The 121,978-nt window shown below is 40.2% G+C and overlaps 5 protein-coding genes and 1 long non-coding RNA gene across 22 annotated transcripts; 3 read left to right on the top strand and 3 right to left on the bottom strand.

Annotated features, from left to right (window-relative positions):
- Positions 1 to 347: 347 nt before the first annotated feature.
- NT5DC3 (5'-nucleotidase domain containing 3) lies at positions 348 to 47,160 on the bottom strand. Of its 7 annotated transcripts, none has more exons than XM_068944409.1 (16): positions 47,028 to 47,160; positions 40,872 to 40,984; positions 33,629 to 33,715; positions 20,195 to 20,379; positions 15,603 to 15,677; positions 15,041 to 15,096; positions 11,002 to 11,092; positions 9,479 to 9,616; positions 7,896 to 7,986; positions 7,517 to 7,619; positions 7,281 to 7,382; positions 6,196 to 6,277; positions 5,748 to 5,834; positions 4,301 to 4,441; positions 3,869 to 3,933; positions 354 to 2,765 (listed from the first exon to the last, which is right to left on the bottom strand). In XM_068944409.1, exons 3-16 carry the CDS (start codon positions 33,663 to 33,665, stop codon positions 2,504 to 2,506), a joined length of 1,515 nt encoding a protein of 504 aa, XP_068800510.1. In that variant the 5' UTR covers positions 33,666 to 33,715; positions 40,872 to 40,984; positions 47,028 to 47,160; the 3' UTR covers positions 354 to 2,503. The 7 variants fall into 7 exon arrangements, with proteins under 7 accessions (XP_068800503.1, XP_068800510.1, XP_068800518.1 ...); XM_068944417.1 differs by lacking the exon at positions 47,028 to 47,160 and adding an exon at positions 46,216 to 46,356; XM_068944402.1 differs by lacking the exons at positions 33,629 to 33,715; positions 40,872 to 40,984; positions 47,028 to 47,160 and adding an exon at positions 23,534 to 23,736 and having other exon boundaries at positions 348 to 2,765; positions 7,896 to 7,956.
- HSP90B1 (heat shock protein 90 beta family member 1) lies at positions 47,133 to 57,523 on the top strand. The gene is made up of 18 exons (XM_068944381.1): positions 47,133 to 47,673; positions 48,223 to 48,322; positions 49,028 to 49,169; positions 49,259 to 49,375; positions 49,782 to 50,113; positions 50,958 to 51,069; positions 51,891 to 52,010; positions 52,607 to 52,723; positions 53,162 to 53,299; positions 53,384 to 53,461; positions 53,542 to 53,607; positions 53,973 to 54,242; positions 54,457 to 54,702; positions 55,027 to 55,163; positions 55,575 to 55,653; positions 55,740 to 55,895; positions 56,478 to 56,570; positions 57,263 to 57,523. The coding sequence occupies exons 1-18, from the start codon at positions 47,247 to 47,249 to the stop codon at positions 57,290 to 57,292; spliced, it is 2,760 nt and encodes a 919-aa protein (XP_068800482.1). The 5' UTR covers positions 47,133 to 47,246; the 3' UTR covers positions 57,293 to 57,523.
- Positions 57,524 to 62,733: 5,210 nt separating this feature from the next.
- On the top strand, positions 62,734 to 76,750 carry TDG (thymine DNA glycosylase). 5 transcript variants are annotated; one of them, XM_068944473.1, is made up of 10 exons: positions 62,734 to 63,189; positions 65,527 to 65,675; positions 68,356 to 68,585; positions 69,081 to 69,150; positions 70,509 to 70,644; positions 70,740 to 70,822; positions 70,902 to 70,996; positions 72,510 to 72,681; positions 73,002 to 73,130; positions 74,512 to 76,750. In XM_068944473.1, the coding sequence occupies exons 2-10, from the start codon at positions 65,582 to 65,584 to the stop codon at positions 74,649 to 74,651; spliced, it is 1,149 nt and encodes a 382-aa protein (XP_068800574.1). In that variant the 5' UTR covers positions 62,734 to 63,189; positions 65,527 to 65,581; the 3' UTR covers positions 74,652 to 76,750. The 5 variants fall into 5 exon arrangements, with proteins under 5 accessions (XP_068800574.1, XP_068800563.1, XP_068800583.1 ...); XM_068944462.1 differs by having other exon boundaries at positions 62,853 to 63,189; positions 74,515 to 76,750; XM_068944482.1 differs by having other exon boundaries at positions 63,180 to 63,354; positions 74,515 to 76,750.
- A 310-nt stretch (positions 76,751 to 77,060) lies between these two features.
- On the bottom strand, positions 77,061 to 94,999 carry GLT8D2 (glycosyltransferase 8 domain containing 2). Of its 6 annotated transcripts, XM_068944509.1 has the most exons (13): positions 94,648 to 94,734; positions 93,056 to 93,395; positions 92,284 to 92,394; positions 91,370 to 91,424; positions 90,607 to 90,650; positions 88,887 to 88,982; positions 87,532 to 87,700; positions 85,820 to 85,937; positions 84,169 to 84,253; positions 80,979 to 81,091; positions 80,102 to 80,268; positions 78,315 to 78,427; positions 77,061 to 77,503 (listed from the first exon to the last, which is right to left on the bottom strand). In XM_068944509.1, the coding sequence occupies exons 5-13, from the start codon at positions 90,623 to 90,625 to the stop codon at positions 77,331 to 77,333; spliced, it is 1,053 nt and encodes a 350-aa protein (XP_068800610.1). In that variant the 5' UTR covers positions 90,626 to 90,650; positions 91,370 to 91,424; positions 92,284 to 92,394; positions 93,056 to 93,395; positions 94,648 to 94,734; the 3' UTR covers positions 77,061 to 77,330. The 6 variants fall into 6 exon arrangements, with proteins under 6 accessions (XP_068800610.1, XP_068800595.1, XP_009678287.1 ...); XM_068944494.1 differs by lacking the exon at positions 91,370 to 91,424 and having other exon boundaries at positions 93,056 to 93,421; positions 94,648 to 94,999; XM_009679992.2 differs by lacking the exon at positions 94,648 to 94,734 and having other exon boundaries at positions 93,056 to 93,426.
- Positions 95,000 to 95,297: 298 nt separating this feature from the next.
- On the top strand, positions 95,298 to 117,684 carry HCFC2 (host cell factor C2). 2 transcript variants are annotated; one of them, XM_068944322.1, is made up of 16 exons: positions 95,298 to 95,504; positions 97,593 to 97,741; positions 98,168 to 98,328; positions 99,534 to 99,742; positions 100,254 to 100,338; positions 101,393 to 101,496; positions 102,139 to 102,327; positions 103,592 to 103,777; positions 104,261 to 104,364; positions 105,390 to 105,552; positions 106,612 to 106,812; positions 107,990 to 108,060; positions 109,329 to 109,466; positions 111,826 to 112,011; positions 112,981 to 113,266; positions 114,725 to 117,684. In XM_068944322.1, exons 1-16 carry the CDS (start codon positions 95,339 to 95,341, stop codon positions 114,748 to 114,750), a joined length of 2,424 nt encoding a protein of 807 aa, XP_068800423.1. In that variant the 5' UTR covers positions 95,298 to 95,338; the 3' UTR covers positions 114,751 to 117,684. The 2 variants fall into 2 exon arrangements, with proteins under 2 accessions (XP_068800423.1, XP_068800415.1); XM_068944314.1 differs by lacking the exon at positions 114,725 to 117,684 and having other exon boundaries at positions 112,981 to 113,310.
- LOC138067370 (uncharacterized) lies at positions 107,688 to 113,080 on the bottom strand. The gene is made up of 3 exons (XR_011141236.1): positions 112,946 to 113,080; positions 111,024 to 111,117; positions 107,688 to 107,813 (listed from the first exon to the last, which is right to left on the bottom strand). It is a non-coding gene; the product is annotated as an uncharacterized lncRNA (long non-coding RNA).
- Positions 117,685 to 121,978: the final 4,294 nt, after the last annotated feature.

The raw sequence follows: 121,978 nt of genomic DNA, 5'->3' as shown, positions 1-121,978 counted from the left end.
AGCTAGCTGTTGCCACACAACTTTGTACAGGGATCAACCATAAGTTTTGACGGATTTATAAGTTAAGATAGAAGAGAGGAGAGGAGAAAGAAATCATCTTGAAACGAAATGTACAATATGTGGATATCATCATCCAACCAAATTAAAACTGTTCCTGCTTAACGCAGGAAAAGTAAGTAAATGAACCGACTCCTAGCCAGAGGTAAGGGAACAAACATCACACACCTATAATCAACAAAACATTATCAAATTCAATAATGCACCATTGTGCAATACAACACTACTAATTGCTGGTAGTAAAATGAAGAATGTGCAGGGTTTTTTTTTTTTTTTTTTACTTTGTTTTTGAACAGTGCATTGAGATCTCTGGAGCATGAAAGGTGTTACCCACAGTAACACCAAGTTCTGTTCTAGCTGAGCATTAGGAACTGAAGGCAAACCAGGGATATTTCTATCCCCAAATTTCAGCTTACAAAACAGCCAGGTACTATCAAGTTATGCTAAATACTTTTTGCACAGTCCCACCAACAACTCCCCTGATAAAGCCAGACTATCTTCCTGCCAAATTTTATCTTTTCTTCCCCCCCCCCCCAGCAAAACAGCAGGACTGTCAGATGAACTTAACTCATTTCAAGTACGTTCATCTGTTTAAATATACACACACGCATGCACTCTGGGAGTGCTGCATGTCAGGTTTTACACAGGAGTGCAAGAAAACCACAAAAAATGAACTATAATCACCTTCAAAGACTTCAGACTGATTTCAAGCATACAGGAAAACTGTTTATGAATTGTGCAGGCTAAATTAAAATACATTCTTTACCTTGCAAACACGCTTTTAAAAATATGAGAGATACTGCTTGTGAAATTTAATATAGAAACTTGCACACAAATATAAACAGGTTAAAAAAACCCAAACAAGAAAACTTTTGGTCACCAAAAGTTTGTTTACCTGACAGTCGCTGCAGGAAGCAAGTTATGCCCTAAATGGAAATGAGGAATAGCATGTGCTGTATATTTCATTGATTATAGGCTTTTAAAAATAGAGCCTTTAATAATTAAAACTTGAAAACCATTAATCAAATTACGTATTCTAAAATGGCTGGGGTAGAAAGCACCAGTTTAAAAAGAAAAATTCTGTTTCCTTTGGACACAGAGAAAGGAAAGCATCTTTGTTTGAAAATAATTATAATAGCAGTTCCATAAAGTGCCTGTTTGAGGAAACACATCAACAAGTGTTTTCCCTGTGCAAAATAAGACAATTATCAGCTCAAATCTTTGGAACGTATCAGGCTGCACAAAATTTGTGTTCATGCATTACCTACAATTATAGTAAATAATAAAACCTCTACTCTGCAGAGTCAAAACTGTTTTGCTTGATACAAGGCATCCACCAACCCAATTCAGCTTTGAGGGTTTGAGCAAGAAGAAAAAAAAGTAATCAAAGAATCCTTGTTTTCATCTTCTCATGTTAGTTTTTTCCAATTCATTTGCCCATTGTGCGTGTTTACTTTTAAATGTAAAAAAAAAAATATATATATATATATATTGAAGGCCATATGAAAATATGTTCTGTCCAAGGGAACAGCAAAACTGCATTCCATACCACTTTAAGACATTGCTTTAAAAAAAAAAAAAAAAAGTTAGAAAGCAGCGTTTAGACTAACTGTCAATCTGAAGCCTGACAGAGTTCTGCCTCAGCTTTGAAAAGCACAGTGTGAGACTTCTTGAAATGGCTTCATTATCAGAGGGTAGGTATTTAAAAGTGTTTTGGAAGTTAAAAACAAAGGTGTCTAAAAGACAACACAAGGAAGGGGAAGCATCCCAAGTTTCTAGCTACACTTTCACATTTAAGCTCAGGTCCATCTACAGCCAAGCAGAGACATTACAAGAACAGAAAATGGGCAGACCAGGAAAAGCAGTCCATCAGGCTGAGCGTGCCTGTACTGTAATCACAGCAGAGATCCATACAAACATTAGACTAGCTAGTTCAGGTGCTGGTAACGCTGTAGCCATGGCAGCACAGAAAATTAAAATGCTTACACCATCCCTCTCAGTCTCACCATAAACTGGTGTATCTCTTAATTGCTAATACCGTATTCAAGCTTTTCAGCGCCAAGCTCCACTACTTGCAGGCTCCAGCTGGAGCTCCATTCCGATTGGAGGCAGAAGGGAGAATACAGCTATTTCTTTGTAAGTCACAAGGCTGCAGAAAGAAATTTCCAATGAACAAACAAGTAAAAACAACCACCTTAAAACACCACCAGCCTTCCCTCCCAGCCCACTACTACTTTGGCAATCTGGCATCTCTTCGGTTTTTAAGAATAGCTCTCACCATTTCCAAGCAGGAGAGGCAAAAAAAATCAACAATGCTTATGAGAACAAGTATGGGTTACATCTATCATCTTGATTTAGATGCAAGTGACTTAAACAAAATACAGCTACATTCAGAAAAGATAGTTATCTGTATATTCGCCCACTTCAGAGAGAACAAGCCACATGCTTATTTGATCTGAACAGTCTCTTGTAAGAAGGGAATTCTGAATGTACCAGTACACAACTGGTCTGACCAGGCAGGAAGTTCATGTTGCAAAGGAGTCCTCCTTGGATAAAACGTGTAATCAAGCTCATAGTTCAAGAGACAACTCAGCGACGCCATGTAGATATCAGCAAATCTAGACAGACGTCTTAGGAAGTAAGTTGGATTCTCATCAGTTCTGAATAAGCTTCCAAACTGTGCGTTGAAGAAATTCCTGTTCATTTCCCTGTCCCCCAAAAAAGAAAACACAAGGAGAATGAAGGGAATATATGCGCACACATCTCTACCAGCTGTCTTCCAGAACCTGAAGCAAGCAGTTCCAGTAATCTATTCTGTGCATTATTCTCTTCCTGGTGCACTACAAGCCACCTAAACACACCACGTAAGTTTTCTATATGTAGCCCAGATCTAGTTATTGCAGTGGTGAACAGACAAGCTTCATGTTTCTCCCACTAAAAATAGTGGCAAGCTGCTTCTGACTTTGGAAACACGGTAACTCAGGCTTTCATTTCTGGAGAACGTGAAAGAAAGCTTTTGTCTGCATCTAAATCCTAACGATATCCATCTGTCCCAAACACATAAAAAGGCTAAAAATATGCAGAGATTTGGCTTAACATTCACAAAAAGCTTAAACATATCTTGGAATTAGCTTGTATTACCAGTCGCTGCCAAGTATCACTCCCATTTTATTTGCTTCCACCTGTTCTGGAGAAGGTTGCTGTTGGTATTGTTGCCATCTTTGCCAAAGGCGTGCTTCACACGCTCTGTATTTAGGGACTGTTCCTTTATTATAGCAGATTTTTATGAGTTTTAGCCTTGTCACCTATCTCTGTGAGGAATCCACCGCTAAGTCCAGTCTAGCGCAGAAGCCAGTTTCCTGAGACGTATTACATATAATTAGAACAAGTCATCTAAAAAACTGAAGTGATTTAAGTGATATTTCCTAGATATAGGAGCACATGTTTAAATTTTGTAGAAGTTAACCTGTGTAATCAATAACAATGGTGATAGCTGAATGTAGCAGAGGGACAGGAGAATGGGACAGAGAAGGAATAGTATTAGGCCTGATGTTACCCTTTCATGCAGAAAACCAGTATCTGTTCTGCTGAAAGGGAAAAGGGGTTCATGTGCACAAAGGATCGGGGGGACAAGAGCTGTGCAAGAGAGAGGTAGAAAATTGCTTTACAGAATTAATTGTAGAAGGTGGGTAACTATTGAGGAATATAAGTCAGGGATGGAGAAAAATTCTGAAGAAACCCGTGTAAGACATCACAGAAGACTTGGTTACGACAAAGCACATTGCAAATACTTGGATCTCCCGTTTCTTACCTCATATCCTTTCTTTCCTTCTTCCATTCTTCTAAAATCAGTTGTGAATCAGGATCACGGTGAACCTGGAACATAAAACATGGATGACAAGTAACTAATGATGCCCTGGCAAACGAACCTCTCCATTAACAAACCCTTATCAGCTGACAGGACAAGAGCAATACTTCAGAAATCCTTATATGGAAGTTACCCAGATGCATTTTAAACAACCAAAGGCCATAATCAGTCCAGGGTGATCAGCAGTGGAGGAAGGAGACAAGAGTTTGAAAAAAATTCTCAACCTAGTTGCCAAGTATTTGCATTTATTTATCTACAGTCAAACTGAGGAACCTAATGAGACAGAATATACTTGCAATGTCAACATCTAGCACTTAGCAACTTCGCTGTACCCCTTCTGCTATATAGAACCGATTACACATACACAGAACAAACCTGCATGTGTTCCAGTAATCCAGTCAGGGTTTGTAGCCAGGTCATGGCTTGAATGTACCTCTCTGTGTTCATGATTTTAATCTCCGATCGTAACTCTGGAATAATTGCACCAGTGCGCCAGCCATGCTTCAGGGTCAAATCCTGTTTACCAAGAATTACAAAATACAAGTATTAGTCTTAAAAAAAAAAAAAAAAAAAAAAAAAAAGTAGGTAGAATTTGATCACCCTTTATCTCAAAGGGTATTAAACTAATTGCTTCTTATGTATAAGCAGAAATATTAAGCAGTCGGATTTGAACTGTGCCAACACGCAGCAGATTTTAGAGCAAGCTCCAAACACCACACTTTGAGGCAGAGAGAACAAAGAACACCCAAGCACCTGCAAGTGAGCACTAACTCATTAGGTTTAAAAGAAACAGTAGGAAATTTGACTGGCAGATGAGACCTTGCTGCTGTCAGAAGTATCTGCAGGAAACTGTACATTGGGGTAGTGCTCTTTTACCCTTACACTCGGCTGACAAGAGGGCTCTGTTAGGATTGCCAGCTGGTCAAGCTTCCCCCAACAAGGATGGGGGAGGCAACTGCTACCCATGCTCTTTCCTCCATCACATCCGAGAAGAGCAGAACCACCCTCTTATTCCTTTGGCTCTCAGTCCGCTAAAGTGCCCACGCTTAACTTTTTTTTTTCCCCCCTTTTCCCCCCCCCCCCCTTTTTTTTTTTTTTTTTAAAAGATTCCCCTGCCTATACTTAATTATTTGCTTATCAAGCAGGTTGGGGCAAAAATTTTGACTTTTTTTCTGCTGAAACATGATAGCTCTTCCAGAGCTTGGAAGAGGCTGACAATCACTCATGTAAAAGGAAACTCATACCCAAGCATTCACAGTCAGTCAATTACAGAAGAGTTAAGCAGTGGCAACTTACTCTGAGGTAACAATTAACAGTATATTTGTTTGCAAGGCAGTACAAAAAAGCCTGGATAGCTGGGCTAAAAATCATAGTAAGATCTCGGGAAGAAAGTTTACCATTTGTGACAGGAAGACTGTCTCCTGCCATTCAAAACAGAAGTCTAAACATTTAGCTCTTATTATAGTTGGTAGTAAATGTCATCCACATCAGCCACATGCTGCACGTTAGGATATCCGTGTTCACTCTCTGTTACATCTGACACAACCAGTATCTGGAATCAGGAATACGACCTGCACGTTCCTGGGCTCAGTTTGTAAACAGGTTAAATGATACAAGTAAGGTGGAAAAATATGGTCAGCCTTTTAGGGGACCAGTTCTCTTAACCGCGAGAAAAGTATTATGGCTTAATTACTGACTCAGATTCTGTCACACTTAGAAATCTCAAATGAAAGAGTATTATATTGAATTGAGGGCGGAAAGAGAAGGAAACAAACAAAAAGCCTCATCTTTTATGCTATTTCATGAGAGGGAAACTACTTACTGCCAAGTCACTGTAAATGTGATCACCGAAGTACAGAACCTTAGAACCTCTCCAGCCAGTAAGCTTCAGAAATTCATACAAGTTACCCTGCAGAAAGGGACGTGCACGCTGTAGTAGTATGTAACTTGCAAATTCACAGACAAAACAAACGGTTAATACATATCTAAAACTATTTCAAGAATACTGTCCTCAATTTAACTATTATGAATCCCAAGGTCTATAGGAAATTTCAGTAATACTATTATTTTCACGTGCACTTTAAGAGACAAGTAAACTGCACACACACAATACTAACGGTGAATCTGTACTACTGCTTAATTGCAAGAATAATCCTCTTAAATAATGCATCTATTTTTTTTAAATACCTTTATGACAGCTAAAGAAGCTTTGGGTTCTAGGAAATAAAGTATTAAATTTGAACTGAAACAAAAGTTTACTGAAGGCGTACCTGTTTGTAAATCTGGCCTTTCTGCAATTTGTGAATTTTGTCCCAAAGCAACACTCCCCTTTCATTCACCTTCCGAAAAGGTCTAGAACAGAATTGAATAGAATTGTCACATTCCTGCAGAAATTTTGTCACTTTTTAGGAGGAGATTAGAATTTTACTATTAAAAATATTCAACTTTTAATTGAAAAACATGCTCTATACCATCTGAACATTCTGTAGAAGCCAGAAAAAGCAAAGCTCCATCAGCTTTAGCCAGGTAAATGAAATGCTTCTATCCAGTGTACTGATGACTTTTGTAACAGAGTCTGAGAACAACTTTTGAGAACTAAGACAGGGAACTAGCCTTCCCAAACAGAAAGAACAGTGCTGATGATCTGTCATGAAGAAGGAAAGAAGAGACCACGAGAAGAATGAAAGAAGGTTTTGCTCAGTACCTCATGTTATAGGCACAAAGTGGAGGGATTTTAAACAATTGAAGAAGGCGGAGGGGGAGAAATGACAGCAAAGAAAAGTTATTTTTAAAATAAAAAAAAAATACAGTAATGAAAAAAATATCCCATTTCTTTCTCACCTTCAATTCATACGTACACATAAAGGAATAAGTCTTTTTCAAATGTCAAAGTAGAGCATACACATTAACAAATGTGTTTATTTAACTGACGAGATAGTTCAAAGACTCCAGCTCCTGTCCTTTAAATATCATTTGTAACTAACCGAAAACAGAAGCAATAAATAACGTTTCCAGAAACGAGAACTGATTCTGAACGGTACCAAAGTTTTTCTAATTTAGTAGGAAAGGAATACACCTCAACAAAACGCAGACTAAAGGTGTTAAAAAAATGGTTCCTTGGCAGTAACTCAGCCCAGTAGGCCTTTAATAGCTACTGGCACTTTTTCCAAGTAAGAAATGGTACTATATGGACTTCAGAATTGGGTGTTTCTGTGTTCTGTCGTGACCCTAAAAAGGATTTCATCAAATAAAATTTCATTTGACATTGCATTCAATTTAAAGTATTTCATAACATGCTTTACAGCCTTATATGGAATGAATTGCTTTAATCATTCTTTACTGACGAAATACTCACCTTCGCTTATCATTGAAGAAGTTTGGCTTATCAGCTTGTACAATGACAACATCAAAGAGATCCCTCCAGTCCTTGCCTACTATAAACTTCATGCCTTTGTCCCTAAAAAGGACAGAGGGATATTAACAGTGAAGCATAACAGCAGTGCACTTATCTATGCAATATAACAAATTACATCAACATCTCATCCTCCCCATCCTTTATAACGTGTAGCTGAACAGTGACTGTTCACTTACACAAAGCTGCTGGGACTGTTTGTAACGAGAAACATCTTCTTGCCATGATCAGCCAGCTTTGCTAACACTGCCCGAGTTTGTTCGGCATAGCAGATGTATTTCTCTGTTTGGGTGAGGGAAAAGAAAATATTAATTTAACAACAGCAACAGAAACAGCCATTCAAGAGAACGTTTTCCTGTGTTCAGTCAAGGGTTCAGAGCACAAGCTTATACTTTTAAAAAAAAAAAAAAAAAAAAAAAAGCACCTTGAACAAATAGAAATACCTCTTTCATGCTTTAAAATTTAGAATTTTAATCTTATATAAGGAAGCCATAAAGGTCATTCTACTAGTGGGGCAGGGGGAGAGGGAAGCTGACAGGTGATCTCAATAGTACTTGCCAATATCTGCTTCAATTGCTCTGTACATTATTCCCTTGATGTGGACATCCCGGATTGAATCCTGCCAGGAAAGCAACAGAGCAGTAAAGAACTGAAAAAAAAATCTTTTCAATTATAAAAAACCATGCCCACTGCATAATTATACCAGTTTGCTTTTATAACAATTACTTTCTCTGGATTACACCTTCAGCTTTAAGGAAACAAAATATGCTATTAATTATGTAGACGTCACTACTAGACAAAGAGTAAGCTTAATCTCCTGGGAAATAACTTTAGACTTTGGGGAAGTACAGAACTCTATAGCACAGGGACTGCCTTATATAATGACTGCAAAAGAGCTCAGAGGGGTAAAGTGGCATGAAAGCCCTCCATAAAAGCAGAAGCATCACAGATTTCTAATGACCTTTGGAGCAAAACACTTTCCCTTTCTCTTGCAAAAAAACCAAAAGTTCTCAGTCAGATAGTTTTCAGATTATGATCACTCCTAAATAACCCATCATTTAAATAAGAAAGATTTATGAACAGATGAAAGAAGCTAAAAGCTTAAGCAAAGAAACCATAGGGAGCTCTGAAGGCATTTGGCAGCTCTCCTGAGCTGGCTCTGCACCAGACTCCTTTGTTTAGGACAGTCATACTGCGATGTTGGTACTTAGGTAGGGTATATCCTATAAATTCTCACAGAATCTTGTTATGGGGCTTCCAAAACATTGGTAATGCTGAGCAATTAAAAGTACAGACATTTTTCCAGCACTTCAGCAGAAGCCACAAAAGCTAAAGCTTTGAGAAGTCTTCTGACTCTATGCAAGCATGTGTAGAAGCAAAGATTAATTCAGCAGTCAGAAGTCTGTTAAAGCCTATCTGACCTATTTGGACAAGTGAGAAATTCAAGAGCATCATATAGGCATAAAAACCATACAAGTTTAAGACACATCAATAAGGGCTGTGAAAAGATTATGAACAGAAGAATAGTGCAGACAACAATACCATTAAGCTACTTAGGCGCGACCTTTTCTGTTCCTAAATAACCATGACAATTGTATCTCCTCTATAGGATACATCCTTAGGAATCAAGGGGATGAAATTCCTCTCATCGTTACCACTAAACTTTTGCGGGCAGGAAGAGAGGAAAGAGGGAGGAAGAGATACCAGAAGCAAGAGAAAGCAAGTGATTATATATTAGTGAAAATATAGAGAGAACACAGCTGAAACCTTTGTACTAGGGTTCCCTGCAGCCCCTTATTTTTGCTGTTGGTGAGAAAAGTATACCTTTAAACATCAAACAAGAGAAGCTTTATCAACCCGAGAGCTTCTTCACTTTCCTCCCATTTCCCTCAAGCTTACGAGAGAGCAGCAGCCCAGAATGTGTCAATTTTAAAGTAAAATTCCAAAGTATTCTATGGCTTTTTTTCAAGGTCTACTATCATTTTGTTTACATTTTTATGGTTCTACAAGAATGATTACTCTATACAAAAACTAAAGCTCAGATATTTGACTGAAGATGACACAGCAGGCTGAGGCTTCCTGAAGTCCTCATGGAGGAGATTCACAAATGTAAAGGATTACCTAAACTTCAAAGTTAATACCTTGACATCTTTGTACAGATGAACAGGCTCATAGTCTATGTTGTTCTTCAGAAAATGTTCATTCACACAAGAAAGGAGTGTCATCTCTGGCAAGGAGAATATATCCATGAATTGCTTCATTGTGTTTCCTTGCGAGCTCTACAGGGGGAGAGGAAAGAAAGACAGAAAAGTCAGACATCTCTCAGAATTATAGACACCTTTTCGTTTATTTAATGAACTTTTGTTCACTTAATACTCAAACTTCTGCGTGGTTGCAGATATTCAGCTTTTGCCATCACTGTTTTCACTGGTTTTGGATTCTGTTTGAACTAGCAGACTTTCAATACAACAACGCCAAAAATATTGTTAGATTTATTTTAAAAGTTAATCATTAATAATCATTTTAAAAAACATTTTAATTCATAAACAATATAAAAGCCAGCATTCAGCTAAAAGACAAGAAAATGCTTGGGAGACCTTTTTCTTGGAGGTTTACACTTCTACAAGTAAAGGGCACTGGGTATTAAGATGAGGGAGCTGAGGGGGATTTTGTTGTTTGCTTGCTGACTAAGTGAAACAATGATTAGGGCTGCAGAACAATTTGCCTCCTTGAACAAAAGATAGTTTAAAAAAAAATGAAGAGTTTACAATAACTAAAGCAGGAATGGAAGAAAAGATTTATAGTCTGTTAAAGCTGTAGCTACAGTTAAGTTTCACGAAAATTGAGCTGAGGCTCTCACTATACAGGAATAAACACAAACCACATCCTTCCAGGAGAGGAGGACCATGTACACAGAGAATAACTAGACCAGTGTGTGCAGTCTTGAGGAAAGATGTCAAGATCAAAGAAAGAATAGCTCCTCGGAGATCAAGGCATCCCATGACAAATGCCAGACACATTCTGGATGGCTTCAGCTGCTAAAGAGACCAGCTCTGGGAATTCTAATTTCATTTCCTTAAAGTAAGAGCAAGCGTGAGTACAACAAAATGCTCCACAGCAGAACGAAGGATCTCTGCCTGCCCTGGAGATCCTTCAAAAAAATCAAAAAGCAAAGTTCTGAACTTAAAAGCTTTATCTTATCATTTATCTTTGTCAAATTCTTTCACTGTCACTGTATCAGCTTGCCTATGAAAGATGCCCTATTTATTTGCTGCTATATCAGCTAAGCCATGAAGAAGTATGGAGCTTGGTAAGGCACCAGATATGGTTCACTTCCCAGGCTTTATTAGATTTTGTGTGCAACAATGAGCAAGTCACTTGATTTTATTATGTTCCGTTTCTCTCTCTCTCTATGATAGAGAGTGGGTGAGGGAAGAATGAAAGAAGAAACTACAGCAAATGCAAGAAGGAAAGGGTATTTGTCATTTTAGATATCAAACTCTGTATCAAGCACCATAAATCAATCAGATATTGACAAAACGTAACTGTTAGCAGCAACAAGATCAAAATACAAGTCAAAAAAAAAAAAAAGAAAGAAAAAGTCATACAGAAGTTTTCACCCATACAGAAGGTTTCATTTTTAAAGAGTACTTTGTGTTTTTACCTTTCCATAAAAGTCACTCATTTGTTCCAAGGGGACGTGGGAACCATCATACATCGCAATGACTTCTTCATCTGGGACAACACTGAGGCCTCTGGCAAACATCATTAGCTTTAGTTCAAAAGTCGCATTAAAATTTTCAAGTAATTACTGAACAAAAGCCTGACATTAACACTTGAATCTTGAGCTTCTTAAAACACTAGTAATGTCATAGGAACACTTTGGTCTGTAAGTTAAGACAGCATCTTTCCTTACAGAACAAGTAACATTTTAACAAGCTGACGCACAGGGAACACATTCCAATTTTAAGTTCTTTTTGCTTTCTTAAGGAAAAAAAAAAACCTAATTAGTCTCCATTGAAACTCTGCCTCAAGGGTTTCTAAGCAGTTAGAGCTTCCAGCTTCTTAACATAAAGTAATTCCCCACTCTGCCTGTTTCATAAAGCATAGATGATGTGATAGTGTTTAAACCAGATTATTCTGCAGCATGACCTTGAAGATCTAAGGGAAAGCAAAACACACACAACCTCTAACTAAATAACAAGAATTTGTTTTAAAACCTATGAACAGTTCAGCTTCCCAAAATTCTACATTACTTGAAGGATTGCTGACAAGTAACTAAAATATAGAAGTCTAACAACAGATGGGGTAGGAGGAGAGACATCATCTGTCCCCAGAACTTCTTTATCAACTACAGAGAGATTAATACTTTTGTCTGCTTTGGGTTTTTTTTTTGTTTTGTTTTAATTTACATTTATAGTATCAAGCATCTTGTACTACAGCATTTAAAACACTGCAGACGTGAGAGTAATACTCAGAGGACACAGAAGTGGGGTGGAGGGGATAGGTTTTGCTTAAAAAACAAAGAACACAAATGAAAACCAGATCATCTGATCCCTTTTTCCAAGCCTACTTAAGATTTTTTTGCAGCACTTCATGCAAGACAGTCGATTCCAGTGCCTCCCTTTCTTTGTCTTACCCCAAAACATTGCAAGGCGTTTAGAAAGATAAATGAATAAACCCAGTGCTTTCAGTGACAGAGTTTACGCTCACTTTGCCGTGCAAGCGCATGAGCTTCCTCAGAACTGCTATGATAGCGGAGTCCCATGTTACCTAGCTCTTTTACCGTACATCTCAGAGCTATATTGACTTGTACATAGCTCTGTGCTACCGTGCGTAGATGCTGGGGTCCTGCGTGAGTCTTGTACACAAACAGGGCAGCTATCTCTATATGTTCCAAAAACAAACTATTCGGTGTCACCCTCTTTGCAGCAGGAAACAAAGAGAGAGGTCACTAAAATGTTAAATGTATACCAAGCAATACAATCAGAATAGAGCAAGACCGGTTCATGTTCTAGTCTGCAGATAGCTATGCCAAATGGTATTTGAATACTGCTAAAAAAATCTCTTGTACGTCAGGAGTTATTTAAGCACAAATCAAAAGAGGACAATAGACATTTGTGAAATCCAGAGAACAGAGAAGACTGTGTATGCAAAGCTGTAGATTAGTTTTGCCAAAAGACCCATAGTCTTGATACAGTTCATAGTCCAGCTGTATAAATGCAAACCTTATTTTACCCCATTCAGAGCACTGATAGAAGGCACTAAAAAACACCACAGTTCATCTACAGTAGTGCTCCAATTGTTGCTCTTGGAGATGTGCGTTGTTAGAACGACACCAGAATCGCTTATATTTCTCAGTGCAAACGAGGTTGTCTACTTTAGGCAAGTTTTTTGCTACTTCTAGTAGTACAATCAACATACACATATACACAGCACATGCAAGGTTAAAACTCAGAACTAAAGATATGCTGCAAATAACGTAGCTATTCTTCACATCAAGACAGTGCGGAAGGGAAAGGTGATCTACTTTAAACAAGACAGAGAAAGCATACAAGTGAAATGATAGTTTCTCTTTCTCTCTCACACACACGCACCCCCCTCCAAGCACCAAGATGTGTGACCAAGTAGCCTGTCCAGGATTGCTTCGGGTGATGTGGAGGACAAGGGACAACAACTATTCAGTGAGTTTCGGCACCTTTTCTGGAGTCTTCTTGACTGGCGACCATGTGCAGGCTTTAGACATGCCTTCATACTAGGAGTTGACAGCAACTGGGATCTTTTGCCTCTTCACCCTGTCCCACTCTGTGGGTCATAAGGCAACACTGCTGATAACTCACTGCCCACTCGTCTTCTCAGCTGGGTTGTACTACGGCTCCAGTTGCACCATGGCTCTACCTGCCATCTTCTCCCAAAGACTTCAGCCTCTTTTTGCTCCCCCCATAGGACTGTTTGGAAAAACAGCATGTACATGTGCTGATATCTTGATGACCAGCTGCCCCAGATACCATCAATGCATGCCATTCTCTTATCCCTTCTTCTATCATTTCTTCCCATGCTTTCACACATATACATTTCCATTCATACTTTACCCATACTAATCTTAGTATTTCTATTACAAACCTCTACAAACAAATGCATCTCCAAATACTTCAGCTAGCCTTTCATCTAACAAGCTATCATTTTTCCAATATTCAGGACTGACCTAGCTGCCTCTTTAAAAACAAAAACAAACAAAAAGTTGCTCAGTTCCAAGAATAATTTCAGGACTATACTGTTTTCCCTACGCTCAAGAACATCCCGACATGAAAATCTGCTCAATGAATCGCTAACACAGAACCTGAAGCTTTAGACCCACTGGATGGTCTTTATTTTAAAAGCATCAGAGTTTAATTTTTTGTGTCTTCATAGACAGTTTTTCCTTTCCCTAGTTGGGAAGGGGCATTTATACCTTTTTTTTTTTTTTTTGGGGGGGGGGGAGGGGTAAATAAAGCTGACAGCCAGTGACCTTCACTCTGAGTTGTCTGCCTCCATCTTAACCTTGTATAAATTATTTCTAAGAAAACCACAGCAACCGGTTTTGTCAGTTGAAATACACAAGACTTGTTCTACATCAGTTTATATAAAACACATGAATAAACGGTATGAAGTTTCACTGGGACTCTGATGACATACACAGAACACGCATTATTTTAGCGGTTTTAGATAACTACTATGTTGACAGTTACTAATTAGATTATGCCATCTTCTTTCCTTTTTTCCCTTCCTCTCCCAAAGATGATATAAGAGACTAAGTTATAAAAGAACAGATCACCTACTAAGACTAAATCATCGACCTATCTGCCTAACAGGCATACAGAAGGAAATGAATCTTCTGTGCACTGTTATTATTTTATATGATGATACATACTCACCAACTAGCCCCCCTTGTAAATCACTTCAAAATCGCATCATCTTTTGGCCACAGGAAAAAAAAAAGTGTCCAATGAAATCTAGTAAGGTGCTCAGACTTGTTTTTTAATTTAAAATACCATACAGTGCTCATGTCAGTCAAATACAGACTTCATTACAGCAAACCAAGCCATACTAAAAAATTGCATTTCTGTCCAAGAACACATACAAGTCTATACCATGGAATTCATTAGCACAGCACAGAGAATGTCAATTTCATATCAATTTAATAAGTTGAAAAAGTATCAGGTTGTGAGGACACACATCTGTTGTGTTCCAACCACACCACACTCCCAAAATTCTGTTTCCAAATTAATAAGCTCTGTGCAAATACAGCAAGGCCTCTCAAGTGTCTCTGCAACAACACTATAGTCATGCTAACGGGGACCCTGTGACAATTATTTACACAGAAAGCAACAGTGGAGAAGTCATCAGTGTATTTTTAGATGTCTTTCAGCACGATTTAACAGCCGGAAACGAAGTGAGTCAGCACTACAGGACCACCAGCTTGCCAACTTCCCCAGCTCTGAACTGGGTAATCAGGTCTACTGTATCAGTCAGTAAATGTGTGCATGGGTATGTGTGTATATAGAAGTGCAAAGAAACTCCTTCCAGTAAGATTGCAATATTCATTCACACTTGTGCTTTTCAGTACAGTTTCTAATATGAACCTAAAACGGGCAGCAATAAATGCAACTAGGAAACTCAAAAAGTGTACGTTTGCATTGTAAATAGGCAATAATCGCACCCACCTGTAAACTGTTCCCAGCTGAATATAATGAAAAGCATCAATCTTCATTAATAATGCCTAGGAGAAGGGAGGGGAAATCAAGACAGCTTTTATCACATGTCAATTATTTGATATTAAATTATAAAAATCAAAGCAATTTTATCTATAACCTTTCTGGCTCTCAAATGGCTGATCACCTTCAATTCCACTTCCTTCATAGCTTCCCAAAATACTTGATCAATGGCTTTTATCTAGGGCTTGCAAATCACTAGGAAAATACATTGTCCAATGACCTGAGATTAGCTAAGAATATCCTTTTCTAGTAACAGTGGCCTGCTTAGATATATTCTTTTTCACCCTTAAGTTGTTATATCAGAGAGAGAGAGAAAAAAAAAGACAACAAGACGTCCAAAATGCTTTATTCTAAGAGCTATAAAAAAAGTCAAGCTTGCCATGAAAAAGAAAACATGAAACAAAAGCATTACTCATCAACACACAGTGAGAAATTGGAAGACTTGAAAGACTTATTTCTTTGAGTAAGTTTTCAGCACTACAGAACTCACCACAAAGCTATTTATACATACCCGGTGCACATCATAATGAAGTCCTCTTATTGCAAAATTGGGATCATAATCATATTTTCGTATTTCTGCAGGATACTAAGGGAAAAGGGCAATGATTTTACTTTAAAAACTTAACACAGAAACAAATCAATACAATGTTTCTGCAGGAGTTGAAAAGCCTAAGTTTTCCACGCTTCTCATTTTCACTAATCATTAGAAGATGCTTTTTGATAGGCTGTGACATTTGCATGAACATACAATTACAGTAGGACATACAATTCAGAAAACTATTTTTAAAAAAATTCAAGGCCAAGTTTTCAAATGCAAGTCAAGTGCAGTGCCTGAAGCTGGACATCTAAGGAATCTGTTGTGATCATTTCTGAACATAAGCTCCTTATTTAAAAAGATATTTCAACATATGCACCTTTGAAAACATAAGCTAAATTTTATTAAATTCCTAAAATTAAGAAGCTGAGTTAAATTGTGTTGTGAAGTCTCCCCAAACACTGTCGGTAAGAGAAATAGCCTATATATGAACACAATTTCCAACTGTGAAAGTTTTGGCTAGAAACCAAATTATATGGCCTGATTTGCAGAGATGCCTAGAATTTACTGCTACTACCATGAAAGAAAAACCAATACAGTATCACTGATGTTAACAGGAGCAAGAAAATCTCTGGCATTTTCAAGACAGAAAAAAGCAGTTCTCTGTTTTGATTTTCTAGTTGCGGATCATAATCCTGATTTTAGACTCTTATGTATGAGACGCAGATGTCAGAGGCGCTTAAAGATACAGCAGAATGCAAATAAACACAGATGAGGAGGAAGGAAGAAGAGAATTCAAAAAGGCTAACGTTACCTTGAGAAGTCAGGCTCCTCTAATAGGAAATGAAAAGAGAGAGGCTCCCATAAAAGGCAATTCAGAGCAAGGGCCTAACAGAGAGAAAAACCTATCTTTTCCATTGCTTCCAAAAACAGTGAAAGGAGACTGGCCTTCCTAGCCTGAAGTCAGTCTTTGGGAATATGATCGGAATGGCTGCTAAATTGAAAGTTATCCACTACAGTTTCAGAAACTTTCATAAATCAGAGCTGAAGGCTCTGAAGGCTTCAGACGGACTTTGAAACTGCAGAAGTACAGCTACACTCATGAAGTGCAGTTAAACCTACAACAGACTTCAAAAATGCAAAGTTGGTGCTTGCAGCCTCTATCAAGGAAATTTTTATCTTGTGTGTTGTACTGCCGGATATATGACTTTATGGATAGAGAGGAAATCCTTGCCTGCAAAGGCTTCATACCCAGTCAGAGGTTTATCAGGAAAGTAAAACGCCAGTAAGACATAAATTCAAATGTCCAAATATCCCACCATGTGACATCCCATCCACTGAGGCTGCACCTCCCAACGGGACAGTGCATCACAAAGATCAGATCCTGAAACCAACACTAGCAGGCTGCGTCACTCCAGTAGAGCATCACGTTGATCCAACTATATTGCTCCTGGGGGTTCCTGCACTGTAGATACACCCTTGCTGTCCCAGAAAATTAGGTCTTTATAAAAATAAATAGCACTCCTCTATTTTAGTAGGTAGTTTCCCTCTCTCCTCCTGGCTCTACAGCAGAGAGACAGAATAGAAAAATATAATTATCAACAGTGTCCAAGAAGGGCACTTTCATGTGTACTTACTTTTGATGCAACATGTTTTTGTTTGTTTTAAAGCCAAATTCTCAAGACTATTATGCCTACAGCAGTGAAAAGTAGAAACAAAGAATTTGCAGTGCTATGTTATCAGTTACAAGTTGGACACTGAATTGATGTATGCCAAGGCACATTTTATATGTTCCATTTTCTGTGCTCTTTTCTCACTACAAGCATCACCACTTACAAACATGTTCTTTAATGCTGAATAAGGATCTTCACAGATTATTTTTCAAAAAATTTGGGCTGCATCACTTCCTGGTTTTATGAACGCATAATCTCATTAGAGTGTACTCTGGACAGCATTCGTAACACCTTTTTGTTTAGAGATATACATGTATTAATTTCTGTGTCATGTACTCTTTCCTCAGGTTGTTTATAGAAAGCACAGGTAACTCATTGTCTATTAGAGAAGTTTTCTAACACTTTTCAGCTGATTGCAATTCTGTCAGGCCTTAAACATGCATTGACTAGGAAAAAATAATACCTGCCAGGTGCCTGCCTTAGGCCAAGGATTTTGTTCATCTGTTTTTAAGAGGTAAGATGCTTTTGTCATTTCTGACAAAGCTGGAGAAAACTATCCTTTTTTTTTTCTTTTTAAATTAAGCTAACTTAAAGGTGATCCTTCATTCCCTCACACTTTCTACAGAAGAGTCTCAGAAGTTGGCAAACGCATCTCAGGCACATTCTCGACCTTTTCTACGAAAGTCTCCATACATACATGACTAAGTTATATGACTTTGGAGGGAAAAAAAAAAAAAAAATCTATGCTGAAGTAGACTTGCTCTGCAACTGCTGTAGACTGACTGTGCTTGTGCACAGGTATCTAGAATTAGAGCAAATAACCCTTTCTCCTAGCTTCTCAGCTATCTTCTTTACTACTGGTTCCAGAAAACATGCAGGAAGTTACGGAATTTGAATGAAGAACAGCATTAAAAGCCTAAAACTGGTTTGGGAAGGTGTGTAGATTGGGCCAGGGAACTTGAAGCAGGAATGAGATACAAGGGAAAAATATATATACATCAGGGAAGGACGTAGCATGTGATCAACTAAAAACTACACTGTACTGCATATGCCTAAAAAGGCCAAATTAAGTATGAACAAGGAAATCTAATCAACCCCTTCAAACTTCTGCATGCTTGACTTTCCTACTTCAGTTTATGTTGGTGGAAGGCTATCTTTTTGAATGCATGTCAATATGTGCGAGAGAAAGACAAAGCCTCTCTTGGTACACAAACCAAAGTTTCCTTACAAGCCGAATAAAATAACGATGAAAATTGCACTGTTTGCTTACCCTCCACCATTCCTGGGAAGGAATGCATTATCTGGTCTGAAACAGCAGCCCAGATAAGGTAGCAAAAAGGCCCTTACATAAGGAAAGAAACAAACTCAAGAGCAAAGAGTTTAGATTCAATACCTGCTGCCACCTCTGAGACTAGCATTAAATTGTTCATTCTCTTAGACAGACTTCAAAAATCCTTGCTTCCTACACTATATTTCGCAATTTCTGATGTATTAGAGCACCATGCCATGACCAAAATTGGTCCTCTTTTTGACCGTAACAGAACGAGCAATACCATCTAAAAGCATTTTATAATGCTAAAGTCAAGAAAGACGTTGATAGCATAAGCAGCTAAGCAGGCTAGCATTAATGAAAACTATTGTCTCAATAAATTCCAACCTGAAAGGATAATTTCAGCAAGCTGTCTCAAAAAGTAACTATAGGTTCATTCACTAGAAAACAAGAGTTTCTAATTGAGACAAGAAATTGGAAAGTTGTGATTACCTGAATCCATTCAAATAATAAAGACTGAGCACTGTTTTAATTTTGTCTAAAATACTTGACTCCTTCTGCTACTATAATGTCAGATTTTACAAGAACCAGACGGCACTAATAAAGTTTATTTACACATTCTACAGAAATTGCTACCAAGACACAGCAAAATTTCAGGGGGATCTAGTTGTGTATGCTTGCATTGCCCATGAAGTTTTGTTTGCTCTTCCAGAGATATTTATAGATGTTTATATATAGCTCTTAACCTTTGGATTGAAACATGAAAGTAGAGTAACACCACCCATTCACATTCAGGTTGTGCAAAATACAAAAGTAATTGAATTGATTTAGTTAGTTAAGCTAGTCTATGGATTTTTGTTTTTTACTATTCTACAATTCCTGTAGTGCATTAACCTCCACGTTTTCTTCAGTCTCTTTCCCTGCAATCCCTTCAGTTTCCCCCACATCCCCTGAAATCACTCATCTCCCTCCCCGCTTCCTGACACATAGTAACTTCTCACATCCCTAAACTGTACAGTAACCAGTTCCAAGCTACTTGGAGGTCGACTGGTCACCGGTACAAACATGCAACTTGGCCAGGCAACAGGTTAGTGCTCCCCTCAGGGGACTGCAGAGCTGAACGCTTATTTAGGACTCTCTCTTGGACCCAGCCACTGAAGGCCCTTGCCAACTCTGCCCCTCTAGGTAACTCAGCCGAGATGCCCAAAGCACATACAGCACCTGAGAGGCACACAGCACAATCAAATACCCTTCATCTCCTTAAGAAGTTAGGCTAAAAATATTCCATATGGAAATTAATCATTGCACTCACAGCAATGCATACAACAGAGTACCACCAACCTTGAAGCTTCTTATATATCAGGGTGACTCCAATAATAGGCAGTTAGGTAAAAAACAAAACAAAACAAAAAAATTAAAACACACTGTTCCTTAACAATTGCCAGACTGTTCTGCTCAAAACTACAGCTGACAATAAACCACGTAGCTGTTGCACAAAACGTGCCACAAGGGAGCTAAGCCAGGACTAAGCCGTGAAAAGATAAGCTAAGACCCTCTCAGCTAGAAATTACTCCTTATACTCTTTATTCATAAATGTTTATTGTTATTTCCTTCATTTTACTTACCCGGTGCTCGTTAATGAGAAGATCTCGTGCGGCATTGAAGATCAGTGTGTGTAGATGTTTAGAATAGAAGACCAAGGTGTAGTCATAATCAAAGCCATAGATTTCAATGTCTGACAGGCTCATTTCATTGTTTGAAAAAATAGCATCAGGATTCAGCATGTTACTCATAATTGAAGGAACTAACTCTGGGAACAGGGAAAGAAAAAAAAAAAAAAGGGTTATGCCAGCCTTACAGTTTAAATAATAAATAAATAGAAATCCATTAGCAACTTCTAAACATAGATAAATGTTGATGGAAACCATCACATTGATTCACACTAACCATACCAGCCAACGTTTAACAATCTGATGCTATTGAAAATGTTGCCCCTAATTTGTCTTGGTGACCCACAGCTTTTATTTAAAGCATACTTCTGTTTGAACAGTTGAAGTAAGAGAATATACATTTCAGAATCATGCTTAACAGAGAACCCTAGGTCAAACATATGCATTTTTGCTAACTCCATTAACACACTTTTTTTTCTGCTTTTTGCAATGAGCTTTGGAGGGTTTTTTTCTAATTATTCTAGTAGCCTTGTCTTCTCCTCCCATTACTTGGGCCAGCTTCTGTGCCTGAATCGGAAGCGGCAGAACAGAGTTTTTTGTTTCCATTTCCTTTGCTCAACCACTTCCAGGTTATCATGCTGTTCAATTTCAACTCAAGTAAAATTTAAATGATTACTATACTTTCGAAAAAAGTTACATACGCATTACTATGCCTATCAACCTCCTGGAAAATCAGGAAACTGAAAATATTCTGCTTATTGTCTACACACATGTGCATCTAATCTGCCTAAATTACTTACATTTTTAAAGGTGTATTTCTTCTGGTATTTCTATTTAAACTGTATATTCAGAAACTGAGATCATTTATATATAATCATAATATATTTAGTAATTTTAGGACCAACATCAGCACCAGTATTAAAAATGTTTGTATTTCTTGTTTAGAAAACTTGGAAGAGTAACATCAGGGGGCTAATGGTCACCTTCCTGAAATCATAAAATATGAGGAAGTTCTCCTTCCTTTCCTTCCCATACACTATCTTTCTCTGATTTACAGTTATGATCTTCCGATCCAGCCTTCTTAAATCTGTACTTGGAAGGGTAATTTTAAAGGGAACATTCTTTCCTGTGTTACTTTCCACACGTAAGCCTAGAAGAAAGCAATCAAGTGTATCTCAACACCTTTAGCTCTAAGGACAAATATACAACACGCTCCACCGTGGGAGGAAACAATCTCAACAGGCAGGTAGGTCTGGGTACTCAAGATCGTCTAGAAAGATAACGTTCCATTTTCAAAACTCTGGCCTATTCATAGAAAGGGAAAGAACATTTCTCCTGTAAAAGCAGTATCTTAATTAGATTGCTGCACCATTGACCAGCAGATGCAATACTAAGAAATTTACAGAGATGCCCAACAGAAGATGGCAATCTGAAACCACCCAGTTTTATCAGATGCATATACATTTTTTTTTAATTTAAAAAAAAAAAAGTGAGAAAGAGAATAGTAAGCTCAATGGGTCAAATTTCTAGTTTCAAATTAAGTTCAGCATCTCTTTCACTGAAAGAGATCCCAGATGTTTATTACGCTTCAGCTGACAGGAAAAGCTGCATCATAAACAATCATTTCAGAAGATTTAGCAAAATAAGCTCAATCGAACCAATAGCTTCTACTCTTGCCAGATACTGCTTCGGGTAATACAATAGGTAGATATAGCGCTCCTTTGAGGTAATGGAAATAACCAAATGCAATTTGACACACTACTATTAAGGCAAATACTCGTATTCTATAAAAAGGACCATTAACAATTTAATTAACTGCAAGAAGTCATCATCTTAAGTTTTAGATGAACTACCAAAATCATGTTACAATACTCATTTTTATATCGCACTTCAAACATTTTTTCAAGTGTCAGTTGTGTAGTCTAGTTTTAAAATAAACGTTGATTCAACAAAGACATTCCACATAAATAAAATGACTTAACGGCTGCCTGAAAACAAGAGAGAGTATAAACAAACTGTAGCTATTAAACATTTTGGCTGGCGGACAGCATCCCAAGTGCTGTAATCCTTAGGTCACAAATCAGGACAGGTTTGTCATCTTAACACTATAACAAAATGAAACGTCAGATGTTTGAGCCCACTTTGGGGGTCAGGCTGTAACCAACAAAAATATTCTGAATTATCCTATGAACGCTTGTCTCTTCTTTCTCTAACGCACTCACGGAACTTGATTTCTCTTAATATTAAGAAACTATGTTCTAACTTCCGTCTGAAGTATTGTTTGGGTGTGGTTTGGGGAAAAAAAAAGTTAGTTCCAAAAACAAGAAAAGAAACAAAAATTCAAAATAAAAGGCTTTTTCTCTCTCCTCTCCCTTTCCCTCATCCCACTCTCCAAAGCCTAAAAGGACTCTTCTGAGGTCTTCCACACGGCAAGAAAATTTCATCTATCTTATTTCATTTGTGAAACGCCGTCACACTGTTTTATGCTTGCACACTACCAGCACACTGAAGCCCTGGCTCACGCCCAAGAACCTCAGGTTGCGAGATGACATAAAACGCACTTTAAAAGGAGGCCAAAACGTACAAGGTGAAAGTATTATCCAGCGCGTACTGCCGCTACGGGACACACACCCTCTCCTTCTCTGGCGGCTCTCTAAGGACAGCAGGTATACCGCGCAAGTTGGTGCTACGCTGCCTTGGCGGTAAGGACAGAAGCAAGCGAGCGGAAAGAGCCAGCTTTCGGGTGGCAACTTCCACGGCCTGCCAGGCGCGAATCAAACAGCAGCCGCTTTCGGTCTCGGCGCGGGCTAAGTTACTTCTGCACGAACGAGGCACCGGCGTGACGGACGCCGTCCGGGCCCCTGACTTTTTGCCCAGCCCGGCTGAAGGGCAGGGCGGCGTTACCACCGCCGCTTCGCTCTCAGGAGCCCGCCCGGAGCCAGGCACTACCCCCACCCCACCCCCCCCCGGCACCGCGTCCCGCGCGTCAGGATGTCAAAGCGGTCTAACGGCCCTGCAGGCAAAGAAAGCAGAGCCGGCGGCTACAGCTGCGCCGCTGTCTCAGCTTCGGGGACGGCTGCCTCCCCGGGTCGCCTTTTTTTTTTAAATCGGCTTTTTCCCCGCTTTCCCAACACGTGCGGCTTTTACTCGGGACGCACTCGGCGACAGGCCGGGGCCGGGTCACCGCACAGCGAGGCCGACCGCCGCGGCCGTTGCTCCGCCGCGCGAGCCGCCCTAACGGCTCCTGCCCGCCCGCCACGCGCCCCCTCCCCCGCATCCCCCCGCCGCGCTCACCCTTGCTCGCCCGCTTGGCCTCGCGGTAGCGCGACCACAGGTAGCTCTTCATGTCGGGCGGCGGCGGCGGCTGCCGCCGCTGCTGCTGCTGCGCCACGGTGCAGTAGGCGGCGGCGACCCTGGAGGCTCCCGCCCGCCGCCCGCTCGCCCGCAGGCACCGCGCTGCCGCCGCTGCCATGCTCCGCTCCGCTCCGCTCCCCGCCGCCGCCGCCGCCGCGGGCTGAAGTCACTTCCTCGGGCCCCGCCCCGGCGGGGCGGGCCGGGGGCGGTGGCGGCGGCGCCGGGCGCCCCCCGAGCAAAGCCGCGGCCCAGGGGAGCCGCCCGCCGCCCCGACCCGCCCCGCAGGTGGCGGCGCCGCACGGGGCGCCCCGGCCGGTCCCTGCCCGCCGCAGCGGCTGCGCGGGGCGGAGCGGAGCGCCTCCTCCCCTGCACCTGCGCCGTCGACGCAGCCCGGCCGGCTCCCAGGTGGGTGGCTAAGCAGAAACGACCCCCGCTGCCGCTTTAATCGACGCCAAAAACGGTCGTTTCTCGAGGTGGGGGGAGGGAAAATACACCTGAAACCGGTTTGCTGAAGGGGGCAAAGCGGCCGGGCAGTGCTGGGGGCCGCAGGCCGAGCCCCGGGGCGGGGGGCGCCCTGTCGGCCCCTCGCCTGAAAGCCCGGCCCTCGGCTTCGCCCTCGCCGAGGTGGGAAGCAACTTTCCGTCGCTCTCCGCGAGCCGCGGTCGCCTTTGATCGCCACCCGCCCAAGGTGCCTGTCGTGGCGGGAGATGAAAGGGAGCGGCCTGGCAAGCAGGTACCCACCAAGGGTGTACGCCCGCTTCGGGTCTGCACGGCGCCGCAGGGCTGCCGGCAACCGGATGGGAGGCCTTCCTCATGAACACCACCTCCACAATTAAAAATAAAGTACTTTTCCAGCCGGTTTAGAAGCCCGAGAAGTGCTATATGCCCCTGCTTCGACAGATCACTGATCAAATTCAGCTCAACATACTAGCTGGATATTTATACTACGCGTTGATATTTTTAATAATACCGTTAAACCCTCAGAAAGACCTAAGAGCTGTTTTGAGGCCCCCAGCTCCCTGTGAAGCGCTTCCCATGCAGGTCTGTAGAGCCTGAACAGGAATAGTGGCCTTCTGAGAGCTCAACAAGTATTAATAAAGTATGGTAAAAAGGATGCAAGATGATACGCAAAGGACAAAGACCAGACCACTTCCTCAGTGGAGATTACAGCTCCATAGGCAGAATTTCTATTGCACTCAAACCTTCTTACCAATAGTCTTTTTCAAATGCAGTATACATCAAACATAGCTTGTTCTTATACTGAAACAAGTTCCACATACCTTATTGTCACTTATGTCTGAAAGTTATTCAGCCTTTCCTCCCCTATGCATCTCTAAACGTTAGCAGTCCTATGCAAATCTAAAGGAGACCATACAGAAGTATTCATCTGAGCATTCTCTTGTAAAAAAAAAAAGTCACCCACTTTTATAGGCAAAAACACAACAACTAAAAGGAAAAAAAAATCAATCTTGGATTATAACACTTTTTGTCAGTGGACAGCTACATGCTTTATCCTTCCCACCTAAGTCTACTTTCTGGTTGACATTACAATTGTGATTGCTGAAAATTTGAAACCCTGTGGACTTACCAGACCTTTTTTTACTTCGGGAGACCAGATACAACTTTTAAAGCCACTGATCTCCTGCTCCTCTGTTATCTTTAGACTGTCATTGCAGTATGCAGTTCTGGTATATGTTATTACAAATCCCTCAAGATAAATTCTGGAAGCAAGGGAAAAACAAGATGCTCAACGTTTACAAGAGATACACAAGGCAAGAAGAGAGAAGTCTTCACAGAGAATTTCAGATGACTGGTACTTGCTCTCTCTGATCATTCTAGTGAGAGCAAACTTTTTCCAGAAATCTCTTGCTACAGCTCCCTGGGGGAGAAAATGAAGACTCCCGTGTACCTTTTACTGTCAAGGCTTTCCATGTGATTCCATGTGAAACGAGAACAAAGACATCAAGCTCCCTGTGAAATTAGGAGACTCGGTGAAAAATCATTCCAGATTCATGGCATGGTTTTAGGGCATTGTAGGCTTTCTTGTCACCCCAACTCCCAATTAATCACCTTTAACAAAATAAAAATGCAATAGGACTGGACAAGTGCTTCACTCTGGACTATGGGCTAATTAACCCCAGGTGCAATTCAATTGAAATTAATACAGAAAGGCACATTGTTCTACTGAACACAGCAAGGGAGCCCAAACGGGTCTCCAAGTACTAAGAATACAAATATTGTGAACAATAACCATGTTGGTAGGTGAGCCATTCCCAAAGAAAGGTTACAGGAATTGCTCTGAATAATAAAAAAGAGCAGTAACAGAAAAGTTGTTTTCATCAGTCAATGGAGGTGTAGCTGTTTTGACCTGAGCGATAAAGAGAACAGTGCAGATCCATGGATATACGTTCCCTCACTGAGATACCTGCATTAAGGTTAGAAAACTTATTTCTAATAGCAGTCTGGATAAAGACAATGCAGTGCTCTATAATATGAGGTGTCACTCACCCAGTGAGTGAAGGCCTTGAACTTTCATGGTCGTTCATGTTTTTGTATGCGGTCAAATTATAACGATAGTATTTTTGTTTCCCCTGCACGCATGTGTATGATAGGGTGAAAAACTGGGCCCCAGATATGAAAACCACTATTGATCTGGCTAGAAACCTGTTTTTGCTGCAGAGAGTCTGCAGTTTGCTCCCCAGGTAGCCAGGACTAACCTTCCGTTAAAAAAAAAAAAAAAAAAAAAAAAAGATGTGTGTGCCCGAGTGTTTTGTCCCAGAGTTTTCAAAGATCATTCATTCTGCCTTTTAGACAACCTGCTTTTGTAATGCTAGCATATGCTTGATGTATTTTATGTGATGTAAATTAAAAGGAAAAAAAAACGTTTTTATGTAATTCTGCTAGCCAGTGCAAACTTCATAGAGTGTTTGGCTTTTGAATGAAGATCTGTTAAGGCCAATGGTTATTCACAAAAAAATCAAATGAAGGTAATCCCTAGGTGTTACCAGAAAGACTAGAGAAGGAAATAAAACATGAGATATTGGTGTTTAAAAATAAGTTGTTAAACAGCTCTGGGCCACACTGTCCCTTGTCTACTGGGCTCAGAGTAATGACTCAAATATTAGAAAAAATGTGGTAATATAAACTGGCATGGATAGACAAAAGGAATTTCCATGTATGCCTACAGAAGATAATGAGGATACAGTCCTCCTTCCAAAAATTAAATCTTTTTTAATTTAGACAGATTGTGATATATAGAACTAAGAGGAAAATCAACCTAAAACATTTTTTTCTAAAATTGCACTTAAAATGAAATGTCATAATCCTAAAGGCTAATGTAATTTTAAATGTGGCTTCCTAATCAGGTAAATCCAAGTGACCCTAGCAGTAGGATGACACAGTACACACAAAAATCCCATACTGTACAGTGCAAACAAATAGAATCCCACCCCACCTGGCATTTTCAGAATTGACTACACCTGTGACATTTACCTGGTACAAACTGAAAGAGAAAGGTGTTTAGGTATGGCCGGTAGCAATGAAAAAAAATAAAAATAAAACACAGTATAAAGAGCTTCGCAAAAGCTCTTTCCTTGAAAGAGCTTCCTTATTCTTCAAGGAAGAATCTGAAAGGGTTGGCTTACTGCATGGAGAGAGCAAGAGATAGCAAGCAATTCATAAAAAGGCATGACTTATATCTGACATCCTGCTATTTAGGGCCTGGGGGGTTATATAGGGTGTAAAGTGGAGATAAAGTATAAACGTTTATTTCTTTTAAAGGAAATTCTGTAAGTTAAACATTTTAATTTTGACTGAATTTTGTGACTGGGAATAATTCAAACAGAGGACGCATACTATCCTGAGTTGACAAACACCAATTCTATTAATACTGTCGAAGGATCAGGATATAGATACCATGTGATCTCTGTACATTCATATGTAAAACGCCTCTGAGAGCCTGTTAAATGTTTCACATGTAGCATGCATTACAAATTAGATCTATAATTAAACCACTATGTAATTTCTTTTCTTTTCCTGGTTTTGTTCACACAGGGGAAACTCCCTGCGCAAAACTCCCTGCGCAAAACTCCCTGCGGTCTGCTCAGCACTGTCAGCTCCTACTCACTTCTGTGATTACCAAGAGCACTCAGCACCTCAAAAATTGCTTGCTTAATAAAGACACACTTATACTCAAGTAACTGCAGGAGAGATTTCTAATCAGCTAGTAGAGTCTTCAAGTAAAATGCAAGATTCTGCTAACAGATTCTGCAATTCATTTAGATCCCATACATTCAAATTAAAATGCAATGACAGGAATGTTGACAATGTCTTAGTCAAGTTGCTGTGGTATAACATTCCAAGTAGAACAGGTTTGTAAGCAATAAAAACAGCTGACAGATTGTATCAGATAGTGATTTATTAGAGAGATGAATGACCTTGGACTGAGCAGAGATTGAGCAAAAATTACACAGAAACGCTCTCTTGTAAAACAATCAAAAGTCCATCTTACTGCTGTAAAAGTTTGAGGAATGTTATTTTCTCCATCTTTATGTGTTATCATTTTACATAAGTCTTCCTAAGTGCATTTATAAACAATATTTTGCTTCAAAGACCACAGAACCATTAGACGCTCCTAACAGTTTTCAGCCATTACCAATATGAGTCCTCTTTGAAACAGCATCCTGTCACTGTCTCTTTAGCTTGTCAGTACCTGTCCCCTCAACAAAAATTTCTGTGTGGAAACCTACCTTACCCCTTCCTTAGTTTTGTACTTTGTAATAGTCTTCAAATTTAAGTCTCGATTCAGGAAAAAAAACTTAAATACAAGCTACTCAGAGCAGCAGCACTGGAGTACTTTACAGTAGTCTTACACCAACTCAATTCCCCCCCACACGCCCCTACCCCCTTAGCCTGTTCTTTTGGACCTTGCGCCTTCCCATATAACTCACTTTATGAAGATTCTTGTCTTTGCACTGCTGTTGTGAACGGTAAGAGCTTTGGGGAAACTGATACCAACACGCCAATTGAATTTCAGAGTTCAGATAAATTAGCCTTCTAATTCATATTCTTTCAATACTTCAGCTCGAGGAGACTTAGTATATGTTTATATCTATACAAACTACTGTTCTGATTAAGAATGAAGGAAAACAATATATAAGTATCTGTCAAGCCTGATTTCAGTCCTTTATGTCCATTCAAATCTCAGTTTGTCACTTGTGTACAGTGCTATGATTACCACCACTATTTCTCACAACATCTATTTCAACAATAAGTGTTTTAATTATTTTTTCCAAGGTTCCCCCCCCCCCTTTATGATTTTGGCACCTGATTTTACACTCATTTATCTAACTATATGGACGATCCTTCAAGGAAATATGCTGAACAACAGTATACAGCAACAATTGCTGCTTTGGAAGAAATGCTATTGTAGAATCATTCTGTAAACGATGATTAAGCTATAGTGCTAAATATAATGTAAATTATTATCTACTTAAGAGAAGATACAGCTCAGGCTGTCATCGTGTTGATTTCTAACTGCAGTCAGAACGACTTAGTACATCCTGTATTTTAATCATTTGTACGCAGCGTAGAACTGATGACTTAAGACCTAAGCAAAACAGAGGTTATTACAAGTTGATATTTTCCTTTTGGAAAAAAGCACTTTGGGGGATATATTTTTGCAAGTTCTCTTTCACTATTCATGACATACCAAACTAGCCTGAAAAAAATGACTGGGTAAAGGAGAATCTGACCATTTGGTCTGCCTGGTGAGTATTTCCCAAACACCCCAAACAAAAAAATTTAATCCAAACAAGTTATGAGATTTCCTGGTAACCAAAGTGGAACAGTTGTACCATCCAGTCACTTTGCCATCTGAATTTTGGTGCAATATTCCAGCCATTACATCAGACATTCTAACAACTTGTTGAGACTGTAAACATGTTCTTACAGGATTCAAAATGCCACAGGAAATTGGTGGTTTTGGGAACAGCCTGAAAAATCAGACCTGAAAACATCAAGTAGGCCTAAATAAAGACATAAGCTTGATAACTACTTGTTCATTTGCCTGACTTCCTAGCTTTGCAGTCTAACTTTATACCGACAGAAAGATATAAAATGGAAGGTTCATTGAACTGGATTTTATTAAATGGCAGTGACAAAGCATATATCCACTTAGGAGCAAACATACCAGATTAATTAGTGAGCCCATAATTCTTTGCTAGCACTGTTCAGAATAGCACGCACTCCCCGATACTTGACGGGTGAACGCCTGTCCAGCGTCTGGTCTAAAGGAAGTCTGACCCTGCAAAGTAAACATAAGCAGCCTTGAAGTATTTTATAATCAGATCTCAAAATAATAGTTTTTTTCCAGTTGCATTCTAGCTATTTGGCCTCACAATGCATTGAGATTAAGGTAACGTCTCAACTCCAGCTGAAGAACGCGCACCATAAGGCGGCAAAGATTTGTGCAGAAGTTACCAACTAAGAATATGCCTATGCTGGCAAAGCAGAAAGACTGAGGCTTTCTCTACCTAAATTAACAGTGGAGCAGGAAATACAAAGAAACACAGTAAAGAGATTTCCAAACTGTCTGGAAGGAAGACGGGTCACATCCTAGGCATATCTGTCCAGCACTGCACTCAACTAGTTTCCCTAGGCTTGCACAGGCTAGTTTAACAGTCCTAAACATATCCAGAACTAAGACAAGCCCACTTGGCTCTGCTCTGTGCCATGAAACAACATCCTATTGAATTTCGCAGTGCAAACACATCCTAAACATCTGGCCAAAGTGCAATATATCCTTGACTTAGCCAGGGCAGTCCCAAAATTCCAGTTATACCTATGCTCCTGCAAAAGTCAAGATATGGGTTAATCTTTTATCTTGCTTTACACTAGGACATAGGATCTTCTGTCCCCACTTATATTGACCTGGCAACTCATTCCCAGCACAGCAGCAGGAAAACATTGTTGAATTCAGCTTTTGCACCAGGTCACGACTTGATGCAGGTGTTTTTTCACCCCCCCCCCCCGCATGACTTGCGGATGGGGTATGTTTCTGCACCACATAGTGCCTCTGGCTCTGTCACGTAATAACGCCAGGGAGCATGCCCTAGTCTAATGACATTCCAGAAGGAGCACGGCCCGTATACATCTAGCAAAAAATTGGTTGCTTAGTCTTCAGTACGTGGACTGCCTCTCAGTCATCTGAAAACTAATCTAGCCACAGCAGCCCAGAATTCCTATGGGCTAATTTATTCTGCCCCTAGCTAATAATTCAGAGTATCTGCCTCTGGGCAGAGTCAATTAGCCTATACAGAACTTCATCCTGTTACACCAAACAGCTTCTGGTACCGAGAGATTTAATGGAAAGCTAGCTCACACATCTCTACATTACACCAGTCTGAACTGGAATAGCTCAAAGAGAGCAGAGAGCATTTCTGGACTGCAAGGACAAAGCGAACATGGGCCAGACCGTCCTCCACTCCAGTTAAAACATTTATTTCTGAAACTGCTCTTTCACTCTCCAAAGGTGGCCGCCAAGGAGCTACAATGGCAGCACAGGAGCTAGGAAAGAATTTCCCAGGGCATGCCTCATCTCAGGGCTGCAGAAAAAAGACGTTGTGGACGTTGTTGTGGACATTGCTATCTAGGCTGTCTGTCACTAGAAAATCCCCCTGTACGCAACTGACTTTATTAACAGCACAACATAAAACATTCATGCCATGAGACTGAGCTGGACTGCTGTTGTTCCTGCAATACCTGACCAGAGCTCAGTAAACACTCATCCTATAACCCAGTTTTCAATGCATTTACGAAAAGGTGAGAAACAAGAAGCTACACCATCAGCTGGCAGGATTCCCCGGATAACCAAGGGATCAGGCACATAGGTCTTTTTCATTCACCTAGCTATGTGGAGAGAACACCAACTACAAACTTGAAGAGCTTGGCAAAAATGAACAGCTGTCAATCGTGAAAAAGAGTACTTACTGAAATCTTTATTTAAGTTTCATAGTCTTTTTAGAAGTCTTTAAATATTAAAAAAATCATTTATAGACAATTTAGGTGAGGCAATCATGTAATTACATTTCACTTCTTGAAAATAAGTGAAATTCTGCCCTCTATCAATTCAATAAGCTGCTAAAGTCTAATTTTTCTTCTTTTCCTATTACCATAAATAATACTAGCGCAAGTTAAGTTTTCGGTAAAGTAACAGATACGTTGCATGAACTCCAGTCTACCCTACCTGTCTGTACAGTATTGTCGTAGCTTGTGCTGTTTGAAAGGCAGCTAGATAAAAGTAACAGCAGTAACAGTCACAATACTTTCTGCTTCTGTGATGCCTTTCACCAGGGGATCTCAAAGCGCTTTGCGAAATGTCACTACTTACACTGCAAAAATAAGATGAACAAGGTTTATGTGCGTTTTAAAGACTTGTGCACTAAAAGAGAAATGAAGGTTATTTTACTTATCCACAGTAAAAGAGCACATTAGTGGCAGAGCTGGCAGTAGAGTTCAAGTGGTCTAATCTTTATGTACATATTATATCAAATATCTGAAAATATTTTCTGCTTGCCTCTGGAGGCTTTGGAAAAATCTTATCCTATAGATCAGTAGCAATTAATTGTTGATTTCTGGTAGCCTCCTCCAACATCCATTGTTCTTGCTTTGAAAATCCATACGTCACCATCAAATTATATAACAGTTCACCTGAAAAATATGAATACCTTCAAGCTCTAATACTAACTAGTCAGGCATGACAGTATAGATTATGTTATTAGCATAAACAAAATTTGAATAATAAACAAAAGGGAAAACTTATGCAAGGAAAACCAAAGACATTTTACACTGCTGGATTTAAAGCAGGCATAAATTGCATTTTGCCCATTTTAACGTACTCCCTCACAGAGAAACGTACGGCGATCTCAAACCTCATTTCCCTGGGAAAATTGCACTGGTTTAACTTCATTCAGTTTTCAGATGCTATAATTAAAGAGGTATAAAATTATTATGTTTGCTTAAGAATGTTTTATTTCAGTTTACCCTGTAATCTAGAGGATATTTGCTCTGTCCCAGAGCAAAACATGAACTCATACCACAGTAAGTGTTCACACTGCTTGGTTATACTTGTGCAACCTTTTCAAAGTCTTAGCATAACTGCAGATAAGAATTCATTCATTCATAATTTTGATTCTTCTCTGAGCCTTCTAGTCCCATTTCGTTACAATAATTTTAATTTATTCCAAATTAAATTGATTGTAATATTCTTTGCATTAAAAGCTTTTGTGTTAATTTCAAGTCTAATTTGACTGATTGCGTTTGAAACAAACTACTTTCCCCCCCTGAGTTGGGGAGAGGGTAGACAGAAAGCAACACACATCCCCCACACGCAGATCAGTGCTTCTGTTTGTTCCTTTTTAACCCCAATGATGCCAGTAAAACGTACTTGTTAGACAGCGCAGTATAACCGCATTTTGTTATTGTTGTTTTAAGTGCAATCTAGTAACATAACAGTAAGTTTAACATGATAACCACAATCAAATCCATTAACAGATAATGACAACTGTGTAAACACATCTTGTTTTTAAAATATGCCCTAAGATAGAATTCTCCATTGTAATTAAATTATTTTAAAATCTTACGCATTTTGGCATAAAAATCATATCTTGTCCCAAATGAAAAACATGCCGTCACAACGTAATTCATGCTGACAGGTGGAAAGGAGGAACCTCAGTTAAAACTCTCATGGTTTTGCAGAGGATGAGATCAGATACAGCACTCAATAGAGCGCTGGAGCCCCACGGAATACCATGCCTCGGTCCAACCACCCCCTACACGGCTCTCCTTTCAAACGGGCAGGGCTGTGCATCCTTTCCACAAAATCCATCACATCACATTGTACTGTGGTTATACTGAATTTGTAACTGTCTTCAGCATAACTACACTGGGTCTGGAACCTGTGAAGATTTATGTGTGTATTTGACTCAGCAGTCTCCTTGAAGCTTTAGACCACTCTTTGCACATAAAGTTACTCACTTGGATAAGTCTTCATGGACAGAAGTTCAAGGAGCATAGGACACAGCCACTCTGTCTTGCCAGGGCATAACGATAAAATACCGGTATCTAAATAGTGAATGACGTTCAAAGAGAAAAGTCAGTGAAAGCACATATATATTAATAAAGTACGACTTTTTTTTTTCATAGCTTTTCCTCCAGTGTTACTAAGTGACAAAAATTTACAGGCACTTTATGCTGCACCTCCAGTGATCTTTCAGTTAAAATTAGCATAGCTTCAATTTGCAATCAAAGTAGTTTTCTGAACCCTATAATCAGTTTTATTGGACAAAGGACTCCGACTACTTCATTTCACAAAGAGTAAACAGACAATTAGTTTACAGCATTTTTTTGTATTCTGTATATTTTCTAATATGAAATTAAATACGTGTTAGCCTTTATTCTCCATTTTCTGGCCATGTTAATCATCAGGCACCCAGCCAAGAAATCTCAACATCCTAAGGAACTGAACCATACATTGTAGACCTTATTGCACGATTGCTGAGTTAATGACAACTATCTCACAGCAGCTCAGTACAAATGCCATCAGTGACGGCAATCCTTGCCAGGTCATTCTGTAGCCTGTGAGAACGTGGACTTGGCAAACAGCATGATGTCCAAATCCATCTGCTGGCCAAACATGGCAAGGAGAGTTATATACTGTAATTAGCGTACAAGAGCACCATAAAGCCAATCAGCCTGATTATTCTGGGATCTTCTTACTGATAAGAATTGCACAGAGCGGATGGTATTACAACTATCCAGTATGTCACTGTGCCATCTGGCAAGCTCATAGTGCATCTTATGTGAAATAAAGACTATGAACATTTTTGTAAAAAGCCTGCCAGCAAAGAACACCATCATTCCCTAAAACCAGTGGCAATTCACCCCACCTAGGGAACCCCTCCCCTTACTTCAGGGTCTCTACAGTTCAAGAATCTCTTATTCAAATCTATTTGCTGCAAACACCTGACAGTATCTTCGCATCTCCAGAACAATTTTGCAAAAACTGGAAGAGATACAAAACTTCTTGTGCGTTTTGGAGGTTAGGAAAATTCAGTACCAGGGTAACAACATACAGAACAGCAATTAAACTATGATAGAAAACTGTCATTACAGAGAAACATACATCTTTAAGTGACAAAAAGATGAAATAAAACTTGGTAGGCTTGATCACGCACATTTGAAATCAACACTAGTTTTGCCTGTATTTCAGTGTGAACAGGCCATGAATTAACCACTGCAGGCCAGGTTTTCAGGACTGTTCAATGCTTAGCAGCTCTCACTTAAAAATACAGATAAATAAAGGAACTGTTGAATTTGAAGTCTGGCTTAAAATTTGTTTCTATATGTGCTATTGAGCAGTGAGTTCTTTGAAAAGAACTGCATGTCTATTAACGTATCTAAATGAATATAACAAGTTTTTTTTTTTAATCTTGCACCAAGATGAATATTAAAATCTCTTATAACCTATTAACACATTATTCTTAAAATACAAGTTAGTCAGAAAAAAAGAAAAAAAAAAAAACTAAGACCATAGACACATTCTCTCTCCAAAATCTACTGCCGTTCCTTTTAAAGGCCTGACTAGTTTGATAGGATTGCTAAAGGCAGCATAACATCCACAGTATTCTCCTGGCTAGCTTTCAGCTTATGTAAAACAATGGTATATTTATCATTGCTTTTAATAAAGACTCACGGCAAAAGGTATTTGCAGCTTTAACAATATCTAGGTCTTGTAGCTGCAGAACTTCTGGGTCATTTGGTACAAAGCTGTTACAACAGATTTCAGCATCTTTCTCTCTTTTTACTACTCCTGTCTTTTGGAAGGATACAAAACAAATGCAAGAGACTCATTTTTTCTTTTCTTCCCCTTAGCTTTAATGAACCTAACTCCGGGTTAACAGCATTTTATCTTATGTAGCGTTCAGTCAGTTCTAAGAGCTTGATTTTCCCTTTACCTAAACTTTATTACTGACCACTCTCTTGAATATTATCATTCCTACAGGTATTCTCATAATCTGTTACCTGTGGGATACTAGCAGAGTGAATAGGAAAAAAATCATACTGGTTCTATGAAACTCCCAAAACTATTTCTTTACGTTCAACCCTCCAAGTCCATACCATAGCTCTGGATGAATAACACAGAGTTGTAGTAGCTTTGTTGTAGCATCTATTAGTATCAGATTGCTGACAATTACCTGGGACTCTAAGGAGAGCCGCACAATTTTTTCATCTCCCACAGCAGTTCTGAAAGCAACATGATTTTTACTAGGTGAAAGAATGACTGAGAGTTACAACTGCATGTCACCTTGCTACCTTTCTAAGCAGTTTCTAAAAAGAAGCTTGTCTTTCTCAGACAGAACCAAATAAGATGGCTTACAAAAACAACAGACTTAAACCTTTTTTAATTTTTATACGACACAGTTATACTCTAAGCAGCATTGTAGCCCATAGCTAGGCTTGTGCAGCCAGCTCATCACTTGGTTTTGACACTCTCCTCCTACCAATACTATTTCTCTTTGGAGATGCACTCTTTCTCCTATTAAACATTTCATCCTGCAGGCTATTCTGGAGGGGGACAATCCTTGGATTAGATCTGTGGAAGAACTCACAAGCTGGCAAGAGAACAGTTTTCAGCAGTCTTGCCACCAAATGAAATAGGCACGTTTCTTGAAGGGTGAAAAGTTCCCAACGCGTAGTAAGGCGGCTAAGGATGAAAGACTCATAAACCAAGAGACACAGAACACAGGCAATTGAGTTAGCACTTACAGTGGCTGAAAAGAGCCTGACTAAAAGCACCTAAGAAAAAGAGCTGGACACATAGAATTCTGAGTATTCTCACTCACCCCTCTTAAGTCCATTCCACTTTGTATGCAATAATTAAATACACAAATAGCCCAGAAATAGGAAGGATGGTCTAACATGACAGAAGAAAGCTGAAAAGAAGTAGTGTGACCAATGTATTTAGAAAGAAAAACCAAACTCACCAAGGGGGAAAAAATAAAAAATAAAAAAGTAAATCACATACTCTGGAAACAGTTTTGTCCTGACAAATATGACATTTCTTTTTCGTTATATTAACCTGTAGTTCACTTACCAACCTGCTCACACTCTATGGCATTTCTGTAGTGATGAAAGTACAAGGCCTCACTGGACTTTCTTAAATTCACATTATAGCACCCATAAGAGGACAGATATTTCATATTTGCCTACATATTTAAAGCATTCAAAAGCTAGGGTATCTCTTCACCAACCAACTCAAAGCAGAAAATACCTTCTTAGAGGCAGGGCCCTAAGCAGACTAACAGGATCTATTCTTCTGCCTAACCCTTCTCTACAACCTTTTTCTCCTCTACTGTTAAAGCTTTAGCTGCCTGTGTCCATGATATGCTTTGATATCACACAGCTGTGGTAACCTGAATCAGACTTCTGCAAAAAGAGCTAAACTGTGAGAAATTGCTGTGAGGAGCCTGATCTCGGGCCTCCACCCCTTCACCCTCCACCCCTAGGCTTAGGAGCTGCATTGAAGCTCAGGCCCGTGCTCTTGGTGACTGCCTGGCTCATGCTCTAAGTACGCCTGGCCTGGCCAATGCCACTTCCCAGCTTGACCACAGTCCTGCCTGGTCTCTACAGAGTTGTCTAGTAGTCGCAGGACTGCTGGCCAAACCTGGTTACCATCACCAGACAACCTATTCTTGGTTTGGTACTTGTCAAGGAGGCCGCTGCCTTGCCATCACCCTTGGCTTCCAGCTGACCTGGCTGCTGCTGCCTGACCTGGAGCATAACAGCTGCTGCCTAGCTTTTCATCCCTAGCAAGACAGGAGCTGACAGGGGAACTCAATTACCATTAGCAGTTTTAAAGATACTGTTTAGTGTCATTCCTGTATGAATCACTTTCCAGCAAAATTGCTGTAATATTTTTTAGAATCTCATTGCACTAAAAATATGGGATTGTTGGCAGTTTCCCTCACACTGGGATGTAGCTCTTTAAAATAGTCTACAACGTTTAAAAGCTAATGAGCGTGTACTTTTGTAGAATGGAAATCAATTTTCAAGCCTGCCTCTCAACTGTATTCTGCATTAGTCCCTAGGATGTATCATTCCAAATGTGTCAAGTTAAAAATGGATGTTTCATCCTTAAAATACATTTGGCAGTCCCAATAAGAATAGCTTCCTTTCTTTTAAAATATATTTAAATATAATCGGTATGCAGATTTTGCATTGATATAGACCTGGATTTCACAATGTGAATCATGAAAGAAAATATTTTGCCTTATCTTGAGAAAAATTGTTAATTGACATCCTTTTTCCACCTATTTTCCAGCTACTATCTTTGATCTAACAAGAAGCAAGAGCCAGAGCTCACAAATAAATTGTGTCCCCAGCTGAGACCCTAGCACTCTTTACATTCAACAGGTCCAGAGTTCACTGGCTATTGCAGTTTACTTACGATGTCTCTGACTAGAGGAATTAAGACAGTTTTTCCTGGCACAAATAATTGGCACTGGCAGTATTGCAAAGACTCTCTCTCTCTCTCTCGGACACAAGAAAAAGAAGTCATGATAAATTTGCAAGGAGGTGGCAATTATCAGCGTAACCACGAAAAATCTTTTCCCTAATAAAAAGAGTTAGAGAAATATTTATTTTAAACATATGTATACGCACCTATATATGTAAAGAATAGTTGGAAAAAATACACCTGAGAAACAGCTCTTTCTAATCTTGACATGTCTTATAGAGATGAACACATAAAGCACTCTGTATAGTTCTCAGTTATTCAGCCCCCTGTATAAGCAATATTCTGCTTCCATTGTTAACAGAAATCCACAGAAAACATCTCAGTAAAGTATTTCTGTTATAGAAACAAACAATTTAAACCAATCTTTGCTGCGTGAATGCAAAGACACGATACCTTGTGATTTATTAAAAGACAAGCCTCCTCCCAGTCCACTAGGGTGAGCTATCACGCAGCAAATAGAGCAGAAGTCATTGCCGCTCCGGGTACTTCCCGAGGTGCTCAGAGACTTTTGGTCATTCTCTCCCTTATTTCAGGTAGGAAAAAAGAAATATTATTTAAACATTAATGCCTTCTATTCAAAGCTGCTTCTCTCTTCCTAGTTCAGCTCTTGAGAAAGCACAAGCACCAGCCTGCAGAAGCCGTGTTTCCCAAGGACGTGCTCAGCTCTAGATGGTAACCAGACCTTTGCGGATAGGGGCTGTACACTGAAAACTTTTAACATTCACTGAGTGATAAGAAAGTTGGCTAAGCTTGTGTGAACAAGCTGTAGGCTATATTGACACATCTATGTGACACTATGCAAATAATAATGCTACCAAGGAGATCCTCAGCTGCTGTGAGCTAATATAGTTACACCAACTTCAGTCTAGCCATGCTGACTTATACCAGCTGAAGGTTTGACACCTCCTTATAAATAGTGTTTCCGTTGTTGGAGGACTGCAGTTGCTGTTCTGAGCGGAAGAACCGGAAGTGATACTATTTATACCATGCATGCTTCAAGCCAAATTCTCTGCAGGTGTAGACAAACTCCATTCAAGCTAAGGGAGATGTGCCCTGTTCCATCAACAGAGAATTTGACCATTTTATCTTTTCTCTCCTTTTCTAAACTAAAGCCTCAATCCAGCATAGCATGTAAGCATGCGCTTAACTTCAAAGATATGAATGGGCTCGTTGATTTTTAATTTAAGCGCATGCCCTGCTGGAGTTGACCCCCTAAATATATTAGTACAATCCAAGGCTGAAGCTGTTGTGGAAGGAGGGCGCTTGCAGCAAATGCTACAGCTTGCGTGCTTGTTGGGACTGATGGCTTCAAGTTCTGACCTTATCTGTAGAGAAAAGTAATACAGATCGGAATAATGCTTCTCTCTTGAGAAAAGTAATACTCTTTGTCATGCATTTTTTTTATTCTTAGCTACAGCAATATGATTATGAGCATATTACTGCAGGTGCAGATGGTCAGTAATACTGAAACTTACAGAGTTTTTAGCACTTAAAGAATGAGGAAGGTTTGCAGAATGATCAAAACATGGTCATTTTATCTGTACAACGCATCTGTACAGTGTTCTAGTTATAATTCTTCACCTTGACAGATTTTGAAAGCCTTCTGTGCTAGGTTCTTTAAAACCCATTCCTTTCTGTCAGTTCATCTATTACAAGAATACACAGTAGGAAACCTCAAGGGAATACCTTGAAGACTTCAGCAATAATTAAAAAAAAAAAGAGAGAGAGAGAGAGAGAGAGGTTACTGAATTAGCACTGACAGGGCCAGCTGCAATGTGATCATCAGTTTCAGGAGGAATGGAATAGAGCAGACTACAAGCTAAATAATAAATGAAGAACAAACACTTTCTACTGAACTTAGAGCAAAACAGAAATAAAAATTAAAAATTATGAAAGTAAGACACTGATTTTTAAGGCAGTATTTAACATTTTTACATAGGTTAATACTAAAAAATACAATAGAGTGGCAAAAGATGCCTTGGAAGATTTTTTCCTAATGCTATTTTGATGGTGTTGTGGACAACGGTCTTAATGTTAAAAGAAACGTTTACCCCAAAAGTGCTTGCTAAAGGAACAGGCTTGCACCCAGTCCTCCACACCAACTTTGATCACATGAGTAACCTGCCTAACATCAGTGAATCTTTCATCAGACTCACGGGACATACATATTTTTATGAGTGCAATGTTTCCTGCGCGTAGTGTCTGAAAAGTATTTCAGACCGAGCTCCTACAAGGTGTTTTGGATCTTCTGGAAATTCCTGAAGCTTAAATCCACTGAAAGGTTTAACAACCATCTAGTCCCCACTTCAGACATACGGGTCCAAAATTGCTGTCTCCAGAATGCTGTCCCAGCAGTTGCCTAGCCTTTAAATCACAGAAGCTCTGTCAGCACCTCATTTTTTTAATTTTAAAGTTCCCTAAGCACTGAAAGTCTCCTTTCTGGTACTGTGAACACTCATGAACAAACACGAAACGTGACACAATAAGTAGTGTGTCAAATAATGGAGAAACTAGCTCGTTCCTGACCGTCACAAAAAACAAACAAACAAACAAACAAACAAACAAACAAACTCTTTCTATCTTTCATGCCTAAGAGATTTCAGTCCAGAAAGCAAGCTAAGAGCTTATCTGGCAGACCAGGTTTCCAAAAAGGTGGAGACTGCTCCCCTCCCTCAAAAAACAGCTGGTATTCATAGCATTTACCTTGTCTTTATCCAGTGACTCAGTGATTATAATGTTAATCCAAGATAAGAGAAACTTGAGTTCAATTCATTCTCTGCTTGACCTTCATATCCCTCGCCATCTTGAATGGCGACCTAAAAATGGTGGGGACAAGGAAGAAAAGGTTGAAAAAATATCTGTAACTTTCAACATGTTTCATTGCAGTTGTTCCATTTTTTGTGAGGCAGAGTGAAAGATTAATTTGACTGAACATTATGGTGCCCAAGGCTCCTTGTGGATCTGGTTCTGACTGTATTCTACAACCACTGAATGCAGGCCCTCAGGTATTCAAGTTACTCAAGTTAATGCAGCTTGTATATAACATATGTATTACCCTAATAATGGCCACATTGGATCAGTCTAGTACCTTGTCTCCAACAGCAGCCAACTGTGGATACCCTGGCAAGAACGTAAGGACAAGAGGAGCACAAATCAATAAAAGCCCAAATAATTCCTGTTTGCGTTATTCAGCTCACTAGTCCTCTGCTGACTTAATTGGCTTTTTCATAAGCAAATAAGGGATTTGACCCAAAGTTACTACTAAGACTTAAATTTTTTTTTTAAATAAACCAAAACCAGTTTCTCAAGTCTTTAGATAAAATAAATGACGCTATGTCAAATTAGGACTTTTCAGGATCTAGTCCCTAAGTGTACCAAAGCTCTGTTATATACTTGGTTATTTTTCTCCTCATTGTTCCTCCAGAGACTAGAACTAAAATAGGCAAAGTAAGAGGAGTGATGTTGTTGCAACAATTAAAAAGCAACATTCCAATTTAGTGTCATCAGTAAGAAAAATCTGTGTATCCACAAGCAAGTTTTGCTGGTTGCAGACTACTTGGTCATGCTCAGGAGTTACCTAAATATTCCATACGATACCTAATGAAATGTTACATTACAGACACTGTATTGCAATTACTACAGTTGCTCCAATGTCATATGATAAAACAGAAACGCCTGGTTGCTTCTGCCTAAAGGATCCCACCCAGTTGGCCATCAGAGGTGAATTCCCAATACCTCAGTCTCCAGATAGTCACAAGATAAACTTACCTTTTCCTTCAATCTTTAATCTAAAATCAATACAATAAGGAATCCACCTTAGCAGCAAATAACTATTTCTGTGCATGTGGTATTTTCATAGTATCTCTTATCTTGTAGTCCTGTTGTAACTCATAATATCCTTCCTTCCACTCTGCATCTGACTGCACCGTATGTGAAGGCATCTATCATATCTATAGCCTATTTTAGCAGAGGTCAAAAAGTCCAGGAGGGAACTAGCACATGGGGAGCTGAAAAGAGAGCTCATGCCTAACTGGGTCCAGGATTCCTACCCCGTGCTGCAGCCAAGCAAGCAGCTCTTTGAATAGCAAGCCACTGCCATCGTCCACTGCCAGAGCTCAGGGAAAACATTGCTTCTCTCACAACTGTTGCTGTTGCCTTTGATAGGGTCATGAACACATACAGCAAAAGTTTTACCAGGACAACCGTTCTCCTTTCTCTTAGCTGTTACAGTTCACCTCCAGGGTAAGGAAGATAGCAAGCTGAACGCATCTGGAGGTTGATTGCTACAGCCCACAGACTGTGTTCCCCCCTATCAAAATGGTATTTCATACCACTCTCTAATGCTTATTATTCTCTGAAAAGAGTTTTTACAGATTTGCTAACATCCTCACATCAACAAGTGATAGATCTGACATGGGATGTCCAGATCTTCCGTGCTACTGATACACTCTGGGAAGAGTCAGACTCAGTGTTATAGCAAGAGCAGCTCTATGGATCTTCAGCGGCTATCTGGCTGAGCTGCACAGATATACAGCTGCGCAAACTGCCAAATTTCAGAAACCCAGGAAAACCAGGTCAAAAGCAGGAGGTGAGACTACTGTAACTAATAGAAATCTACTAAACAGCCACATCAGGGAAGCTGACAGGCCTGCATTTATAGTGAAAAAAGTGAAGAGGTTGTCTTCTATCTGAACATCAAGGTCGGACACAAACACTCTGTGCTTACTGTTTTCTTTCACATATGCATAATTCAAAGAACCACAAGCTCTAAATTCCACTTCACCTACCTTTTTCATACCGCACTCATGTGAGTTCTGAATACAGAAAATATACCTATACCTAATAGGTTACATAAATTATGACTGGGAAAAAAAGCTCTAATATTAATAAAACTATCTGTGTGATTGTTTCTTTGGGAAGAACAAAAGATTTAAAAAACAGGCTTTAAAGAATCTGTGTGTTACGTTTGTACATAAAGCCGTAGACTATTTGAGTAGCCTTTCACAGTACCGGAAGGAAAGCAGCACAGGAATCCTTTCAGTTAGAATATTAAGAATCCTCTTTCGTGCAGATTAATAGTTCTGAGACTAAATAAGTGGGTAGTGGGTGGAAAATGTATTTCTACTAATTGAAAGAAGACTGAAGTCAAAACATGTTATTTTGTTCAATAGTTGTTCTTGATAAAAAGAAAGCAGGTAAGAATAATCATAGCATAACCATTTAGAAAGGCACCATTATTTACAAACAACAGTATTTTAATCTTGCTTGTTTGTAGTTACTGTTAATATTTTCTAAGATTCGGATAACTGCCTTGAAAAGCCACCTAATAGCAGCACTTTTTGTTTTATATACTCAAATACTCAGTCCCAAATATTGTCAAGCATCTTTAAGAAGCAGATATCTCTCCAGTTTGTTTGTATTTACAGTATTTAGCCCCTGAAGCAGAGGCTGCAGAAGGGAAGGAATGCTAACTCTTGATTTATTGTTTCAGTAAGGATACAAATGAAGCTCAAATTACAGAGAATTCAAATAAGTAATTCTTAGTATTTACAGTGCATGATAATGCAAGAAAGCCAAGGCTTAATCTGGTGGTACAAATTTCAGGCTGCATTAGTTATTCTAAAATAAAATCACTCATTTTTCTTTATCAAAACCAGTATGACAGTACAGGCCTTACTAGCAGTGACACAAACTTGAGCATTTTTATTGTCCATGAATAAAAATGGAACTTGCATTAGTTACAAATTTCAATTTGCCTGTGTGTTAAAAGAGGAAATATTCTGCCAAAGCAAACTCATTGTTCAGTTTTATGGTTTCTTTACATTTACACTCGTGTACAACGTCTTTGCTCTCTGTAAGTTACGTTCCAGGATTCCAGAAGTGGTGGCTCGACCCACCACCAGCAAAAGGAGAATATCGCTTTCTCCTAGTGATTCCTGCTCTTTACCTTGCTCCAGTCTGGGGCACATCAGACCCAATATAAGCTGATTTAACTAGAGGGTATTTTGCTGGCCCAGAGGGTTAAATCAGCTCAGGAAAGAGTCTGACACATGCCACAGCCAGTGCAATGAAAGAAGGACTGTCTCTATTTATTACAGATGGAGCCAAGGGAGATTAGCTGGCTAATTTAGCCGGTTAAGTCAAATACCTAAAGTTGGATCGTGTGAACACCTCTCAATTTATCTCTACAGCTATTTCTGGCAAGCTAATACTTCTTGTTAGCTACAACTCCTAGTTGGAATCATGTGGCACGCTTCAGTTAGCAGACCAGACTTCCCCAAGGACAGGTGGATGAGCTGATAATGGTGTATTCTGAGCGTTGGAGAAAGACTTGCTCTGCTATTTGCGTGGAAAAAAAAATGCTGCCTGTACTCTGTTTCTTTTATCACCAAATGCCCCAGCATTTTTAGTTATAAGAGAAAATATAGCACTTAAGTATACTCTTTAAGTTATTATGCACACAATCGTCAAAAGTATATTTGACGGCTTTAAAGTATTCCTTAATGTAGCTAAGTTCCTCCACTAAAGAACTATTACTTCTTAAGAGTTATACCCTTACTTTGGTGTTAAATCCTGAAAAGTGATGTCCAGACTTATTTTGAATGGCGCTAGTGGTCAGTACAACTAAGATTTAAAAATCTCCCCGAAGAGTGACAAAAAGAGAAGAAAAGCCATCCAGCTTTGCATTAAAACTCCAGTAACAGCAGTATTCGATAGTTCAAGTTAAGAAAGAACTTTTAATGTCATAATATAGTTTAAAATTAGGTAGAAGAAACAATTTTAGCAGTTCAGTATGCAGTCAAAGAAGATACTTTCTTCAATTGTCAGACTGTGCAAAGAAATCAAATTGTCTTTGTGAGAGCGCAAGTACTCAGCCTCCTCATTCTTAGGTATCACTTTTGTCCTGGGTAATCCAACCAGGCTTTAATGAAAGCAAACAGTATAACGTACATAAAGCAATCAGTGCAGCTAAGTACATCACACTTCTTACTAGTTTCTGACCTCTAAATGCAAAGGACAAAACATAGGTTTATTAGGTTTCCTATCTCCTTCAAAAACATCATTCTAACTTGCATAATCGTGAGAGTAAGGAAACCAACCAAATTTGGATTCCACCAAACTTTATCTAAAATCTCTGTTGGTTTAGCAATGTCAATAACAGACAATGCGGGTGTGCATTCATGCTATTGCAGCTGCCAAAGTTCAAAAAGTTTGCAATGAAGTATTACATTTTCTCATTGCCAGGAAAGTAACCGCTAAAACAAAACTGCCATAAAATTTGGCAATGCAAAAATTCTTCAAGTTGGAAATCAGTTTACTCTGTGAATCTCTAACTCGTATTCACACTTGTAGAGTAACATATTTCACTCTAGGAATCATAGAGATATAATTAGGAAACCCAGTCCTGGAAATGTTTGTAGCTGACTTTTCGGAAAGACAAACTTTCTCCATTTAGATTTTAGAGTGACCAAGTTATATTTGCAGACTTGAAGACTGGAGAATATTTTCAATCAGGTAAGACCGGTCCTTGTAAAATAATTCTCCAAGTTCACATTGGTCTCCATAAAAAACCTGACAGGCTGTCTTTTACTCACAATCCTGACCCTGAGCTCTCTTATACTTAATTTATCGTAGTCTTTCTCACATACTTTTTGGAAAAGTAAATTTCCCTCTTATTTCTCTTATAATATTTGATCAGTGGAGCAGCAGCCTCTGAAGTAAAACTAATGTAACCGCAGATCATAGAAGAAAGCTTCATGGATTATTTTTAAATAGCTTTTTAAATGATTACTCTTGAACTAGAATCTTGGCCGCATTAAGAAGAACCCAAGGATAACCATTACTCACTGTAATACAGAGGCTCCTTTCTAAGGCTATAAACTTTAATCATCGGTAAAGGCACTGCACTGAGTTTTGAAGCCGGAAAACTAACTGGCCCGCTGTATAACTAAAGATGATGAGCTTAATTTTTCCGAAAGAAAATTTTAGCAACGTGCGGATAGACTAACTTGAACGCTTGTCAAGTTATTCAATACACTGGCCTTACCTTTTATACTGAACATCTCAGATCAATAGTTTTCAAACACATTCCTCTGCAGGTACAGAGTTCATTACATCATTGGTGGCCAGGTATTTTTTTTTTTTTTTAATCTTCTTGGCAAGCTAATGTTGAACACGACAAAACGGGTGCCCGGCACGCGAAAGCTAGGGCAGGCTTGCACAGGAAAGCAAGGGGGAACTTGTACGGGCGCTTCAGGCAGCGGACCAACCTACAAAACGTAGTCGGTTACATGTGATCACTTGTGAACCCTCATTGCTTAAGAACGTCCAATTTTTCAACGGCAGTACGCTTCCGGCTTTGCACGCAGTGTTTGTTCTTCCTTTTAAAAATTCGTATGCCTGAAAAATATTCATAGTCTCCCACCTCCTCCCAGCCTTGACCCGACGGCGCAGGCAACGCGGACCTCTCCCCTGTCAGGCCCAGCCCTCACACGCTGCTCTTAGACCAGTCGGCCTCCGGTGGGGGAGGGGCGGGGCGGGGGGCGGGGCGGTAACGGCCCTTCCCCTCCGCCGCGCCCCACCCGCGGCGGCAGGGGGTGCCGCCCCGCCCCCGCGCACTACCACTCCCGGCATGCCCCGCGGCTCGCCCCGCCCAGCATCCCGCCGGCCTTTGCGGGCGGCGGGAGCAGGCCCCAGGAGCCGGTGCCCCAGCCGCCGCTGAGGGGTGGGGACGCCCCGCCTCTGCCGGGCACGGCGGGTCACAGCCGGCGCTGTTGCCGCTTCTCTGCCGCACGGTTTAACGTCGCTCTCCGCGTGCTCCCCTGTCCCCCCCCACCCGCCCGCCTGCCGCCTCGGTACCTCGGGGTGCGGCGGGCCGCAACGACCGGAAGCGCTCGTTGCCATAGCGACTGTCTCTACGGTAAACATTCCGGGTGCCCCCGGAAGCGGTTGGCGTCGCTCTGCCCATGTGGAGATTTTTCTTCTCGCTCCTCAAGTGCGGCCGCGCTCGCTGCGAGCCACGTGGCCTCGGTGTTAAACATTTATGGCTTCTTCATTAAAAAATTATGCTGGAAGGCCATGCGGCCTAGACCCGTCCGTGGACATGATTGGCCAAACGCACCTCCCCCCCAGCCAATCGGGGCCGGCCACGCTCTGCCCGCAGGAAACCGCACATGGAAAGCCGCGATTGGCGGCGCTGGCGCCGGGCCCCACCTTCCCAGCCTGACCATTGGCTGCGTGTTTGGCGTGGTACGCTCTGATTGGCCAGTCCGGGAGAGCCTTTCCCCCCACCCCTGGGCGCCCCGCATTGATAAGGCGAAGGGGGAGGGCCGCGGCCGTCCCAGCGGTTCAGCGGCGCGGGGTGGCGGCGTCTGCGTGCGGTGGCGGCGGGCTCGTGAGCGCGAGTCAGGTGTCGCCCGGGGCTGTGCTCTTCTGCGGCCGCAAACCCGCGTCGCCATGAAGCCGGTGTGGGGGCTCGCTCTCGCGTGCACTCTGCTCCTGGCTGGTGAGTCCCGTGGCTGCTTCCTCGCCTATCGCCTTCTAGAAGCTTCTGCCGAGCGGCGGTTATGGGGGGGGGGGGAAGTCTCCCCCGGTGGCAGCTCCCGCTCCCCTTTCCTTGCTAGGGGAGAAGGAGTGGGCGGAGGCCGACGGGGACCCGGGTGGGGCCGTTGGAGCCCTGTCGGCGTAGAGGGTCCCTTTGCTTCAGCGGTCGCTGTCCCAGCGCCTTCCCCCGCAGGTGTAACAGAGGGGAGGGCGAAGTCGTGCTTGTTCTTGTGTCCTGCTCTCTCCTGAGCTGCTGTTGGCCTCCCCTAGGGAAGGAGGTGGTTGGGGGCAGGGGAAGGTACGCGCGGGACTGCTCATGCGCTGTTGGGGGGGGGGGGTCCAATCCCTTTCCTCCCTTTCTGATGCCCCTGAGTGGGGTAAGCTTCCCCCAGGGATGGGTGGAAGAATGGACAGACCTGAGTCTGAAAATTTTTGTGACTGGTGAAGAAGAGTTCTCTAGTGGTGTGGAATGGGATTCTGGTCCATCTTGTTGGAATTCTTGCTTTTCCAGTGTCAGTTAGAGCTGATGAAGTGGATGTGGATGGGACCGTAGAAGATGACTTGGGTAAAAGCAGAGAAGGATCTCGAACAGACGATGAAGTTGTTCAGAGGTTGGTAGCTGGAAGCGTGGATTAGTTACTTCTGAACTGTTAAGGCTATTCTAATTATTTTAAGGGTCAGTTTTTATACCACTAATGCCCAAAGTATAAAAGGTGGTTTTGGGGCGGGGGGGGGAGATAACCCTTCAAAGATATGGTTTCATTAAGCTGGAGAAATTTAGTCAGGTAGAGGAACAGTAGAGTAATATCTATTTCTGAAACTGCTCCTCTCTTATGAGTAGAGAAGAGTCTGAGGTAACTGTGTTCAGAAATACTTTGTGTAATAGCAGTAGTGGCATAAGAGCAGGTCAACAGGGGTTTTTTCTTGCATGTAACTGCACGTGGTAAACAATATGAGTTCCATGCCTACCGATGGCATAGGTTTGTTTGTTTTTTTTAACTGTGAAACACTTAATCTTCTGTAAAGTGTACTGTGTGCTGAGAGTTACAGTGATTGTAAAATGCCTGTATTCTTCCTTGTGTTTTTTATAAAAGAAAGTCTGATTTGCGAGCAGGATTTTTCACTTGAGTCTTAACTTGGGTTGGGGTTAAGCAGTAGAGGATGGCTACTGTTGCACGTATCTGATGTGGGCATTTAACTTTATGCCAGCTGTTTTGGTAATTCAGGGTCTCATTGGTGATGTGACATTGAAGTCTGTTGCTAGACTGGAAAAAGAGTGGTACTGTATATGAACAAGTTTTCCATTGTTTTCACAGAGAGGAAGAAGCTATCCAGCTAGATGGCCTGAACGCATCCCAGATAAAAGAAATCAGAGAAAAATCTGAGAAGTTTGCATTTCAAGCAGAAGTTAACAGAATGATGAAACTTATTATCAATTCTTTATATAAAAACAAGGAGGTTAGTGCTTTTGTCAGGAGAACATCCTAGGACCATTTGTGTGTGTGTGTGTGTGTTTTTGAGTCCTTGACTACTGATTTCTATTTCAGATTTTCCTGAGGGAACTTATTTCAAATGCTTCTGATGCTTTAGACAAGATAAGGTTAATATCCTTAACTGATGAGAATGCTCTTGCTGGTAATGAGGAACTTACTGTCAAAATCAAGGTAAGAAGCATGAGATAACCGTTTTATCTGATCCACTGAGGGGCAGTAGAAGGAATAAAAGGAGGTAGTACCTCATTAAATTATAAGTTTATTGCTTAATACTGATGCAAACACAAACTATGAGCGCTACATCCAGGACACTTGCAGTTTGCTTCACCAAAGATTGCTGCTTTTTTTAGTCTACTGAAAATATGTCTCTGATTTCATAAAAAGTAGTTGAAGTACTGAAGTACCTCAAAGGCAGGTTTTCCTTACTCCTCTACTTACTGTCAGTTCAATTTATCACAGCCAGGCAAGTTTAACTTGAATGATTAGCTGCTAGTCTCCTTATCACTCTTTCACAGTGGTGTATTGCGCCTAAAGGTGTGCAAAGGGACGTCCAATAGAATCTTTTCTCTCTTTTCAGTGTGACAAAGAGAAGAACATGCTTCATGTTACGGATACGGGTATTGGCATGACAAAAGAGGAACTGATTAAAAACTTGGGTACCATTGCAAAGTCTGGTACAAGTGAATTCTTAAACAAGATGACTGAAATGCAGGATGATAGCCAGTCAACATCTGAGTTAATCGGCCAGTTTGGTGTTGGCTTTTATTCTGCTTTCTTAGTAGCAGACAGAGTTATTGTCACATCAAAACACAATAATGATACGCAACATATTTGGGAGTCAGACTCAAATGAGTTCTCTGTGATTGATGACCCAAGGGGAAACACTTTAGGACGTGGCACAACTATAAGGTAAGTGTTAAGTCTGTTTTCTTAGATTTAAAAAATAGTTGTGTATATATAGAGAGATATGTAGCCTTGTTGGAATACTTACGTCACTTCAGCATTGTCAGTACGTAGACTATCTGATTCCTGTAATAAAACTGTTTCCAGACTCACGCAAGCATCCTAACCTAGTGATTGCGTGTAAAATAGACGTACAGTGTTAGTGCAGTTAGTTCGTCTAATAAAATGTCAGGTTAAGAAAACTACAAGCATCTTGACAAGTAACTGGTGGCAAGTAATTCCAGGTGCTTCCAGCAGCCTGTAAACTCACGTAGTTTTCAACACAATTGTGGTCAAATGAGACTGATACAGGGGATGTAGAGATTCACATTGGATACAGATTGCTGCTTACAGTCTACTGATGGGACTACTCTGATACAAATGCGAAATTAGGAGTAGCTTGAGAGCCCCCTCTTCATCACTTTGAGCATATGAATTTACTTGATCTAGGCTTTACCTCTTAGGAAAACTGCTTCCTGAAGGCCTTCAGTAGAAATAAATAAATAAATGCTCTGTGTTGTAGTTTCAAATGAAATCAGTGAGGACATCAATAGCCTGATCATTATAAACAATGTGATTTGGAATTTTTGCAGTCAGACTTTTGACCTTTGTACGGTGCTCCAATTGTTAAGAATGTTTGTTGCGAAAGGATTGTGTTTTTGAGGAGGTGTGTGGGAGTTTTACTGCTTCAGCTGTGCCTACCTAGATAAGTTTGAATTGGTGTAGTAGCAACAGTGGGAAGGTAGTCTGTTTCTGTAGAAGTATTTTAATACTGCTCAGGCACTTAGAATGGAAATCTTTTTTTCTTTAGCCTTGTCCTGAAGGAGGAAGCATCAGATTACCTTGAGCTGGATACTGTTAAAAATCTAGTCAAGAAATATTCACAGTTCATCAACTTCCCCATATATGTGTGGAGCAGCAAGGTCAGTATCTTCAACTGAGTTAAACGGTATGAGTTTTGGTTTTTTGAAAATAATTTGACCATAAGGTAATCATTTCATGACTATAATTTTAGGAAGAACGAGTGCATGTTGAAACTCTTCTGTAGCATTAGTAGTGCAGGATTTCTTACTTTTCTTAATGGATCCCAAAATGTGCTATCCAAAGCTTCTAAAATTCTTCTGTTCTTTACTTTTCTGACTCAAGTGGAGGGAGGATAAACCAGCTACTATTTAACTAGTTACTTACTCTCTGAAAGCTATTGTGTAGCTTAAGCTAGATTTTTTTTTTTTCCAAGGGATTTAATCTTGCTGTGCCTCCTTTCCAAAAATACTCTTTAGAAATCAAGACCTGTGCTAAGTACTAGGAAAAGAATCTTTCTTCCACTAGCTATGCAGTGGAGTCTTCTCTGATAGCTAGAAGCTTTGCTAAGCTGTTGAGCAGGGCCACAGTAGGAGTCCTTATAAAAGTAAGGCAATATTTTAGTTAACACCTGTTCTTGTGATACCTTTTGGTGTAGCACCGACTTTGAATCATCTCAGTCTGTGGTTGGCTTGTGTTTCCAATGCTGTTAAAGCTGAATTCTCTTAATATTTGACTACAGTGGCCTCCCAATGCATTGGAAGAAAGCAATGCATTCATGAAAATGCAACTAAAAACATAGCTGCCTACACAGAAATTCTTGCCATAGGCGAATCATACAAGTTAAACTGGTATTCTGAGGGATTAAGCTGTTTCAGAGAATACTAGAAGTTAGCTGGTAAGAAGCGAAACAGGCTGAGTCCCCTCTTTTAATTGTCTCTAGACAGAGACTGTTGAAGAACCCATTGAGGAGGAGGAAGCGAAGGAGAAAGAGGAAACAGATGATGATGATGAAGCTGCAGTTGAGGAGGAGGAAGAGGAGAAGAAACCAAAAACTAAAAAGGTAAGCTTTGTCAGACTTTGGAGGTCATGTAACTCACGACACCTACTTCAGTAGTTCTAGTAGGTAGTCTTTCAGAGATGCACTTCAACGTGCGTGCTTTCCAAAAACAGTCCTATTCAAGTGTGTGATTAGGTACGTTAGTAAAGAAAATGGTAAATAAGAGGAACTTCATTGAAATGAAGCGAATGACTGCCTTGGGAGGCAGTGTTCCTGGAACAATTATAAATATCTTTGAGTTTGCGCACGATGAGCTCGCTCTGAAGTGTTAATAAACCTTAGTTCAATCATGTTGAATAGTTTGAAGATAATCTTTGGGAAAGCTTTCTTCAGAATGGTGGTGGAACAGAAACCCTGATTACCAGTGAATGCAGTAAATGTATGTTGGCCATACTGTAGTGTAGACTTTTGCCATGTGCTTAGATTAAATGAGAATATGCAGGCCTCTGAATTTATTTCCCAAATTAGTAGTCTATACATACCTATGTATAATGTGGTGCTATTTTATGGCCTAGAGTTGTCTTCAGTGGAATTTCTTTGACTGACTGACTTGTAGTAAAGCATGAGTCTTTACTATATTACGCTGTTTATGTTCTTAGGTTGAAAAGACTGTTTGGGATTGGGAGCTTATGAATGACATAAAACCAATCTGGCAGAGACCATCTAAAGAGGTTGAAGATGATGAGTACAAAGCTTTTTACAAAACCTTTTCCAAGGTAATCTCCGAGCCTCAAGAGTTGTTCCAGAGCAGTAGCTTTACTAGAGTACCTTGTGTTGCGTAAATGAAGTGGCGACAGAGTGCTTATTTTTGGCTTTTTTATTACAAGATGGGCTTATTTTTGAAGAGTGAATTCGTTGGTGTCAGTATGCAGACCGAATTCCAGGCAGCAAGCCTGGAATCACAAGCTGTAGTCTTGTGTATTGGCAACCCCTCGGTTGTGGCTTTAGATGAAACTAGTAGGTCTCCAAGAAGACTACTTGTGTTTCAGCTGAATCTGGTACTTCTGTCTCCATAATAGATTCTAATGAAGCATGTTTAGAGGGTTTAATTCTTCCATATGTATGCTTAGATCTGGCAAATACGCTTTCATTCATAAATGGAATTTGCTTTTCCAGTATCTTTCCACTGTTGATTAAAAGAACTGTCTTCACAGGAACATGATGATCCTATGGCTTACATCCACTTCACTGCTGAAGGGGAAGTAACGTTCAAATCCATCTTGTTTGTTCCTAATTCTGCTCCGCGTGGCCTGTTCGATGAATATGGATCCAAAAAAAGTGATTTCATAAAGGTAAAACAAGCAAGTTTGTAGATTCCAGTTTAAAAATAATAAAACCTCCGTAACACCCTAACTACCGTTTTTCTTGTATTACAGCTGTATGTTCGAAGAGTATTCATCACTGATGACTTCCATGACATGATGCCCAAATATCTTAATTTTGTGAAGGGTGTTGTAAGTATTGCATTGTAATTGTATTAGATTTTAATTTTCAAAACTGCTAGTTATACTGAACAAGTTTCTTCTTACATTAGGTGGATTCCGATGATCTTCCTCTGAATGTATCTCGTGAAACACTTCAGCAGCATAAATTGTTAAAGGTAAGCCAGTTAGATTTTAAACTTTTCCATTTTAATAGGAGGGGACTGCTTCAAAATGAAAATACTTCAAGCTTGCTTAATTTAGCTTGAAAAAACTAGGAATGTGAAGTCGAAGTAGAGAAAATCTCAGCACTGCTGTTTTTAGATTACCTCTATTCCCCCCTAAAGCAATGGCATAAGTGTCTTGAATCCATGCTTTGCAGCGAGGCCAAATTAAGGGTTCTTCCATAAGTGAAAAAATACCCTGTCCCATGAGATGAGTGGGATTGTTGTGGCAATGGCTAACAGACCTAAGGTGGTAATTGGTGCTTTAGGTTATCAAGTGCTTACTGTTAAAACTTGATATTACTGCCTTTTTTTTAAAGGTGATCAGAAAGAAACTTGTTCGTAAAACTCTTGATATGATCAAGAAAATTGCAGAAGAAAAATACAATGACACGTTCTGGAAAGAATTTGGTACTAACGTAAAGCTTGGCGTGATTGAGGATCACTCCAATCGTACACGACTGGCTAAACTTCTTCGCTTCCAGTCCTCCCATCATGAAAGTAACCTTACAAGCCTTGACCAGTATGTGGAAAGAATGAAAGAGAAACAGGACAAGATATATTTTATGGCAGGCGCTAGCCGGAAGGAGGTATGTGAGCATGGAGTGAGGGGAGGAAAAGTAAGGTTTCTAATCAAAAGTACTGCTGCTATGAACTGTCTGTTCTTGCTGTAAATGCAGAGCCCCTGTGCTTATGTTACTACTGCAGTTCAGTCTTCTCATTCTGCTGTTTATCAAAATATCTGTACAGGTTTTGCTAGCTGCTGCCGCCAACGCAACTAAACTGTCTGTTCTGCCTCCTTAGGCTGAGTCCTCACCGTTTGTCGAACGTCTTCTGAAAAAGGGCTATGAAGTGATTTATCTAACTGAACCTGTAGATGAATACTGTATTCAAGCTCTGCCAGAGTTCGATGGCAAGAGGTTTCAGAACGTAGCTAAAGAAGGAGTTAAGTTTGATGAAAGTGAAAAATCGAAGGAGAGTCGAGAAGCTTTGGAAAAGGAATTTGAACCACTCTTAAACTGGATGAAAGACAAGGCCTTAAAGGACAAGGTACAAAACAGTAAGCTAGGTAACCCTTATTTGCATATGCTACTGTACTCCTTGCTACAACGCTTGCCTTGTTAATCCTTTGGACATCAAGGATATGATGATAGCTTCTCCTACCTTCCTTTTATGGAAGGCTATACCAAGTTGGGTAACATCCATGTTGATCTTGGGAAGATACTGAGCTAGACTGCTTATTGTTTTTTTTAAAAAAAAAAAAAGCTTTTGGACATCACTCAAGTGGCCAAGTGATACAATTTCAGAGTTGTTAGCTCTATTCCATAGTAAGAGCTTGATTCTCTGAACTAATATTAAGGCTTTTTTGTCTAGATTGAAAAAGCTGTGCTATCTCAACGTTTAACCCAGTCTCCATGTGCGCTTGTGGCTAGTCAGTATGGATGGTCTGGTAACATGGAAAGAATCATGAAGGCTCAAGCTTACCAAACTGGGAAGGATATCTCTACCAAGTAAGCTTTGTATTCGTATGGAGTAGCAGACGTGAAATGTAGTCGATGGCCCGGCTGGGCACACCAAGCTTCCATCTGATTCAGATAATCCTCTGTTTCTAAGGCCGTTTATAACTGAGTTGCTGTCTCACTCATTGTCTTACACTTACTGCTGTTTCAAAGTCTCATATGTAAAACTGGTGAGCAAAACTTCAATCCGCAGTGTTTCCCATCTGTCACTTGATAGGAGAACACAGGCTGGCTTAATCACTTGAAAGCTTTCACGGTTACCACTAGTGGTAAAGATGTGGTTTTAATTTAAAACAAAAAAAAAAGCTAGTTACTGTAACTATTCAGCATTGATGGGGTTTAAAGGTATAGTTGTCCTTTACTTTAAAGCTTAAATACTGATGCAACTTTCATTCTTTTCAGCTACTATGCTAGCCAAAAGAAGACATTTGAAATAAACCCTAGGCATCCACTCATAAAGGACATGCTGAGGCGAGTCAAGGTAAACAAATAGCTGTTGTAAAACATTGGCTGTTTGGCTACACATGAACTAGTTAACAATTTTTTTTCTTAATGCTTCCATGTTAGGAAAATGAAGATGACAAAACCGTTTCAGATCTTGCGGTGGTATTGTTTGAAACTGCAACTTTGAGATCAGGATATATGTTACCAGACACCAAGGAGTATGGAGATAGAATAGAAAGGATGCTTCGTTTAAGTTTAAACATCGACCTGGATGCAAAGGTTAGTGGCTTTCAGTTGGGAGGTGGTGTTTCTGTTTGAGTATTTTCCGCTTAAAATGGAGAAGCCATGGTAGATTTCTTTAAAAGGAGATTGAAATGCATCTAGTTTCCTGCATGTAGGTGGGCCATCAGGAGGCTAGCTCCAGCCCTTGGCTGGGGGAGTGATGGGTTTGTCCGTGAAGCTTCTGTCCTCTCTTCCTAATTTCTTTGAGACTACTTTTTCTTTTCTGTTTAAATGGTACCCATCCTTAACCAAATGGTGGTTATATGCAAGTAAATGAGGAGCCAAACAGACATGCATCTCAATCCTGCCTTGGATGGGATTAGTAAATGGGCACATGTTTTCTCAAAACGTTGTGCGAGAACTTGTTGGTATCTTAATGGAGGAGGCATGGTAGTGAGCATATCAATGGTAAAGAATAACTTGTCTTGCCCTTCAGAAAGCTTGGGGCAAATGATTTATCAAACTTCTTATGAAAGTATTGTTAGTTCCTAGCCTGTGCTAGTCAGGTCACAGCTAGCAAACGTTCTGAGGAAATAGAGCTCTTGAAGTCATAGCAAAGTACCTCTGACCTTTCTGCAGGTGGAGGAGGAGCCTGAAGAGCCTGAAGATGCAGCTGAGGAGGCAGAGCAAGATGAAGAAGAGGTGGATGCTGAAGAAAGTGAAACACAAAAGGTGAGGTCTTGATCTTGACTCCCATGCAGTTCTGGCTGCTGTGCTTCTTGACCACAAACCTATTCATCTTGCTTTGCATAACTCTAGTGTGAGGTTTTCTGAGCTTTGCCAAAAGCTGTGTGAAGCTGGAGGTATGCTTGCCTACTGGTACCTGTCAAATTCCCTTAAGTTTGAGGAAAAATAATTACTGTACCATAGCTGCTTTAGCTTTTTACCGTCACTGCTGAATTTAAAAAGTCATATTACCTGTATATAATAGAAGTTATGTTCTCCTTTGACTGTTGCATTAGCATGCTTACAGATGAAGGTTTCGCACATCTGGAAAGCAGACTTGCTTCCTCTTGTCAGTTAGAACAGGGCTATTAACAGTGCTAATACTGTGCCTGAAAGGTAGCTTACAAAGTCAAAGTAAGGGTGTGCTTTAATCCTTTTAAACTATTCAAGATGAAATGGCAAACTTGATCTACTAGCACTTGAACAGGTTGAAGTAAGGGTTTTTGGACTCTTGGCAAGGACTTAACATGCTGTCATCTGAACAGAAGTTTGAGTTCAATTCTGTGTTCAAAAGTGTTATTACTTCTGTTACATGATTTGAAATTGAAAGAGTGTAATAGTACTTATGAACTTGGTTCTTTTGGGACAGCTTTTATATTTGTTTAAAAAAAAATTCTGATTATTTCTTGTCTCCACAGGAATCCACAGATGTGAAAGATGAACTGTAAACTACACTCAACTGCCATCCTGTGTTGGGAGTTAGGGAATGTGAATTAGATTGTTCTGTTTTTTTTCACTGTAAAATGCTGAGGGATGGTATGGGGTTAAGGGCAAAGGAGGATTTTTTTTTTTAAGTTGACTTTTCTAAAACATTCCTCACGAATGTAAATTTGTACTATTTAACTGACTACTTGGTGTAAAATCTTGTCATGTACAAAATAAAATGTTCCCAAACACCACGTTAACACTCTAAATTTCGCATAGTAAGCTCATGCTGTGGACTACCACTAAGAAGAATTGATGGGATTGTCTTGGTTTGCTTGAGTGTTCAGGTCTCTGCACAACAGGAAGCTTGCTGTGGTGGTTCAGCAGTCATTTTTACCTTTCCACACTGGTGCCAATCACTTCCACTGTATGCCTAAGGTCAGGTGTTTAAACCTGCCATGCTGTTTAGATGGAATACCTGATATGAGTGAGCTGTGCTGTACTGAAACTTACCTGTGTGGAATGAGTATTCAGAAGTTGCGTAACTTTTGTCATATTGAGAAATATGAGATAAGGCATTTAAAAAATAGATGCTGTGTTAGAACTGAAGTCCTGCAGCTTAACATGAAAGGTAATGTTGCAAAGAAAGTGTGGTTGTAGCAGCTGTTCTGAATTTCAGTCTGCATAGGGTAGCACTGGACTATGTTTGATCCCAGTGTACATAATGGACAGTGGCCTTTGAGACAAGTGGGAATGATCTCCAGCTGTTAGTGTGAACAGCTGGAGAAGAGGCTTACTATCTCTGAGCCTGTACTGTTCTTTACTGTTTAGTAACACCGCTTCATACTGTGTAGTTAACCTGACAAATACACTAGTCCTGCTTTGTACAAGTTTTTAAATGTGGAGTTCTTGGCTGTGGTGATTATTCCTTAATGCTGTTGTTCCCAGACTTTTGGTACTCTTGTTTCTATGTCTTTTTAGTATGACTGAGCACTGTAAAGGCTTAGTCTAACGCGAGCTACAGCTGCTGACACCAAATGGCATAATATGGCAACAAAGGAAAACTGGAGGCACCACTTTCACTGCTTGTATTGGCTTTGTGGTGGTCAGATGAAGCACTGCTTTTTTTTCCCACTAGTGCCTCTACTTTGAAACAAATCTTCACAGGGTAGGTAGAAAGTGTTTACATGGAAGTTTTTTCTGCCTTCCTCTATGAAGGAAGCTCATGAAAGTAGTACTCCTGTGCAGCAACTCTAGTTATTGACTTGGAAGAGTGGTTCTTAGGCATTCATGCAAGAGTCTTAAGTTTGAGCTTCAGTCTGACATGAACTAAGCTACTCTAAGACAGTGGCCTGAGAAACTTGCTTTTCACTCTTACTCTTTATTGCCCAAATAATTTTGTTCCCATGCAATAAATACACTGCATTTTTGTATCAGCATGGTTATGGAGTTAAGGTTCATACAGATTTGTTTTTAAAGTATGTTTGAGAGTTCCAGGAATAGGAGCTTGGTAGTGTTTTTTCCCCCTCTGGTTTTTTGTTCTCACTGCAGTAGTCCTAGGTATTTATAACAAACAGCTCTTTCTGTGTAAACTGAGTGGTCTAACTCAGGGTAGTTCAGTAGCTAGCAATGCATCAGCTTTAATAGCGGTCCTTTGTTAGTGTTTCAGGTAACATAGGAGTACCACCTCAAAGTATGGTTCTCTTAGCAAAACAGTGCAGCTTTGTCTCTTGTGCTCTGTAGCAATCAATTGCTCCTAAGATTTTGATTTAATACTTCTAAAATACAGCTTGTAATGAATCTGGAGAGTTAGTTTGGAATGTAAAGAAAACATCCCTTACTGGGTTAAATATACATTCAGAGCCCTTCTGAAGAAGGGTGTACGTTTATTACATGTCTATATTATACCTCTGCCTGACCAGCTTGAGTAGTATATGTGATTTGCATCTACTGTATGTTTAAGAGCTTTTTAAAACAGCTAACAACTACAGAAGGAATATTATTGGAAGTATAGGGTTGTTTGCTACAGAACTCTTAAATCTGTTAATTATTTGTCTGCTTTAAGCAACCTTTGCTCTGTTCCACAGCTGAAGTTCTCATGCTTTGGTTGGTTTCAGGATGCTGTCTGATTCACTTTTGGAACTAATAAAAAGCATGCTTTGAGGGTCATTGTTCATGCTTCTTCATCTTCCTCAATTGAGGGTATTGTATGCAATATGGTGGTGTGCTAGCTGCCCTCCCTGCTGTGGAGTGACAAGTGTTTGCTATAAATAAGCACAAACATGCAGTTGTAAGCTTTTTGGCCAGCTTGATGGAAAAGCATATCAATGCTGGAAGAGCTATCCTCTGCTCTTAGGGGTGTGGGGGTGGGGGGAACGTTTTGGGGTTTTTTTGTCTAGTGGTGTGGTTATTCTGGTTTTGAGGAAACTGCCTTTTTTGTTTACGTTGTCTTGCCAGTATTGCTGTTCCTAGAGGGGTGCTCATCAGTTGTTCCCTTAGTGCTAGTGGAGGCTGGGGTAAAACAAGTGTTCCTTGTTGCTCAGTTTCCATTAGCAGCAGGATGCTTTTGGGGGTTCTGATGAAAGTGATGGTAAGCTTCTCTATGGTACCTTCTAGCATGAAAGATTTAGTCTCTACCTCAGATGGAAAGGCAACAGTGGAAGGACAAAGGTGATACAGCATGAGTAACTCGAAGGACTGGGGCCTCTTGGCTCTAGAGGGACAATTCAAAAACCACTGTTCCTGCTTCAGCTACAACTCAAGTGGGAAGCTACAGCCTTGAACAGAAGCAAAACTGCTGTGAACATCTTGACTCTTCAGGGAACTTTATTGATTCTCATGCAAAGGTCTCATGCTGAGGTGCAAGGTTTTCAGTGTTGTCTTTGGGTGTAGTGGGGGGGGGGGGGAAGTGTTTCCACTGGAACTGGGCCTAATAACATCTGTGTCCCTCTGGATTTAAGTTTTCATTTGGTGTACTTTTTGTATGACTGTCACTTACAAAGGTGTCTTCCATATAGGAAGTCTCTGGCCTAATTAGGCTGCAGTATCTGCTTAGTGTCAACGTCCATAGGGGCACATAGGAGCAGGAGAGAGCTCATCCTACTCCCCTGCCCCCTATACTATCTTTTCCAGCATGTTTGTAATGGGTCAATAGCCTCAAAAGCTATGAGGTTTGGACACAAATGCAGTACAGCTGTACATCACTTAAGTGTAATCTGTGTATACTTACTTGGTCTGTTTTAACTAACATGACTACGGTTTCGGGTCCTTCAATCTTAAGAGTGGACCAAAACTTCCTCTTGGAATTACAGACAGCTCATAACACCACAGCAGTAGGAAGGGTCCAATGCAAGTGCTGTAATGAGGAATCTTATTGCATATACAAATAACTTACTATAGTAATTATATGTTAGGTCCAATAAAATTGATTTCTCACCCTTTTTAAAATTTGAACTCCTAACAGGCAAGTAGGGTTCTGCTACAGAAAAACAGGTAAGCTGCTTAAGGCTGATGAGGGTCCATAAAAGTTCAACTCTTCAATGTGCTAATCAGCTTAAACCTTTCAAATTCTATCAGCCTTGGCCAACATAATCTTAATCTTTTATCCTTCTGAAGGATATTTATGTTGCAATCAAAGTCACAAGTGTACACAGCTTGCTGGACTTTGAACAATATTCTTAATGCATTTATTCTTATGCTACCTGTAACTACTTCCAAGAAACAGAAAAACATTATTAAGAGTACAGTATTTCACAGGCACATTTTTAATCAAGTTTGCAAAGCTCCAGTTGACACAGTTGAACAATGTTAACAGTTTGTCTTCATAACTTAAGTAAATTGTGATCACTGCTGTGACGTTTGACCTTGGCTTGTTCTTTCTTTTAGACCCAGCAGTTCTGTTCTCAGCTCTCCAGGCTTAGGAGGTACTTCAGGTATACTCTGTTTAAAAACAGAAATGTCAGTGCTTTGGCAGAAAAAAAAATAAACAGTAAATTTATGTACCCTGTAAGAAACAGTAGTATATCCACATTGTGATTGTATTTTTGCTCTTTCTCAAAGAGTATAATAATCTTTCTGACTATTTTAAAGTAGGAAAAAGTAATCTGAAAAAAATGAGAAGGGAAGAAATAAAAATAACTTGATTAAAGGGACAGTTTCCTCTAATCTGAAAAAGGAGGCTCTTTGGAAGTGACCAGTATAGTTTTAAAACATCAGCTGAAGTTTCCATACATATTATCTCTCTTCGTGACCAAAATAAAAAAAGCCTCACCACTTCTATCTTTTGGTTTTACAAATGAAACACTGAAGCTAGGGATGAAATTGTATATTTACAAACACACACATCTATGTATGAACAATCAGCCTATTACCCTGTAGTGAAGTACTTAAGTTGAAACTGTTAAAAATGCATAAAATCTTTAATGTACCTATACAGCAATGCAAAAAAAAAATCAATTTTTGAGATGACTGTTCAAGCGTAGTGATTTTTTAGCTAATTCCTAATTTAAATAACAGTGTTTTTAAATGACAGCAACAATAAAAAGTATACAGGAGGAGGAGAGCAGGCTTACAAGTGAGAAGGATGCCAGGAGACCATATCAACCATTACTGTACTGGGTGGGTGGTCATGTTTGGACTTTGGTTCTCCATGATCAGAATTTTGACTGTGACTCCTAATATATTAAACCTTTAGGCATCTTGATTCTCATTAGGAGAAAAAAAATTAATTTTAATATAGCCGCCTCTTGCCACTTTTACATGCTCCTTTCAAAAAAACTTCCCACAATCAAAATTTATTTTGAAGAATTTTAGGTAACTATGATTGTATTTTGTATCTTGTTCCTAATTAGAAGAATGCTCCCATGAGAAGACACCTGTATGCTTCCTGTTCTGATGCTCGTATTAGTGTGTTTTCTTTTTTTTTGGCAGCAGCACCACGGGACTTTTGCCCCACGCATCTTTCCAAACAAAATTGCCACAGACGATTCTTCACCTCGCATGCACGCTCTTAAGCCTCTCCGTAAAAGCGATCACAAATGCGGACTCTGTGAGCACTTACAAGGCCAGGTCTGTAATATCTGTGCACGACCTCGGCGCCCGCAAACATGGCCAGCATACTCGCCCCGACCGTTTTCAGGTAGGTGGGCCAAGGCACGCCCGCCGGCATGGCCGGGCCGCAGGGGGAACCGGGAAGGAGCAACCAGGCGATCGTCGCCTCGCTCCGGCGGGGCTTCCGCGGCGCAAGGACGGCGGCCACGGCCCTCGCGTACAAAATAACCGCCGGGGCAGAGCCGGGCCGAGGCTGCGGGCGGGCGCCGTCACCGCCGCCGAGGCCCTAACGGCAACTCCGCGGCGGCCGTTGGCGTCGCCGCACGGCGTGACGCACCGGATGTGCGTCATCCCCCGCGCGCTCGCAGCCGTTGGCCGGCGGCGGGGTCAAGCCGGCTGGGGGCGGGGGGGAGGCGGGAGGTGCCGCCGCTGCCCTGGGCTTGGCTGGACGCGTTTTCACTCCTACCCCGCGGCAGGCATCCGGCCTCCGCCCGCGCCCCCCTCCCCCCCCCCGCCTTACGGTGCCGAGCCAGCAGAGCTCTGTGGTGCAGGCGCGGAGACGCGGCGGGGCCGCGGGGTGGGGGGTCGCTACACAGTACCTCTCCGCGGTGCGGACGATGCCGGTTAAGCCATGTCCCTGAAACCCTCCGAGGAGCGTGTGGCAGGGGAGGCGGGCCTGGGACGCGCCGGCAACGGCTCGGTCGCACCCGCCTTGTCCCGAGCGCCCGGTGGGGGGGGGGAGGGCCAGTGGCGGCAGCACGACACCGTCTCCCGCCGGCACCGCCCCGCGCGCCCCTCCCCCACCGCCTCACGGGCCCGGCTCGCTCCCCATTGGCCGCCGCCGCTCACGTGACGCGCGGCTGCCCGGCAGGTCTGTTGGGGAAGCGAAGGTGCGGGGGGAGGGGGTCGGCAAGCAGTGGCGGGGGGGGGGGCGGCCAGGCCGGGTCGCGTCGCGCCGCGCCGCTCGTCCTGACAATAGCCCGCTCCGCTCCGGGGAGGCTCCAGGCTTGGGCATGGAGGCCGAGGAGCTGAGCAGGTACCGGCCGGGGACGGGAGCCGCGTTCAGGCCTGGCGCTGGGTCGCCTTTCGTCTCCGTTCTGCCCTCCGTTAACGGCCGGGGGGGGAGCTGGGGCCGGGTTCTGATGCCCTCCCCTCCCCCCCCATCTCTAGGAGGGAGGGGGAGGTGCGGCCGCGCGGGCCGGGCTGACGTGTGCGCGGGCGCGGAGGGGGCCGCGGGCGGGGGGGAGGGGAGAGGGGAAGGCTTGGGCACCGCGTAGATGCAGAAAATGCACGTTGTATTAAGAGTGCGTAGAGCAACCTGTGGGCTTGGAGACTGCGGTGTGCGGGGGGGGGGGGGGCAGGGGGTCTCGGCGCGGATGAGCGTCCGTTTCTGTGGGGGTTGAGCGGCTCTGGGGCTCATTGTGTGTAAAAGAGAGGGCTGCGCGCGTAGAGGTGGAATTTGCAAGTGACTTAATATATATATTTTTTTCTTCTGGGGGGATTTTTTCTTTTTATTCCTTTCTAGCTTGCACTGAATTGAAGGGGTTTCAATCCGTGTTTTTTTTCTTTGTTGAACTGACAATATTTATTTGAACGTTCTTTTTTGCCTGTAACACGTTCCATAACATATCCCGTTCATCTGTAACAAAACGTCGTGGTTCTGAACCTTTACAAGAAAAACGATTCTCCAAAAGAAGTTAAAAACAAAAAGATGTATACGAGCGTTAGGGGTGAGGGTGAAGGCTCTCTTTCGTCCCATCACTAAGCGGTTAGAGGACTCGTCTGTGACATGGTGCCAAATTTTCTTCTGTTTAAAGGGAGTTTGATCGGTACCTTATAAGAGATTATCTTGTTAGCGACTCTTTTTGTGCTAGACACTTTTAAGTCTCTCTCAGACGTTTTCCTGTTCTGTATAATTAAGCGTTTAGCAGACTAGGAACTGGATTCTTTGTCTCAGCTGTGTTCCCTAACACGTATCTGACAATCAGTTTTGCTGCCTGGTTCAGTAGTTGCATGAGTATTTTATATTAAATGGAACAACGCTAGCTGGAGAGACTGGGGTGTTTACTATACTCCGAAAACATCCCATGGCTTCGTTGGACTGCTCCCCAGAAATCTGGGAGACCTAAGTTCAGGTTCGTTCTCCTTGATTCAGGGCAGGTATTTGGTTCAAGGTTAGTGGACTGATCGCAAGACTGTGGGCTGTTCTGGGATAAATCTGATTTACAGTAGGATTCTTAAATATTCATTGAATAACAGAGAATGATGCCTCCCCATCACAAGGGTGGTAAGTGTGTGCCTTTGAGGTACCCATATATAGCTAAAATTATTCGGTATGTTTATGAGTAGCTTTGAGATGATGAACATATTCTTTGCAGTTTTACTGTTCGTGAAAACTCTTTTATGCATCTGAATAGCAGTGGAAATCTATGGACAAAAAGCAGGCTATATAGGTAGAGGGAATGGGAATACGAAGCACAAGTTTTTGTTGGTATGTATGGCCTGCACGTGTCTAATAGATATGTAGAGCAGAAGGGTTACGTAGGGCAAAACGTCTGTGTGCATGGAAGGAGGCTGAATCTGTGCATAAATGCTTTTCTATAGAATAAGCACAGTACTTGTGTTGAGCTGCAGAGCGAAGTAACTGGACAGCATCTACTGCACTGTTTCTTAAAGCTCTTTAGTAATCTGCGCAGTAACTACTGCTACGTGTGTTTGTAAGGTTTTGTACCCCATTCTGCACATCCGTTCTGTGTCATCAGATAAAGTAACTGCTGTGACAGTAAGAAAATTTAAAAGTTGGGAAACCTTTTAAGTCCAAAGAGTTTTAACTCAGTTGTGTTGTACTTGGTCACTGCATTTGATAGACAGCTTGTGCTGTTAATATATTCTACAAAGTGTTTTTCCAGAGGAATGGAAGCTCTAGGCTGTGCTTACAGTGTTGCAATTCTTTAACCTTTTGTTACTTAAAAGAGGGTTGGGCTATTCCTGTTGAGTTGAACATCATCCCACACCCAAGAAACAGTCTGACTACTTAGTGGATTTGGATAATTTACTGCCTTGTTTTGCTAACAGACTATACTGGAGAGTGTACTTGCAGTACATGCCAGCCTTGACAGAGATTGGTGATTACAGACTACTTGGTCCATCACTGAATTTCTAAATTGTTGATGAATTGTCTTTTTTTTTTTTTTCCTGCCTTTCTAAGATATTACTCGCATCTTCAGCAAATTCAAGCCTTTTATACGTTTCCGTTCCATCCAATGATGACTGCAGTGCCCAACATGGAAGCCATGACTGAGCAGCCCACTCTAGAGGACGTTCCAGAGCCAAACTTGGCTCAGGAACCTACTAAAGGTAGGTAGCTTGATCGGACTATATTAACCGAGCTAAAAAAAATTTCTTGATTTAAATATATATATACACGTACCTGTGTGTACGTATGTGTATACGTATATTTGTTTTAATAAACTGCTTCTTTAGACCTATTGGATTTCCTTTCCTTGGTGCTCTTTGAGGAAGTATAGAGTATGTATACTTTCAGTATGTATTGAGAATTTAATTCAGTATGAGGATGTATTCTGTTTAGTAACACTTGTTACCAAGTAGTAGAGTTAAACCTGATTATAATATTCAAGTAGTCCAGTTTCGAAAAATTATCTTGTCCCAAGAACAGCGAATTTTTGTTTTAATAGGTAAAAGTATCATCTTTAGTTGGTTTCACGGCATTTAACATTAGGTTAGAGAGGGAAGGCTGTCTCTCTTTTTTTCTAGGCTGAGCTGAAAGTTGTTTTGTTTTGCTTTTTAATTGTGAAAGAAAAATACAGTGTAATATTGTTTATTTAAAGTATTTTTGTTAAAATGGTGTTTCTTTGGTGTGTTATAATAATCACAAATACTGAATTGCTAGTATGCACTAAGGATTGTTTGTTTTTTAATGAGTGTCCCTTTTTCTTAAACAAATGCATAAAAACTAAGAAGTATACTCTATGTCACATGTGTTTTCTAATTTATGCACTTCTACATTGCCGTCCTTCTTCCCTGCGAGGATTTTGTTCGTTTAGGTCTTACGTCTTTAGATCTTCCTTTTAGTTCTGTTGCTCTGGTGCTCGGTCCTCACCTGATATAAAAGGCAGCGATCTCTGCCAAACTTAAATTCTGATTCTGCAGCAAGTATTCATGCACTGAGTTTCGTCTTGCTTTTCATATATAGGTACGGGTCAGAGCAGTCTGTATCAACATATCAGTCAGTTCATGCAATGACATTGCCTGCTTAAGTATGTGCGTTGGTATGCCTAAGTCTGTCTTTTTAGTTGTAACACTGGATGAAAGCATAGGAACAAAACCTCCTATTTCAGAGAGTAGCAACTGCTCAATTATTCACTATATTATTCACTGCAGTTATTATGCATCTCAAGTGCCATATTTAATATAGAAGGATTTCTTTTGTACCTGTATTATTGGGAAAACGTGGTGTGGCCGTGAGCATGCTGTTTGACTGCCCTTTCAAGTATTTTTAGGTGGTTTTAATCTTGAGTTTTGAAGCTGTCGCATGATGATTTTTTAGGAATTGAGTCGGGTAAAACCTTCAAAGGCAGGGCTTGAAAATTACTTGTGAAATCTACAGGAGCAAATATGAAGGACAAAGATTTGAAATGTGCTGTCATGAGGAAAGTAAAACTTTCGGGATTGCCCTCTGAAAGGCTGCCCTGGCGTTGTGGTCAGGCAGTCCGTTTTTTATGACAGTACCTGGTCGGTGGTATCTGATCAGTTTGAGAGTTAGGAGAATGTTCTTCTGCTTCATTTGAAATCCTCTGGCAGCTCTGAGTTGGATGCATCTCTTGCATTTTGCCATCACGTTAAAAAAAAAAAAAAACTCCTAGTTCTTCCAAGAGATAGGAAAGCTGCCTATGTACCTCACCGAGTTTGCAGCTTTCTAGTCTCTCCTTCATTGTGAGTAGACTAGAGCTGAAATACCATTACAGCTTTCCTAAACTGTTGCTCCAAGGACGTGATGGGAATTTGACATGGCTTTTGTCTTGCTCCTTGCAAGAAAGCTGAGTGCAAACAAGAACAGCCCAGAAATGTCTGCAGACTAGGGAGGGCAGTGCCCTCATCTCCACTATATTTCTTGTCTGAGGAAGAATCTCAATGAGAAACTTTACAATTGAGGCTTCACCTTATTTTTAAAAGTAATAGATAACTTTGGGTGTCTGCTGGTTGCTGCCAAATACGTTTTGAAATTTTCTGGTCGTGTTCTGCCGCTTGGCATTAATGAGCAGGACAGAGAGCAATCTGTAGGTGTTCGTGTTGTGACCAGTATCTGTGTCGATTAATTTCTAAGCTTGCAGCGCCGGAAGATAAGGAAGCTTCAACTACACGAAAAGTGACTACTTTGTTTGCACTTTGTAAATTAAAAATTCACGTTTGGTCTCACTGGTTCAAATCGAGACCCTGGAGCTCTCAAATGTTGCCTAGTTACATACCTCACTGAACAGTATCTGTTCCGTAAACAGTAAATTGTGAATAGTTTATGCAGTACTTAGTGTGTAAGATTGAATTTGTGTCAAATTTATACCTTACGCTGTATTTAATCTTTGAGACCTGTTGCTTTTGATGTGCTGTTTAGTTTCTTCGTTATGTCACGTGGTCTGTAACAATCAGCTTTTACATTTGGAAGCTGTCGTGTGGATTAGCGTGGTCTAGAACTTGCTGTTATGTTCCTTGTTCTCCAAAAGAAATTAAACCATTTCCAAAGGATTGTTGTATATAGCATGTAAACAACATACCCCAGCCCTGAGATTATTTTCATTGGTTTGTATCTTTAGTCAGCTTAGTTGTCTGTGAGTAGCATACGTCTGTAGCGCAGAGATGCACAAGCTGGCTCTAGGCTGATCCTGGAAAATTGAGGTTTGTCTGATAATTGTTTACATTCATGAATATTTAGAAGATATTCATACATCCAATTCAATCTTTGTGAATGTCCATGCAGTAGCATTAGAAATGTTAAAAAAAGGAAATTTATTATGTGTTTCAGAAGTTGCAAAAGGAGGAAGGAAAAGAAAAGCCAAAGCAACTGAGCCAAAGCAACCCAAAAAACCTGCTGCTAAAAAAGAAAAATCAGCCAAGTCAAAAGGCAAACAAGAAAAAATCACAGATACTTTTAAAGTCAAAAGAAAAGTGGACCGTTTTAATGGTGTATCTGAAGCGGAACTTCTTACCAAGACTTTACCTGATATTTTGACCTTTGATCTGGATATTGTAATAGTAAGTAACTCACAGTTACAGGATTAGGTAGAAATGTGAATAGTCTGTATTCACTGGTTGTGATGTACGTTCCTGTTGCTTACTCATCTCTCTCACTTTATTTTGCTAGATCTTGCCATGTAAGTATCTAAACTGTTTCCTGTGTACAGAAGCTTTGCATTTTCTGTTAAAAATCATAGTAACATAATGAAAGTTTCTGAGAAGTATAAGGTCAAATATAATGAAAGACTGTTACTTCACGCTTTATTTACTGTAAGCTTTAATCAGTGGCTGTAAAACACGCTATGAGCTGCTCTTTTGACGTTACACACTTAAACCGAGGCCCTGGTACAACTGTCAATTCTTTGAATAATAATGGAAGATATCATTTACATAGTTTTGTTTACTGGCATTAATTAAGAGAATTGAAGACATTTGCTTAATGTAACTTGATCAAATTTCTGATCAGGATGCCATCTTCTCATCGTTAAAATGAACTGATATCTTGCTTTGTAGATTGGCATAAACCCTGGCTTGATGGCAGCTTACAAAGGACATCATTATCCTGGACCTGGAAACCATTTTTGTAGGTTTTTGTTCTCCTTTCTTTTTATAGGATTTGCAGAACTCTGTTAGCACTTGTGGCATTTTAATCATGCTGTTGTTTTTCTTTTTTTTTTCTTGTTCTTTTCTTCTTTTGGTGGGGAGGGGGACTTTGCTTTTAACCGTCTGAGTGACTTAAATCCCTTTTCTGTCATATAGCTTGCATAAAAAGAATAAAATAGGACTAATCAGTGATTTCTTTTCAATACAGGTTTACAACTGTCATGTAAACACAGTTTACCAGACTTTGTTAACAAATAACTTCTTAGCATGTCAGTGTACCATTCGAGGAATAAAAATTAAGTATCTAGTACTTAAGTTATCAGGTTAAGTCAATGAGCATCAAATTGTTGTATAAAATAAAACCAGCAACGGCCACCCTTCACATACGTTTTTTCCAAAACTGCATTCCAGCAAGCCCTCCCGTTCTTGTGTGTATTCATCTCTGCTAAAGAAGCTTCTTAGCTGATGATAAAGCAACACCCCTTCTGCTTCCCCAGCAGGCATATGCATCTGGCATACGTGATTCTGCAGACAAAAATTCTTTTTTTTCCGATATTTTTCCATTTAAATAATATTTTTGCAGCACAGCGTCATAAAGAAAGATTGTATCTGAACTCTGAAATGCTCTGGTTTGGGTACTGGGAACCATTCTGACTTTGGTAGCAAGGAGCTCCATATGGGCTAATTTGCAGCTCTGTGATACTTCATCCAAAATACTTCTGTAGAGCAATAATCAGGCTCAGGTTATTTCTCTAGTGCTCTGCAGACTAGGAGACTATTAGTCCTGTTTAACAAGAACCAGACCCAAATACGCATGCTCTAACAAATTCCTGTGTTTGTAAGAACTTCCTGGGTCATTAGGAACTAGCTGCATTTGATTTGTGCTTGAGAGAGATAGGCAGTGCACTAGACTTGTGTACATTAATGTTAGGATGACAGTGGGTTCTGTCAGAGAAGCCTAATGCAAGGAGACGTGATGGCAAGGTTGTAAAAGAAAATTGGCATTTCCTGTATTTGCCACGTTCTTTTCCACAAAATGTGTTCTCTGTATTGATAGCATTCCCTGCCTTTTTATGTGACTTGTGAAATGTAAAGCTCTGTACTGAACTTTTAGAAAAGTCTCTTGCCATACCCAGGATCCTGGTGATGAATTCTTGTTCAGTGGGGATTGGTATCCTCATGAAATGGATAAAAAAGTGTGGCTGTTTTAAATTTGTCTAGATAGGGGAAAAGTCTTTCCACGTAAACTCGATGCTTTCTTAACATAAACTCTTCCTTTAGCATTTCGATACTGTCTATTTAAAAAAAAAGACAAATGCTTATCTTGCCACTTGACAGGGAAGTGTCTCTTCATGTCTGGTTTAAGTAATGAACAGCTGAACCATATGGATGACCACACCTTACCGTATAAATATGGAATTGGATTTACGAACATGGTGGAAAGGACAACACCTGGAAGCAAAGACCTCTCCAGGTAGGATAACAGAGGAGAATATCAAACTTAATAATCAAGTAATAGTTGCCATTGTAATTTTGAGTACTATTTTTTTTTTTTATGTTCTCTTTTAGCAAAGAGTTTCGGGAAGGAGGGCGAATTCTGGTGCAGAAATTGCAAAAGTATAAACCTCGTATAGCAGCTTTTAATGGAAAATGTGAGAACCTTAATTTTGAATGAATTTGATATGTCAGTTGCTTTTTCTGTCCATTTACCCTATCTTCATTTCATTTTAGGTATTTATGAAATTTTCAGTAAAGAAGTTTTTGGAATAAAAGTTAAAAATTTGGAATTTGGATTGCAGCCCCACAAGGTGCCAGATACAGAAACTGTAAGTACTGATGCTGAGGAACAAAAACAAAGCACTCTGATTTCGGTTATTTCAAAACTAATGAAATATCAGGACCCGCTTGCACCCACTGTAATATTGCACCCACTTACAGCAATGGCAAAGTTTGCCCAAAGTATAAAGTGGGATTGGGCGATTTTCAGACGCATCTTAAGACAGCAGACTTGCTCATTTTCTTTTGAAAATAGTGTGTTATGGGTTAGCAGGTTAGTGCGTTCTGTGGAGGGCATCTAAAGTATAAATAAAACTCATATTCTTTGTTGATAACTCTCAGCTACTTTCATATGATTACCTGTGACCCATTCCCTGTATGCTTATATTACTGAATGTGGATACTGAACGTGATCACAGTGCTAGAAGTGCTGCAGTGAGGGAGAAAGAATAGTTAAGTCCACCATTGTGCTATTACACACTACAGATACAGCATTATCTGTATAATCTGGCCATGCCCAAGAGTAGGTCGTCTTAAGCTGATTTGCAGCTTGAAATTAAATTGGAACGCTTAAGGTACGAGAAAACAGTTTGAGGAAGAGTGCATTCATCACAGACCTCTAGTGCTGGAAGGTATCTCAAGAGACCAGCTATCTGTAAATCATCCCAAACAGGTTTGTTTATTCTCTTCTTACAAACCTCCAGCAAACGCAATTACACTACTTGCCAAGGTAGCCTGTTCCAAAGCTTCATTGCCTTTTCAGCTCAAAAGTTTGGATTGTTTTCATTCTCTCTCTCTATCCCAAATTACTGTTACTGCAAGTTTAAGATGTCCTTCCCTAATGGTGGAACGTTGCCATCAGAGCCTGAAGAACTGTTAGTGATAAAATGCTTCATCCTTAAGTAGCTCTTAAATACGTCTGTAGTAGAAGTGTCATGTTTGTAAGAAACACAAACAGTCCTAGGTACGAGTTCACGTTCAAAAATACTACCCTGTAATAAACATATTGGATAAAGTTTCTTTTCTCTGAACCAGCTTTAAGTCTTTAGTTAGGCCTCTTGACAGAAGCAGAGACACTTGAGATGTCTTTGTCCACACAAATTTCAAACGCTGGCAAGTGTGATGCAGACACGCTTGGCCGAGAAGCCAGGCTAATTAACCCGTGTTGCCTCTCTCACGGGATTGGGATGTTTGCACAGTATCATGTAGTCCTCTGGACTTTCTGGCTCAGATCTCCACTTGTTCAGGGAGCTCTTCAGTGTGCTCCACTAACTGCCATGCGTTTGTACTTGTAACGCACTTCTATCGCTTCTGCAGCGCATAAACAACAGGTGAAAATTCTCCTAGCTTCCACAGTTGGTCATCAGCCTTTCTCTTTAGGGCAAGACATCTAGCCGGCCAAGAAACTTTAAAGCTTTTTCTTTTAATCTCTCCCACTATGGGCATTAGTTGATGTTCGTACAAGGTAACGTGAGCTTAAACGTGAAGTTCTTCTCAACGCGCTAAATACTTGTTTGTAGTTCAGGGGCTTATAATGCTGTTTTTCTTGCGTTTTGTCTCAAGCTCTGCTATGTTATGCCATCATCCAGTGCAAGATGTGCTCAGTTTCCTCGTGCCCAAGATAAAGTTCATTATTACATAAAGCTGAAAGACCTAAGGGATCAACTGAAGGGCATTGCACCAAACACAGACGTGCAAGAGGTGCAGTACACGTTTGACTTGCAACTTGCACAAGGTATAGTGATTTATTTTGTTAATCCTTCCTTAAAATGTAGCGTATTGTACAACACACACAGCGGTTGCTCTAGCAGTTGCTCGAGCAAAAGGAAATAAAGAATTTACGGACAAAAAGAAAGCATGTCCCATCCTCCCTAAATCACTTGGTAAAGAACTGTATTCCATGTTCTTCTTACTACAGTCTTGATTATCTAAGGGGAGCTGGAATTACCTTTTGCATGGAATAAAAATGTCTGTTTTTTCAAGTGTTCTCTGATAAAAATATTCTTTGATATTTTTCTTTAAAATACTAATACTTGAGGTCTCCTCTTTCTGCAGAGGATGCTAAAAAGATGGCTGTCAAAGAAGAAAAATATGATCCGGGTTATGAAGCAGCATACGGAGGAGCTTATTGTGATCGCACAATATATGAAAATGAACAGTGCAATTTCTCTTCAAATGAAGCTGGTAAAGTGTGGTGCTGGGGGCATTCAGTTTGTAAACAGATGAGCGTACATTTAGTGTTCTGCCCTTTCAGCAACTTCCATAATTCAAGCAAGATATTTAAAGTATAGCAGCAGTTAAACTGTTATATAATTGAGGGAATTTATCGTGTTCTGGGGGAGGGAAATAGAAAGAAGCCGTTTCTTTTATTTAAATAAAAAAATAAATTGCTTGCACCTTCAACCTTTGATTCCCAAATTCAGACTTTCAGGCAGGTTCCTGAAATCTGACAAGCATATAAAACTAGTGACTTAGAAGAACCTTCTTTTGATTACAATGATTTTTACATAAATGCATGGTGCTGATCAGAACAAAACTGATGGCTGCTACTTCAGTGTTTTCATTCCTAAGGAAAGCAAAGCCAGAGAATAATGGAACAGATACAATCACAGGAGAGTTGAGGCTGTTCCATTACTAGCAGGGCAGATAAAGGAGGAGTATATTGGAATGCTGTAATCCAAATAACTTCTGTGCTAGCTGGTTTATGCCTTGAGTAATCTGAAGACAAATTTTACTATATTTGCATCATGAGTGAGAAAGTCTTAAAAAAAAAAAAAAAAAAAACCACCACCACCACTGCAAACCCAGAACATGTAACACAGTTTGGTGTTCTCCAGCTTTAGTGAGAGAGCAATAAGCTTTGACTGTTCATAATTTTCTCGATCTCTGCTTAGCAAAAGTTCTTGCAAACACTTGAGGAAAGTAGCGGGGGGGGGTTTGTTTTTGGTTTTGTTGTTGTTGATTTTTTTTTTGTTTTGTTTTAATCCTGACAAGTTTGGAAAAATTGTAAGTAAATTAAAGGGGAGGAAAAAAAAGGAACAGAATGAAGACTGGAAGGATTAGATCTAGTAATCTAGCTATAATTAAGAACTTGGGACTTCTACTTCCAAAATACCATCAACTGCAATTAAAAACTAAATAACAACAATGGAGGAAACAGTAACTGCCACGTTTCTTTGAAGTCATGAATCTTCAGTCCTAATCTCACTATGCAAATTGAAATTTGCATTCTGCTTACCCTTCTTCCTCAAAGAAAGCGTCCTTTCTTTTAGAAGAAAAAAATTTGTTCATAGGGAGCACTGCAGAGTAAGGTGTTTTAAACCATTTAGACTTATTCCTCTGATTATGTTTAAATATAGGCAGTCACCCTTCAACAAAGATTCTAACAATCTATAATCTGGAGAAATTGTCTGCACCTACAAAAGTAGGTGACAAAAAGAAAGAAGTTTGCACTGCAGTCTAAGTAGGTAGTCGAAAAATAGGGAGGGAAAGATGGAAACTGCAAACTTTGTTTTTTTTAGTTAATGATATCAACTGCATTTTAATATTCTTGTTTGTCTTTCAGCAGCAAGCAATCCACAGTACTGCGAGGGGTCATCCTTCAGTGAAGTTCCTAATGGACAATGGATGGCACAGTCCTTTGCAGACCAGATTCCAGAATTCAATACTGGAATGACACAAGAACAAGAAGGAAGCAGTGCATAAGAGCTGTTTCTTCTCAGCTATGCATACATGCTGCAGTTTTAATGCAGTGATCAGGATAGGTACCGTGGTTCTCCCAACTGAAGCGTTTTTAATAGTATTTTACCTCCCCTAGCTTATTTTATTATAGTCAAAACTAATTGTGTGTGGTAGGCTCAAATCAATGAACTAGATAATTTTAAGGAACGGTCCAATCTTTTTAAAAAACAGAAGTTGGCCCTTTTTTGTATATGAGTTTTATATTTAATGTATATCCTTTCTTGCAGTTTTTGACAAATTGCTGTCTCATTTATGAAGATTTCTTTGGGGCGTTAATTTTATTCTGTCACTTGTAATGTAGTAGCAACAGTGGTGGTATACTTTTTACTGATGCCTCGTCTATTTGGATAGCTCATAATCCTTTTATATCCAGAGAGCAGAGAAAGGGAAGTATACCTTGATCTTACACAAAGTGAGTTTTTAATCATGCAGAGTTAAACAAATTGTATTTTTAAGTCTGCCTGTTACCTTCTTAAAAAGTGCAGAAGGTTGTGTTCTGCAGCTGGGAGTGCTGAATGTTTTCTGGGCAGGAAAAGAGCTGTCTTTTTAGTGTACCATATTCAGGACTAAAGACATCATTGTCTCAAGTCACAACGTTGAGGAGGAAAATTTAGGACCTAAATATTCTAGCTGAGCTGACTCAAAGGTCAGGTCTCCCTACCGTTCCATCTCTTCCCCCTTTAATTCCAACGTAAGGAAGTGGAATTCTTTAAAAAACAAAAACAAAAAAAAACAGTGGTTCTTGAATTCTGTGGCATTTAAACTCTCAGCCTTTTCGATGTGATGAGTCTCTTCACCTGAGCTATTGCTAGCAACACCGTTAGCAGGAGACAACCCTTTGAACAGATTATACTGCAGGGCCTTGAAAGACCAAATTCTCTGTAAAATCCATGTACAGTTACGTGGTTTACATCTCCAGTGTAAATCAAGCAAAAAAATTGTACATCTTACAACTAGCACAGGCTGAAAGATGATTGCAATTTGGCAATTCTTAATGTTCATTTCTCTTCAATCTGGAAGACTTCAGAGGGTGTTCTCCTTACTCTTACAAGAAAAAAAAGTATTAAGTTACAGATAAGAGCAGCTGTTCCATGAAAAAGTAGGCAACTGTGGAAACTACAGCTTTCTTTTTGAGGAACGTCCTTAAAATATACACCCTTTGATGTGGCCAATGTGTGACTGAGAAAGAAATGAGGTTCCACACTTGGGCCTAATCATCATCATCATCCTGCCCTCTTTTAAATACGAGGAAGAGATGAAGTAAAAGCAATAAGCTGATCAAAACTTTAAAGTTTTGATGAACTTATGAGAGTAGGTGCTTCACATACTTGAAAAATAGATACAAACGGTATCTCCACAATCTATGCTGGTCAGAGATTCCTGTACCAGTGTTCTTATCCTTTCCTCACAGTCATTGACAGTTGAAACGCATCGAGTTTAACTAGTTAGTGTAGATTCTAATCCTGCTGCAGCAACTGTCACTGAGATCACACACTGTCAACCTGTTGTGAGGCAGGTATGATGTTTACAGTTTTCTTCCCAAATTATGTGGCTTAATTCTGAGCGTCTTAAATCAAGGAAGTGTGCATTATGAGTCTGATCGTGTTTATTAGCTTCAGCATAAAGCTGTTCAGTATCTTGTCAAAAAGGTATAGGATTTGTCTTGTCTGCTATTTAAAGTGTACTGTATCATGTATCACTGTTTACATGGACATTTTCCTGCAGGTGCTCAAAGTATCTTGTATCAGGGATTTGTTACAACTCAATTTTATTTTTCAACAAAATTAGAAGCATGTAATTAGCATTGTAGAGTAGGTAACAGTAGTATATAACTACTGTAAGGCTCTTTTTTTTTTGATTTTGAAGGGGAAGGTCTCTTTAACAGAGAAACCTACTAGGCTATCTAAGTATAAAATATAATTAAGTGTACAATGACAGTTTCACTAAATATTTCATTTCTATGTCTACTGCCTCAGAACTGGTGCTATTTTCATTAGAGTAATGGAGAGGTTCTTAATCTATCTTAAATCTACAAATGTTTGACAATAAAATCAGGAACGGTATTGCAGTGTCTGAGAATGTAATTTTGCATCTTGTTAGCAGTGCTCTAGGTATGTAACAGGGTATGTAATGCACTGTCGGCACCAGTACAGCGTTCAGAAAGACACTACACTGGAAAACAGTCACCATGCAAGAGAACTCCACTTATTAGAAATGCTGCGTAAGTTTTAATTTCAGGCTGCTTAATGTGGGCTAGAAGACTAAATACACCTTGTATATAATACTGCAAGTATTTCCTGGGTAGATTTTTCTAGCAGCAGATTAGTCTTATTTATAAAGATCTTACATTAAAACACATTGTCTGTCACTGAATTTCACCTCTGAAAATGTTTAATGAAAATACTTCATTGTCAAGTAAATGTGTTTCTTCACCTTACTTGAAAGTCAAGATAATCTGAATTGCATAGCTATCACTGCACCTCCTCTCTGCCCATAAGCACATATAACTGATGGTCAGCTTATAGCACTATTTAACAAATACTTTGTTTTCTAAAATCAGTTAATTACACAATTTGACAGGTTGTATCTCTGATTACTGCATACTGCAAAATACAGTGTATGACTGCATCAAACTTTTCAGTATCAGCTTTCAGGACGAGTTAATTTGAACTTCCCTGAGGGGTCAGGAATAAACCAGTTTTCCCAGAGATCAGTGTGGACACTGGGATAGTCCCAAGGTTTATATCTTCCATTCCAGTGAAGTAATTTAGCTTCTTGAAGAAAATGTTCTGAATAGCGAGTGTCAGGACTCCAACCTGCATGGACACATAAAAATCTAGTTGTCAATAACGGAAGATACTATGCAGTGATGTTCTTCCCTCTCACCCCCCCCCCCCCCCCAGAGACTGTGAATTTAAGTCTAAGTCTAATTAGTATGGTTTATTATTAGTATAGACAATAAGTTGTATGGTAATAAATAGAGTAGCTTTTTTGAACTCCATGTCTGTACAGTTCTAAATGAGAGGGGGGAAAAAAAAGTCAAGTTGTTAAAACATTTCAGCACAGCTGGGGCTTAAAAAAAACCTAATATTTATTTTGCTAAAACTACTAAGCCATTATCCCTTTTTCCAGGTAAATACTAACTATATTTCCTGAATAAAAACCCACTTCTCCCAGGGATCCCATATTCTTTCACTCTGTCTACTGAAAAAGTGTTTGATTGTCAGTCTCTTTGCCTATATTCAGACCTTACATATATTCTTTCCCCGGTTTATGATAATATAGGTTAGTTGGTCTTTAATCATGAAACTTTCTCCTAAATGGTTTTTTTTTTCCTTTTTTAAATCCAATTAAATAACTGTTAAAAGTTTTCTTGCAGGAGTGCAACCATTTAGTTTACTTAACCTCTTAAGGTGTTTGCATAACAATACCCATAGGCTGCGCACGCGTTCTGCACTATCCTGAGGAAGACAGGACTACTGCTGCGTATCAGAAGAAAAGAAATAAGCATAGATTACGTACTGCGGCTCTGAGGTATAAAGTAATTCATTGAGCTGAAGTTCTGTATTGGAACCTTAACACCTCTCACTTTAGCTCCGACGGCAAATGTTGGAAAGTTAAACTTACCAAGATGCCTTATGTGCCACATGGGATTAATAGTAGAATACTTTCCATAAAATACAATCAGCATTGGAGAGGTGGCCACACCTCCCCCAAGGGTGCTGCTGTACAGATTCTCCCTGGGAAGAAAGGGAAAAAGAGAAGGCAAGAAATGTTCAAAACCTCAGTCAAAGAAAAGTATCTTTAGTATAAAATCAGATGATTAAAAATATAAATATTCTGGAAAAATTCAAAATGAACAGACTATTTTTCAGTATATTCCTTTCTAATGCTGTTAAGTGCTTATATTTGCAACGCCAATTCCCATCGAGGGAATCGTTGGTATCAAACACAAATTGAGAGTCAGAGCCAATGTGAGGCCAATTTCTGGCACACAATACCTATAGTCTAAAAAGCTAACAGTTTACAGTAGAAAAAAGCAGCTAATGTAAAGGAATCGCTATAAACCTGTTTTTTAACCTCTCTCAACTTTTTTTTTTAAAGGGGATTTATATAGTTGCCACTCTTTCATTTCCTCTGTCTTTCTTCCCCAACCCCCTCCTCCCCCCCCCCCCCAACTTTTAAACATATAGATCTTCTTCAAGTCTGGCAAAGGGGCCTAAGCATATAAACTAACATCTAAAGCATATTGATTTCCTATAAGTTTTGTGAAAAATTCATGGTCAGATAAAGCTAAATTACTGCAAGGAGAGGTTTTAAGGGAGAGCAGCCAGCTGTCCAGCCACAACGTGCTTAAAGCCTGGACAGTCAGCACATGGGAGAAGCTGCACTGGCTACAGCGCATCCTGCCACGTGCCTAGCCCAACAAGGAGGAAACCTGGGAAGAATCTGAGACGTGCTTAGAGGATGCAGAATAAAGCGATAACCTCCTCCCAAAACATCCAGGTTTCAACTCGTCGTTAAGCAACTTGCTTCACTGTAGTTTGAAAAGCCAGCTAAAAAGAATATATAAAATAAATCATCTTTGTAGATACAATTTGCAGTAGTGCTCATGGTTGTTTTTCAAAACATAAAAAAGCGTAACAGGATATGCCATATAAGAGTGAGAGAGAGACGTCTGTCTTTTCATTCATATGGAGGTCTTTTTGTGTCTTCCTCCCTTTGTTCATTTGTGAAAATAACAAGAAATGGATGTAATCCAAAAATACAAGCTGTTCAGTTTCAATTCAGCGTTACTAAACTTAAGCTTAATCCTGTGCAGAGAAAGAAAGTAAATGTCAAGTTTTAAATATGGGTTGACAGTGAACTGACATCAAAAATGAACAGTGATTGTTTCACTGTTTTCATGACCTATTCGTGGTCAATGCCAAAAACGCATCTTTTATGTCAATTCCGGTCCATCTATGGAGAAAGAAGTGCTTTCTGTTGGTATTTAAGAAGCGTAATGTCTATTTATAGTTCGGTTGGCATTACAATAGGAGGGACCCCACACAAACATGGAAACATCCCTTCATCTCTAAACCAGCGTCAGGAAGGGAAGAGCGTCATCCTAAGTGAGGTCAGTCACCCAAATCGGGAACTCTGTGTTCCCAGTGTCGCTCAGGATTATGTGTGGCTTGTAACTAAGCACAAGACTAAAATTCCGGGTGGTCATTCCACAGTATGCGATTGGTCAGATTTAAGCAGATGGAAATTCTGGAACAAGAGTTTCTTCCTTTATGATCTCTAAATAAAAGATTGTTTAGAGTTACTAACTTTTAAGCATTACAAAAAAAAAAAAACCACAGAAAATTAGGTTGTAAACTGAGTTCTAAAAGTAATGTTAAAGTGCAAAGCTAGACGTCTATACATACTCCACGTTTCTTTGCATCCACTTTTCCAACTGCTTTGTAATCCGTTGATGCTTCCATTCAGTCATGTTAGCAACAATTACTCCAGGATTAAAGGAGCAGGTGCTAGGGCTGATGCCAAGATCTCTAATTGCTTGCTTTCTGTAGTCCAGAAATCCCATGTATGTGTTCTAGAAAGAAAGAGAATTAAAATATTTATCCCCTCTTAATATCTATACAGGTATGTGTGGATGCATCTACATACCACTCATACACAGAGACTAAATACGAGCTCCCAAAGCTGAGTTTCTGGATGATGATTACCTATCTTGATTTCCATACAAGACTGCAAGACAGCTGCTGAATTTCCTTTTTCAACAGTGTTGCTCCGTGAGACTTCTACAGGGCTCTTTCCCCACCACATTTTTGTCTTTCTGTAGCTTACTCTAAACGATGTAGCATCACACTTGTACAGCGTAATGGTACAGGGACTCGGTGACAATTCTGGGGAATTCAACTCGGGAGTTAGCCTTCAAACACTATTTTCCTGAGCTTCACTCCAAATTCGACTCATACAAATATCATACATTGTCTTCATTAGACATTGCATAAATGTTCATGATCCACTGATAGCAAAACGGATTTAGTAAAATACCAAACAGAAAGGTAGTAGAATCCAAAGAGCAATCGAGCTCTAAACTATTACAGGAAACAATTCTGCAAAGCACGGTATTATTACAGAATTATGAGAGAACGTATTTCTTCTCAGTCTCCTGTAAAACTATTACATGTTTATCAAAACAAATAAAAAAATTAAACTTTTCACTTTGGAGAACGTGTGTAAAATGTCACATTTGGGGGTAAATACGTTCATGATCAGGATTTCAAAATGATGTCTTACCTGCATCCCTACGCTTCTAACCATTTCATGTGTAGAAGGCAGATCGCAGTCATCCGAGAAAGCTGCAGCGTGTCCAGGAGCTAACTTCGTATCGTAGAGTTCTTGGATGTCACCTGATTACAGAAAGGTCAAAAGCATAAGAATAAGCCTGCTTCATTGCTACACACCGGTTAGGATAACTTCTGTTCTCATGCATGTTCCTTATAAACCTACCAATTGTAGGGGATAGCCTAGATGTTAAAGAAGGCTGAATTTGGCTACATGACACAGTTTTCCAATTTGAGTCCTATAAGTGGATGTCTGAGTTCTATCTTTAAACAATATCATCAGTATTTAACGCATCCATGTTCTGGACCGAACGTCCAAAATCAGCTCAAGCAAAAAGCTGATTACACCATTAAGCAGCCTAGTTACACAGTTATGCGTTCATATAGCTCACCTTTGGAGAAGGAGGGCACGGACAATTTTTCTGAACCTCTTCAGCCTCTCAAAAACACTTTAGTCTCCCGCACAGACCAGATTTTTCCTGCTGTTGTTGTGCCTGTGCCTCCTAGCAAGATACCTGGATTCCCAGCACTGACAAATGAACACTGGCCAGCTGAAACGTTCCTGTCACCCATGACCATGCCCTTCCAGCTTGGCAGGCCACCCAGCTCCTTTCTGATGCAGGGAGATACATAACACACGCCATCTTCCTTATCATCGGACTGACACATTCCTCTGAAGTGACAGAACATTTCTGGGTATGTGGGAAGTACAGCGCTGCCACCGTGCTGCCACAGCAATTAAGGGAGTCTGCAGCCATGATCGTTGCTCTTCCCCGCCTTGCTGCTGGCCGTGGGTCACAGGCAAGATTCATTATCTTAGAAGGCTAGGTACGGCCCATCAGCATGAGCTGAGCACTCCCGTAGCTAGGCCACAACAAAGTAAAGCTGCTATCTCTAGAAAACCTCAATATAGGACTAGCAACTGGAAACATTTCCCATACTGCAAATACTGGAAATGCTATTCCTGAAATAAGCAGAGAATATTTAATCATCCACTCGCCAGCTGGCTGAAAAACTTGGGATAGGATTCATGTCCCCGCCAAGAAACAGAATTTGAATTAATGGGACACTTATTTATAGTTCAAGAATTGACATGCCTTAATAGGCATTTCCTCCTGATCCTAAGCAACTTCTGCTTTGCAAAATATAAATTACAAGAAAAGGGAAAAAAAAAAAAATCAAACAACAGTTCTGGGATTCAGTATGTTTAATTCTCACTGCTTTGCAAAAAAAGCAATTGACTGGAAAAATAAATAGTCCCAGACTTAAAATCTGAAAACCACATGCAGTCCTTACTCTGTCAAAACTCCCGTTCACTTCCACCAGCATCTGACAGAGAGCAGTCTTGCGTTACAGTTAAGACATGGGGAGCCACTGCCAAAACAGAGGCTACCTCCCTCTATCCCCCTACGCCCAGCTTCGTTCCCTTTTGCTGGGCCCTGTGGTTGCGTGGCCCAAGGGTGAGATTAGTTAAGCTGGCCGAAGCAAAGAGGGAGGAAAAAAAAAAAAAGTTTTTTTTAGTTTTTTGTTTGTTTGTTTTGCACAGCTAGTTTTCTGCCAGGTCAACCAGCTGTATCAGCTTTATTCTGCAGCTGCACAACTGCTAGATACAACACAAGAGAAGTAACAGGAGCTGCCTGGGGACGGGAGAGACCACTTCCATTGGCAGCAGCCGGCCCTTAGCAGCAATGTGAAAGCGCACCTTTCGCCCGTGGTTCCACAAACGCTATTAACCGGCAGAAGCTGACAGCCCCACTGAAAGAGAGCGCCCTACCTGCTCTCTGCTCCCAGCCACCCGCTGCTTTTCTGCTGAAATGCCGATTTGAATCCTACCCGGGAACTAACCCGGAGCAAAAAGCAATCACGTTTCTGGTGAATGCCTTTGCAGGAGGAGGAGGGATGCTGGGGGTGAGCTTAAAGTGTTTGTGAAATCACAGCGTAAGTAAAGACTTTAAGGACTTTTTTTTTTTTTTAAATAAGAGTTAAATGTTGCTGTTACCCATTGCTGACAGACAGAATAACACAGACAAAAAGCCAAGGTGACCACTAGAAACATATAGGTGTAAGTGAAAGCCATTTTATTCTTCCTCAAAAACTTAATGTTGAAGTAACTGTATTATGAAGTTTATTGCAAACGAAAATAAGACAAGGCACAGCAGATTAATCACATTTCAGAAAGCTGATAACAGCAGCCCCTATAAGTACAGATGTTCTGAAATCTGCCACTAAAGAGAAGAAACTATGGAAAGCTGCAGAGAAGTAGTGGAGAACAGAATTAAACTTTCCTCCAGTGTAATTTCATTGATCCTAATGTTCTTAAGTAAAGACTGATTGAGGCCAAAATGTTTATTGTACTTATCCTCATTCCTTATCAAAGCAAATTTTCATTGGAATCTCACTTTAACAAGCATATGTCAAAAGGTTTTGTTTGCCATGGTTAAAAGTTGTTATAAAAGTAACAGCAAAACAGGAGTGAGTCAAAGTAAAGAAAAATGATAAATCAAGGGAAGACAACAGCTCTCCAGAGAAATAGAAAGGAAGCTGGCGGGGGGAAGGGGAAGAAAGAAAGATATTCATCTTTAAAAAATTACTGTGCCTCTAATTAGATTTCTTTCCATGGAAACAAAAAGATTTTTCAGGATTTGAATGTCTTCTGACTGCTCTCACTTGCAGGGGGAACGCTGAAATCTTTGACCGGAATTCTGCGAGCTGCTATGGAGCCTGAGCTGAGGATGCTCAAACTCACACCTTCCGGATTCAGAATGTTAACTCGCTTATTTGAGGAAACTCCTCTTGCTCTCAAGCTCTTCTGGATAAGGCACTACTAACATTTGCAGCAGTTCAAATACTAACAGGAAAGCCAAAGTCATGCATTTAACAATAACCATTGTATTATCTCTCTCAGCATTTGACCAAATTCAATTAAAATGAAAACCCCTACAAGCCCTTTTGATCAAGATTAAAGATATTTGGGGAGAAAATGTTCCTTCAGACTTTCCTTTAAACAAACAAACAGATAATTCGTAGCTCTCTAGAGTGCAATGCTCCTAGCAATTTCTTCAGTGTCATATTGCCAGGTGACTGTAAACTGCTTAACTTTTATTTTAATTCTGCTGGAAACTGTTTTTTGGATGACATCTTACCTTGCACAATGACATCATCATCCAAGTATATGACTTTCTCATGTTTCTGGATAAGCAAGGGAAGATAAAATCGGACAAAGTTCAGCTATGAAGCAAAAAAAAAAAAAAAAAAAAGAAGAAAAGAAAAAAGGTAAGGACTAAACGATAAAGCAGTTTAATGCAGTAGTCTCAAGCTTCCGTCACTCTGTGAACACACAGTTTTGGTTTCTCGCTTCATTGAGCGCTAGTCAGCTATCATTTGCTTCCTCCCTCCACAGTTTTACCAGTATCTTGACCCCGTTATTATTCCCTATTTTATTTGCTGTGACCCTAACCAACACAATTGCTTTTTGCAACATACTTGATACAAAATACTTCAAAATGAACCCCGTAATCCTTCCACTCTAGAGGAAGGATTTGACTGGTGGCACAGAGGCAGAATAGCAATATCCGCAATAGCATTAAAGAATACAGCAGAGGGAAAAAGGACTAAGAACATAAAAGCAGCCATACTGATTCAGACCATTTTACCCAGCACCTGTCTTCAGCAGCGGTCCTTAGCGCATGCTCAGAGAAAATTAAGAACAGAGGAAGCATAGAGAACAGTTGCTTCATAACACTCTTCTAGTTTTTAGCTATTTTCAGCTCATGGGATTTCTTGAAACAGATGTGGTCTGACTGAATAAAAATCTCAGTCCTCACTGAATCCATGTACATTCTTTACACTCACAAGATCTTTCAGCAAGGAGCTCTACCGGTTTAGCACTCATTGCATGAAAAACATGCAACATGTCTTGATTGTTCTGACCGTAACTCCTACTAATTTAATTTAACGACTGTTAGTTCTTTTATTGGAAGAGACAGCGAGCAGTCATCCACTATTCACAAATCCATGTCATTCAGTTTTGTAGATCTCTTATTTTCTGTGCTCAGAATCACATTTCCCGACTGAAAAGCTTTAACCCACTCAGTCATTCCTTGTACGGAATATTTTCCATATATGTAATATGTAGAAGTTCAGAAAAGAGTGATAGACGTGAACTTTCTTAACGTATCTGAGTGTTTTCCAGGGCTACTATCTCCTTATGAGGTAAGGAGACTAAAACTGCACATAGTGTCCAGGGCAGGGGCAAACCGTGGATTTATATTGCGGCATAATGAAGTTCTCTGGTTATCAGTTCCTTTCCTAATAATTTCTAACATGTGATTTGCCTATTTCTGTTCTCTACTGCAGCTTTCTTGAATGCTGGAAGCCCTTGATTCTATCAGTCCACTGTGGTTACAGATGGCCAATAATATTTAGATCAGTCTTTAGCCTCTGAATTAAGCGTAGAGATCAGCAGAACGCAGCCCGCTCAGCATGATGAAGGCACAAAGAACATCATCAGATCTTTCCTCTGATAAACTGTGAACATACTCTTAAAGTTACAATACATTTAAAACACCAGGTTTACGCCACCAAACGGATGAGGTCCCAACAAGATAGACAAGTTGCAAGGAGTTTGTTACAGTGTACTTTTCCTTTTTCAGTCAGAGCTCAGCATTTAGAACTGATATTGCTTCTCTGGGGTCATACCTCTCCTCTACGATGGAACAGAGTTCTAGGATGTTTTAAAGCCTGTAATGAGCATTAAAACCTTGTAAAATTGTTATACGGTCTTTGCTTACTCACAGGCTGCAGTAGCTCAGGGCGCGATGCATCTTGTCTGATTTTTCCTTTTAGCACCATAGGGTTGAATTCCACGACCTTAAATTTTATTTCCTTCAATTTAGAATTTTCAATCCATTTTCTGTGACGGAAAAGAAGCGAAGAAAGAACATTAGAGTGTGGCAAGTACTTCTAGTCTTAAATTCATGGACTCATAGGAGAATAAGCGACCTTGGAAGCTCACTTGATCTATCCTACCCCAAAACAGAATCAATTATGTCTACAGCTATTGAACACAGCCATGTAACCTGTTTAACAGTTTAACCTGTTCTTCAAAAAAACTGCCCAAAACAGAGACTCCACATGTTGCCCAAAGAACCCATCCTTCACCACCCCTAACATTAAATACTATTTTCTTAACCTTTCTTGCTACAACTCAAGATCATTTTCTTCTTATCCTATCTGCTGTACAGAGAAGTTTTCTCCCTTTTGCACAGATTTTTACATCCTTGAAGATGATTGCCACATCACCTCTAAACTTTATTTCCTTTGACTAAAAAAAAAAAAAAAATTCTTTCAAAAATTTTTAACAGATTTCTTCACATCGTTTGTTGCTCTCCTCTATCCTCTCTTCTAAATCTTTCCTGAAGTAAGACACACCAAACTAAATGCCACGCTTTTGTTGATGTGCTAATCATATCAAGAAGATTGGAAATTTCCTCAGCTACACATTCACACGTATATCCCACTATGCTGCTTGCCTTTTTTTTTTTGCATCAGTGTAGTCAGTTCTGTAATCCCACAGTTATAATTCCATAGTTTTCCAAAGAACTGTTACTCAACTCACTCAACCCTGAGCCAATTCAATCAGCTATTCCTACCTACAGTTATTGCCTTGGCTTTATCCCTACTGAATTTCATCACGTTTTTCAGCTCATTTTTCGAAGTCATCATGAGTAGTTTGTTTTCAGCTCTTATCCTGTTCTTCAGTATAGTTGCATTCTCTCCCAGCTTCGTGCCACCTGCAGATTCATTGAGTATATTCTCCACTCTGTTATCTGGGTTATTAATGAAGTAGACTGGAAAAGCTCCCTGTGGAACCCCACTCACTACATCTTTTCATTTTGACACTGAAACCATGGGTACGAGGCCTATATAAGTGCAGTAAGTCAGAGGTGAGAACTCCTCAGGAAGCCAGACTCTCTGCTTTCATTTTGATTCACACCTTCCTTCTCTCATTCACCCTCTTTTAGACAATATTTGCAAATTCTACCCTTCAAAGATGTTTTCGTTATGAGCTACTTTGGGCCTCTATTTATAACTTTTACCACTTCCTCTTCCCTGGGATCAGCTTTAGGCAGCAGGCTTTTCTGCTCCTAAGATTAAGGCACAGCCCCAGGTGAGGGATAAGTGCAGAGCTGCAAAGCAGGACTGTGACCAAAAAAAAGCTTGTATACACCATCATCTTACTACAGGCTTTCTGTTCTGCAGCTGAACTACTGACGGCAGAGACACACAGGTATGGCCATGGTCTGGCTATTTCATGCCCCTGTACACTAGTTAGGGCCTTGAGTAGGGCAAAAAGGTTCCTTTTCCTACATATAGGGGACCCTGGGGAGGGCTATCAATACCTCTACTTAAACAAGAGGGAGAACTGCTTTCCTGAAAAGTCCTCTCAAGTCTGTATGCCTATGCTAAGGAGAACAACAGCCTAAGGAGATAACATTGGTATATACCGAATATGCGGGATGGTATTCTTCAACCCAACTACATAGAACAAAACATTTGCCTCGGTGTTGCTGTAGATGCTACTGATCGCTGCTATAGCGGCGCCCATTCTACCTGCAGCAGCGCAGATTACGACTGGAATTTCTTCTTCCATTTCCTCAGGACTCTCCAAATCGGCTATAAGTAACAAAACTATACATTATTATAGAGAATCAAGCATCTTTTTATACAATATATGAATCTGGCTCACAGGAATGAGTATGAAGTTCCATAAGCCGTGGAATCATATCACAATCACCCTATTTCCTTACCACATCCAGTACGTATCCCCATCTGGAAAGACACACAGCATGAGCTGTAGCTAATCCAGAACTACATGCAGGTTGACTGGAATGCCTCCAAACAGAACATATAACAACTGAGCTCTCTGCATCTTTTCCTCTGCAGGGGTGACAATTCAGTCTGTCCTTCATGTAGCTGCTTATTCACAACAAATGAATAGGAGTAGGAGTTTCAACACCTTTAAGAATTCTACTTCTCAGTTAAATCTAGTTCAAACTGGACAACAGGCTCCCAAACCATCAAGGGAAAGAAGCAAGCAGAGAACACAGCGCAACTGCATGAGCTTCACTTCTTTGGGAAGCAGGCCAGAAAGGAATGTACAAAATTTTGTACTAGCAGGATGCTGCTAGTGGTAAAAAGGAAAAAAAAATCTCTAGAAACAGTACTGGTAACAGTTCACAGCAATGCTAAGAAAGATTTTTTCCCCCTAACAATGATCAAAGTACAGAACTTACAGGGATAGATCTATACTGGTTGAAGCATGACCGTTAATCTCCTAAAAGCCATAACAAAACTATAATGGAATAAAAATTGTTTATATCAACATTTTGTTTATCTTGAATAAGCTATTAACGCAACATTCCATACTAGTCCAACTGTATCAACTCTAAGAGGTTTCTGTTACTATAAATATTCCAGCCAAAACCTTCTGCTGTAGATTACGTTGAGGCTTGATGATCTATCTGAAATGACCTGGGAGGCCGATCGTAATCCCAAAGGGGCAAGTTCTGATCAATTTTTGTTATCACTTGGAAACTCCGTTAGCGTTCAGCACAAATAAGGCTCTACACAGCTTACATTTACGTCAGTGACAGCTGAATAAAAACTTGAATCAGAATGGCACTTCTTAGTCGTGACTATGGATCTCCTAATACTCTAACCAAGGAATTTGGAAGCAAAAAGTTCTGCATCCCAGTCCATACGCAACAGCTACTGTTGGGCAAACATGAATTCTTAAGAAAAACCACGGCTCAAACGAAGCAACAAGCACAAGAACATAAATGAAACAGAATTCATTTACCTGCTTCGTTCTTTATTGAAGACGGCACTTTGTGAACTTTATTATACAGAATGGCGCACACAGTTAAAACAAGAAGTAACAGTAAGATCTGGTTAACTGAAACAAAGGGAGAATTTATTAACAATCTGTATAAAAGCCGAGTACTAACTGCCCAAATACCTGTATTTTTATAAGCATGCAGCCAGTACATACCATATTCTGTATTTACTGCATTTATCAAATCCTCCTTTCTCTTGCTATTTGATCAAACTCAAAAAATGTACAACCTTTGTAAGGTATACTTAGAAACATAACAGTATCTCTCCCCCGCTGCAATTATTTCTATCTAATTTTCATGGATCATTTGCTTGCTAAAATCACTAATCACCCAATACAGAAGAGCTATCCATACCAGGGAATCTACATGTTTGTGAATATTCTTAGGGGTGTGGAACTTTCTTTTCTTGGCTACTTTGTTGCCTGTTTATCACCATGGGACTTCAAGAATTATTTTTACCTAGCCTTCTCTGACTCCCACAATTCCTTGATAAATCTTCAAACACTAAAAAAAACGTGGGTGATTTCAACATTCAGATCTTCAACATGTATTTGAGGAAAACTTTAAAAGAACTACAAAAATAAACCCAGCATGCCACTGAAAGTAAGTATGTTCCAAAATATTTGAAAACACATACCTATTTTGACATAAATGCTTTAAATAGCAAAATCAAAACATGCAGAAAGGAAAGACCTTACTGTATATTACAATTTCAAGTCCCTACCAGACCATCCCGTCCAAGCTTAGGGTAACCTTGAGTATGCACCAGGACAGCTCAGAGAGTACGACAGGTAAGGAATACATTACCACTGCCATCAGTTACTTTAGTGCTTCGGTTCTGACTACTTTGTTACTTTTATACCATCATAAACACATTTAAAGCGTGCAAAAGAACAAAGGGACAAAGTTTTGAACTACTTGACTCAAAAGGGCCAATTAGCCAGACATGGGCATGAGAATAAATTGAAATTGGTACGTGTGCATGACTGAACCTACACTGATGTGAACCAGCTGAGGAGCCAGGCATTAATGTCAGTGAAGATCTGGGTGTGGAACCAAAGGCACACACTGGCCCATTTTCAGTCACTGATCCTGACAGCTGAGGGGAACACCAAATTCCTTTGGGCTACATCTTAACTGTGAGCGTCAACAGTATTAACTCGCAGTAGAATTCTGCGAAAACCACCAAGTTCAGCACTCTTAGGCACAACCCCATGCGAAACTGGTAGTTAACTGCACTCTTGGAGGGAAATTTCAGGATGCTGTTATGTAGATACAGGGATAGACAATCACGTCAAGTGGAAGGTAAGGCTTTTGTGACACTACTGAACGGAAGTTATGGAGCAAACGTTCCCCCTCAGAGTGATAACAACACTAAGGAACCAGTCAGTAATAACTGAAACTGAGGTGTTAGCCAACAAAGCAAACGTCCATCCATATGCCTCATGCAGTAAAGCAGTGAATGCTCTTAAGCTTTATATGGGCTCATAGCCCATACTTACCTGATCTGGTTAATAGGAAAAGGCTTAATGGTATACTTAAACATAATTTTGCAGAACTAGAGCTATAAACGTGCATGCAACTATTACAGAAGCTTTAAGAGAAATTGCATAGAATATCTATGTCCTGTTGCAAACATACACAAGCCCAATCAGTATTTGAAATGTTTTTAGTCTTTCTTACTTTTCTTTAAAAGAGCCATGGGTTCTTTTGGAAAGAACTGTGATCTATGGTAAAAAGAAAAAGGGTAGGGGGAAGAGAGAAAAATTATGAATATCAGCAGTGAGTACTAGTTAATTATTTTCGGGACATGGTTTTGTCTAAGCAAATTTTACTGTTGACCTGGTAAAACTGAGCTCTATCTTTGTAAATAGTTTTCTTGGAACAAATAACTCTAATATTCCAGACCACAGCCGTTATATATTTCAACTTAAACTACTCAATAGGTTGAAATGAACAGCTTTTTAATAAATTCAGTAAAATCATCTACATCAGTAATAACTAAGATTTTTTTAAACACATTTTAAAACAATGTACAAAGAAATATTTACAAAACGCCTCTGTGGGTATTTTATTATGTTTACATTTATCTCTGATCTCCCTAAACCATAAAAACAATCACAAATACTACATCTCATATGCTGGGATGTTCAAACATATGAGAATCCCACATTACAGCAGTGTCTTTCAGGCTGTGAGAAAATGACAGAGCAAGAGTGAAAAGATTTTCTAACAGCAGCCTCCTTCCAATAATAGAAGCCGTAAGAGGAGAGTTTGTGTAAAGCGGCTAGTATTTAGGCACGTTATTTGTGATGCTGATGAAAACTAGGTAACCTTCTCTACAACTGCACTTCTAAACAAGGCCTTAGAGTGACTGGGACTTTATGCCTTAGAGGAAAGAACATAATCCCTAAAATACAGAACTTTGGAAAACCACAACATTTACCTGAATTCTGGAAGCAAGCATTAACATTTCCCTTTTGCTCTTTGGTACCACAAACCTGGAAAAAAACCCGACTATGAACTTGTTCCAAAATCAAGGATGCAGCTGATTGCACAAGTGCCACCAATGGGTCACCCGGCTGTTGTGCTGTATCAATACTAGCAGTCTACATATTCCCTGATCTTTAAAGATAATTTTAACAGAAACACAGAACAGAAGATGGAACATACAAACATTTGGATCAGAAAGGGATTCTCAGACTGACCCAGCTGCAAATGCTCCCACAGCTGTGTTCTCATTTACATGAGCCAAGACCACGGCCCTTCTCTTGCCCCAAACCTCCCTGGTTAAATTCTGTTTGCAGCTTTAGCCAGTCCACATTCCTCAGTGTTCCTCCAGCAGAGGAAGGCTCTATTGCAAATTCCTTTTCTTGCCTCTCTACTGCAGCAGTGGAGGCAACTTACAGTTGGGAACAGTTTGTTTCAGCAGAATTTCTCTGACGTTGTCACCTTCACCAGCTTCAACAAACTAAGAAGCTGAACTGAAACCGCAGGAAAAATCTAAAAAGACTTGTGAGAAGTTGATTAAAAAAAAAAAATAAACATTTTTTTCCAGGGGAAGGGGCAGGGAGGACTGTGTGGTCTACCCTTCCATTATGGCAGCTGTACATTGCTACTATTTTTTCCTGTGTTTCCTTCTATGCACATATAAGGTGTATTCTGATTCCTTGAGAAGGAATCAGTAAGAGTGGAGCAGAAAGAATTCTTGAAAGCTGAGACGCAAAAAATGACTCAGTCTCATTGGTTAATGCTGAAATTGAGGGAGCATCCTAAATTACTCTCTACTTTGACTAAAAAGTTAAATGATAACAAAAATATAACAGAGCTAAGATGTGACTTTGTTTACAAAGCACTTACTTGCATATATTTAAGTGTCCCAACAGATGACTAAATCACAGTGAGAAGGAGAATACTTTTGAGAGAACTTCTTCTAACATCTGTAGTACTTATCTACATTCCATTGTCTTCCTGTGGCATTAATTTGTATAAATAGGAAATCAGGGTATCAGTCAAAAGAACTTTCTGTTTTGAAAATCTTTCTCTCGTGCAGTATACAAGTATCGTCTTCTCACCCGTTTAAAAAGTTTACTCATTTAGCTAACGAAAGAGACAACGGAAACCTTTATACTCTTGGAGTAGTCTTCTAACCTCACATAAGCTAACAACAATTTTCCACTTATTTCAGAGGGGCTGCCTACAGCCTTTAATTAATTTGTAACGATAACCACAAGTAAAACTGAGGGTCACTGCAAGAGGAAACTTGGTTGATCAGAGCTTCAAGATATGCTCAGAAATGATTAAAACAACATAAATTACACCATATTTAAAATTTAAAATCCAAACCCAGAAAGACTCTCATAAAACAAAACTTTTAAGTTCCAAAACTACAAAGCTCCTAAGTCTCAGCAGATCAGATTGATTACTCATTGATTTTTAGGGGAAGAGTAGAATATTTGTTCCCCTGCGAGTATTCCCCCAATTTTTTCCTGAATTCAGACATCAGTTCCTGGAACCTGGCAGTTCCTAACTCAGCTGCCAAATCCTGTTACAAAATGAGAGCTGCAGAAGGGAAAGCTCAGAAACAGTGACATTACTGCTCAGATATTTCCTGCTTAATTAGTCTTTTTACCTCTTCAAGGCAGAACAGTATTCGGGACTTCTCTCTCCTGAAGAGCTGTAGAGCTATTTACTTGGATCCTAGATAGGCCACAGCTGTAAGCATTCTTGCCAAAGCCTCCTTGCCCATCGTCCTCCTTTAAAGTGCCCTGTGCAAGGGCCTTTACTGGGCACAGTAAGGCTTTAAAAATTCAGTTCCTTTTTCAAACTCTTCAAAGTTTACTTTGGAGTTGTGCTGGTTTTCTTTTCTTTCTCTGCTGCTGAGGAACAGTTCGGAGTCCAGACGCTGCACTGAAGGAATGAGAGCCCATAAACCACTTCCAGATGTGCTGAATGATGATGCGGCCCTAGATCTGGCAAACTTGCTTTAGAGTTTCATCTAGCAGATTGCAAACAAATCCCGTAAGAAAAAAAAAAAAGTCTTAAGGGGGTTGGGGAAGGAAAGAGAAACTGTTCCAGAAGTTACTTCAACAGCCTGCTTGCAGGTTAAGTTTCTAGTCATTATTTATGGTGAAGGGGAACAGATAACCAGTGTTTTAGTGCCAAACAACAACATGCATTAAGTCCAAACCAAAAGGCAAAGTTTTTCCACTGTCTGTTTGCAGCGTTCTTCCACATATAAAACTATGGGAAGCTTGCAAAATTCAACTCTGAACATGTGTTCCAGCTTGAATTTCCTCATTTCCAAATCCTTGAGAAATTACAGAACTTAAACCCATGGGTTTTGTCTGGGCTCGAAGGGAACTTGGATTAAGGTAACTAGAACGTATAGATACTTTGCCACCTAAACTCTCCTGGAATCCTTTTGCAGTTTTATATGTCACTCCTTTTATTTCCTATTCTCTCCCTTCCCTTCTGTGTGATAAAATACTGTGTTATCACAAGGCTTTCACGAGTACTAAAAATGAATACTAGTAAGTTTAGATCCTAAACTCCTTTTCATATTTTGAGTGTTACATTGCAAAATTTTCTGAAGAGTATTTTGTCAAGCTTTTAAAAACTGCTTTTTTTTTTGTGGTTGTTCTGTTCCTGGGAAATGACAACGTGCATTTTCAACCACGTTTCAAACACGCCTAGACTCTATTATGTGTCTGATTTAGTATGCAAGTTGATCTTTTGCAGAACCGCTCGCAGGAAGAATAAACATGAAAGAGAGGTACGTAGTTATATGCCTCATCTAGCTGGCTACAGCTATTAACCGTTACTTTTGCGTATTCCTTTCTTCCAGCTCACGTTCCCTGAAAGCCACCCATCTCTTGTTCAACATACTTTCCATCTCTGTGTGCATACCGAACAGATCCGAGTTGCACACGTGCCTGCAACGTAGGGACCATGAGTTTCACCAAGCAGTAATCCCTGGATTACCGGCAACCCTGCAGCACCCTCTCTGGATTTCCCTCTAGCTCATGTGTTTATATTCTCACTTAACACTCTCACCATGCGGGGTGTGGGGGGGGAGGGGGAAAGCAGCCTCTGTCCTGCAGATTGAGATCTTCGTTCACTGTAAAATTGAAACCAGTCAATTACCTTGGTTTCTAACCTCAATCTTCAGCGTTTACCCAACAGCTCATTTCTTTCCCAGCTCTATCCGTCAGCGTGCCTTACCTATGACGGCTAAGTTAGCAATAAATAAATACAACAGCGGCACGTTTCCCAGAGGCACCTGAACGCACGACGGCCAGCACTTTCCGCGTGCCCTACCCACTGGGCGGCACCTGAGCAGCCAGGGGCCCCACACGCGACGTGCCGCTCGGGCAGCTCTCCCGCTGCCGGGGGGGGGGGGGGGCTCCTGCCCGCGGCAAGGGCGGGGTGGGGGAGAGCGGGCGGGAGCCGTGCGGCCGCGGCCTGCGACACACAAGGCTCAACGCGGCCTGACCCGGCCCGGCCCGGCCGGGGCCGCAGCACAAGGTGGCTCCCAGGTGCCCGCTCCCACGGCACCTACAGCTCCCTCACCGGCGGCTCTCGGCCAACCCCCTCCACCGCTTGGGGAAGGGGGCACCGCGCGAGCACCGCCTCCTCCCCCCGACCCCGGCCGCTAGGGGAGGGAGATGAGGGCCGCGCTCCCCTCCTCCCCCCCCCCGAAATGCCCCACAGCGACGCGACGACCGTTGAGCGCAAGCCCGCCGACCCCCCCGTCCCAAACCCGCGCGCGGGCGCCACCCCGCCGTCACGTGACCCGCCCCGGCGCGGCTCCCCCCCCCACCCCCGGCCACCTCCCGCGGCCTAGGCGCTCCCCCTCCCCCCCGCCCGGGGGCCTTGTCCCGTCCGCGCGGTGCATTGTGGGAGCGGCGCTAAGATGGCGGCGGCCGCCGCTGGCCTGAGCTGGAGGCGGGTGTCTTCGTTCACGGGGCCGGTGCCGCGCTCCCGCCACGGGCACCGCGCCGTCGCCATCCGCGAGCTGGTCATCATCTTCGGGGGCGGCAACGAGGGCATCGCCGACGAGCTGCACGTCTACAACACGGGTGCGGGGGGGGGCGGGGCCGCGGGCGCTGCCCGCTGCGGGCGGTGGAGGAGGAGGAGGAGGAGGAGGAGGAGGAGGGGGGGGGGCGGCGGCGAGGAGCAGCGAGCGGGGCTGCACCGAGGCCGTGGGGGCTTCTCCCACCCCGTCTGCCCCCGGGGAGGCTCCGGGACGGCCCCCGTGGGGGCCTGTCCCGGGTGGGCGCCGCTCGCCGCGGCCTCCGCCGTTGGTGCTGTGGGGCGCGGGCTGGGCGGGCCCTGGCTTAAAATCCCGCCTGGAGCCGAAATGGAGGGGGGAGCGGGTCTCGCCGAGGGGTCCTCCCGGGGTCGTGGTGAGCGGGTCCTTCTCCTTTCCCGGGAAGGGAACGTGGAAAACGTCCGTACGCGCTTCTCGTCTGTTCTGTTTTGCCCGGCCCTCGTACTGGGGGCGTGTGGGTCTGCACCGGGAAGGTCTCGGTTGAAAGGGCTGGAGGCTCGGGCTGGAGCCCCCTCCTGTGCCGAACACCCCCCTCCCCCCCCCGGCGGCAGCTCACAGAGTTGAACGCGCTGGAAAATAAATCTTGGTGAGAAAAGTGAATATGTTGGCATCGGGAGTCTTTCCAGACAGGAAACTGCTGAAGACCAAATTTTTTGGTTTTTTTTTTTTTTTCCATGAAAAATTAGATGCCTAGATAGTTACTGCACACGCTGCTGAGTAAGAACTCTGAGGAGAACTCTTGCATAATTTCAGGGCTTGGCCTGAGATGGGTGAGTTGGGGGCTTCTCAGTTTTCCGTTACTGCCTGGCTGTAGAATACAGCAGAATCATGAAGGTGAGGGCTTGCTGAATATCCCTTTAGCTTATCAACTTTTTAGAAGTATTCAGTATTTGGCGGTTTTCAAATAGCTCTAGAAAAAAAGGTGTTGATATTTTTGCTGAGTGTTTCTGAGGCAAAACTTGGGCGTATGAAAATGTTTTGGAGGTAGTTCATCCAAAGGAAAATATCTTCTGTTAGAGTTCTTCAGAGCAGATTTTTGCTTCGTAGCTTAAGGGTGTACTTGATCACATTTCAAAAAAAAAAAAAAAAACTCTTAACTTCACTGCTCTGACAAGTAATCTAAAGAAAGCTCTTAGTACAAATATGCTATCCCTTTTAGAACAGGGACTCTGGCAGGTGAGTCACTCACTGGGTGAGTTTTACATTGTCTCACTGTGGGTGAGTCTTACCTTGTCAGTTTTTAGTTTTTCTGCCCAGACCTTCCACTGAAGGTGTTTGTCCCTTTGTAACAGTGACAGAAATGACCATTGGTCAGTTGTTGCAGTCCAGCCTGATATTTTGGCTCCAGCTAACCTTTGTTGCTGAGGGCTGAGATGCGAGGTTGTCAGCTGGGGTGCCTGAGTTTCGGCATCTGTTACTGCTGCTATGAGCCAATGATTTTGAGGATAATGGCACAGGGTAGGGGCGTCTTAATCCCCTGCAGCGAGGTTCATGGGATGCTTCTAATTTCATGCTTTTCTTCCTTTTACTCGTGAAAATAGCTTAGGAAAAAGATATCTACTTTAACTCTTTAGTTCTAAAACAGTTTAAGCCAGAATATGCTGGTGCTAAATGAGGCAGTGTGTGTTGCTCTTTCCTGCCTCTGTGCCTCTTCTCTTCCGTGTGCCTGTGTAGAGCTCTGTAGATATTAGCATTGGTCCCAGAATAGTGTAATTAGTTTTTCAATAGGGCTATTAAGTCCAGGCACACTGCCATACTGCTGTAGCTATAATAATTCTGTTTCTAGAACTAGCTCTTTCTGAGTTAGCGTGGCTATTTCTTTTATGGGAACTGCGCTTGCGCTCCTCATTAGCCTCTTTTTTTGGCAATTTAACTGGCTTGGTTGCAGTGACCTCATGTGCTCATTTCATATATTGAGTAACAGTAGTTTGATAGAAGTGGTTAAAAAGTATATTTCTTTTCAGTTAACTGACTTCTTTAAAAACTCGTTAGGGTTAAATAGTCCGTTCACAGTCACATGCAGGTGAAGGTGATTCTTTAGGAAGCAGCAATGTTCAAAAATTCAGTTTCTTTCTCAGTGTTTGATTGCCCTCCCCCCTTTCTTTCTCCTCTCTAGCTACAAATCAGTGGTTCCTCCCTGCTGTAAGGGGAGACATTCCTCCAGGCTGTGCAGCCCATGGATTTGTTTGTGATGGTACCAGGATACTAGTTTTTGGAGGAATGGTTGAATATGGAAGATACAGTAATGACTTATATGAATTGCAGGTAGGAGATGTATGAAGACGTTTTCATTTCGACGACTATTTTATCTATGTATTTATGAACAAACACATTTTATATTATGAGCTGCAGTGGAAAGTTAGATGAGATTTGCTCTGCTTAAGGGAAAACAAACTCTACAAATAGATTTTGAAGGTGCAGAAAAGTTAAATAATTTTTAAAAAGAGATTTCCATCAACAGCAGCATAGAAGAGTCTAAATGAAGTGTAAGATATTGAAAGTAATTTCACGAAGCTTAGCGCTTACATGTTGCTATTAACATATGCCATAAGAAAAGCACAGATTTTCCTTACAAATCATTCAGAAATAAATGAGTGTTGATGTAACCTGGGAATTCAAATAACATTAGTTTATTGACTGAACGAATATAATTGAAGATATTTCTGAATATGTATATTTTTTGTCTTTAAGGCAAGTCGATGGCTCTGGAAAAAAGTAAAACCTCAAGCTCCTTCTACTGGATCACCACCTTGTCCTAGACTTGGCCACAGCTTTTCTTTGTATGGTAACAAGTGCTATTTATTTGGTGGCCTGGCAAATGAAAGTGAGGATTCAAATAATAATGTTCCCAGGTATGCTGATTTGGTCTATATTAAATATCTTTAAAAATAAGTGACTAGATGAAACAGCTTCTAAGAAATGAAGAGGAATATTCTGGGGAGGCTGTCCCGTGTACTGAGTACTGATGTTTTGATTATTGGGGGGGTTTGGGGGCATTGCACGCTAAGAAGCTTTAACGTTTCTTCTGCTAATCTCACTGACTGAAAGCTGTGACACTTCTGCAGGGAAACCTGAAATGACCTTGGTGTATCCCCCTAATATTTTTGGTAGGTGGTTTAAGAACGCTTATTTGTTAGGATTACTTAAATAATCAATGTCTCATGAGTCATCAGTGAATTTACAATGGAAATTCAGTTTCCACTACAGTGCTGTGGAAAGCAGTTACAAATCCATCTGGAAATTCTTTAGAGTAACGGTTGAAGTCAGCTTTTCCTATCGGTGAATAACACTATGCCAAAGCCGAAGGTTTTTGTTTCCACGTTCACCTGCATTTGAGGGTACCCAGGGAGCTACAGGCTGGCAATTTGAAGCTCATTAAACAAGAGTTATCTGGTGCGAATGCCAGGATTCAAAGACAGTTATCTAAAAATAACTTGCCACTAGATTCAGCAACAAATAGCTAGTTGTGTGTTGGCCAACCTGAAGTCTTCAGGAAAGCAGCTTCCTCCCCACCCCTCGCCCCCCCCCTTTAATGCCTTATAGTTGCAGAAGTTCATATCTTTAATGCCCATATCATAGTGCATTTCTCACAGCTTTGAAGTTTTTTCCAAGTTTGTCTGTATGTAACAAATTTTGCTAAGAATATTGTTGCCAATTTTGAGCATTTCCTTCGTAGAATGCAGTTATCTGGTATCATATGAAAGCATGCTTTCTTAGAGGTAACAAGTTGCAATAGTTATTTTTTGGTTTTAGATCCGCTTACTTTTGGTCCTGTCTGTTTCTAACTACCATAGTACTCTTAAGAGAGAGGCTGCATCGAGTAATGATCTCTTTAGTTTCCTTTTTCTTCTAAATAATAAGTTGGACTTCTTGTTCATATTTTGGAGTTTGAGAGGGATGGTATTGTCCAGCATGCTGTCAGATGTTTTGGGAGGACGGTAAAATGCAAGCACTTCTGTGACATAATTCTGTAATATTTGGAAGGGTTGAGGGTCTAAAGCTCGTTTGTAATCCTGTTTATAAGCGTGTTTTCCATGCTTTCTCAACAATACCGTAGATATTTAAATGATTTCTATGAACTGGAGCTGCAACATGGTTCTGGAGTCGTAGGCTGGAGTATTCCTGTGACCAAAGGGATCTTGCCATCTCCCCGAGAATCTCACACAGCCATCGTATACTGCAGAAAAGATTTGGGAAGTCCAAAGATGTATATTTTTGGAGGGATGTGTGGCTGTAGGCTTAATGATCTTTGGGAGCTTGACATAGGTGAGTTCGTTTGCTGTTATAAGTCAGTGCGGGGGGGGGCCTAACTAGCTGTGAAGAAAAATTAAAGTATATGTGAATTAATGATATGATGTATCGCAGGTTTTGTTAGGACCTATCCAACCCTTTTGCAGTTTTTGGAATGGCGTACATGCTGTATTGTTTGCGTATGTTATCCTCACTGATGTTGTTTATGCTGTGAGATTGTCTGTTTCCTTAGAGTGCTTTAAAAACCGTCGCTATGATAACTAGGTTTAATAACCATAACGAAAGTCAGCTTAATGCATCTTCCTGATAAGCTGATAAACAGCTAGTTTGCCAGTATTTTCTATGAATTTTAAAAGAATCTTTAAATGCTTCTTAGTCTTTTTTGGCAGCCACCTTTAAGAAGGTGAAATTTTCTTTTGTTGAATATAGTTAGAGGTATGTTCCCTCCTAAAATCCATGTACTGAAATACACAGTAATAACCTGTTTGAGGATTTTTTTTAACTCTTTTTTTTTTTTTTCTTTTAGAAACCATGACCTGGTCAAGACCAGAAACTAAGGGGACAGTACCGCTTCCTCGCAGCCTCCATACGGCCAATGTAATAGGAAACAAGTATGTCTGTTGTTAAAAGCTCAACTATAGAAAGGTACACCTAGTAGGAGAATGATGATGCTTACCCCCTACTGTTCAGTATAAACCATCAACCCTGTCGTCCTGTGCTTTTCTGATTCTGTTATGCTGCCTCAGTAGAAATTTAAAAGTGCCACTCTTATATAAGGTTATCAAACTGTCAGTGTTTCCATCCAGCAGGATCTGCCCAACACCCAAGCAGTTCTCCAGGCTTCTTAATGCACCTTTTGTGAGTTCTGGGATGGGACTCAGCTGGACCAAAGCTGGCTCTGTCAGGAGCCAGCTTGAGTGACTCTGTGGCACAGTGAACTAACTCTGCAAAGAAACTGCCCAAAGATTAGAAATGGTTCTAGGCAAAACCATTCCATGCTTTCGTGGGTCAGTTGTGGTCTGAAAATCCGCTCCTCGTTACTTTGTTTCTTGCCAGTATGACTTATTTTGAGAGATAGTTTTGACAAAATGGACTGTTATATGTGAATTTCAGTCCATTTCATGTCAGTTTGCAAGTTGGGGTGAGGAGAAAGAGGCAAGGAGGGAAAGAAGTGAGAAAGATATCTTCTACACAAGAACTTAGCTTTATTATTTATATAAAACTTTATTATAATTTGTACCATGACTTTAAATTTTGATATCTGACTTTGATATCTGTCTTCTGATTTTTAGAGTGGTTTATTGGGAGGCCTACAGTAAAGGGATGTAAAAATTCCATGTAAATGTGTAATTTTGGAGAGTGTTAGCAGTTTGGTGATTTGTAAACAAGATGCAGCATTAACCTCTGTTTCTGGGAGTTATGTTTAAAAAATAATAATAAATTTAAAAACTTCACAATTAACTTACGCAAAATCTTCAAAAGCTAGATATATGCAACAGCACTTTCTAAAGAGAGTAGGCATCAATAAAATCTGCTGTAAACCAGAACTGTAAAGCTCTGGAAATTTTCTGTTTTGTCCTGGTATGAGAGAGCACATGCAGCAGGCCTGAAAATGTTAATTAGCTTCTCTTTTTTTTCCCTCTTCTCTCTTTTCCTATATTTCAGAATGTATGTTTTTGGTGGATGGGTTCCACAGTCAACAGGAGGTGAAATTTCTGCTCCTGATGGTGAATGGAAATGTACCGGTTCATTTTCTTACCTAAATTTGGGTTAGTGCTTCTGCCTTTCTGGGAGCGGGTATTTTTAATTAATACTTTCTTAACAGAGTAAAATAAATATTTTGAAAACCCTGAGTAAAGTTTTAAGATACAGAGTTGTAAACCTAAGTGACTAAACAGGACCTCAATTTTCACATCTTATTTAGGATATGATTTTTACTGTCAATTTGCCTATTTGTTTGAATACTCTTTGGACAAATGAAGGACACTTTTTTTGAACATTCGGCTGTTTTATCAGTGAAAATTTTTATTTGTGCAACTTTAATATTAGATAATATAAATACTCCTGCTTCATGTATAATACAGTGTGTTAGACAATATCTGAAATCAGTTTGTTTCTCAACTGTGATAAAATTGTCCCTGAATCTTCAACTTCTGATTTTGTGTTTGTCTGACAGAGACAACCAGATGTCAGAAAGTTAATCCTGTTTCAATTGATCGTGTATTGCAAATTAATTGGAATTTTGGTTCAGGTGACCTTCTCTTTGGTGTAATTTTACAAGCCAGCAGATGCTGAAAATTTAAATGCAATCATCTGTAAAAACAGAGGTGATTTATTTAAGTGTACTAACATCTGTATTTCTTGTTTTAGTAAACAACTAGAAACTGAATTTTTTAAGTTTCGTTTACTAGATACCACAGAATGGATAGGTCTGATCTCAGATTGCCAGGAAGACAAAGGTAACTTGCTGCCAGGGCCAAGAGCAGGACACTGTGCTGTAGCTGTGGGCACCCGTCTGTATATCTGGAGTGGTAGAGATGGTTACAGAAAAGCTTGGAACAATCAAGTTTGCTGCAAAGATCTTTGGTACCTTGATACTGGTGAGTCAGAAATAAATGAGTAGAGACCTGTACTATGTTCCATGTTTTATTAACATATGGAAAGCTGGCATCATCGGTGTTCAGAAGCTTTAAAGCTGTAGCAAGCTTAAAGATGCTTTAAATTCTAAGCTTATTCTAATAAAGCACCCTTCTTTTGTTTGTTTGAAGACTGCAGCTATAATTTAAACTGGAAAAAAACCAGGAAGGCTTATTTAAAGCCTTTGAAAGAGAACTTTGGCTAAATTCTATATCACATGCTAGAGCTGGTAGATACAAAGGTGTACTAAAGGGTGTATTACCTAAACTCAAGGTTCCTGGCCGCCGCTGCTGCTGCTTACCCTTTCTTACCAAACCCCTCCTTCTCTTGGGATCATTCCTGCTGCTGCTGCTTCCTCATCTCTTGGACGGCAAAAAGATACTGTTCAATCTGAGAAGGGACAAAATTCTTCCTGGGCTTGAAGGGAATTCTGGAGCACTAGTCAGTCATTATTAGCTGGTATGATGGTTGTTCATTTATTAGCAGGGCTCTGAGATGGTATTGAGAGGGAGGAAGGGAGGGAGGGAACTAGAATAGTGTTGCTGGGCAGTAGTTGTTCCTTGCTCTAGAGAAGGATGAGAAAAGTTACGGGAAGCTGTGAACAGCTTAGAGCAGTGGAGATCATGTTTTGGGGGTGTGTGTTTGTTTTTTTCCCTTCCAGGAAGATTTCTCTCAGAACAGAGAAAGAGTAGTTGGTGGGATATGCCTGAGAAATGCAGCCTAGTCAGGCATCAAGGCAAGCGAAGGGGCCAGGGCTTCAGCACAGCATCGTGCCAGACCTGCAGCCTCTGGAGAGGGGGTTCACTCTGGCTACAGAGAGCAAGCAGAAAGGGAGCCTGGTCTCCTGTGAATTCTTTCCAGGAATACATAAAGCTTTGGGAGCCAAAGAACTGTGTGCACCCCTTGTTAGGAAGGGAAGAGGATCTCCTGTCTCGGTAATCCTTAAGGTGATATGTATAGAACCCAAAGACTTGCTGGCAGCAGCAGAACTGTTAAGAGACTAAGAAAAGGCATCAAAACTTCAGCATTTTTCAACACTCTAGAATGGCAATTCATCATTCTCTGACTTGATTTGTAATCTTTGAGAACGGTTTCTTGTTGTATCTGGCATATACTGTACATAGATGAAAAAGCTATTGATTTTCTTTGCCTTATGCAGTTATTTCCTAAATTGATAAAGGAGGGCAATTTCAAACATACTATCTGTGTTTCATTGCTTTCCTGAAGAGAAACCTCCAGCACCGTCACAGGTACAGCTGATTAGAGCTACAACCAACTCTTTTCAAGTGAAATGGGATGAAGTACCTACAGTTGAAGGGTATCTACTTCAACTACATTCTGACTCACCAGTGCCACCAGTGGCTGGGACACCTGGAACTGCAGTTCCTGAGACATCGGTGCTCAGTTCACAAGGTAATAGTCGCATCACGCCATGCTAATCTTTGTCCAAAGGTGGAATAGGGATTTGCATAAGTACTTAGCAGGAGTTTGTTTAAGGAAAACAATTTAAAAGAATCGCTTTGAGAGCCACTCTGAATCTGAAACTTTGATTATTCCCAAAATGTGCATAATGTAATTATGTATATTCTGTATGAAAACTTCCATAATTATGGAAAATTCAGTTTTAACCTATCTCTGTGGGATATGACCATGAGCTGCCTGAATGGATATATTTGCAGGTATATATTTGTACAATGCAGAGCATGATTTGAGAAAGGAGACCATGAAGAAAGGATTTTAACTGACAATTTGGCCTTAGGATTTCATTTCAGTATTACAACCAAATCTTCTTGTGTGCAGCTTTGGATCTCCCCCTTGCTTACTGGAATAGATTCCACCTAACATAACATTAAGCTTTATGTAACTGATGGGAATTTGCTTTTGTTTACCTGAAAGGTGGCTCTTCTCTACATCAGAGTCCGCAATCCTTGACTAGCATCCCTTATCCAGAAATGAAGGCGGATCATCCCAGCCAAACAAATAGTGTCATTCCTAATAACGTAAGTATAAACTCCAAAAAGCTTAATTGCCATAGTAGCATGGGAAGCGAGAGGATTGCCAAAACACTTGCTCAGTTCTAAAAGTCCTTGCCTACTACTTAGGCCTTTTAAAACAAACAAACAAACAAAAAAAAACCCTGCTGAAGTAGTTACGCTGGTTTTTTGACATCCTTCTCACTTTTGTGATTGACAGGCAGACTTTAAAGACCTCTTCATGGTAATGCATGAAGGACACTGCAACTGTACTCGCTTCCAGAATGCTAGCTGGGAGCCTGATACCAGTAGAAATACTTTTCATCCTCAGAATGTTGGTGAAATTAATGTGTGAGGCAAAAGGCCCAAGTCATGTTCCTTCTTTGTTAGGGTTTTGTTGACAGTTTAATTTGTAATAGGTTCCTTCTACAGTATAAGTCCAACTATTATCTATTCTGGTTGTGCAGTTGCACATATTCTACTGTTTTGCCTATTTAAAAGGAGGAGAGGGAGACAAACTCTGGATAAAGGATCCCATTTTAAGAAATTCAGACTTTTTCTTAATTGTGTTAGGCCTCAGGTCTGTATTGGATCCACTGGCTACCTTGGATAATCTGTTCTTGTAGAAAACGCTCATAGATGCACTGTGAATTTTACTAACAGCAGAAATATCTTAGGTATGTGCTGGGAAAGCGAAGGTTGAAAGCCTTTGTCATTGCGATTTCAGCCCCCCCATCCCCTCCAATAATCTAAATATATGCATCAATGAACTTTCATCTAATAGGGTAAAAATACGAGCCTACCCCCAGATAAAACTTAGGATGGGGACAGAGAAACTTCCAAGCCAGCTTATAGTTTATAAGTCTTTGTTTTTTTTAATGCCTATAAAATAAGGTGGATTACAAGGTTGGTTACTTGCTTTAATTTAAAATGATGGGGGATTGGTTAGAGGATTTGTTTGTCATTTCTGAGCAAGCCTTTTCATGCCATGTTTGTGAGTAAAATTTCTAGATTTTGCAGTTAAACATTAACAAATGTATTGTTTTGGTTAGGTCCAAGTCTCCCTTTCATCCAACTCATTATTAAAAATAGAAGGAAAAGAAAAGATTGCAGCACCTGAAAACAAGATTACACAAGAGGCTATGAAAAGCCATGCAGATGCTACAGGATTCAAAGAATCAAATGCCCCTTCTCTTTTGCCCGTTTGTACTTCAAGTAAGATATTTATAGAATAAAAATGAATTTAAAAACTGAGAGTTAAAATTAATCTCAAACACAGAATACCATTCTGTCTATGTTTTGCCATTTAAAGTTATTTTAGATGCCTTTTATTTAAAAAAATAACCCTTGTGCTGGTTATTACTGTACATATGCTTTAGAATTTTGAGGAAGTGAGGAAAAACGAGATCATAAATTATTTGAACTGTTGCAAGGAACATGAAATTCTCAATATATTCATTATTATGATGGCAAATGTATCTGTGTCTAAGCATAAATAGCCCTATTAACCTCAAAGACCAGATTGACAGGACCAGATTCATCTCACTCAGATGAGGCATTTAGGTTAAGATCATAGCTACTCCAGGCTCCCTTTGACAATACTTCTCTTAGTAGTAAAGAGCTGTTAGTCTATTTAAGATCTGATGTGACTCAGAGAGGAGTATGTTTCTCTAACTACAAAGGGAATAGAAGATGACTAGGCTCTGATTTAGGCATCTTTCTGAAGTACCTTACATTTGGTGGGGTGAATCCAGGTCCTAACACCTGACCTGTTTATGTTTGATTTTGATGCGAGTAATTTATACATAGTTAGCATTTTCATTTTTGTATCAGTATAAATTCAGTTATTGTGTGGAAAGTTTGGATCCTAAAGTGTTGAGCAAGAGACAGACTTCCATAATTAATAATCTTAAATTGAATGACATAAAATCGTTGTTATAAGTCTGTGATTTTGGTTTGTATGGATGCTTCTTCTTATATTAGGATTCTTTTTCTGAATTAAACCATTCTTAACAAAATAGATGTAGAATAACAAGATTAAAACTAATTAAATCACTCTTTTAGTGTAACTACATGTGTGTAAATTTTTTTTTTAAGTATATAGACAGACTATTGTTAAACTAAATACCGAAAGAAAGTATTGGGAGTGAATTTAATCAGCCCTAATCAAAAACTGGGCTAAGCTCTGCTTTTATGTCAAACTGAAGCCATTAGATCAAGTTGAGATTTGTTAGGTATCATCAGTATTGAATTCTGGTTAATATTTTCTTTAAGGTCCTCAGACTTCAGCAAATGTAGGTGAATTACATGACTTGGACAAACGAACTGTAAATCCTGATGCTTCTGTATCCAGTACTGTCTCCAGCACACAAACTATGGTAACCCAGCAGGCTGTTAAAACTGAATCATCAAGTACAAATGGGGCAGTTGTTAAAGATGAAACTTCACTAACAACATTCAATTCAAAATCTGAAGGTTTGAAATGTGTTTCACATACTGTATTTTGAGCCATATTTATCTAAGGCCATCAGAGTTCCTTTAGTGTGGTGGGATTCTTATCTTGACTAGTACCTGGGACTGAGATAGGACTCTGGGCATTGATGACCTTGGGCAGCCTGAATGATCTCTGCCATGATTTGCACATCTTTTAAAATCAGGATATTCCTTTTATATTTTTGCAAACCAGTTTGTAAGTGAAAAGTCCTTTAAATCTTTATTTATGCAGAAGCTCATTTTTTAAGTAGCAATGGCAGCCGGTTTTGGTGCCTGTAGCACATTTGCTTTCCTTCAGTGATTGTCTGCATTTTTAGTCAGCAAAAGTCTATAAATAGTAACCTTGGAGATTTTTAATTTAAATAATTATAAGCTCTGTAACAAACTTGTCCAGTTCGCATGGTGACCTCTTCACGGTCTGCTTGAGATGTCAATAAACAGCAGTACAGAAATTTAATCTATTGGTAATTTATTAGATTTTGTTTTTCACGGAAAAACAACAGGCTGTGCTTTCTATTGTCCTGTGTAACTAGACAACTGTATTTTCATATTCATCCTATGTTAGTAGTATAATTTTTACCAAACTGTATTGTATTTTAAAAGTAAAACCTAGAAACATAAGTAGAGAATACTAATATATCCTTGCTTTATTCATGCACTTTTAAAATTGAACTGTTAAAAAATAATGTAAATAAATGTCCTCTTCCCACTTGTTAGGATAATTTGAAAAATGAATTGCTCTTCTTCAAAATTCAGTCTAAATTAATGTCAGAAGCAATGCATTAAAACTAAGACTTCACGCATAGGCTGTTTGTACAGTGTCATCAGTGTGCGCCTAAACGGAGCGTTTAGTTTATCTGTTCACAGATATTCCGTGTTGATTCCATACTTCCTGTTTCTGTCAATTGTTAGGGTTTTCTTAGTCCCGTCTTCTGTCTCTTGTAATCTGTAGTTGCCTGCAATACCATGCTCTTCCAACTGTTCTGTGAATATGAAGCAAGCCAAAATTAGTTGTTCATGTTATAAATAAAACCGTATGCAAAAGAAGTCTGAAACATACTTTTGCAATAGACAATTATAAATGGCTATCCGTGACAGTTTTCATGCTCTGTGGACTTTGTGTGAAATTTTTCACATTAATTAATCTTTTTGTTTCTAGCTGCTGAAACTGCTTTTGTCATGCCTTCGACAAGGGTTAATACTGGACAGACGAATGATATGCACTCTTCTGTAAGTCTGCAGAAGTATAATCAAATTGATGTATTTATTGTTCTACAGTTGATTAGTTCTAAAGGCTCTTTTATTTTCCTTTAATTATATCTCTTTGAAAGAAAAGGTATATTTAGGGCTTGGAATGAATAATACAGGGGTGAACGTTTTCTGTTGTAGAACTCATTGCATTGTGTGGGTTTGATTTGAATCTAGGTAGCAGTTGTGTAGTTGGGAGGAGATACAAGTATGTGTTTCAGTTGTTGAGTCATTTTTATCAGCTGGCACAGTAGAATGGTCTCTCTGCTGCATGATGTGCAAATGTAAAAATGTTTTTCTGTCTGCATAACTGAATTTATTATGAAGTATGTATTAGATCAGATGTAGTGTTAGCTGCTGATCTGTAGGTTTGAAACATAACTGAACTGACATCTTGATGTTTTTCCCTAGAGGAGATGGGGACTGGCTATGCAAGCTGTAAATACTGCCTGAAAAAGTAAATGCCTACTATTTCACCTGCTTACAACTTAATGTACAAAACCAAGGTGCCACTGTTGCCACCAAAAGAGAGGAGCTAATGATGGGAAGAAGTAGTTGCTACTAAAGGGTTGGGGTGCTTTTGGCAATAGCAGCCGCCACTCCCGCCCCTCTTCTGTGCTAGCAGGAACAGTGTCCGTCTGTGCTAGGCAGCGCTGACCATCCAAGGACCTTCCTTGGTGCTTGGAGACGGGCAAGAAAGAAAGGCAGTTTGTCTTTCTGGGACGGTCAGGAACAGTTCCCGTGACCCCTCCGCCACTGCCCCACACTGCAGCAGAGGCCCTGTTCTCAGCTGCGAGTGAATTTAGCAGCTGCTTTTTTAAGAGAACGTGTTTGGGGCAGAGGTATCACAGAATCCCAGACAGAGCTACTGAGGTTGAACCACGCTGCAAAATTCCTTTTGACCTCTGAGATGAATTAACTCGCAACTGTATGCTGCTATAGACACCTAGTTTTAGACCTTCGAGTTTCTTCCCCTCCCTATTTAAACCAGACTGTCAGAGATGTCATACCAACTACAGCTGTTCTCTTTTTTTTTTGTAAATGATGGACTGTGTCTAAATGGATATCTAAGAACCAGCTGGTTTTGAACAGTATTTTAATAACAAATGTCTATTCTTTTAAAGTATAAGAAAGTAACTTTCTGGTGTGAAAGGGGTTCTCTTGCATATACTTGAGTCTTGAAATGTGACTTTTTTTTTATATTACCTTGAAGTATGGATGTTATACATAATGTGTTCCTCAAATACTAGAAAACTCCACTAAGACAGATGGCAACGGGGAAAACAAGGGAACGACAGTGGTATGATGTTGGAATTTTTAAAAGCAACACTGCTGTGGTGAGCCAGTTCTACTTGTTGCCAGAGGAAACACTGAGCATTTCTAACAAGGTAGCTGATAACTTTTCTCTGATATACTTGTACATCTCTGTTTTGTAACCTGTTGCCCGTATGCTTGACAATGAAATGTGAGATTTTGTGATTCTGTAGCAGAAACTGGTACTTACAGGAGTTCTGTATTTTGTGACCATGTAGTTTCTGATATATTTTGTTCACTTTTTTTTACTGTTTCCTAAACCAGATATATTTACTTCTGTCATTTTTCTGTGATTACATGGAGGGTCTTATAGTGCTATTACTAATTCTTTTCATAGTTTTATCTGTAGCCTTAGGAAAGAGTTTTAAGCTTAAGCTCTCAAACCAGTAAAAAAAAAAACTTTAAAAATATAAAAACATTTTTAATATGTCATTTCAGTACAGCCCTGAAATGCATTAATCAAAGTTTCTTTTTAGGAATCTTTACTTACAAATGATTAAAGATACTAATAAGACATAAGCTGGAGTGTTTAAAAAGCCTAAACATAGACCTGCAGTGTTTTTTGTATTAGATTTCTCTCACTTAATGTTGTTGCACATATAAGTTTATATATGAAAATGCTATACACATGAAACTTGAAAAATTTCTGCAGTTTTGATGACAAAAACATATATTAATGATTTCCTAGTGAACTAGAATCACAGAACGGTTGAGGTTGGAAGGGACCTCTGGAGATCAGCTAGTCCAACCTCCCTGCTCCAGCAGGGTCCTCTAGAGCACGTTGCCCAGGATCACGTCCAGGCGGGTTTTGAATATCTCCAGGGAAGGAGACTCCACCACCTCTCTGGGCAACCTGGTCCAGTGCTCAGTCACCCTCACAGGGAAGAAGTCTTTTCTCAGGTTTAGATGGAACTGCCTGTGGTTCAGTTTGTGCCCCGTTGCCTTTTGCCCTGTCGCTGGGCACCAATGAAGAGTCTGGCCCCATTCTCTTTACACCCTCCCAAAGAAACAAAGCTGATGAGTATATCTCACTTAAACGGGCAGAAATACCTGCAGCCAGGAGGCTGCTTCAATTAGATAGGTGCTTGAGTTGATTTCAGAACCAGAATCCCACATGACAAATGTGTGTAAGCGACCACTGACGCTTGTATGTAACCTGGCGTCATCAAATAGTTAAGTATGCTTTCTTTTCACTAGAAGTGATCTCTGCCTTACGTCTAGAGCTTTGCCCTTTGGTAACAGCTGTCTTTGTCATATGCTTAGAGCTCTTACTTGCAGATATGGCATGTTAGAGAATAAAACTAGTGGGTGGATTTTAACTATCTTTGGTCTCTTGAGTAGATATTAACAGGCAACCTGAGCACTCCCGAAACCTCTCGGCCTTCTCTGTCGTCTTCAGTAAATACTGATTATGCTGTCCTAGGAACATACTGTGCCTATATTCTTTCTAGAATGTATTTGTAGGATAGTTTAAAGGTTTAAAAAAAAAAAATCAAGTTAACATATAAAGGTTAGGACAAGCTTTAAGTGTGCAGGTGTATGTGTGTGTGTGTTTTTTTTTTTAACCTTAACTTGTAAGAGCCTTGGTATTTTTTATAAAAGGGTGTTTGGGGAACAGGTTTCAGTCTTACCATTGGTTGGCCAAGAGAAATGGTTTCTAGCTAATATTAGAGTTAGAGCAGATGAAGGTAATCAACATCAAACCAGTAGGTTTTCTTGAGACAGCTGCAAAAGAATAGAACGCTTTTGCACGTTATTGTAAATATTCCACATCTTAAAGAGCTTAGTATATTTTACAGTTATATATTGATTGTGTTTCTGTATACAGTATTCATGAGAAACATAGTTTCTTAGAAAGTTTCAGAGATGTAGGAATCCATATGTCAAACATGGAAATATATAAGCCACTAAAGCACATAATGTTTTGTAAACTTATTTTCTTACTAACCCACAGTGCTTTTTCTTTATTTAAAAAAAAATGGAACACCTTCTTATAAATTGCAACCCATAACTATAGAAATAACTGCTTTTGGAAGAAAAGCATTTTTTAGGACAAAGGAGTATAGTAATTACATTGTAAGATATACAGTTGAAGAAAAAAAACTTTACAAGTATTTTGCCTTTTTTTTTTCTTTTCCAAATCTGAGAGTAAAGCTAGCCAAGAGGGTAAAGTTCAGTTTCAGTGCCTGAAAAATGGCTTTGATTAGAGACTTAATCTCATAATGTTTCTTAGATGGGCTATTTTTAAGTAAGCCAGTGCTTCAGTCATAGCCTTTCTGTAAATTCTGAATTAAGTGCAAAAGTTTTTTAGTCAATTTAATTGAAGCTGAGAACTGATTTATCTCAGTTTATTTCACTATCTGTATATATTTCTTTAGATAAAGAGTATTTAGAATACTTTAAAATTTAATACAAATTTTGCTTTATTTTCAGATGGAAAATGCAGACGTTCCAGACTATAGATTACTTAAGAAACAGGATCTTTTTCCAGGCACCGTGTACAGGTTCAGAGTTGCTGCAATAAATGGCTGTGGTGTCGGCCCTTTCAGTAAAGTCAGTGAATTCAAGACTTGCATTCCTGGTTTTCCTGGAGCTCCTTCAACAGTCAAAATCACTAAGGTGAGAAATAGAGGTAGTTCTAGTCTTACTGTATAAAATTCTGCTTGCGAACTTAATCTAGGAACTCTTGGTTTGTGTTTTTTGTGGTTGGGTTTTTTTAAAATGAAAGTTATGTGTAATTGGTGATTTCTGCTCAATGAAATATTCTTGAAGAATCTTACTCTAAAGAATTTTTTGAGGTCTTAATGATTGTGTGGCCAGAGGCACACCTTTATCAATCATCTTACAATTTTCCCGCAGTTTTCTCCTATTGTATCCTTAATTTTATAGGTGTTCACTGTGTTTTAAAAAAAGTCCAAAAGATGCATCATTATCTCCAAAGAGTCATAATGTTTTGACCTTTTATTTTCTTTTCACATATAAAACAGGTAAAACTATATGGCAATTGGAAGAATGAATTGGCATGCTAAGATGCATTTTTATCTCAAAGCTGCTAATTTTGAAATATGTCTTTCAAACTGCTAGTCCGACAAGTTCCACCTGTGACCTTTAAAATCAAGACAGTTTTACTGGGGGGCTTCCAGTTTTGTTTCTGTTTGTTTTTCTGGCTTTTGTAACTTGTTTTAATAATAGGTGAATGTTCTTGTTTGGGGTTTCACTTTCATGACGTACTGCATTTTACACTAGTGAGACTTACTGCCTCCAAGATATGCTGTATTTGTGGAAGTATATATCTATCTTTTTTTTTTTTTTTTTTAACTATCTTGAATGGCTGAGAAAATGGGCGTTCTAATTTTCGGAAATGTCCTTTGGCATCTTTGTAGGCTCTGTTTGTACCAGAAGGAAGCCTAAAGGCGTGCTTGCTTCTGGAATAAGAAGCGTAGACAGAATAAGTTAGAATTTTCACATGCTCTTCAGAGTGTGCATGTGGTTAGCTGTTTGGTTTATATATGTGTGTGTGTGTGTGTGTGTATACATATAGTTTAATGGTTACCTGCACAGTGTCATGGTTTCTTTCTTTTTCTTCAGAGTGTGGACTGTATTCATCTTTCTTGGGAGCCTCCTGCTTCACCTTCTGGAAATATTTTAGAATATTCTGCTTACTTAGCAATCCGTTCAACACAATTACAGGAAAATCCAAATCAGCTAGTATTTATGAGAATATACTGTGGTCTTAAAACGTCTTGTATAGTGACTGCTGCCCAGCTTTCAAACGCTCATGTTGATTACACTTCCCGGCCTGCTATAGTGTTCAGGATTTCTGCAAAGAATGAGAGAGGATATGGACCGGCCACACAAGTTCGATGGCTTCAAGGTAAAGTTGGTGACAGATGCAGCATTTAAATGGCATGTGGCTATGGTGGAGAAGGTGGCTTATCGTGCCTCTTGAACCAGCACTTTCCTCAGCAGTGCATGTGAAGTTCTGAAATGTCATTTTGTTCTTTATAGAAGTTTTAGGAACTTAGAAAAATTAGATAGGTTTAGAATAGAATAATTTAGAACAACATTTAGATATTTAATTAAATTTAGAATAACATTTAAGAAATTTTAATATTTGTTCACAAGCAAAGACAAGCAAGAGTACTGAATACTATTCATTAGGTCTTACCCAGTCCCTCAAATAACAGAAGTCTAGCAGGCTTCTGATTTCCCTGGGCTTCACTTCAGCTTAAAAGTTTTCATTCTAAGAATAAGTTAATCTAGTTACATGCACAGATGTAATTGTTTTGTTTTGTGGTTTTTGGGTTTTTTTTTTCCTCCAAATCTTTTTCTTCTCCGCATCAGAATAGTTTCTCATAAGGTACATTTCTGTGACAAACATAGGCTCTTTCGAGTCTATATTATGGCCAGGAGAGGTTTTGTCATCTCATCCCCACACTTGAACTTGTACAGGTTCATAATGAATTGGGTATGGGAATGGGCTGGCTGCAAATGAAGGTTAGGGTTCAGCCTGCTCAGTTCCTTGATATGGTCTGGTGTGCCACTGCATAAATGCTAGTGCCAGTGCACAGGGGAAGAGAAGCATGAGTGACTGCTGAGATGGGGATTGTGACTTTTAACAGCAGTGTATAATCCCACAGCATATGCTGGGTTAAAGTGGTCCTCTGCTCCCAGTTTCCACTTTACCTACTTGGCAGTTTCTTGTACCATCAATTGAATAATTATTTTCAATTTTGGACACTGAAACTGGCATTTTCTTGGCTTGGCACTTAAGGATGTGATCCAACAAGATGGCTAAATCAATCTAACAGCTTGCTGCTGCCAAGAGATGTTTTCACTCTTTTTTTTTCCCCCCCTTCTTTATGCTATGCAGTCATGTTCTCTTCCTTTATTGGCTCTGGCTGACCTTTTGAGTAAGCAAGATCAGAGGCCTAAAGCAAGTAAATTTGCTGGCTTCTCCCCTCATCCCACCCTTTCCCCCTTCGGGGTTAGTATTGAGAGCTGGCTGTGCTCAGCAAGAGGTCCCGAAGGATGGAGAAAGGTTAGGAGGGGTGGAGCGTGCCCATCCCAGTGGGGAGCAATGAACTGCAGTTATCTGTTTTAGCTGCCCCATCCGTGTCTTTAACGTGTCTCTGAGAAGGAGAGCAACAATGAAGGAGTTGTCTTCTGTAACGTTGACTATCCTAACCCCGTTTTAACCCTTTAAGTGGCAAGGGTTTTGACGATGATCCATATCCCAGAACTCTAAAATAGTATTTGCTGTTAGAAAATGTTTGACTGTGTACATGAGGTGAAATATGAAATGTTTTACAGTCTTTCCTTTTTTTTGCAGATATGAAAACATCAAGCTCAAAGTAGAAAGAACATACTAAGTTTCAAGTTTTGAATGTAGTGTTTGATGTAACTCTTGTACTATTTGTAAATGCTACAAATATTTTATTTTTGCATTGTTTTTATCTTAAAAATATATAACCTTTTTTACGTTTGAAACATCAGCGTTATACAGCCTTGCTCAGGTATAACTACCATATAGAATTAATTGTATTGAAGATGGTGGGATGGAAGACCATACCCTATCCAGTAACTATCACTATCAGAAAAGGCTAAAATTTACTACTTTCAAATTTGGGGGGGGGGAGGCTTATGCAGCAGTATTTGATGTAGAGTCCCTATGATTGTTCCAGATCTTGCACGGATAATCTATAAAGATTGGGTATATGAGCAAGTTCTGGTTGGTTGCAGTTTCTTACACCACGTTCTTCACTGTGGTGTCTGAGTACAAGGCAAAAATTTCCAGTTATTATATAGTAACTTAAAATGTATAAATATTTTAATATATACTTTTTTGTAAAGAAATGATTTTTCTACTATTTGTAACAAATATCTTGAAAGATATCTCCTGAAGATTTAAAAAGAAAAAGATAAACTTAGTCATTTCTCTTATTACAAAAAATTTAAGTTCATTGTAAATGCACTACTAATAATAGGATTATCCTTTTGTAGTTGTACAAATCTAAAACTTGTAAATACCAATGTTTACAAGAGACCTTTCTGGTCTTGTATTAAAACTTCCATGAGATTCATTATCTCTCTTTTTTTTTTTTTTCTTTTTTAATCCATATGCTTTGCTTTTAGCATATGCTTGCTTTTTGCACTAATAATAACTTACCTCATTCCTGTGTTTGTAATCACTTGTGTTGCTTCCATAATGTTTCTGTAAAACTTCAATCTGAAAATTTTAACCAAAGTTTAAAATACTTGGTAAGCAATTTTGCACATATTGTATGGCAACTTTTAACATATTTATTCCAGTTAATCTTCTTAAGTGCTTGTTTGCTTTACCAGTATATTCTACCAATCAAGTTCAGTATCTCCCTTTTACTATGCATCGTTTTACATTAACTAGCTAGCCGATGAATTCAGAAAGCATTACTTCTAGGAATAGGTTGATCCATTCCTGTGCTAAAAGAAAAACTTGTTCACAGTAGTGAAATCAAGGTAAACATTTTAATTCTATTTATGTATCTATCTATAATTATATGTTTACCAAAGTGTAGAGGAAAATGGCTGAGTTGGACAAGGTCACTAGGTGAATAGATAGAGGCACCTAAATAAGTTTTATTTTAAAATAAAATCTAAATTACTTTCCCGTGCAATGAAGTTTATACTTTGCACTTTAATTTTGCCCTGAATGCCAAAAGACTATAAATCAAGGTAGAATTGCTTGCCTCTGCCAGTTAAATTTGTCTTAAGAACATTTGTAAATAAACTGAAAGAACTGATGTGCCTGTTTTAGTGGGAGAAGTAGCACTAAAATATTAGAGGAGATTTGACAGCTCAAGTGTCCCAGAGCAGATTTTATAGCCAAGTGTTTTAGTTACCCTGAAAGCCAGGGTTATAATGGAATTGCTGATACAGCCTTAATTATTGTTGCAACACATCATGCTCTGTAATAGCACGTAGAAAGTGCTGGGGACCATAGATTGCTGTAATAGTGTTAACTGCAGCACAGGAGTAATACACGTGGTTTTACTCCTGGGAAAAATCTTATGTTTATGACAATGACAGATACCACAGATTCACTTTAAACAGTGTTTATAGTATGAATGTATAGAACTTTTCCTGAAATTAACTGACTTTGAAATATTTGTGTTTTAATGGTCCATCTCATCAGGTATGATCTTGCTACCAATAATGTCTGGTAACTAAAATACCGTACACATGAGCTGTAACTAGAAAAATATAACTTGGTTTTTCTTATTAGTACTGTGAAAGAAGCCTTTAGAGAAGACACTTGTGGCTTTGATTTTATTGGTTGATAGCCGTGATTGTAGAGCTGTTATTTAAGAATAAAATCTGGTGGGTATGTCTGGGTGGAGTTTTTTTGCACTTAGTTTCACATGCTTTGCACAATTTCTTTTTCAATGGGTATGTCACAACTACCAAAGGGTAAAACTGTGGCGTTTTCAATGAAAGTATAACTTCCTTGTAAGCGTTCCCTTCTCCAGCTGACTTTACATACGGTGTCACTCTCTCTTCTCTTTGTCCAAGTTGGGTGATGTTGAATAGTGAACATATGCAAATCTTCTTCAGTTCCTCACAGTTCTACTTTAAAATGAAATTGTGGTACACACTGTAAAATATACATTGTGGTCTGTTTTTAGAGCTGTATTTATAACATGTCTGAATCCCACCTAACTCCATTTGCCTATCAACTAGATCTCAGACAAATATGGATTGTTTGATTTTTAATTTTTTTGGAAGACTGTTGACATCAGCTCTCTGAGAATCTGTGTTATCCATTTGTTTCATATGTCGTTAAAAGACATAACAGAAACTGAAGTCTATTCTATTACAATATCCGTATTGTAGAAACGTCTAGGTTTACTAAAGTTGTTATGGAAGTTGTGACTGTGTAAGTATAGAGCAGTCATGCTAGTTGAGGCAGACATTGCTACAACTTCACCTTAAGAATGTTCTTGTGAAAGTGGAAATGAAGTGAACAATAACCTACGCTTTGTGTTTTCCAAGTAATTATAGCAATATCTTTTGAATGTAGTTTGGAGTAGAGCACATGACGATCATGCCATAAACTCTGAAAATATAGTAAGTATTACTGTTGTTATCTGATATTTCAGGATAGCGAATTTGACGTGAACTTAGTCTTACAGCCTGTTACTTTAATGACCTCTACAAGAGAACTGACATTTTGTACAATTAAAGTTGATTGGTCTTATTTCAGAGCATTGTTTGTTCTTTGTAATAAAGTGGTTGTCCTATCAAATGCATTGTAAGCGCTGCAGTGTATGTCTACTTTTTCAAAGGTACTTGCGCACAAACTTGAAATTCTGTGCTCCTTTAGAAAGGAGGACAATAAGGAATAGAGACTGAATATATTTGTCCTGGGAAATGGGTACTTTAGTGTTAAGCACTGTTAATACTATTACTCTTCCATAAGAAGTTTCTCAGTTTGTCTTTTTGGTTACCCTCTGTATCTCAAGTGTTGTGGTGTTGTGTGGTTGGTTTGGTTTGGTTTTGTTCCTGTTCACCCCCTCCCTTCTCCTCCCCTCCCCTCCCCTCCCCTCTCTGCTGTAATCTCTGTGCTCCTCACGTTTTCTCCACCCGCTTTGGTGCCGTTGTGTCATGCAGCTTGCTGACTGCTGCCTCTGAAATGAACTTTTGAGATTAGTCACCCTGTCTATACAGCAGCTACATTGCTGCTGCTCAAAATGAGTGGCAGGGTTTGGTATTACTTTGTTACAGTTTGTTGAAAGGCTGGGATATGAGTGAGCTCTTACTGTGCTCAGAAGGCTTGCAAGGAGGATGTGAATCATGTGTGTCCGGCTCTGCTCAAAATGCCACGGTCTTGGGGCGAGTCGCAAAGTTTTAATTGCGGTTGGCTGTGGGGGACTCCTGGGGAAATAAGTGCTGTATGTTTCCAGAAGCATGGGAGGAGAGAGGAGGAAGTGAACTGACGGGTCTGCAGAGTCATTTCTAGACCTTTTGAGAGGCTCCACGTAAGAAAGCGCCAAAAGCTGTCTCCTCTCGATTCCTTTCTCCTATTCCTAGCTATTACAATAGTGTAACTGTTGTCTTGTTTTCGCACTTCTACGATCCTTGCTTTAGTTGAAAATGGAAAAAGTCAACAACCGGTGAAGAATTCCCTCATTGCATTATCTTCTTTCTGCTAATGTTCTCCAAATGAGTTGCTTTTTAAGGCAAACTTGAACGTGTTATATGAGTTAAAACTAACTTAAGTTATGTTAAGGTTGTCTTTATAGTGTTAATTGGTAGCTGGTGCGTTCTTACGGCATTTCTGGAGAGCTGAAGGGCAGAGCTGGGCTGTGGCTTCCAGCTCTAACCGAAGCATTTTGAGGTTCCCAAGGCAGGGGTGGAGCGCTAACTGCTGGCACTGTGCTTGCAGTTAATGTATTCCTCCTTCTGTTAGTAGCTGCGAAAAAATCGGAGCTTCAGATCCACAGAAAACGCACTCAAGCTAAGTGGAGAATCCTTTTATAAGAATTCCCAGAAGTCAGCTGCGTGCAGCAGGACCGTGGAGAGCCTCCTGCCCTGGAGATGAGGCCGGGTGGTGCTCTGGGAGAGCCCCGGCGCTCGTGGGCTGCGTGGGTGCCCCTGTGCCTGTGTGCGTAGTGCTGGGGGCACAGTCCCGGCACCTCTTCTCCCTTGCCTCCCCCCCACCCCCACGTCCCCTAGGCCAGCGAAAAAGTTGTAATTTGGCTGTGCCGTCACTACTGACAGTAGTGGGAATTGCTGTGTGGAGGAAAAAGGGAAGGGATAATGGGAGACATGTCTTTTGTGCCCGGAAAGCGCAGGAGACTGAGGGAATTTGTCTTTAGTTTGTCTTTTCCTTATGCATCTTCCTCTCTTGTGCCCATGCATTTGAACTCCTCCTTGCACTGTTTTTGGTGCTCGCTGGGCCCTTGCAGGGGCTGCATCGAGGGAGCGGGAGAGAGGCTCTGAGGGTAACCGAGGGCACCCGAGCTACTTTCAAGCTCCCAAGTCACCTTCCGGGGAAGGTGATTTCTGACTTCAGTCGAAGAAGGGAGACAAATCTCCCTCTTGTGGCCTGGTTAGAAAGAAGGGCTGGGGCAGCTGGACATCTTGCAGGGAAGGTGCCCCCACAGCCTGTGCTTGCTCCCACCCATGAGCTCCTGTTAGGTCACTGCAAATCTGGTGCCAGCAGAAGCATTAAGTGGCTCCTTCTCCCTCAGTTTCCAAAATCTTTCAAGAGCCTGCAGTACCTCACATGACTTGTTGCGCTTAAAGCCCCGTTAATAATGAAGAACATAACAAGATCAACCAGATGGGGGCTGGTTTTGTTTTGCTGCTGTTGTTTAATTGTTGTCTCTCCCAAGCATCTGCTATTAACGCTTGCTATATTTGTGAAGTTGGTATAGCAGCTCCTCAGAAAGAAAATTAAGGCTCAAATGTGTTATCTCCAAAGAGAGGAAGAGAAGAAGCATTTTGGTGCTTCCCAAATGGTAAGTAGTGTTGTGAGAGTTATTCCTGTATCTGATAAAATTATAAAATGCTGTGATCCACACGTGAAAGTTACCAACATACAATTATTTCCAAGTGATTCTTAAAACAGGCACACTGAGTGCATGCTGTGTTAGGAGGTTCCAGACCACCAGTTCCTTCATTTTGTTTGCATCTTGTAATTCCTTCCTTCTTTCATTTAATTGTTGTTGGTTGGTTGGTTGGTTTTAAATTTTGGCCAGTGATTTTAACTGCCTTTTAGAATAACCACTTCTCTTTCAGTAATGCGGATGGGGGGTATAGAGGAGAGCAACATGGAGTAATTTATTTCATTAAAAAGAAGCTGACTTTACAGTAAAATAGATCTATGTCAGAACGCGTGAAAGCCTATTCTAATTGTAGCCATGTACCAAGTCTACCATGGCAGCGACAATGTGTTGCAGTTCTATTCTGACGTGGAACCTGGTTTAAAAATAAAAAAAGAAGTTCTCTCCTGGACCCTAATGTTACTTCATATGGTCCTGCAGATTTTACGTTCCCGTATGTAAATCGTAGCGAGTTCGTCTGCTTTAGAACTTTGTGAAAGTGGGGAAGGTAATAGCACAGGTGTCACTTATCAGTGACTCGAGATTTGTCTTCATCTTGCAGATTTCTGGCAAGAAATGCCTAATTGCATAGGGAGGAAATAGAGTCGGAAGGTTCGAGGCCAGGTAAACTTTGAATTGTGGCCCAAAATCAAAGAAAATAGCCAAGATAATCAAACGGACAACTGTCAGAGGTAAAGGATTCTTCACCGAAATGCTGTTCGGGCCCCCAGCCAGTAACTTGATCTCAGTCCTTAGCAGAGGACTCCCTTAGTAGTCAAGGGTGCTGCGATCCCTGTATGAGCAGAACTAATAATACCTGTTGCTTGAGTTAATGCCCCTTCTTCCAACTGAAGTGATTCTATGGGAAGGTTTGAAGCTTAGGTGAAAGTAAATGGGCTGCATCTGAAAGGTCTCCTTCAGCCATTGTAGGCTTTTGGGACCGTTGTGTCTTGTGCTTCTGGTAGCATTGCTGAACGACTGTATTGAATGCTGTTTTGAATGATAAAGGTTACCCACTTGAAATGACACCACCTGCAGGTGATGGTGGAGCAGAGGGCAGGAACAATGCCAGGTTGGACACCAGCTTAACCACCAGTGTGGGGAGGCAACCGCAGGTCTCTGGAAACCAAGAGCAGTGATGATCCAGAAAAAACAGTCCAAGGATGAATCTTAATCCCTACAGAAAAACTAGTTCTTTTTCAAAAGTTACCTTTAGAGTCTTCTCTCCGTCCTCCTGGTCGCTTGTCTTTTTTGTCCTTAGGTGGAGCCTGCTCCCACCTGAGCCCTGGGAAAGTAGTGTTGCCATCTTTGCTGGATTTTTCGTTTAGGGTAGCAGTGGTGATGGTGATCTCAAGAAAGACAGAGGTGTATAGCTTTAACCTGTGTATTTAAGTATACAACCTCTAAGTGGTTTCTGGTCTTCATTTTCTCCTCTCCTGCTCCAACCCTCTTGATCTTGCACAGAAGAACAATCAGAGCTGAGGAGTCATTACTCTGCGCTATGCAGTGATTTCTTTTAAGGACAGACCTAGTCAGGTAAATCTGTCTGTTCCTGAAATGACTTATATGGAGAAAATAAGAGGCTAACGCATACTGGAAAAGAGATTTTTCTAGTGATTTATGGGGCATAGCTCCTCTGAAACTTGAGCTTGAAATTTGAGCCTAAAAATCTCTGCTTTTCAGTAAATTCAGTTTCAGCTTAAATAAAGGCCTCACTATGGTTATTAAGTCTTTTGATGATTCATTCTGGCGTTTCTGTCAGCTTTGTTGCTAGAACATTAGGAAACTTAGATTTTCATACATAGCAGAAACGCTTCTGGAAACTGAGTGCATAGATGATATCCAAGCTGGCCTTCAGTCTTTAGCTTATTGTCTCTAACCTCCTTAATGATCTGAAAAATAGCTATAATTCTAGTGCTTACAGGTGAGAACAATAAGGCCAAATATGCTGTCATCAGAATAAACTCAGGACAAATTACTTTAAATATTGCCTTGTTAAG

This window comes from Struthio camelus, chromosome 1 (assembly GCF_040807025.1).
Source record: "Struthio camelus isolate bStrCam1 chromosome 1, bStrCam1.hap1, whole genome shotgun sequence".
Classification (NCBI taxonomy): Eukaryota; Metazoa; Chordata; class Aves; order Struthioniformes; family Struthionidae; genus Struthio; species Struthio camelus.
This window is presented reverse-complemented; position numbering and strand designations above follow the sequence as displayed.

What these genes read in the sequence shown, in the direction of transcription:
- GLT8D2 (XM_068944494.1), bottom strand. An exon ending in TTCAATAAAGAACGAAGCAG is followed by an intron (nt 87,701 to 88,886) that starts GTAAATGAATTC and finishes TGTTACTTATAG; the next exon opens with CCGATTTGGAGAGTCCTGAG. An exon ending in TTAGAAGCGTAGGGATGCAG is followed by an intron (nt 80,269 to 80,978) that starts GTAAGACATCAT and finishes CTTTCTTTCTAG; the next exon opens with AACACATACATGGGATTTCT.
- HSP90B1 (XM_068944381.1), top strand. Translation starts at nt 47,247, where the DNA reads ATGCGGCCTAGACCCGTCCGTGGACATGATTGGCCAAACGCACCTCCC. An exon ending in GACGATGAAGTTGTTCAGAG is followed by an intron (nt 48,323 to 49,027) that starts GTTGGTAGCTGG and finishes TTGTTTTCACAG; the next exon opens with AGAGGAAGAAGCTATCCAGC. An exon ending in AGAAACCAAAAACTAAAAAG is followed by an intron (nt 52,011 to 52,606) that starts GTAAGCTTTGTC and finishes TTATGTTCTTAG; the next exon opens with GTTGAAAAGACTGTTTGGGA.
- TDG (XM_068944447.1), top strand. Translation starts at nt 63,332, where the DNA reads ATGGAGGCCGAGGAGCTGAGCAG. An exon ending in GGCTCAGGAACCTACTAAAG is followed by an intron (nt 65,676 to 68,355) that starts GTAGGTAGCTTG and finishes TATGTGTTTCAG; the next exon opens with AAGTTGCAAAAGGAGGAAGG. An exon ending in TTGATCTGGATATTGTAATA is followed by an intron (nt 68,586 to 69,080) that starts GTAAGTAACTCA and finishes CTTGCTTTGTAG; the next exon opens with ATTGGCATAAACCCTGGCTT.
- NT5DC3 (XM_068944395.1), bottom strand. Translation starts at nt 23,711, where the DNA reads ATGGCAGCGGCGGCAGCGCGGTGCCTGCGGGCGAGCGGGCGGCGGGCG. An exon ending in CAGCTGGGAACAGTTTACAG is followed by an intron (nt 11,093 to 15,040) that starts GTGGGTGCGATT and finishes GATGTTTGCCAG; the next exon opens with AGGCCTCAGTGTTGTCCCAG. An exon ending in ATCTGTACAAAGATGTCAAG is followed by an intron (nt 7,987 to 9,478) that starts GTATTAACTTTG and finishes TTTTTTTTTCAG; the next exon opens with TTCTTTACTGCTCTGTTGCT.
- HCFC2 (XM_068944314.1), top strand. Translation starts at nt 95,339, where the DNA reads ATGGCGGCGGCCGCCGCTGGCCTGAGCTGGAGGCGGGTGTCTTCGTTC. An exon ending in TCTTTGGGAGCTTGACATAG is followed by an intron (nt 99,743 to 100,253) that starts GTGAGTTCGTTT and finishes TTTTTCTTTTAG; the next exon opens with AAACCATGACCTGGTCAAGA. An exon ending in ATTCAATTCAAAATCTGAAG is followed by an intron (nt 106,813 to 107,989) that starts GTTTGAAATGTG and finishes TTTTGTTTCTAG; the next exon opens with CTGCTGAAACTGCTTTTGTC.